The following is a 128,179-nucleotide window of genomic DNA, read 5'->3' as shown; positions in this document are numbered from 1 at the left end:
TGCACCTCTTCCTGCTGCACCTCTTCGTGGGTTTCCACTTCGAACTCCCGAAATCGTCGCCTTCGTCTCCTTCCCCTCTTGGTCGTCCATATGCCCATCTCTATCCTCCGCCGCCGTCCCGAAAATCGGGAGGGATAACTTTAAGTCCTCTAGGACGCTGCACAATTGAATCGGGTTCCGTTGAAGAACCATACCCGTACATAACACACATGTTTGACATTTCTTGATATTCCTCCACACATCGGAGAGGAAGGTCTCTCCGGAAAGCGGACCATCCACTTCCCAAATGTCAACAGCCACGAGCACGAGTCTCCGACCCGGCGCCGAATTCCTCCTGGACTCCAACTTCATCAGCCTCCCCTCCATTTTCACAGTAACGGGCACTATAGAAATCGACTTGACGGCTCGGTGTCGCTCGAGATCCATTTTGAGACTCTGAACCTTGATAATTCGGTATTTCTTCACCCAAAACCGTAAAATATAACAGCGGCTGGCGAAATCCGTGTCATTTACGAGCGAAATTTCCGAATTCATGATAACGCCACGAAATCAGTTCCAACACGATGATTTCGACGGAACGAAGCTGACTTCTCAACGACGAATGCCATGCATGCTTTTCGATTCCCTTTTATAGACCCACCCGAGGCGTCATACGGTCATTGATAAAAAGTAATGTACAAATGCTTTGGTCGCCGATCAGTAGTCTCCAAAATCTCCCGCAAGAACGGAAATTTTCTATTCGAACTGATCCGAACGAATCATTGCCCCTCATCCTTCATCACTCTCACTAATCTTCATTCGCACTCAATCTGGCCGTTCCTAAAACACTTCCCCGCGAGTGAAAACAACGAATCATCGGAGCTTGGCAATCGACGAGTCATGATCATAGATGGTGAGCGACTGTTCTCACTTGAATCGAAATCCCGGAGTCGCAGGAGACCAAATGATCAAGGCAAATGTCTGCACCAGCAGCGCAACGATCCAGCGTTGGGCGCGCCCGAAGGGCGCACCAAACGCTGGTCAATTAATAACACCTAACCGAACTACTCGTCAAGAGTGAATAAATCAAGAGTTTTTGTTTCTACTGTATTCTCATCGCACACTCCAGGCAATGTTGCGGACGCTGAAAAGACTTCCCTCCGCTAACAATCCCTCGGAATGTTTGCGTAAGGGTTCTGCAACGCAGGACGGCGGCGTCACTCCTGTCGAGATTTGACGGGAAGCCAATTGATAACTCACTGGACGTCTGGCTTGACGAAGTCAGAGAGCAGATCATCGCAGACGGCGACGAGAGTACTTTGAAAACGCTGTTACCTTCGAAAGATATTGCCGACGAAATCGGGAATAACCGGCCATCCAGTCAAGGGAGTACCGTGGCTACCGCCGAAGAAGGCGCGTATGCAAGCTCAGACATGGAGCTGGACGATTTCAAGGCGTGTGGAGACGAGAACAAGCAGTCTCCACCTGTGGAGGCTGCAACGTCGGAGGAACTCATAGAGCTTCATAAGAAGGGCTTCAAGATCCTGTCTGAATCACTCTGACTCATCTTGAAAACTCTGCAACCAGCAGCGTCCCGGCCGAGAGACTTTTTACTAGGGCGCGTCATGTCAGGAGCGTCTCGATGACGATTGCTCCGTTAGGAGACTTGCGATCAAAAATTTTCACATGAAAACAATCCAGTCGATGATGAGCTTGATGGGGGTACATAGTGATCAGTGATCAGGCGGAATAGGATTGCTGCTTGCCACACGCCAGTTCTCGGATAGTTCCTCGAGCAGAGAGATGATTCATGAGTTATGAGTTATGACTTAGGTACCTTATCTGTCACTTGTGTTAGCCCAAGCAGAGATCATCAGTAATGTTAGAGTGAGGGCGCGGATAACGCGCGATGGGAGGAAGTAACAAGCAAGGCAATGCACTCAGGCTGTGAGTCATGGGACAATGAATTAATCCAAAGGGAACACGGACTTCTACCTGGACCTAACACTTGGCCTATGAAAATATTCATATATATCTGCTCTCCATTTTTTCTCATTCATTCTTTGGCTTCATACAAAATCATCCCTCATCTTCATCAGCAGTCATCATGAGTCAATTAGTGACTGTCAGGATTCTATGATACGATGTGATGAGACGATGTCTAATGATAATTTGCGTACATTGCAAAGGCCTAATATGGCGCTAAATGGTCTCTAAGGAACGCTAGCTGTGCTATGTCTAGCATGGATCATACGATCATACCATGATGGTTACCCGCTACAATGAAATCCATTCTAGGACTACAGAGTCGCTGTCACAAGGTGGTATGTCTTCCTCCTATTTGAATCCACTGGACTGCGTCTCTTGCCGTGTCTCCGCCGGACGCGCGATTCGCCCGTGCTAAACGGTGTCCCGTATCATGAGCATTAGGCGCGTACACCGGAAAATGACGCGCGGTGCCGCAGAGAAGTTATCTGACGACGGGAAGGGACTGCAATGATGACGATGATCTCTGCTGAGCTCCCAGACGAGATCGGGCAGCCTCTTGCACCAACCGCAAAGACCGACAGGCAGAGTTGCTGAACACGGTGGTGAACTCTCCTCCGAGTGAGGAGCGATGGACGATCATAGAACCTGAAAGGCTCAGGATCCGCCGATATATCATCACGTCAACCTTCACGGGGAGAAAGAGAATTGGGACATTGATGAACTCTTCTCGCCGTCGGCTCTCACGCCACCGAGGGACCATTCCAGATCGGAGTCGGATACTCAACCGGGACTGGATCTGCAATGCCGGAATTTGCCGCGGAACTGAAAATTTGTGCATCCAAATAATATATTGCCGAAGCTTCCGAGAGAATATCAAGATAGGTTCCCTTGATTGGGAGAATAGTTTATTGAAATGAGGCAAGTTATATGGTCAATATTACTCACTCATTATCATATTGGGAATCAAACGAAATATATTACAGACTAGAACTACTGCTCGCGGGGAAGAACCTCAGAGAGAGGAACCGCCGAAATTCTAAGCATACGAGGACTGCTGGCCGGGGCCGTAAGCAGGAGCAGGGCGCGGCTCCGGGCCGTAAGCAGGAGCAGGGCGCGGCTCCGGGCCGTAAGCCGGAACGGGACGCGGGCGCTGGGTCGTAGTTGTTGTTGTGGTCGTCGTCGTGGTGGTCGTTGTGGTGGTAGGCTTCCGTCCATAGGGCTGTTCTTCGATTTCTACTTCGGGGACAGGTTCAACGACGGGCGCAGGGGTCGGTATCTCAGTCTGGATTCTGAGGGTGACTTTATTGGTGGGAATGATCGGGATGCGAGATTCGATGTCGTTGACGAACGCTGCCGCGGGAACTTTCAGCTGTCTCAGGATGGACTTCTTCGGGAAGGCGTTGTAACTCGCAAGACCAGCCTTGGCTCCGCTCACGGCTCCAGATAGGGCGCCCATCGTCATTGCGGTGTATTTCAAGGGCAGATCCATGATGTGACTCGTGGTTTTCCCCGCAGCCTTGAACGCGGACTTAACGAGGTTGTACTTGAACTTGATGGCAGAGATCTTGGCGCTCGCGATGCCGATAGGAGCGATCAACGGCGCTTTGATCAACATCTTCTTGAACTTGAGTCCCAGCACGAGAGGCACTGCAAGGGTGGCCGCCGCAAGCGGTCCCGCGGCGATGGGAATCGCCGGGATCAGACCTGCAACAGTCTTCCCGGCCGAAACTGCGCCACCGACGGCACCCGCGACCGCGGCCGACTGGGCAGAGACGAGGCCGACCCCGCACACAAGGAAGCTCGAAAAGACGAGGAAGAGACGCATCTTCGGAGCTGGGACGGTTCGACGGCTGGTCGAAAATTACTGGAGATGAAGGGCTAATGCAATCGAGCTTCCACACCGAGAACTTCTCTTGAAGCTTAGCTTAGCTCAGACACAAGCGAATGAATTATTGTCCAGCTCTTCCAATCGAGCTTAAATACCGATTGCGATGTGGGAGGATAGCCATAGCGGTGACTAGCTAGTCAGCATACGCTCGCGCTACGTCTCCTACGCGCTCTCGGTTCACGCCCTCCCCTCCCTCTTCTGAAGCTCGGGAGTCTCACGGAGATTCGCTATATTCACGGATGCGCGTCGCTCATCGCGAGCGCTCGGCACACTTCGGACACGAGGAGTGGGTGTTCAGCGGCGCATCGTCTAGAACTCCCGCTCTCCGGAAAGACATCGGCCAGACGGTCCCTGGCGTAAGCCCATCGGAAGACTCGGACCCGGATGATGCTTTTCTATCGCCTGAACCGAGTGAAACGTTTTTCTCGTGCCGACCAGGGTCGGGGTCAGACCAGGAGCATCGAATCTCATGTGTAGACGGCGGAACCTCTCGGGGATGTTTTCGAGCCCGCAGTCACACCGATTTGAGAGCAGGATTCAGGCGGGAGCCGTAACGAAACGCCGGAGAACTCCTCTGGTGAAGCGAGGCATCATTCATTCAGAGCTTCGCGTGAGTCATATGCATATCGGGACGAGGGAATATAGTAATGAAAGCGAGTGTAGTTCGATATCGAGCAAGTCGAACTCAGGCAGTCCTCTTCCGGAAAAAAGTCCATAATCTATTATCCTCGGATCTTGAAAAATTGTCGAAACTTTCAAGTCTTAAGCTTCTCTCTGACCTCAAATGAGCGCTTGTCAACTTCACGGGCCGAAACACTGGAGCAAAGCTCCCGATGGAAATACACTTTGAGCAGAAAGATCGGGTAGCACAGGGCAAGTAGGGAAGTATCACGGACCGCCGCACAGCGGGGCCGAATCGGATTTTAGGTGGACATAAGTGTTCCATGTGATTTTTCAGCTTTCTGAGGTTTTGGGAGTCTGAAGTAGCGAAGGAAGACTGCTGAAAGCATTTCCAACACCACAGGGAGTGGGATGAGCTCACAATATGAGGAAAAAAAATGAAATGATTAATCGGGGACGGAGTTCACTCTTCATTCTACTCGGATTCCTTCAACTCCGTAAAACTCATTCATCGACAGCAGAATAATCGCTCGAGCCAGCGGAAGCTGCCTCAGAGCCCTCTGATACTCTGATTCCTCATCTGTGGGTCTAGCATCGTCGTCTTCAATCGATTCAACATCTTCCGTTAATGAGTGGTAGTCGATTGAGCATCGCACATCTGGATCCGGAGTATTCCCTTTATTCCGTGGGAATCGCTGCTTAGAGACTATAAGAGGATCTGAAGATCTTGGTGGATATGAGCATATGAGTTGGAGAACATTGTTAGCTCTCTGTTCGCTCTCCAGTTACCTCTGGGAGAGAGTCAACGCCGCGCCAAGACGCGACATTGACGTCTCCGAACGGGAAAAAAGGGTCAATCGTCTCCGACGCTGATTCGGATTCGACAAACTACATGAGAATGGTCCCGATCTACGAGATCAGATCCCAACTTTGGACAGACAATATTCGAGAACGACTGGGTTTCGCGGCTCAATTTTTTTTGCGGCGAGTAAAGGTGCGATACTCCTCAGAAAGAAAAAATCAGAGGGGGGACACAGCATTTCTGACATCGAGAATTTAACGAATTTCCGAACTTTTTCGTCTCGGCGAAAAAGTCTTCCCAGCAAGTCCAGAATCGGCTGACTTGACCCGAATCATGTGGGATTGCGAGATCAGGACGGGAACTGAGCGCAGAAAATAATTTTCCCCCAATTCGAGGGCACAAAGTATCTTCATTTCCGAGCATCACCGATTGGGGGTGAAAATTCATGAAAATTGTCGTCGAAAAAAAAATTCAATCCCATCCTCGCAGGTGCCAGGGTGGCTGGGGGATGCGGAAAATGCGGTAATCATGGTTCCCTCGCGACTCCCAGAGTCTTACGAACATTTTCAAACCAATCAACGATCAAAGTCCCGGGATGAATTTCCATGGACTATGGTCCATTGTCCACTTAAGAGTCGATTTGGCCCCACTGTGCGCCGTGTGAGGTTGTCCCCAGTTCATATCGTCAATGCCATCAAACCTGTGTATGTTGTGCCTCGAGCATGAGGCGTTTGCGTTCTATCGGGACGCCAGGGATCTGCGGGTCCTCGAGAGATTGGTGTCGTCCAGCGCTCCGCTTCCAGAATCACGAGTCCTAAGGGCTAACTCAAGAGCGACATTTTGGCTGCCTGCGGAAGGATCATGGCCTATGTACACGCCTCCTTATTTATTATCAACCAAGCCTTATTTCAATCGGAGCTGATACTCGACGAACGACGACCGATTCCCAACTCCGAGAGCGTGATGTTCACTCCCGGCTTGAAGGGAGCATTTACCTGCGAAGTCCATGGAGTTCCAGGAACCTGGCGGGAAGGGGGACGCGAAGTGACGGCTCCCTAGGCCATGAGCTACCGCGAGGATTAGGAAGCGAGCAACAACATCGTCCTCCAAGAAAGGACAACAGCCATGGGATAGAGGAGCGAGAACATCCACATGGATGTATCAACTCCTATCCACCGCATATGATAGGGCTCGTCGCAGCGGGGGGAATAATGAGCGAGGAAGCCAGAAGCTCGAGAGAAACCGTGCGCGGCCCGCTCCGCGTAAATGGGAGTCGCGGTCGGCTCACGTCGGATGGAACGGACCCCGCCGGACCGCGGCACGATAGCAAAGGATATCAATGTCCTTCATCGCAGGACCATAGGGAGGAACCAGCCGGCATCGCTCAGATTTTCAGCACAGATCAACGACATCATCTTTTCCCATCTCTCGTCAAAAGATTGCGTTTCTTCGTGGAATTTTACGTCGCGTTTTTCTGCTACGCACTTCCGTTCAGCTCAACATGCAAAAAATCGCCGCTCAAGTATGCGGGAAGACGCCGGTGCCATACAGTCCGTGCAAGCACAGCACAGGCAACAGAGAGGCACTCGCGCGCGCCCAGGGCCGCTGGCGCTCTCTCGAGTCGCGTAGAGGCTCCATAGAAGCCTTGTTGTCAAAAATATTGCGTTCCTCCATCGCTTGACAGGGAAACCCGAGAAGTCTCAAGAGGGTGTCGGAGCCCCGAGTGATTCAAGCATTTTGGTTGTCTCCGAATTATGGACAGGTAATGCATGACCCGCCTGCGGCAGATGTGATTATGATAAAATACACACTTCTTCTCGGAGCGTAGTCTCGCGATGTTTACATTGCATAATATGTTATTTTTTGAAAACACATACTCTGGGTATAAACTGTGGCTTTCATCCTCTTATTCACAGTGAATGAGCTGACGGAGTTGACTCGTGACGTGCTTATGATGCTCTACCTAATTCTCAGTGAGGAACCATCGAGCTTCTGAAGGAGCTCCGACCCGAGTCCATGTCAGATCGGCTAGTTTCCGCCAACTGTGTCAAGAATGATTAAATAAGCTGATTCCGATCACTTCCGCTGCTCTCCTGTCATTATTGGCATCGAGAGGAGGTTCCGGACGAAGCTTGGCGACCTACTATGTCAACACTCGGAATATCTAGATCGGGCAGAGTTCGTAAAAAGTCGGCGAAAGTCGTCGAAATGGAAAAATTCGATGGAGCAGAGAACCCTCCTTCAGAAAATTTCAACTCCAGCGATAATGAATCTCCCTCACGAATTTCACCGACTTCGACTCCGGTGCCCGTCAAGCGAGTGTCGACTCCAAACCGACGACCTTCGGGCCAAGTTTCAGATTTCAATTGCGGCAGCAGCAACCTCCAAGAGGTACGTCACTAGTTTCCATTCCCGTGCGGTAAATTCCCCCGCGTAGACTTTCTCGGAGGAATCGGTGGATTGCTGATTGTCAAGGGAGGCAGGAGGTTCGAGTGTTCACGTTCTCCTTCGTTCCAGATGTCGGACTGCTCTGTTTCGTCGTCAGAATCTTCGGAGTCCGAAGATTCTTCGGACGAATCGGACTCCGACTCGGATGATCTCCCATTGCAAAAGGTCACCGCCGAGCAGATGGCCCAACTGCAAGCTCTACAGAAGACCCGCCGGCCGAAACCAAGCAACGCTGGCGTCCAACGCAGCCGGCAGTATTCCTCATCGAACGAATACGACCCTCCCTACAACCCGAAAACCGGTGCTGCGAAGCTCTCCACATCGAATCTTGTCAAGCCCGGCGCTCAAACCCGCAAGCCGGTGGCAGGCTCGAATGCCCTCACGCCAACGATAGGTTTCAGTGGCGAAGATTTATCCAGCAGCGAGTTCGAGGATTCCGAAGACGAGTCCGACTCTGGCGACAGTTTGGTGATCGAAGGTGGTGACGGTCTTGCCAAGAAAGCGCCCCTCCAAAAACTGACCCTGCCCGTGGCGACCGCTGCCGCGCTTGCGAACGCGCAGCGTCAAAAGCGGCAACAAGTCGAAGAAGACAACGTTCCCGAAGACAATGACAACGACCAAGATTTCGTGCCGTTCAGCGCGAAGCGACGGAGACTCAGTGCCGGCGCCGTGAGACAGACTCCGAGCGCTCCAGTACAGAAGAAACTTCCTCCCGAGAAGAAAACCTCAACCACCGATGCGACCGTTGCGGAGCCCGTCAAGAAACCCAAAGCGCCCTCTGCTTACGTTCTGTACTGCACCGAGGCGCGGAAAAAACTCCTCGCCGAAAACTCCTCGCTAACATTCTCCGATCTGAGCCGGAAAATGGGTCAGCTATGGAACTCGCTGCCGGAGAAAGAAAAGCAACTATGGAAACGCAAAGCAAAAGCCATCCAGCTGAAAAACGCCTCGGAAGCCAACACCGTCAACATCGGGAAGGCTGCGGCGAGTGACACCGCGTACAAGAGTCCAACGGGATTGAAAACCAACGCAAATGGTAAGTCAGGTGGTCATATCGCGCGAAGCGCAGCGACGCAGTCGCCCGCGCAACCCCAAGCGAGGGTGTCCGTCCCGGACAAAGGAAACGTGCACTCGTTCAAAGTCAATCCACAAGATAAGCTCGCGTTATCGAGAGCTCCGCTAGCGGCGAAATCCATTTCGAAACCCACGCGATCCGTAGCAGTGTCAAAGAAGGACCTGAAGCCCTCCAATAGACTCGTCGACGGTGCCAGTGTGGGAAAAGACGACGTCGGCGCCAAGATCTCCGCGGCTGAGATGAACGAGATGCGATCTCTAGCGTCCGAATTGAGTTCCCCGACGGCTGGGGGCTCGTCGAACCTCTCCAAGTTGATAAGCAACTATCAGGAACTGCTCGACGAGCCGCTAGAAGCTCCTCCGCGACCTTTCGGACACTCCCCTCTCGATGCGGCTGCTCATCTAAAGTTGTTGGGTGACTCGTTGACGACTATTGGAAGCAACCTCATTGGCAGCGACCGGCCTGTTGCGGTCTCTGGCAGCTTGTCCGTGCTACTAGATAGCACCCTCTGCGCTCTCGGACCCCTGATTTGTCTGACCGCTCAATTGGACGAAACGAACGGGAGCGACCCCGAGACGCTGACGCAAATTCTCAACAACATAGCTTATATCATGCCTGGTCTCTAGATTGTGTACTGTAGTAGAAGATTTCCTTGTCGATCAGTCGAGCTCTCTGGCTGGCTCGATTCGAAGATCGATCGATGGATCGATGCATTAATTGCTTGGTTATTGCTCGGTTGGTTAATTGGTAGCTTTCGATTCAATGAGGGTACCATTGACCGCAAGTGTTCAAATGATGTAACAATAATGTAGATATGACGCCCCTATTTATGTAGGTGTTTTCCATCCTGTCATCCGAATGTGTTTCACAATAAATTCACCATCGTACTTTCCGTCGAGTTCTGTCTCAGTCGGTACTCCGCGACGGACACTTACGGGAGTCACATACCGAGAAAAAACTCCACTCATTTTACGTCGACTTCGAGGTATAGAGAACACCCTCGGACCCTCATCGAGAGCGACAAGGCGCAGCTTAACGGGCAAAATGTCGTTAAAAGAGTTTTGTTGGCGAATTCGGAAATTACCGAAATACGATTCTTGCGCACCGTCTGTGGACGGGGTCCTCGTTGGCTCCTGCTGGGAGCTTCTCAAATCTGACACGGAGGTATCGGAGACGGTCGAAGCTTCGATGGAGCCTTCTCGCCTAGACCTCATTTCGAGAAAGTAGCTCGAATCCGAAACTCCGACTATCGACGGGATCTTCCGGAGCTGAGCCTCCGCTCGATTCTTCGCTCTTCTTCTCTCCAGGGTCTCGCAAGAAATGACCGTGATGGAGGGCGACAATCTCGGTCCGTGAACAAACGATGACCCCGAATCCGTGGATTCATCCGGAGGGCTGTGGGACATCCGTGAAGAGACCGTCCGACTTCGATTAGACCATGACGGAGCGGCCGAGCCGAGAATCGAGACTACGTCGCATGCGAGTCCGGCTGCCTCGCTCTCTCCCCCTACTCAACACGAGAGAGAGATTTCCATCGGTCACTACAGGCATAAGAAATCGAGGGCATACATTTTTTAAGGCATTGATTTATTTTCAATGGAATTCAATAAATCATCCTAGAGACTTTAAAAAAATAGCAAGGGAGTCTCCGAACGGTGTTGGTTTATGTGCACTCCTTACGCGAGGGACGTCAGAATTAATTCGGGGAGGGACTCATCGTTCGATCTCACAGTCATGTTCATCGTGACACCTTGCGTCATTGTCGGATCATGAGCCAAACGCGCTCGAACGAGAATTCTTCCACCATTGACGAACGTTCCAGCGAGAATCAATACGTGTGTTTGCTTGCCCTCAGGAACTTGATCGCTACGCTCGCAGGCGTGCATTCCCAGGAAGTCTTGGATCTTCTCGATCGCCTGTTGGAGACTGGAGTACGCACTCAGGACGAAGGTGTCTTCTAGCTCGTTCTCTGGTCCCAATTCCTCCCACGAATTGACGAAGTCGACGTTAGCGACTTTTTGGATAAAATCGGACAGGGAGACCTCGAAAACTTCGAGAACGTATTCATCGGGATATCCGTCGTTGTCGTCTGGTTCCCCTGTCGTCGGATCACAGTCCTTGACGGTGAACTTGAGCGTGTTGGTGAATCCAGAATTGTAGGCGCCGTCCAAGAGGTCGGGTTGTTGGAAGCAGACGAAACAGGAAGCTGTTTCTTGATAGCCAAGCTTCTTGATCGGGATAGTGTGTACCGCCTTCCAGCCGCCATTCATCGCGACGGGTTCAACAGAAACATCTGTTCGAGACAAAAAATCGGTGTTATTTCGAGCCGACTCCGACACCGGGCGGATAGCTCGCACATACCATATTATCCGTTTTTCAATCGAAAATGCGCACGGCCACGGGGTCGCGCAGAAAACTTACTCTCTAATAGCTGATCGTTGACGGTATTCGTACAGTTGAACTGGAGCACAACATGCTCTCCGAAAATGTGCTTAACAACTTTAACCACATACTCGGTCTCTGGCTCGGTGAGCTCGATGGGCGGCATAGTTCGGAAAACGTTGCCCAGCTGAGCAAACTCCGGCACTTCCAGGACCTGGAATCGGGAGGAATTCAATTCACGAGCCATAACTCGAAATCCAGAGCATACATCGATGCCCGTATCGAGTATGCGATACGAGGAGCCTCGTCGCGTCGCCGCGGCAATCAACGTGCTCTCGACAACCTACCTCTTCTTGATAGACATTCTTCCCGGGAGAAATCTTCTTTTCGGGAACAGCCAAAGGCGCGGCCGGCTTCGCCTGTTTGACCGGGGGCTCATAGGTGATCTGGCTCGCGTCGAACGGAACGGACATGTCCGACTTGAGGTATTCGCACAACGCCGATTCCAGCCCATGGATGGACAGTGTGAGCTGCGTAAAGAGGTCTGTGTTTCCTTTTTGGAGGATCTTCAAATAATAGGCGGCGCGGTCGCGGACCTCGTCGTCCTCATCCATGAGACTTCTTTCAAGTAGAACAATCACATTGTTCGTTAGATTCGGACACTCGCTGCCGATCTGCGCCAAGGCACTGACAGACGCCGCGCGGACTTGAGCGTTCTCTAGAATGAGTCGGTTGTAGATGAATCTGACGTATTTCGACGGATTCTTCGTCTTGGGTCCCTTCGTGGCCAGCAGCGAGAGAATTTTCACCGCGAGGCTGGTGTGCTCGCAGTCCTCGATGAACTCGCAGAGATGACCGAGACCGATTTCCATCTTGTCCTCGTTGCTGTGAATTATGTCGATGATGGTATCGACGATGGCCTTCTTGTACTCGAAACCGCCGTCTTCTCGGAGCATCTTAGCCAGGAATCCCATCATCGTACCCTGCTTGTTCGGGAACTTCTCGCACAGCGATTGGATGCTTTCGACGACGACAACTTTGAATTCGTCGCTTATTTCCGTCATGAACGACTCGATTTGCTTCATGAGACGCTCGACCGAACTTTCGTTCGAGGCCGTTTTCAGCAAGGTCGTAATTGCCAGTGTCGCGATGGAGCGATTCGTGCCGGAGATCAACTGTTCCAGATCGATATTGCAGCTCATCACGATTTTCGGATGGTTGCACGCGACTCGGTTCAGGGTTCTGACGGCCGCGAAACGCAACATCGCTTTCGGAGAACTGAGGAACAGCTGCAAAACGGCAACTGCTCTACCGGCCTCTGACGGTCCGGTCGATTTCATGTTCACGATACAGTGCGCCGCTTCGTAGACGACCATCTCGTTTTTGTGTCGCAAACAGCTCTCGACGAAATTAAACATTGGACAATCGGTTCCGTAACCTTCATCTTCGATCATTTTGCACGTGAGCTTGATCAGCAAACAGAGAGCGTACGGGGACTTGACGTTGTACTTCGTGTACTTCGAGATGAGTTTGGAAACCGCAAGTTTGTCGTTCATGCGAATCTGATACAGCAGTCCCAGAGCGTGATATTGCACCTGAGGAGGGGAAGGGCGCCGAAAAATTAGTATGTATCAACGACGATGGTCGTCGAACTCGCCGAGATCGCTCGATGTATCCTGGAAGCGGGAGGCATTCATCCAAAACGCAGGTGGTTCCGACTCGAAGAGACACGCACCATTGCATCATCGGAGTTCAGAGCTTCCTGGACCTCATTGGGCCATCTGCGAACGATATCTGCACAGCCCTGGTTCAGCAAATGGAGACAGGATACCAGAGCACCTGAGGCTACGGATCCATTCTTGTCGACGATTGCCTGCTTCATGTAACGCTCCACTGCTTGGAGAGTTCCGGCGTCAGCAATTTTGCAAAGTGCTCGAATCGCAGGCGCTCTGTACAACTGTTCCTTCCCTGAAAGTTGGAAGATATTGGAGTCGAGCACATACGGGACGAGGGAAGATTTTCCGCAATGATGAGGGATAGGAAGATTCCTTGATTCGATTTCAATCTATCGCATTCTGTTCCAATTAACCTGTCATATCCTTGGTCAGAGACGAGGTTACGATGATGACATCGTTTGCCGTACTCGCAAGCTCCTTGATGCCCAGGTAGACCAACCTCCTGAGCATGACATCGGATGACTGGAAGAGTCTCGTCATGGCGAAGAACGTGTCTGTGGCCTCGGCAGCCGATAGCTTCTCGCCTTGGTTCAACAAGTAGAGAAGTTTGGTCAAGACCTGCAAAACGAAACGAATTCTCAGCTCAGGGTCCGGCATTTATCTCGAAAAATTCCTGAAGGGAGGACAAACTCCGGCAGCATTGGATTTCGTGCGAGAGATCTTGTTCGGATCCCTTCTTCCAGGACAAGAGAGCGGAAGGACAGGTTGTACGTGACGGACATGCTCTTATGAACGCGGACGTTCGGCAGAATTCAGGAATCATCGGGGTAGCTCATCTGGGAGCATGTTCACGGCATTCTACCCAAAACGAGCGCGCAAGTTCCAAAGATCCCGAGCTTCGTTCGCGGGGCAGTGTGCCCATATGTCAAGGGATAGACTTCAAGGAGGGCTCGAAACGTCGGGGAGCTCACGAACTCATTCCCGAAAGGATTCCTCTTCGGACCGATTCCAGAGAGCCGCGGCCACGCACGGAAGCCCCGACCGGCATCGCTCCCCGGCTGAGATATTTCACGAAAGTACGGATTGGTGGTGTTGTGGCCCCCATGCGGAGTCCACACGAAACCGCTCGAGTCATCAAGCTACGTTGGCTTCATTTTGATATTTAATGTGACAGCCTCGATACGGATCGCGCGGTCGACGGTTGTTTACTAACTTGTGAGCATTTCTTCGGGTCGAGAGGACTCTTGTTGAAGACTCGAGCTTCCTGGAGCACAGAACTCCTCTCGCCGGACCACTTATTCCCGCCTTGAGCGGAATCATCGTCATCCTTCCTGTCTTTGCGAGCATACATGATGACGCCTTGCTCGAACTACGCTTTGAGCGAAGGCTGCGGCGTCCGAACACCGTTGACCAGACTCCGAGCGACGGATTTTCGAGATCGGAACTTTTGCCAACAGTAGTGACACGCACACTGGCCAGCTGATGCAGACCGCAGCTCCGGCGCAACGATAGCAGTCCGACGTTCGATTTTGGGATGAACGCTGTCGAAAACTTCGAAATCGCGCATGCAATTGAATTTCTGAGTCTGCAAAGGATGGATTGGGTTTCGCGGTCCCTTCTGCAGTTTGCAGCAGCGAAAAAATGGGTTCTTCCCACGAGTTCGATGGGAGCGCTGGAGCAGCTGACGGGGAGCAGGGCCATGGTGGCTCAATGCGGCAAAACCAGATGACAGGACGGCCGAGAGGGAAGTCATCCCGAATCTCCCAGGAGTCGGCTCCTCGCGGCGATTACATGAGGCAGGAACCGAGATCCGCCGGTTTCCAGACTCGAGCCTTCATTGCAGACCGACCGGTGCGGCTTTTCGAATCGTTGCTCCGACGCAAGAGGATCTAGTTGTGTGATGCGGCTACGTGTCTGGGCTGTTCGAGCTTCGCTGTGCTGCTCACAGTGAGAGTTCTGCGTTGTCACTTCGCTAACATTGCGCTGAACACGATCGGAGAAATGGCCACTTTCGTAAGTTCTTTTCAATTCCCATTGGGTCGTCGGTTCTATCGCCCCAGACCCAGCCGTAGGAAGCTATTGTCGCTCGCTGTGTGATTCGAGAGAAGAGAAGAAAATTCCGAACGCTCCTCTACATACACCCCCCGAGACTCGTCCAGAGTGTCGAGGATAGAGAATCTTCTGAAAGAACAACTCTACAGTAGCAACCGGAGTTCTGAGGCGCACAGATCGGACATTCCTTGCCAGGAGAAGGGCGAGAGTGCGCAGTTTCTGCTCGTGAGATTTTCAGATCCTGATGCGAAAATCTATGCTCAGTATTCCATCCGATTACTTCCAGCAATTGAAAGCGGAAAAATGTCCGGTCGAAAGCTTGTCGATGACGAATTGCGTCATCCTGAACCCGAGGGATTGTCCCGACGAAAAGTGCAGGTGAGTACCTTCAGCTCTAGTATGAGGAACTCGGAAACTCCCTCGGATTCTGCGGCATAGGCTCGTCCTGTGCCCGTGCACCGCAGGGGTACGGATACGTCACTCGTGGCGCGCGGAAGGGCTCACGCATCCCCGTAGGATTCGACCCGATGGACCGGAAGGGTAACCGGGTTTCGGGATTCCGGTCGGAAGCGCTGCTAATCAGCCTCTCTGGCTCCCCTGGATTCGAGTGAACCCCTCGGTCCACGCCATGCGTGGTCTTGAATCTCGCATCTATGCCCATCGCGTGTAGCGTATTCGCGGTGCAGCGAGCAACAGACTCGCCATTGTAAGCTGAACTGACGTCGGCGACGACTCGCAAACTTCTAGGCTCTATCCTGACCCTGAGGTTCACGGATCGAGCGAACGTGACATCTGAGCGTGGGTTGGAATACAGCCGATCCTCCAATCGAGCGACTGCGGCCCTCTCTGTGGAGCTCTGATTGAGCTTCCTCGAAAGGTGTTATTGATTCTATTGCGGGCACCGTGTGATGTGTCCTGTGACCCTCGAAGCATCACCCTGCTTTTATTCAGCTACTCCTCTCACCGGTAAAAAGAAGAACTTCCCCGGGTGCCTATACTTTCGACTCAAAATTCCATCCCAGAGCCGGGGGGCACCGAGTGACTTCGAAGCAGGCTGAAGATTGAATCGAGAAAACTCCAACTGTCGAAGCGCCGCTCACATGAAGTGGTTCCTTTGGAGCCGCATCTCTTTGCCGAAGTCGCGAAAGTATGGGTCGTGGAACGAGCTCGAGCGCTTTCGGCGCCAGACGGATGCAGGTTCACAGCTGTCGGTTATTGCGGTCCTCGGGATTGCGTGTAGACGTTGATGTATCGGACTCGAAGTGTCCCATCCGGACGAACTCCCCGATCTCGCGAGAGAACAGGGGGGGGGGGCGCCCGTAAAGAGAGGACAACTATCGACGGAGTATTTTATCATGTCCTACCTCGGCGGAAACGTGGCGACGCCATTCTACCGGGTTATACGTGGTGGAACCGCGGAAGGGAGATGCGGAAATAATAGTGATAGATGTGACACGCGAGCACCTTCTGAACCGATCACAATTATCATTTCCAGGCATGTGCTGATCAACTCCAGCGGGAGGGGCTATGTCTTCACAATACAGACCTCGGATCAAATGAAACCAGGGTGCATGGGTTTTTCTCTGATAATGCGGAAATGGGCCGAGATGAGCATTGGTCAGATGATAGATGTACGCCCCTACGCATTTGATCCGAACAGCCAGTACATAGCGAAGATTACTGTGGACATCGACTTTTTTGATAAGAAACAGTGAGTACGATTTCGGGAAGATTTCCCATAGACTCTAATCATTACTCTTTGTGTACATAGAAAAGCCACCCCGAAAAAGCCTCGGACAATATTCGAATAGCTCGAATTCTTTCCGAACAGTTTCACCCAGGAACCCTTCGATACGGACAAGATGGCCATTGCCTTCGTCCAGGCCTTCCCCAAACAGGCCTTCACAGTCGGGCAGCTGGTGAGTTCAGTACTGAGACAACAGATTCCGAATCCGAACTCTACGCTCCGGAAGACTCGGGATCGATTCTCTGATTCCCGTTCCTCTCCTCAGATGGTATTCCAGTTCAACAAAACACTCTTCAAACTGTCGATCACGGAGCTCGAAACCGTCAGCCTGGACAGTTTGAAGGACGGCGAGAAGCGGAAACCGGCCAAGAAGACGGAAATCGGACTTCTGCTTCCTGACGCCGCGGTCTGCTTCAACAAAGCAGAGGGGTAAGCCGCCGCTCCAATTTACCTACTTATTTTGCGATTTCCAATCATATTGGATATTTTTTCGACGAATTACCTTCCCTCCCTCTGACAGAGCCAATATCATGCTGACCGGCCAATCGAAAGGCAAGATCGTGCGACAGTCAATCATCAATCCTGACTGGAACTTCAGTCAGATGGGAATCGGTGGTCTGGACAACCAGTTCAACGCCATCTTCAGGCGAGCGTTCGCCTCTCGAGTTTATCCGCCCGAGCTCATTGAGCAACTTGGCATGAAACACGTGCGAGGTATCCTTCTCTACGGACCGCCTGGTACAGGAAAGACTCTGATGGCCCGTCAAATCGGTCAGATGCTGAACGGACGTGAGCCGAAAATCGTCAACGGACCGCAAATTCTCAACAAATATGTCGGCGAGTCCGAGGCGAACGTCAGGAAACTATTTGAGGATGCCGAAGAGGTTCGTGGACGCCCGGTCGAAATCGTCTGATTCATTCCCTCGAGCTAGGAACCGCAGTACCGGCACCGTGCTAAACCCGGCTTTTCCGCTGTATACCGCAACCCATCAAATTACAGGAGCAAAAAAGGCTGGGCCTCAACTCCGGACTCCATATCATAATCTTCGACGAGATCGACGCCATCTGCAAACAGAGAGGAACGATGAGCGGAGCCAGCGGAGTCCACGACACAGTGGTCAATCAGCTGCTGTCGAAAATCGACGGTGTCGACAGTCTCAACAACGTGCTGGTCATTGGAATGACGAACAGGTGAGGTGTTCGAAATATGAGAACCTGGGCTACGATACCTGGCCAAGACTACGGAGTATGGAAGTCTGCTATTGAACACTCATGGAATGCCCTCGAATTCGCAGACGGGACATGATTGACGAAGCTCTGCTGCGTCCCGGTCGACTCGAGGTCCAGATGGAAATCGGCCTTCCCGACGAGTTCGGCAGAGTCCAGATCCTGAACATCCACACCGGGAAGATCAAGAAGTCGGGTAAACTCGACCCAGACGTCAAAATCGAAGAACTGGCAGCCATCACTAAGAACTTCTCGGGCGCCGAGCTCGAAGGTCTCGTTCGCGCAGCCCAATCCCTCGCGATGAATCGACTCATCAAGGCCGGGAGCAAAGTCGTGTTAGATCCTGAAGCCGCCGATAAACTGAAAGTGATGCGCGCAGATTTCCTGTCGGCTCTCGAGAACGACGTCAAACCGGCATTCGGTACCGCTGCCGAGGAAATCGAGTCTCTAGTCGGACCGAAAGTCATCAACTGGAGTCAAACTGTCAAGGTCAGCGCATTTTCGCGGCTAGAGAGTTCGAGATTCGGGCTTCATTGCTCGAGTCCTAGGTTCGCGAATGCCTACGAATATTCCCGCCCTCCGCAGGAGATCATCGACGACGGAGCCCTCTTCATCGAGCAATGCAAATCGAACAAGGGCCGAGGCCTGGTCACCGTGCTCCTGGAAGGGCCTCCCAACGCCGGGAAGACGGCCCTCGCGGCGAAGATCGCCCTCAATTCCGGCTTCCCCTTCGTGAAACTATGCTCAGCCGCTCAGATGATCGGCTATTCGGAATCAGCGAAATGTCAATGCATAAAGAAGATATTCGACGACGCTTACAAATCAACCGAAAGCTGTATCCTCGTCGACAACATCGAACGTTTGCTGGGTAGGTCTCCGATGCTGGATAAATCTTCTTCGATGTGGTGGACATTGAAATCCGCGCACCCGAGTATGACAATGCATCACTTAAATGATCGCTATCAGACGCAAGAACATTCGTACTCCCACAGACTTCGTCGCCGTCGGTCCCCGGTTCTCGAACATGGTCTTGCAAACTCTCCTCATCCTGCTGGGACAAGACCCGCCGAAAAACCGTCATCTCCTCGTGTTATGCACCTCATCGTGCAAAGCATTCCTCAACGAAATCGGAATGCTCACCGTTTTCACAGCAGTGCTGCGCGTGCCTGCAATCAGTCGTCCAGAGCAATTCATGAGCGTTCTGCAACACAGCGAATGCTTCTCCCGAGAAGACCTCCAAAGAATTTCCAAAGGAATCGCCGGAATGCGGATTTACATCGGAATCAAGAAACTCTTGGCGTGCACACATCTTGCCGAGCAAATCGCTCCCGAAGAAAGAGTGAACAAGTTCCTCACTCGTCTCGAAAACGAGGAGTGTATAAGTCACCAGTGAGCCCGTGGAGTCCCTCCCACTTTTTTGTCATTCCAAAAGCAGTAGACAGATTCAGTGAAGATGGAGTGTGTTATTCGTTGACGTTTCCGAATGGTGATCCTCCCAGTACGAGGTTCTTCGGTCCGGATAGGTTTCGATGGTTTTGTTTATATGGATGTTCTGTTGTAAATAGAGCATATGATAGTGATATCTTACGTAGTCCGTGGAGTCTCTAGGCTCTAAATTCTGTTGGTCGTCAGCGTACTTAGCACAACGCCGTTAGAAAAACGGTGCGAGACGAATTCGTCGAAGTTCGTTTTTCTTTCCGTTTACTGTTTTAACATTCTTTAATCGCAAGCAACGAATATGGAGCAGTTCCGACCAACACGGAAGCCTCAAGGCTGTTCAGGATAGGAAGCCAAGGAGCTTGGCGCGATCTGACTTGGATTCGACTTGAGAATCAGTCGGGTATGCGTAGAATCGCGTTCGCCAGTCAGATTTGAGCAACCTCGACATGGAATTCTAAAACACCACGAACTGTTATGGTATTCTTGACCCACCGAAAAGGGAAGCGGCTTAAATAGTCACCAAGTCCGACCGGATCTTGTGAATCACAGTAGTCTCCTTAGTAGTTTGCCGTTCACGACACCACGTAGCGTGCAGTAAGGACTCAAGAGAAGAGCTTGAATAAACCAAGAGAACAATCAGAGATACAAGCGCCGTACTTTCCTCCTACATACTACATACGCAGCTTGCCCAACGCTTCTCGATCCCTCTCGAGGGAAAATATACCTTTCATCTGACCAAAGATGATGAATCGCAGTACCAGATGAATTATTTTTGGGAGGCTACGGACAGCAACTCGATGAAGCGATTCGCCGTCCGAGTCCACCGATATGCATTCGGAATATCTAGGGTTTTGTTGGCGCCCGCGCTCCTCTCTGTGACTACTCCACGAGGTGAGTAGGGTGAACAATGAGAACAGTGAGCGTTTCTCCCTGGGCGCCATTCTTCCAAGAGCTCTGCTCATGAAAGCTTCAACCGGGACTATGTGAGAGGCACCGTCAAATGAGCTTCGCTCAACTTCCGCTCCCCGTCTTGATTGGATAGTTCCGCCCAGGGAAGAAGTCAATCTGCTTCATGATTTCTGCAATCGATTCACTTATAGTTACAGAAATACTGGATTCCCTCACCAGGCCTCCTCTCGGCTTTTTTCAAGCCGGGGCGTGCCCCAGTCCCGTCACAGGATCAGACTGAATAAATCATTAGGGGAAACAAAAGCGCACAAGGGAGATTGCTATGAGCTTTTTTTACAGTTTACAGTAACTTTCATCGGATGCATGACAGCTGATTGTCGAAATGAACAGCAGCTCTCTCATCTCCGAGGCTGCACTCTATGTGATATTTCACCCCGACGTCGAGGCAGAGCTCCTGCTGCCGAAGCTGGAGGCACAAGTGAGGCTGCGATCGCGACACGGCGGTCGACTGTTATTTCGATTCAAAATTCACAATGGGGAAAGTACCGACCGGTCGCGACGGTCTCCGATGGAATGATTACTAGAGTTCCTAAACTTCGGACATTTCATATCCATCCAATCCGCAAGAGCGGAGACCGACGACCACATCGACGAGGGAATCGTCTTTGATGAGTTATCCCTGTCGCCGGACGATGTGGGAAACGCTAGAATAAAAATGCCGCAATCGGATCTATCCTCATTCGAGAGCCGGAAAATGAAAATGTCCGAAATTTAGGAACTCTAATGATTACCTTTGAACTCTTCGTACGTTGTTTTTCTTGTCATGCATTTGACACTGTGCCGATTTTTTTCGTCCCTCGATTTTAGTCAGATTATACGAACATCCGCCGCGTCTTGTGTACGCGCTTGCCATGTGAAAGATCTTTAAATGTTGCTCTCCAGGTGTTGAGGTCGAGAGTCGAGTCAATTCTCCAATTACCAAATCAGTAGGAAATTTTGTGGCTTTTTCTTCTTTTTCTGACGGTGCAGTCTCGTGGTCTTCGGAGTCATGTTGATGGAGTCTAAGCCGAGCCATGGTATCGCCGAGAAACCTCCTTGGCAATCCCGCATCAGTTCAGGAACGTTCACAGCTTCCTGTGGGTTCTGGATGTATGTCACACAGCCCTCAGAAATGACGAAGAGACGCCACTTGGCGAACTCGTCATCGACAATCTTCAATCTCTCCTGAATCCTATCGCGCACCGCCTGGAGATCGAAAGTATGCTGGGCTGGGATTCAGGGGCAACTTGGGACCCTAATATATATTGATCCAAGATAAAGCTCATCAGTCAAAATAGCTAGGTGAGGAGTACCTAGATGAGAGAAGAGGCGGATATCGGTCTCACCTGGAAGGGTTCATCGTTGTAGATCTTGATCAGGAACGGTGTCCCATGCGTGCGGCAGATCTCAGGCTGATAATACGCGCAGGGCAGAAGAGCCGTGCGCTTGTTGTCGACGGCTTCGAGCTGCTCCCTCGGAACTTCTTCGATACGAAGCGTTTTACTAGTGACGTCGAGCTCCCTCAGATTCGTAGTTCCGGGCAGAATCTTAGTGATGAGATGAGCATCGATCTCGAGCAGCCGCAGCTTACCCGATCCATGATGAATGTCCAGGTCTCCGGGATGAAGCGCTCCTTCAGCCTCGTGGAGGAGGTCTGCCACGGTCGCACTTTTCTTCGGGAAGAGCGTGAGTTCGCGATTCTCCGTGAAATCGTAGTTGATCCAAGGCACCGCGAGATAGCGTTGATCTCCTCCGACGCTTCGAACTCGCAAGTGATCGAGTAAGCCCACAACGAGCTTCCTCGCTGAAGTCCTCGCATCGATGTCCATGAATTCTCCTTTACTTTGCTCGAATCGCGTCATGAGCGACTTGGCGTTGACCTCGGCAGACTTGGCTTTGTTATTTCCTCTGAGCTCACGGCTCAGGGTTTTGAGCGAATCGGAGGCATTCTTCGTTGCGGAGAAAGCGAAGTCGAACGTCTGGCTGTAGTTCACCCCGCCGTCGCTCGACACGCTGCTCGTCCATTCATATTGGAATTTACGTTTGATTTCTTCGGGGTCCGCGGGTTCTCCGGGCTCTAGATACTTCAGTACGTGGAGTGCTTCACAAACGGTCTGAAGATTCTTGATTGCCGTGCGACACAACTCTTTAGTTTTCCAGTAGTCTTCTGACACTCTCGTTCCTTGGAGGGAGGGAAAGTCGTTGGACCTCGATTAATTCAAAGAAAGATACGAAAGGGAGCCGTCCTAGCGGAGTGCTTTGGTCTTCCGCCATCACGGCGCTTGTAAAAGCATAGAGAACTCACTCCTTCCATTTGAGCTCTCTCTACTCGAGGATGGATGTTTCATCGACCTGGGGATCGCTGGAAGAGATGAGCACGCATGAGGAGAAAGTTCTATCTGCATGAGACGAGGATGAGATGCAGCAACGGCGACCAACAGCTCGATCCGAAGAAATAGAATCGAGTAGGACAATGAACGCTAGTAAAACTTGACTCGGTGGGCGTTTAAAAGATGCTGAATGGGCAAGACACAACGTATCGGCTCTCCAGATCAAGATCAGAAAACGGGCGACATTGGTGACGGTGGCATTCTCTGCGCTAATTCGAGACTGGCCGTATTTTCATGCAACGGCAAGAAACGGTTCACAGCTCCTGAGGAGTTAGTGGGCGAAGTACGATTCGCCGATGATTCAGTCGTCGAATTCCACTGTCTTCGACGATCGGGACGAGAAGGTGGGGCGACGATGAGGCTCGAAATGAAAATGAGAGAAATGATTTGTAAACTCCTCACGGATAATCGGGACCGAGCTCTGGACTCGTGAAAGGACGTACCATCATGGTTGTCGTTATTCTCCGCGAGCGGTAGTTTCTCCATCCCGTAAGGGTCCTCTCGATCAATGAGCTGTAAGTATTCGGCCACACGGCATCCGCCTGGTATATTCTCCGGGAACTTTGATCACAGTCAACAGATATTATGGAACCACCGACAATCACAGCATCTCTTCTAAGGCTGGACCGTCTGGAAGTCGAACTTCTTCCTTGGAGAAGAGAACACCGGCGATGACTTTGCGGACCTCCTTCTCCGGTGGGCTCTGAGTTTCGTGTCTCTAGAGACCGAATCTTCTCGTCTTCAGTGGATGAGCTTCCTTGGGTTAGGAAGATTTTTCTCACAGAGTTTCTCAAGCGAGCATCGTCAATGGATCTTCGTCCACGATCTCTTTTTCGATTAATCACCCACTCACTCAGCTGATTCCTACTCGACCGCGAATAACATGCATGGGCGACAAAACATAAACAGTGGCCGCGAACGAAGCGCGATGGCTATTCGGGAGCGTAAAAGTTCGACAATGGAGTGAGGTCATGCTGACAATTTTGCTGAACGGAGGGAGCACAGCGTCTTATCCGCCATAGATTATCCGTACCCGTCCGAGATATGGCGATATGGCCATTCCATGATGATCCAAATCAGAATGATGGATTCTAAACCCGGAATGCTACGTCGAAAGAAGAATACCGTAAAATACCCAATGAAAGCCCACTACCTATTAGTAGCCCCTCTCCATTACAAGCCCCACCCGTCCGACGGTTCAAAAATATGGAAGCCCCTTTCCAATACAAGCCCCCCGAAATCGGAGTATGCGGAACGCAGACACGGAGAGCGATTTGCCGATCGCATTTAACGATGAAACCATTACAGTCCGAATGAAGGGGATGCGTTTCGCGCTCATCTCACGAAAGACACCCGATGAGCTAAGAAATCTGCGCGTCGATTCCGTTGTTGTGCTCGGAGGTTGCACCAAATTCGTTCAAGCCCCGGACGTCAATTGGAACAATCCTTTCAAACAGAGAATCGAAGAACAGTACGATGACTGGTTGCTCCATGGAGAAAAATCGTACACTCTCAAAGGTAATATGCGAGCTGCGCCGATGGACGTGTAGCTAAAATGTATCGTCGACTCCTGGTCGCGACTGACTCCAGAGATAATCGCGAAATCCTTCATGGCTTGCGGCTTGCGGGATATCGAGCGCTGTCGACGGTACCGAGGACCACCTCATACACGTATTCAAGCCTGATGCAGCTTGTCCAAAAGGTCTGGCCGAGCTAGTTGAATGCACAAGGAATTTAAAAGTCCGCGACGAGTCCGATTCCAGTCTCGAAAGAGAAGAGGAAGATGAGCCTATTCTCCTCACAGGAGTCTCTGTCTTCCCAGAAACACACGAGAGCGACAGCGATATATCGATTTGTGAGATATGACGTACCTTTGTGGTATTGTAAACACTTAAGAGTTTGTAGACGTAATCTCTAGGATAAAATAGATGTCTTCATACAGGAAAATGCAGTTAAGCAGTGCTCCCACCTTTTGTTTTGATCATCGGCGTTCCTCAGTCCAAAATTAGGGTATTAGAAGCCCCTATCCAATAGAAGCCCCTCTCCAATATAAGCCCTCCCCAAGAGGCTCTCGAAAAGAATAGACGCCCGGGCTTGTATTGGGTATTTTACGGTATATGAGATACATACATATACGAATAAAATCCCCCTAAGCAACCCACAATCGAATGATTCCTTACATCTGAAGTAGCTCAAAAAACCTCACTCAATCGGTCGCGTGTCAATATCGGAATATCGACATGGCCTGCTCGATATCACACGCCCTGCACGTCATGTCCGAAATCTTGCAGAGAATCTCGGCTCAATTCGACCTCATAGCCAAGAGCTTGGGAACCGGGTTTTTTGTTTCCGGAGAGAAACCTACAGCAGGCTCGAGCCCGTGAGGATACGTCACCTAGACGTCGACTTGCCTACTCGTCGGGGGTCAACAACCATTTAGAACCTCGAGGAGAAAAGCTCGAGTGAAGGAGCGGATCCCATATTCCCGACATTGAACGAGATATTTCGACTAGATATGCCGAGAATCTTGAAACACATCCCAATGGATGTCGCCCCTGATTATCATGGATGACACATTGGTTACGGGGCAGAAGTCTCGTGGTTCGTCGTTCGAGTCCCGGACCGTGCACCCTTCGCCCGACACCCGGCCGCTCGATCATCATGCGCGGTCACCCGCGCCGGAGAAACAAGCGAACGGAGAAACGAGGATATCCATGTGACGCCATCGAGCCGTCAATCCAGAGCCGAAATCGTTGAGTCGAATCGCTCCGTTCCCCGAAATGCATTCGAATCCATTCGACGTGATTCGTAGGCGTGGATATGCTCATCCCGGCATACATATCTCTCACCCACAAACTCGACCTACAGTGGTGTTCGAGAATTCGAACGTTTGTCTCTTCCAGCATTTCGGACCACGTGTCAACTTACAACGCCCGAGAGCCTTCATTCTGGACGGGACCGATTGTAACGACTTTAAGGGAAAGTCCTGTTGGAGGGAATGAGCCGAATAATCTGATACGGGATTGCCACGCGACGTAATTCGTCGCCGCGGATAAGCATAAATCGGCATAAATTCTTTTTCATCCCCAGACTTGACCTACGGTGGTGTTCGAGAATTCGAACGTTCATCTCTTTCAGTATGAGAGACCACGTGTGAGAAGACTCGAGAGCCTTTATATGGACGATTTCCAGTAGAAGTTCCGCTGGGTGGCATTCCCGACTGCGCGTCGATGAGCTCGGAACACGTATTCAATACTTCCACCATATAGCAATGAGCCTGTCTTATTGAAGTCCCATTCTGGCGATACGCCCGGAGAGGTAAGGCGACCCGTGGACGACATCGAGGCGATCCTCCGCTTTGTCCGCATCATTTGGAAAGTTCTCGGTCCGGAAAGTTGGTGATTGGCGACTCTCAATATTCAGAGACTTCATCCACGAAAGTTGGGCTCGCAGCGATATCCTCGGAGGTGTGCCCTATATATTTCTGCGGAGAAGGTCGATTCTGCGTGGAGCGAATTTTGCTTCGAGGAGGTTCGAGGGATTGTTACATCGATGAATGTCTAGCTCTATCAGTGCGTCAATATCACTTGCGCGTTGCGCGATGTTTCCTACATTGCGTGTACACCTCATCTGTGAACGAGGACGAGCACCTCCTGAGAGTGAGGGAGAGTGAGAGTGTCTCCGCCATAAAAACCGCCCATCTCATCGTTGACGGCACTTCCTGTTTCAGCTGCCAGCAGCTGACAGCTTCGACTACGATGGAAGCCGTGGGTTTAGACGAACTCGCCCACCGGATCTTGAGCAAAGGTAAGTTCCTGCTTGAAGCGCCTGGACGTTTCGGAAGTTTTCGAGTTGTGCTGGCACGTGGCTCTCGCAGAGCACTTCTTCTCCAAGATGCTGGAATCATTTTTGTCATTTTCAGTCTTCGAAGGCGATTGTGCCTTCTGTGAAAAATGGATACCGGAACACGAATGTTATGAAGTCGTCTACGACATCTTGGGAGCCCCGTTGCGATCGCACTCCGGCTGTGTGGTTAGTCGATTTCGCATCTCTTCCTCCTGATATATCTCCCAGAAGTTGTCGTGAATATTTATCTCTTGTCCGCTTGACGATGGGTCCTAGAACAGAAGTTAAAACATCAATTTGACCGGCAGGTGTACAACGTTGACCTCCGAGGTCGAGAAATCACGAGGGACGTCCTTCGCGACGCTTTACTTCAATGCCAATCCGTGAAGTGCGTTGAGTGCCGGAGGCCGCGCGCAACCGTGAGCTGCCGAGACCATTATGTTCACTTCACCTGCGCCGAGAATGACGGCGTCAAGCCGCCGAGGTGCAGCGCGTGTGCCGGAAACAATATTTCAATGTGAGAGAGGCTCATCTGGTGTCTGCATAACAGTAAAGAATCTCGCCCGTTTGTCTCCGGGAGTCAGAATATCCTACGCAGATCTGTGAATACTTTAATGTATATAGTGGAATAAATGTGTATATATTTTTTTTCTGAAATTTCGGAGTTTTCTTCATCTCCCTCCTTTAGCTGAATCGTTCTCGGGGATGTGACGAATTATTCATTCGTAAGCCCAAAGGGGAGGGGGTGTTTCCGATCTGCGCCGATCGGAAACCTACTGACGCTGGGGAAATTATCGGAATCAGAGGAGAGCCTCTCAAATCGAATGAGCTACATCTCGAGCTATCGCACATTCTCAATCATACTCCTGAAGGACCTGCTCGACCACGGAGTTCGCGGTTCGTGACCGAGAAGCACGATATGAGTTCTGATGCAGTGCCCTCTCCTCCGTGGATGACGACCCGCGAGACGCCAAGCCCACAAAACGAGAAAGACCCGCTCCGAGCTGGAGCTCCCGTCGTTTCCTGATCATCTCATGCAATGAATGACCCTGAGGGGTGGCGCCCTCTATGTCTCACTGGGGAAGCGGGAACCCAACAAACATGGAGCCCTCAGCACACAACCTCGAAGAGGGAAACCTGTAAACCTGACGTCCGAGTCGAGACGTCTTCGATGAAATTGTCACGAATCAAGTCTTTTCACAGAAACAGATAGGCAGCTCGACAATTAGCTGCCGTCAGCTGATCGTCGCTCCAGCATGGTGAGAGACACTGCGGCAGTAGCATTATATTGCAAGGACTTGGCTCCCACGGAATTCGATTCGGAAATCATCCTTGACAAACCTACTGCATTCCTCTAGTACGGGTTCGTGGCTCGAGCTCTGGAGCTTCTCATCGAAAAGGAATACGGGCCCGAGACCTGGGATGAAATCAAGTGAGTGAGCTAGCGTTAAAAATCAACGGTGTCCTTAGTTGAACAGGACGACATTGACCCTGAAATTGCTCCCCGCCAGGAAAGAGTGCAATCTCTCGGAAGAGGAGCTTCTTTCGAGAATCGTTTACGATGACTCGGTTCTCTTCGAGCTCTTCTCGACCACCGCGCGGATAGTAGGTGAGTCGTATCTTTGCTGGGAGCTCTTCGCGCTCCCGTGTGAGAACATCCCTCAGCAAAGCTCACCTTTAGGAGAGAGATCGGATCATCATCCTCATAGATAGGGATATTTTTGCCCACGAGCCTCACATTGCAGGAACGAACGAGACAGTTCTATTGGAGAGATTCGGGGAATACTTTTTTGAATACTGTCAGACTCATGCCGGCTACGGACAAATTTTGCGAGTACTGGGTTCAGATCTCGAGACCTTCCTGCAATCCATCGATTCTCTGCACATCCATCTATTGACCTTCTATCCCGCGATGAAAACCCCGAACTTCACTTGTGAACGAGAAAACGACGGAAGCCTGATACTGCACTATTACTCGTACCGGAGAGGTCTCGAATGGATGGTGGTCGGTGCCATAAGAGTGAGTAGAAGAAGTTTCATAGAGTCTGAGACTTTTCTCAGGAAATATTACGTGAGAATGCAGAAGTGACTAGTCACGAGAAAAATGTACTTCCCGCTCCTGAGGCTTGCATTTAAAATTCGAAGTTTGAATCAAAGCAATGACGGTAATCATCAACGATAAGCAACCATTCCCGGCGAAAGGATCGGGAGAATTTTCGCCCTTGTTTCTATGACTTGCACGGATAGTGCGGATGAGCGACCTCGACTTTCGCGACGTGTCAAACAGTCTTCATTAGTCTTGATTGGAGTGTGGAATCGTGGGGCATATATTCCATATCTCCCATCACGATTCCCACCAGGAGACCTTGAAGGCGAAGAGAATCTCATGCTCGAGCTTTGCCGTCGGTTTGGAACTTTTGCTTAACAAAACGAACATGGGACTCTCTGCTCGGAGGAAAGGGGAGCAAGTGACTCCGGGGTCCGCGATCAACGCAGGCGACGCCAGAACCGAAGAGTCTCCAACGAAGACGATGAATCTCGATGACAGCACATTCATTTCTGCACAGCGTATGTCAAGATCTAAACAGTGGTTCATCCTCCCTCTGTTCAAGGCGGTCGCCCTGCGTCTCTTCTCTGAAGTTGTGGCGATTAAGATACTCTCCTCAGAGGATTACGGTCAAGAAGGACAGCACACACAATTGCGCATAACCAAGAGTGCCGAGACCATAGAGAAGGAGGAAGCGGCCGAAAAGTTCAGATTCCCAGAAGAGAAAAGGATCTCTCCTGCGACCTTCTGCAGAGCATTCCCATTCCATGTGATTTTCGACAAGGAAATGACTGTGATTCAAGCAGGTACGTTTGTCTTCAGTATTGGCTCAAGAACACTCATGACGAACCGGAACGACACGAACCAACGAGAGCTGACAGGAAGTTGTTCCCCACTGCCCTTAGATCGTAAGCCGGATCAATTCTTATTCCAGGGACATCCATAACGCGCATACTGCCGAATATGCTCCAAGATTCGCTGTGTAATTTTATGGAGCTCATCCAGCCTCAGATGGCGTTGACTTTCGAAAACGTCCTTCAGCACACGAACACTGTATTTGTACTCAGGACCAAGGGCCCCGACTCATCTAGATTCGCGACCAGGTGAGATCGGGCTCGCTTTGAGATTAACGATATACGAAAACGATAAACGAAGGCGTGAATCTATCTGGCTCCGAACCTCATCTTACGGATGAATCGCTTCTCTTCTTCCTCAGGATGATCCTCAAAGGGCAAATGTCTCCAAGCGGGGAAGGAGAAACCATTCTATTCCTGTGTTCCCCTTCAGTGTTCAATCTCGATGATCTCAACAGACGAGGTCTCTATATCAGCGATATTCCTGTGCATGATGCCACCAGAGATTTAGTTCTCCTCTCTGAACAGTTCGAAGCCGAGTACAAACTCACCAAAAATCTCGAAGTACTCACCGACAAGCTCCAGCAGACGTACAGCGAGCTCGAAGACGAGAAGAAGAAAACCGATAGGTAATTTACCGGCTTTATGAGTGCCTCGTCTGGATTCAGGCTCCCGATGAAGATCCAGCAAAATTTGTGGACTGGAGAGAAGACACCAAGATACGAATTCAGCTCCTATGTAATTTCAGGTTACTGTACTCTATTCTGCCACCCTCTGTCGCAAACGAACTTCGTCACCACAGACCGGTCCCGGCGAAGAAATACGAGCAGGTTACGATCCTCTTCAGCGGAGTTGTCGGTTTCACGGATTACTGCAAGCGTAATGCTGATTCACAGGGTGCGATGAAGATCGTCAAGCTACTGAACGATATATACACGACGTTTGATGTTCTGACCGACCCGAGAACAAACCCAGATGTGTACAAGGTTAGATCCCACCTGAACCAAGATCCAACGAAATCGTTAGGTCCTTTAACGATAAATATTTATTATGATCCGAGCACTCGTGGACAAAGCCTCTTATCTCCGACTCTAGGTGGAAACCATCGGCGACAAATACATGGCTGTTTCGGGACTCCCTGATCCCTGCGAGTGTCACGCGAAGCGAATCGCTCAGCTGGCTTTGGATCTGCAAGATCTCTCGAAAAAAATAACGATCGATACTGACCATGCAATGGTATGACGTGAAGCCTCGGAACGAAGCGTACTCAACATATTCAGACACTCTGAATAGAATATCTTCACATTCTCCGGAATAGTTATTTATCGAGAGAACTACCCCTCTATCGATAGGAAATAACCATCGGCGTACACTGTGGTGAGGTCGTGGCCGGAGTGATAGGCAAGAAGATGCCTCGCTACTGCTTGTTCGGGAATAGCGTAAACCTTGCCAGTAGGACAGAGACCACCGGCGAGAAGGGGCAAATAAATATATCAGAACAAGTTTACGAGTGAGTAGACGTCGCGCGACCTACGGGAACGAATGTGCTTAGATACCGCTATCTCACCCGACAGGCAGATGATATAGGAACATAACGGAGATTTCCTTTCCAGTCTGCTTCAGAACGGTATCAACTCAGACGAGGATTTCTCATTCCGCTATCGAGGGCCGGTGCCTATGAAAGGCATGAAGGACAGAATGAAAGTTTGGATCCTGTCTCGGAGACCTCGAGGATCTCCCAACTCACTCCAGGTTCCTTGAGGATCATGAACGAGCATACGAGATACGAGGAATCACGCTCGAAGTGAAAATATAATCAATGGAGCGAGCTCGCAATGTATCCATATCACATGCATATCTTCGTTGGGAATTTACAGCGTCAGGATGGCGCGGCATCGCTGTCGGCTTTGGGGTCCGGAGCCTCAAGATCAGCCGGCTCCGGATTTCCGAGCTGAAAGCGGGTGACAATCCACCAAAACCCCGTTCGGGGTAATGTGTTACAGATGTGACTGCATTTGAATACTCTTAGAGGATACATTGAAGGATCGGCTCCGCACGACCTCGCAGATGTTGTCTGTTGCATTTCTGTCGAGAAAGAAGAATAAATATGACGGAGTTAAGCCCAATTCCCTGATGGATTTCCTCATCCGGCTGCAATTACGGATTACCTATACTTCGTTGTTGTTGAGGAGACGCGAATTCGCGTTTCGATGGGGTTCTCCAGGCGGGTTAGTCCCCCGCCCTCGTCCAGTCTCACCGTAGCGACGTCTCAGGAAAAACCGGTCCCCCGGTCGGAGCCCGCGACCTTCCGTCCGATATGGCGGCGATTCCCGAGCTGAGTCTTTTGCCGAGAGTCAATTGCGGGTCTATTCCCTCTCAAAAACATCTGCGCACGAACCCGGGAGGGAGGTTCCGGACTCGCTTAAGATAATATCCAAGCATCGGAGGAAGAGTGGAGTTCTCTTGGCTTTCTTCCCCGCAAAGATGGTTCTGAATCTCTTGATCGATATGGCGACCCATCCTCGGCATCTGGAAGAGAATATCGGGTCTTTCTCCCCGACGCCGAACAAGAAGCATTCAGACGGAGCATCGCTGGATGAAGATCCGTGTCGGCGAACATCCAGATCCATTTGATGGGTGTCCGAGACGATTCTCGATCGATTAGAGAGACCACTCCATCTTCACAGGGGAATTTTCCCGTCGGCATTCCCAGCTTCCGAGGCCGTCGCATCACGCGTCATCCGCGAAGCCACCGTCGTTCCGCGCAATATTGTGCTCAGCACGGCAATGTTTTTCAGCAAGACTGACTCCTGCGTCGTCACGTCTCTTCGTGGACGGAGTATACATGCGGAGTTTCTTATGCTGGTTGCCGTTATTTGCCGAAGTTTGTCTCTGCTCCAGGCAGGACCCAGGGTCAATGAGTTGTCTATACGCGAGATGAGTTTAGAGACCCGCCCATGGGTTCCGCTTTTCTCATTTTAGCTGACTGAGTCGGTACTCGAGTGGTGGATCGAGAAATTATGGTCGGGCAGGTTGAGCGGAAAGCGCAGCACCATCTGTTGTCCAAATCAAGCCTTCCATCTGGGGACGAGTGTCTTCTCCACTTAGGACGCCGCTCGTGCGAGGAAAGATCGAAGTCAAGCCCGAGTGCCGGGAGAATCTTGAGAGAGCGCACGGTACTATACCGATTCGGGGAGTTATTCCTCCTAAGTGCCCTTTCCTATGTTGGTGCCATTCTTGGTTCCAGAGGGTTCAGGAGGGTTCAGGAGGGTTCCGGAGTCCATCGCAGTGAGCAGCGAGCAGTACGAGCCAACAGGCCCCCAGCCTTCAGAACGCTCCACACTTCTTCCGCAAGCTCCATTTTCTATACCCGACCGCCAGAGAGGGATATGCGTTTCTCTTGATCTGATCAAGATCGGAATCCCGCAACGGGAGTCAATGATACGCCAGAAGAGCCATCGGGCTGGGTCAACTTGTCCTCAGCGAGCGGGAGCCCCCATCTCTCCGCCTTACACATGAGCTCCTGCTCGCTGTGCAATTTTGAGAATCAGTTGTATCTGTTACGATTGATTTTGATTTCATTCCAGGGATTTTATCAAAGGACGGGCTAGCGATCTCGAAGATTCGGCCAGGCTGGTCAACTTCACCGCCCGCCGCTGCTCGTTTGCGGTGCAAGGAACTACAGGTATTTCATCGGCTTCTAATTTTAGATTGGCGCCGCTGGTTAAACGTCACGTCATCTTGGGCGAGTGTTTTAGAGAGCTTTAATCATATCCACTTCCCTCGAATAAACCTATCGCTCGTCGGCACCATCACCCTCCACGGCAATGTTGACGTAGCTTGTAGTGTTGCTTGGTTGTCGGCTCTCGCGCGCGCTCTCTATCTCTCCCTCTGTGTCTCTAAATCGTTCTCGGGTGGAAGTGCTCGACTGGTGAGACGCAAGCACGCAACCGCTGAGAGGCCCCGATTCTCGTGTCGCGTCCGGCGTCTCCGTGGCTTGGCACTATTCGTCGAGGACTTCGAGGAAAAAGTCCCATATCGCTGTGTGGAGAGAAAAAAAATATGCAGACATTAGTGGCTCCTTAAATCGAAGCAGACGCGCATGGCTTCATTGGGAGGAGAGAAACTTCGAATCATGTGGTGATTTACTTGGACCATTGTGAGAAACGCATCGTGCTGGATCATGGCGAACCCAAACTCATATTATCCTCGTGTCAATTTCAAGCCAGAACCGAATGTTTTCGAATTCATGCGCAAACGCTGTATCGACTTCTGGAACGAAGTCGCGGTGGTGAGTCCGAGCGTGGGGATCGGTATACTAAGCTGCGGGAGTGAATAATCCCGTGTCGTGAACGAAACGATAGGCCGAGGCTTCATCCGCGCAGCTTCGCTGGGATCGTTAGCCATGTTGGGACTCGTCTCGGAAAAAGTGGTTCTCAAGATCTCCGCCTTCCGGGTTATATCTGCTCTCTCAACAGATTTGCTTGCCCGATCTGAAGCTCAAAATCCCACGAATTCCCCTGCTCATTGATAGATGTCGAATCCTTTCGTGTCTTCCGCATGTACCTAGTAATCTCAGCCTGCCTAGGGGAATATGATTGCATGCTGGCTTCTGTACGGCTTCTGACCGGGGGTGTTTCGGAGTTCGAAGTTGGCCATGAACCCAAAGCCAACCTGATCGTGGCTGCTCTCAATCTCGAGTATGATACGAGCCGGTTCCATTGACAGTCTCTACGGGGCTTCGAGGAGTGGACGGTTCCATTGAGTATGTTTCCATGAGACAAATATCAATTAGAAGATGTGTGATATGCAGATTGTGGAGGACCAAGGAACTCGTCGATTGAAAACACGGACGAAAGGATTTCTGAAGACGATGATGAACGATAAAAATACCTTGCGTCGTGTGTTTCGGGTCTTCTAAAAAGCGGCTGACCTCAGCCGGCATCGCACCATTTTTCTACAACATCAAACTACCAGCCCGCTTTGGTCCTTGCCTTACACATGAGCATCCAGTAATTGTTTGATCGCCTGTGGAATTCAACGGGTCATGGACACTCGGGGGGATTCCGCTGAACTCAGCGTTTGCCCTCCCAGGAACGTTCATCTGCATGAATCCGTTAACCTAGATCGGTTTCCCCACCCACGATTTGGAAAAGACAATCTCACTCGATGCTATAAACTCAGATCGACGCGGAAACCGGAAGAGAGTGGACGTTCGCTTCGGTGCTCTCTCGAGTTTGTCAGCTGCGTGATTTTCTCCGGAGAAATGGAGTTTGCACCGGTGACCGTGTCGCCGTGTACGCTTTCAACAGTTTGGAATCCTACGCCTCAGTGTGGGCATTGGCTTCACTCCCAGCTCAGGTTGTCCTCATTCGACCTATTTTCAAATACCGTGAGTTTACACACTCTCTCCACGAAGTCAGATGAAATGACATATTCGATGTTGCCTCTTGATCGGGAGCAAGCGGAGAATTTGTTTACCTCACGGGCTAGCCCCGATAAGATCCGACGTTCCACAACTTCCAGGAGAAGTGAGCTCCATTCTAGAAATATCCAAATGTCCCGTCGTAATCACCGACAGAGCTCACCTGAACACGGTTTTGGGCATTCAGAGAGCTGTCTCGTCTTTACAAGTGAGTAGTTCCTTCCCATGGATCTCCGGAAGGGATGCAAGACTCATTTATTAGAGAGTGATTTCGCATTTTTTAATATTCACCACATTGATCCAGCTAATCATCCGTAGACCATTCTGCTGACAGACGACTCAGATACTCCGATCCCATCCATCGCGAAGCTATTCATGACCAGCCCAGATGCCTTCTCCTACCCGGATCCCGAGACTCACGATCATTCGGACGACACGGCATTCATGATCCCCACGTCTGGCACTGCGGGGAACTCGAAGCTGGTCGAGCACACACACCGAAGTTTCCTCTCGAGTTTCTACGTAACGGCGTACGAATAGATTCGAAAACTCCGGAATTCCATCCCCTCCACCGATCGTCCTCAAGAAGCGTGACGAGTCCTGGCTCAAAATTTTTATTTTTCCAGACCGCACGTGAGAATGCTCCACAATCATGACGTAGTCCTCATGAGTTCCAGCATTTCTCACGTCACCGGATTATGGGCGCTGGGGGGATGCATGCACCAGGGGATCAAATGCGTGGTTCCTCGACTGGCCTCTCTGCCGACTTTCGAGCTCTTCAGAGATACCTGCGATCGCTTCAAGGTAGCACATGCCTCGATTTCGATTCGGGATCTCTTCGCTCTGTGGCGGGACGACCAAGAAAATACCTAGCGATCAGAGGAACCCAACGGAAGTCGCCCAACTTCTCGTGGTCGACCCTGAATTCTGATCCGGAAATTGTTAGATCCATGACGTTTCTCACGCGCTCACCCTCGATAGGTCTCAACCTTCTTGACGTTCCCAACCGTCTTCAGGAACATTCTATTAACAGCTACTGGGAACCCCGTCGCTTCAGTGACAAACATCATGTGCGGGGGGAGTAGGAGTCCACCGGGCCTTGGCGAACTCCTGCGGCGATGGTTTCCGAATCTCTGTCATGTGCGTCAGCGTGAGTAGTCGACGATCAGCAATCCGTCCGAACAAGCATCCCAATCATCAGTACTGTGAAGGTCGACGGAGCCGATCGGAGAACTCTGATTATCGCGCCTGAATTACAGTCTTAGGGCAGACGGAAGTTATGGTGTACGTGAGCATCACGCCCGAGAACGAGACGGATCTACAGACAATCGGCCATCCGCCTTCGAACTGTGCGATTCGTATCCAAAATATGGATACGGGAGAGGAAAACGGTGCAGGGGAGATCGGCGAAATCGTCGTTCAAAGTCCCTGCTTGATGAAAGGCTATTTCCAGAATCCAGACGAGACAAGAGCTGCCTTCACTGAAGACGGCTGGATGCGAACAGGTAATGATGATCGAGCTGAAGGCCCGAACCACCACGCGCGGGCGTAAACAGCTCAACCTGACATGGAGCAGGAACCAGACGTCCGGCTGGAACTCATGAAGATTTCCGTTTCGGTTCGCAGGTGATCTGGGTTATTTAGATCCGGAGCGGAGACGCTTCTGCTTCGTGAATAGAATCCAGGAAGTGATCACATGTAAAGACAATCGACTCTATCCCGGCGAGCTGGAGCGTGTTTTAGCAGAGCATCCCGCGGTTGCCGATGCTGCGGTGATAGGAATCCCCCACGCCGATTTGGGAGAAGCCCCGGCTGCCCTCATCGAGCTTAGACCGAGCGTTCAAGCCTCAGAAGTTCTGAGGGCAGAATTGGGCAATCTCATCGAGAGTGAGTTGGATTCGGCGGGAAAGCGGGACATATTCATGATGAGAGATTACAGGGAATTCTCATCCTTCCTACTCTCATTTCCAGTTCAGTTCGCTCCCTACAAGAGACTTTCGGGCGGCGTCCATTTCGTCGAGAGCTTACCGAGAACTGATCTCAACAAAGTCGTTCGTCGGAAGTTGAAAGATCTGCTGCCTAATGGGATATTTTGATTCTGGAATCCCAATGAATAAAAATTCTTGAAACACTAGCTCCCCGGAACATTCTTCCTCCCCCCCCTCTACCATCTCTTCGAGTCACGGGACCTTCTTCGTTTGGGCCTCTCAAGTCCTTTACGAAAACCAAATCAGAGACCAAATGGTTCGTCGCACAAAAGAAAGCCCCTTTTTTCTTTGCCTTCGTTTCGGATCTGTCGCGGGAGCCCTCGATCGCTTTCCGGCAGAACACAAAGGAAAACTTCCACACAAGTAATGGTTTTTCGACTAGGACTTCTCTTTAAGGACTCGTCGGGGTTCATGATACCCACTCGGTTTCATCCAATCTTGAAATGGGACGATACTTCGCCACCTCGTGTCCGCTCCCGGATTCAGTCAGGAAAAGTCTCGCTCCACTGAATTCCCGGCTTACCTCGGTAATACATAATTGCTTCCATCCCCGTCATAGACCTGTTCTCGAGAGTGCCGGAATCGCTTGCCTCCCACCTTCCTGGCTCTCTGAAGGCTGGATGCGCCAGAATGAGAGGAACAATGTTCCACGATCAGCCTATTTGTTCTGAAGTCCTTTCCGAACAAAGACGCTTGCTGCCATTGGCAGCTTCCCCCCCCCCTTTTGGGGGGCCGAATGAACCGAGCACCACCGGCGCCGGAATAGCGACTCAAGGAAGAATGTCAAGCCCGAGAGAGGGACCGTGATCCACAGCTCACCAGACAGTGCGAGAACTGTCTATTTGTAAACAGAGTGCGAATGATTATTCTCTAAACAAACCGTGCTCACTCCCACAGATTATGATGATTGCTGAAACCTTGTTCAATATCTGAGCCCCGAACGGAGAGCGATTCAGTAAACAAATAGATCTCAGCTCGCTGCTTTGTGGGGTGAGCGTTCCTCACTCGGAGCGATCAGCCCCAGGCTGGACCCCGGTGCGAATGAGACGGGGTTCGCTCTCCTGAGTCTACATGCATGATACGGGTTCAGCGCAGATCAATCGAGAATTAAATTAAATCATTTTATGGGCAAAGAGTTGACACTTCATTGGATCAAGAAAAGTATTATTAAAATTACGGGATATATATTATCGAATCGAATCGTTGCTAGGGAGAAGGGACATCTCGGAAAGAAATATCCCGAAGCCTAGGCATACGAGGGCTGCTCGGGTTCCGGGGCGTATGCCGGCACAGGACGCGGGCGCTTGGTCGTAGTTGTCGTGGTAGTCGTGGTGGTGGTGGTCGTCGTGGTGGTAGGCTTGCGTCCATAGGGCTGTTCTTCGATTTCTACTTCGGGGACAGGTTCAACGACGGGCGCAGGAGTCGGCACCTCAGTCTGGATTCTGAGGGTGACTTTATTGGTGGGAATGATCGGGATGCGAGATTCGATGTCGTTGACGAACGCCGCCGCGGGAACTTTCAGCTGTCTCAGGATGGACTTCTTCGGGAAGGCGTTGTAACTCGCAAGACCAGCCTTGGCTCCGCTCACAGCTCCAGATAGGGCGCCCATCGTCATTGCGGTGTACTTCAAGGGCAGATCCATGATGTGACTCGTGGTTTTCCCCGGAGCCTTGAACGCGGATTTCACGAGGTTGTACTTGAACTTGGCGGCAGAGATCTTGGCGCTCGCGATGCCGATAGGAGCGATCAACGGCGCTTTGATCAACATCTTCTTGAACTTGAGTCCCAGCACGAGAGGCACTGCAAGGGTGGCCGCCGCCAGCGGTCCCGCGGCGATGGGAATCGCCGGGATAAGTCCTGCAACAGTCTTCCCTGCCGAAACTGCGCCACCGACGGCGCCGGCAACTGCTGCCGACTGGGCAGAGACGTAGCCGAAGCCGAACACAAAGGAACTGAAGAGCACAGGGGAAATACGCATCTTTGCAGGTGGAAGCCCGACAGGTCCGAAGTTTTAGAAGGATGAGGGAGCGACTCGATTCGAGCTGGCAGAAGACGAAGAGAACCGTTGTTGCTTTGATCAACTCAGACTCTAGCAGTTGAATGATTTCCTCGTCGTCTGACCCGAGCTTAAATATCGGTCGGGATGTGGGAAGAGAGCCACAGCATTAGAGCGTGCTCACGCAAACTCGCGTTACGTCTCCAATGCATCCGCAGTTCTCCTCACAACGACTCGCGGTTCGCGCCCCCGGCGATCCGCACTTCCGGTGTACCGCGGTGATTCGCTAAATCAACAAATGCGCGAGGCTCATTCCGAGCGGTCGGCATCTTTCAAAGGCTGCGACTCCGATGTCGCAGCTGTGTGCTCGGCGAATCTCCGTCCTCGAGACTCGCGCCCTCGAAATCGAAGTTGGTGAGACAGTATCGTTCGTGAAGCGGTTGGTCGACTCGAACTCTGAGGATGTATTTTCGATTGCCAAAATCAAACAAACAAAAGTTCTCTTCCGTACCGACGGAAACCGGGGTGAGCGCACAAGCATGATACCTAGCGAACGGACGGCGAATTCCCCCGGAGGTTCATTGTCGGAGCCGCGGACCTTCTGATTCGAAAATAGGTCTCATGCGGCAGTCGTTACGAAATTTCGTAGAACCATCTTCCTTGAGCTTATTGTCACCCCAAGGCTCAGGGAGCGTGACATGCAGGGCTAGAACGAAGCGTATCGAGACCCAGAAGCGTATAGAGATGGAACCCCTCAAGCGGGATGGTGGGAAGCTTCTCATGACCACTTTCGGCGATTTCTGTTGGCAAACCATTTTCTCGCGACTTGGAAGATGAGAATCGAGATTTGTGATTAACAAAGTTAACCCCGTCTGCCATATTCCCCGGGTCAGATTAGCTTTGCATTAGATTTCAGGGGCTTCCGTAGCACAGTAATTAGAGTGAAAATACAAGCGTCTTGCATGTAGGCTAATGGATAATGGCGTCAACCCCCGCCACGATCTAATCTTCGTCGGAGGCGACTCGTATTCGGGAAGCTCCTTCAGGACAATCACGATTGTTCAGCTCATGAAATCCAAAGCGACCGAATGAAGAAGACGGGTTTGTAACGAATTTGAGACGGAGAATTCTTCAAATGAAAATTGACCAGGAAAGCCATGGAAATATAGCGGTTCTTATCAGGAGCTGTTTGGAGCCTGAAATTTCTGCATTCGGAGTCGGCTCCGCTCTCGACTTTTCAACGGCGCCCGATAATAAGCTCGTAGTAGATGAGTAATCTATCTATATCTATCTATATATATAAAGGACGCTTTCGGCGAGCTAGGCATGCTCAGTGGCTGATGATAGACTCTATAGTCATAATACTTAGTACGGCCATCATACGTCTCGATGAATATCCCCCTATAGAATCCCCCTATAGAATAAAGCAGTAATAGAATAATCCCCCTATCCCCCTATCCCCCTATCCCCCTATCCCCCTATAGAATAAAGCAGTAATGTCGGTCCGTCATTGTACCAAATATCGGGGTTATTTGTCTGTCAAAAGACTTCAAGTTACTTTGACTCGATGCCGAATCATTCCCGCTAGCGTGAGAAGTACTTTTCCACTCGATCAATCGCATCGTTCTCGAGTTATTCCGAAAAATTATCAATTCTCCGGTGTTCGCTGGAAACGAAATCCTCTCCACCACTTCTCTCCACATGATGCCACGACCGTTCCGGCAAGGCGCGCGATTCGAGAGACGTCGCCGCAGCCTACTAATTTCAGCATGATCTAATTTGATGATGATAATTTTCCCCCCTATAGAATGAAGCAGTAATTTCGGTCCGTCATTTTACCAAATATTGGGGTTTTCCACTCGATCATCAGAGGAGAATCGAGAGGTAGATATAATTTGATGATGATAATTTTTCACCCTATAGGATAAAGCAGTAATATCGGTCCGGCATTGTACCAAATATCGGGGTTTTCCACTCGATCATCAGAGGAGAATCGAGAGCTACTAGATCGAACGTAATGCTTTCCGTTTCTTCTATAATTCGCGCCCTCCCGGCTCGTCTAGGATAAGATTCATGTCGCGTCCATGGGCTCCGGATCAGCTTGGAGACCTCGGGGCGGGCCCGAAAGGCGTCTTCGCATCCAGCATAGGCCAACCCCATTCCTTAATTAGTCTTCCCCATCCGCGTAGTTTGCTCTTTATTCATGATATAGAGATGAAGAATCGGGCTTCGGGGAACTAGCAATCATATTCTGAGTTTTCGACCTCGTCCGGGTACTCAAGAATGCTCAGGTGGCGGCCCGTGGCGGCGGTGGACAGACTTCAATGAATGTAGAGGATGCGGCCCTTGAGCGAAGTGGCCTGGAAAACTAAGGGAGAATGATCGGAAAACCAACGATGGAGAAATAAACGCAAGAGGTCTCAATATTTTTACGGCGATGTTTTTTGTTGTGGCAAGCCTCTGCTGCCTGAAGCGGGTGGCCGCTTCAATTTACATACGAGTCGGTTGATTCGAGACATCGAATAGGAAATGCCTACGTCTCGATTGCGACAACTTAGGAGGGTCTACCCCATTCGAGCCTATCTTGTGATGCTGTTCACCATGCCTCACATCGGGCGCCCGGTGAGGATTCTTTCCCCAGGAAGCAAGCACGTGACCCACGGCTTTCTGCCAACTGTCGAGTCGAGCCCGCCATAGTTTCCATACAAGCTCCCTAGGCACCTTGTCCTTTGCGCACCGGTAGGGCTGCGATCGGTGATATCTAGGTATCTTGATTCGAACTTGGGTTCTGGCATCGTTTGGGAGCTCGATTCGATTTGGGAGCACCGCGGAGTTCTATTCCCAATCTACTCCCCAGACACCGGAAATGAGCCTAATGTCGGGAGGGTGTACCCCGAATCTCTTTTCGTTTGTCTTCGGTGTTCGAAGTCCGCCCGGTCACGAGAAGAAATTCGCAATTCTTTGCCTGAAGAGTATTTGCGGCGATTTGCCGAACGCATATTCATTGAGTACCAGCAAGGAGTCGCTGCGATTGTCGGGATCGTCGAGTCACTGGGCATCATTTGCTCCTTGGATCTCCGAGATCTCGATGTCCCTCGATGCGACGGCGCGGCGTGGCCCTCTCCCATTGATTCGCGAAGCCCCCGGCCGAGGTTGAGGCACGGTACCGTCTGGATCACACGATCGTCCGGCGACGGTTTCATTCATGGGGGTCAAAGGCTCGCGATGACTCAAGACCTGGCGTTTTGTGCAAGTTGAATTAATCCGTTTTTGCTGAGAGCGGCTCTGCATCCGGACGAACCCTGGCGCCATGTATCCCTTCCGTCTTCCATTTTGCATCGACCGGAGATCTTGGTTCTCGAAAATGAGTACTATCAATTTGTATCAATTTGGCTCGTTTCCCTCGACGCTGCGCCTGTCTCGGGACTCCGCGCATCCTCTCAGGACAGTCCGGAAGCATTGCTGGAAGCAATCTGTCTAGCCCGCGCCAGCGTACCAACAAAATACGGACCGACAATATTAGTAGGAGTAGTAAATTAGTAAGAGTAGGTGAGTATTCGCTCACGTGCACGGTCGAACAGTACGTGCATATCGCACCAACAAAACAGAGGAGACTGCTTCTATCACACATCTCCTTGCGCTCCGAGTTTGGAGCGATCTTCCGGGGATCGAACTCAAGAATGACACTTTCGTTTGTGAGGAAGGCTTGAGCCTTCGAGAACGAGAAGCGAAAGTTCTTGATTCGGTCTGACAAGCAGCCCACCGCTTTCGGTCGAGCACGACACAGTTCAACCCCAAAGGTGTGAGACGAACCAGTAGGACATCGAATTAGTTCATTAGAATGAACTCCTAGCGGATTCGATCACACAGATCTTCAGCTCCTGTTTCGTTCCGAAATTTTAAAGCGTTCTGCTCGACCTCATACATATACGCCATGGCATAAGACTCTATCTCAAGCCAGTGCCAGTGTAAGACGCGGTGGGATCGAGTTATCACGTGATCGGCGTAGTTGCCAGCGTCCGACGTGATGAGCTCAGATGCTCAGAGTTACTGCATCCGAGTACGATGTTCGAAAAGCTCGCTTAGAAGATGTGAGCGAGTAACTCACTCCCTCCCTCCCCCAATGCACGTTTAACGAGACGGGACATTCGGTTTTTAGAAAACCCGAACAATCGCATCGCCGGACCATTGCTTCCGGAGTGAATGTGGACGAGCAATCGACATCCGTCATAAACTCGAGTACAGCACCGAAATTCAGGAGTGCCGCCCAACGTTCTCGGTCGCTGCCGGAAACTCACCGCCTCCGGAGCTCTCCCGTGACTCGTCAGCGAAAGCGCCACTGCTCGGAGCAAGTCAGTCCGAAATCACCTGTGAGCTCACCCTCGATACCTTTCTTCTCCTCTTTGCAACTAAGTGTGGAGAGATTTCTTCGGATCCGAGCTCGAAGGATCCGGGCCGGTTTGCTATCTAAGTTCGCCCAGCAGTTCACCGACGGAGCAGTGCTCTCTGTAAAGCGCATTCAGCTAGAGACTATTGTGGGAAAACAATCTCTACTGTGCTCGTCGGACGTGCCGGAATCGAGCCGAAAATGAGGAGTCGACGCATCGCATCGATCGGATTGGGATTTTTGTTGTTGTGCCTCTTCCTGAAAGATGTCCAGGCGTCCGATTCGACAGAGCCAGGTGCTGAGCAGAAGAGCGATCTCACGCGTGTCTCCAGAATGTTACCCCGTTTAGTAATGAACATACAATCGGTGAGTTACTGTCTAAATTATTGAATTGGAACTTCTGATACGAATACGGTCGTTTCGACTGTGAAAGCGTGGTCCAGCATTCCGAAGTTTCCGGGAATCGATCTCCAAGTCCGACTGTATCTAACATAAGACTGTATCCGAAAGAAGCTACATGGGACGAATTTCCATTCCGCAGGTGATCGACTCACTGACAACAGGGGACACCACAGATAGTGTTTGCAGAACATGTCGGCATGCCGCTGAGGCTTTCCGAGTTGCTCTCCGATGGTTGTCCAAGAGAGAACTAATTCGTTACGGGAGGATCGGCTGTAACCACGTCGCGAATATAATGTCTCGAGAAGTGTGCCGCGGATTGCTCAAAAGCTACATCGACAGCGTGAGTCTCCAACGGAACCTGAACGCTCTGAGGGATCACGCACATACGGACACATCACGAGGCTCGGTCTTGGAATGCTGAATCCCCCAGCCTTTCCTCGTCGTCTTTTAGATTCTAGCTATTTGAATTCTGCTTCCTCATTGGAGCCGGAGCATGAGCTCAATCAAACCGAGATACCGTAACTCGTGTTGCCTTTCAGATTTATGACATTGGCAAGCTTGCGTTCAAAGCCGGCGTATCGGAGCGAGACGCCTGTGCTTTGATTTTCGGTCCGGACTGCGGAAATGTGACGGCAGCCGTGCACATTTGGGAAGTCAAACTGCCGCCTGTCCCGGCACTCCTACCACAAAGCTTGTCGGTGAGCGGACATTTCCAGTCGATTTCCATGATTCCCCTTGAGGTGTCGAGAAAGGAAGGAAAGCCGTCATCATCGGTACCCTTTCCATCGAGGAGAGTTTCCCGGGATTCGGGGCTGATTATGGAGAGCATAATGATCTCTCCGATCTTCCGCTCGATACAGAAACCCGGGATCCTCGGATAAGAATTCCGAAGAGAATAAGAGCTCTCAATCCGATCCTCCGTTTTCAGTCCGCGAACAACTTTGAGATCATCCATTTCTCCGACTTCCATCACGATCCGAGTTATCGACAAGGAGCTCTGGCTCAATGCACTCTGCCCCTTTGCTGCCGTCAGGTGCCTAGCGAGACGAACCAGTCGTCAACAGAGCCGTCGAAACTGGCCGGTCGCTTCGGGGACCTCCGACATTGTGACATGCCTATCGAGACCATCGAAAGCCTTGTGAACGACGCCTTCACCGTCACCCAGAAGGTCAGCAAACCTACTTACCGGGGGTCGAACTTAGATTGAAGGTTTCTCAATCTCTCGACAGCCATCCTCGCAATGGATATAGTGGAGTCCTCGCTCAATGAGTCCGACTGACTGAGCTGAATTTCGTTTTCCAGAGTCTTTCCCACATATACCTGACTGGCGACATTCCCCCTCATGATGTTTGGAAATCAAATCAGGAGGAATACTTCAACATCTCGAAAACAGTATACGATCTTCTGAAGGCCCGCTTCGCCGTGAAGATGTATCCCGTGGTTGGGAATCATGAAGCGGTTCCCCCGAATTTGTTCTCGAGCAAAAACCACAGCTCATTCCCGGAAAAAAGCACACCACAACTCTACGCAAACCTCGCATCGTTCTGGTCGACGTGGCTGGGCGAGGAGCAGCGGAAAACGGTGAGCGCTCCGACGATCATTCTCGCTCTTTAAGGTGTCCGTCGAGCCGACAAGAAAATTTTCTTAGTAAACGACGTTCTGTTCCCGATCAGGTTCTACTCGGAGGTTACTATGCGATATCAGTCTCCCCAGCTCTGAAGGTGATAGCTTTGAACACAAACTTCTGCTACTCGCTCAATTTCTGGCTACTCGTCGATTCGAGAGATCCTGCGGGTCAACTGCAGTGGTTAGTCAAAGAGCTACAGGTCAGCGAGCTTCAGGGTCAGAAGGTCCATATCCTGGGTCACATTTCGCCGGGCAGTTCCGACTGTATCTTCACGTGGAGCACACAGTTCCTGAAAATCGTGCAGAGGTCAGTCAGAGCGTTCGCGGAGGATCGCAACCGGCAGAAGGACATGAGACGATGATAATCACCCTTTTCACCATACGTTTGATCCGATGATCATTATTTGATCTCCCGAATCGCTTATAGGTTCAGCACGACGATTACCGGTCAATTTTACGGACACACGCACTACGATGAATTTCGAGTTTTTTACGCTCCGGATCGCTCCACACCTGTGGGAGCGGCGTTCATCGCCCCGAGTGCGACCTCGTACTCGTCCGTAAGTCCGAGCTAGCTCCGTAGGTCCGAACCTTCCTCCGGACGGAGAAGCTCTCCCGAGTGATCAGTTACCCGTAGCTGGGCTTCTGTCCGAGACGGACCGATCGTCCTCATTATCCATCGTTCTCAGAGTTCTTGTCCGTGACCGCCTGTCTTATCTTCTCCCAGGTCAATCCCGCCTATAAAATATTCACGTACAGCGGAAACGGTGTTCTGCTGGATGCTGTCACTCGAACATTCAATCTTACGAATGCCAATGAAGTTGGACGTATCGATTGGGAAACAGAATACCAGACGAGGTCGGCTTTCAATGTGAAAGATCTCTCTCCTGAAAGCATGGACGTCATCTCGAAGAAGCTCGTCGCAGATCCGGCGACGTTCCAGACTTACTTCAGGTGAGTGGGGCTGACGGATACATGTCGCCGGTGAACTCAGAGTTCAGACCAGTCCTGTCCTCAAATTGAAACCCTCCCCTGCGAAGACATTACCGCGAGACCTCCAATCCTATCCATCCTTCCAGACACTATCACCGATCCAGTCCAAGTGAACGGTGGTCGTCGTACTCAGAGCGGCGCCAAGTGACCATGGCCTGCTCAACGAGGACTGACGTACATCACGACAACTCGGCATGTCTTTCTCGGAAATGACTTCACTGAAGGAACATCATCGCGAGGCTTGCACGTATCAGAGAGAACCTGAGCTGAGGACGCTAAGTTATTGTGACAGAAAAGGTTTATCAGGGCTTCGTCCGTCGCCGGGCGGGGCTTCAACGATCCTAGAGAAGGGTGCATGTTTTATATTTCCGAAAATATCGGGCATGTTATTGAGCCACGAGCTCCTCGTACATATTCCACCATAAATTATTATATCGACACTTGTGAGGTTGTGAGACGATGCCTGCCAGGAAAAGCGGCAGATTTTTGGAGGATCCGAATCTGATAGTTGCGATCGAGACTTATCCTTTAAAAATGATCTCTATGAATAATCGTAACTTCAAGGAATAATAAAAACATCCTCCTATCTCAAATCGTGGAAAAATCACTCCAGAAATGCCTTGTTACAAAGGATTTTATCACTTATCAGCCCTTATTTCTGTGCGGAACTTCTCCATATTTTGGAGTAATCGTCATTTATTTCCTCGATAGTCACCGACAATAGTTGTTGCCTAGCTAAACGATGATTATATCTTGACCGTCGACCCAAGTGTTCGGCATCGACGGCGTTCCCGGGCTGCTTCTCAAGTTACTCATGGAACGCCGAGCGTTTCCAGGAGCTGGGTTGTCCACGCTTTGGGAGCCTGTGCCGCTTCTGCCTCCTTGTTTTCCCGAAACGTGGTCTGTTGCGATGTCCTTTTCCAGAAAATTGCTCGAATTCCCTATCCTGCTCTTGTAGAACACGGTGATTCTGTTCGAATTCTTCTGACTCGGTGGATCATGTCTGAGTTTGACGGTGAACCCGACTGCGCCTGACGACCTTTCCGAGGAAGAGCAGTGATTCGTTACCGGATTTAGTTTGTGTATTGGTCGAAATTCACGGGTCTCGTAGGTCCCTGTATTACGGATGCTATGGAGAGGATGGGAGCGAACGCACCGCGGCTCATGAGCGGGTCACGAGTCAAGTTCAGATTCTATGGAGGAGCGGTACATACCTAGGGTTCTGGACCTCCACATATCTGAATGAAGCTAAGACGAAAAGAAGTACAAGTAATCCCATGTACATCGCGCTCGGAACCACCTTGCATCACTGGACAGAATTCCGAGGATCGAGAATTCAGCGAGGACTATAACCGACACGCAAGCCGTTCTGTGGTGTCACGGAAGACACGATATCGCGAAGGAATTCTTTTAGTTTAATTCCATCCCTCGGGATCGATGAGACCGGTTCAAAGCGAGACGTATTTTCTTGTTCTCGATCGGTACGGAGCTAGCCGGTGTCTCTCACGGGTTCAGAATCGTCCGGCAGATAGATGGGAAGATTTTTCTCCGATTCCGGTCTCTACGTAGCAGCGGGAGTCATCACGGAATGGTCCAGATCGATGATTCTCGGCCGCAAGGCGCGTGGGATAGTTTTGCGTAAATATTAAGTTCATGTCTCCATCTCCTTTCAAGATTCCCTCCTACAAAATTCCCGAAAAATCATCCCACCCAGACGCGGCTTCCGCCTCTCGTGTCTGGTATTTACGATCTCGCGGCCAGTAGTCGTCTTAACAACAATGAGTTCAGCGGAAGCATAATGCTCACGAGAGTTATATTTTTATTTCTCCTTCTCGGACGAGAAAGCATTAGCACTGGGGACGATTATACGTCGACAGAAGACAACATCGTGATTGACGAACCTGACTGTGCTTCGACCTCGGCTGCTCCGGACCCCCAGTGCGCGAACTCTACGGTAGAATCAGAGACGTTGACAGCAGATGATGTGAAGACTACGATCCGTAATGATAGCCGACGGATCTCTTGTGCAGCCCCACTGAACCCCTTCAACGAGGTGGTGATTTTCAATGCGAGTGCAGTAGCTGATATTCTCTCTGCCGCCCGTAATGAGTGCACCTTGCTGATTTTCTACTCTCCTCACTGTATGTTCAGCGTACGTAGCTCCCCGTATCTGAACGGAATCGCCAGATACTACCTGAACCTCTCAGTGGTCGCGATTCAGATCAATGAGTCTTCGACGCTCAGCATGAAGTACGGCATCATCGCAACACCGACGGTCCTTCTTCTGCACAATCACCGAGCGATAGCGAAATTGAATCACACCAATGTTTCGCTCGAAGCACTAGGGAATTTCATCGAGAAGCATACGGGGTTGCCGTTGGTTGAAAACATGACTCTGACCGATCTCGACTACCTGGGTCCACTGCCGACAAAGGTTGTTGAGCGAGCCGACTGGATACTCTTTTCGGCATGGGTTTTCACAATTTGGTCGCTTCTATGGTTCTTGCTGAGATCGTCGTATGCCCTGAGGGCGTACACTTGGTTCGCCACAACCTGGAAGGAAGCTCGAGAAGCTGAACAGGCTGCTAGACCACATCAAGATTAGGTTCACCTCGCAACTACCGCTGTAAATAAATATCCCTCGATGTTTGTTCGAATAAACGCTGAGCGTCATTGTTTTGGAGGTGCACCGTGTCGTTGTTCTCCGTGTTACACCCCAGCTTAGAGCGTGAAGTCGGGACTGTGGCTTATTCGCCGAGGATCTTAGAGCTCTGAGTCGGGTCGGTTCCTCTAGTCTGCATCAAGGTAACGCATTAATGTTGGGAGCGCAGATTCGTTGAAGAAAAAGTATTACACCGGCGAGGTACGAACTCGCCTTCGGGAACTTACGAAATTCCAGATGTTACCGCTAAGGGCCATGAAGTTTCCCAGGCTCCGATGAGTTCTGGTTCTGAGAATCCTCGGGCCATACTGAGCATACGAGCGAGCTCGACGGGGTCGCGGGAACTCTCGAAGCTTTCTCTCTTCACTGAACATAGAGCAGTGTATCCCGTGAGCGGGCAAGTGCCCCACCGGTGGGTCACAGCGATTTTCCTCATAGCGAGCTTTTTTGGCTCAAAGCGAGATGCATCGAGAGCTGAATTTGTACAGGGGGATCATCCTAGCCAATAACTTGCGGATACATTGATGCTTTCAGATCTTTTTCTCGTCAACGTCAGTCCTCTTTCTCTGAGATGCCCGCTCTCTCCAATACTCTGTGAGTGCTGGTGGGCCATGTACAGCCTCCGTACTCCGAATGTGGGCCATCGGGCGAAAACTCTTGGGTAAAACTGACATAGAGGTACATAGGTTCGACGTTGAAGGGAAAAGCTATTCTTCCTTTTGACTCCTGGAGAAATGATTCGTATTGAGCATCAATTCGGCGAGTTTTCGCACGTCAGCAGCTGATTCATAGCAGACGACGCAAGCGCCCTCTCCGCCCGGACTCCTAAGATCAGCTGTTTCTGTACGTGAGCGAGATCGGCTCTGTTTTCCCGGACCCGGCCTGTTCCGAACAGTTTACTGATGTGGCGGACTCCAAGAACGCTTCTTCTAGCAGCAGAGAAGTCCTTCAGGAATCGCAAGTTCTCGGATAGTATAGCCCGTACCCTCATTCGTGCGGATGACTTGAGCAGCAAAATACGAGACGAGCTCGACACTACTTTCGTGCGCATAAGAGATGTCTCGTCCTGCAACTGTGGCCAGAAGTTTGAGGTAAGTTTTCTCATCTTCAGAATGCTCTCTCTGCGATACTCTCAGAGCACGATTGCTCCTGCCACCTGCGTCTTGGAGACTACCGTTCGGTCGTGATATATTCAGGGACGACGTTAGGAACGTGTATCGAATACGGAAATTTGATACCGGGGCGACTCTGAGCTGGACCAAGCGCGTCGGTCACTCAGAGCGCGAGGCGTACGTAAGATTCGTCGGACAGGGAGTCATGAAGTTCTCTTGAACCATCTGACCTAGCTTCCAGCGATTACTCTTTGTTCATAGGATTCTCCACCAATGATACTATCGGACATGCTGGCTCGCCGTCTCCTGATTGGAGGCAGAGAGATAGAATACGCATTCACAGGAAATCTGGAAATCGCAACGCCACCGTTCGGGGGTTGAACCAGTCCGAAAGAAATATTCATTGATCGTTTTGCTTACCTTTCAGGCAATCATAGTGTCGCCGAAATTCGAAGGAAAATCATTGTTGCAGCGACATCGTTTGGTACTCTCTTTACTTTCTGAGGAGATGAAATCAATCCATTCATTTTCTCAGAAAAACTTCACCCCAGATCAGTGGGACTCGCAAGGTATCGAATCATGAAATTCCAGAAAATCCTTGTTCGAAGAATAAATTCCTTGTCCGTCGAGTTCCACGGATTATTCCATCGCATTTCTCTCGGGCGATTTTCGCGAAAGAGATCTACCCGCGAAAGGTCATAAGGACTATCCACCGACTTCGATGTTTGCTCCGGTTTTCGTTCGGTCCACAGAACTCAGGAGGGGATGCTGAACGTCGATGACCATAGTAGAGGAATCTCTGACAATGCCGACCGATTCGATGCCCACCGAGCATCCGCTCTGGTCATATTCTTGACGCGAAACGTATGGTAGCTGGGAGACATCACATCCCCCCGAAAGAGATGTGAGGACTGAAGCCTCGTCTGGGGGACAATCACGCTCATTCGAGTCAGCGACGGAATGCTTCGAGCGTCAGTGGAGGTTCCAGTCTCATGAGACCACGCCGTAGACGCCCTTTTGGAGTTCAGACCTGGATCCGGGATAGCGACCCTGGCGTGCGTACCGTTGTAGCTCCTAGGCGCGACCATCTGTGGGTTATCGTAAACTATGGATATTCCGCAAGCGACGGCATGTCCGTCTTTGTGCTCGGGCCCTCCAAGGGAAGGCCCGGGCAGAATCGCGCGCCAGGCCATTGTCAATGACTTAGTATGATACATGAGAACATCTCTAGAGTTCTAGACTCGGAAACGCTCCGGCGGGGAATATGATTCCCCTTTTGAGATGCCTGGATCCCTCATCTCGATGAGTCCCGTATGGTACAAGGTCCCCGTCTACTGGACCGACTGCCCGTCGACCAGATAATTAGAAGATTTTCGATAAGTAGAATATTCCTATATTTACTATCATTCGGAATCAAGAGCTCGTTGATTCGTGAATGAATAGTTTCGATTCAAATCGATCGTCCAATTATAGATGGAGTTGGAGATACCTATATGATGAAATCTTCGGGGAAAGAATCATAGTCCCGTGAGCGATTCGGGGCATGTCACACATGATGAAGGAGATAACGCAACAGTAAACGGATGGGATCTCCCTCAGCGGAGGATATAAATCAATGATTAAGATTTGATGCCGACTGGTTCCCAAACAATGTGCGCAACAGTCCCCCTCCGATTTATGGAACCGGAACCTCTGATGAACCCGGCCTAACCTCCGGGAACCACGGCTCTCCCTGACTCTCGAGATGAAGCCATGTGCGAGAGACGAAGAGCGATTTGAGGGTTGGATGCCTCGAATAATTTTGCTCATAACAATTTTCCGCGTGTTCCGTACCCTTTCCGTATCCGCCCGGGAATCCGCATCTCCGAGTCTTAAAACATCTCAGCCCATACTCGCTCGACTTGAGATATTATATACTTGCCTTCCCAAGCTCGTCAGTTTCGTGCGTCGATAGGTCGAGGTCGAGCATGCCGCCTCCGAGAATGCGTATCGCGGGAATTATTGGAGGTAATCGAGAGTTAGAACTTAGCAGAGATCCTTTGGGACATCGAGCCCCACCGATGGCCAACTTCACCGAGCTGGCTCAAGCTTGTTCACAGAGTCGTACCGAAAACGCCATCGACTAGCTCCGGGATAGATGGCCGCGAAGGCTGCCCTGAACAATGTGTCTCTAGGATCTTTTTCGTATCTACCCGCTCTGAGGCATTTCGCCCAAGTTTCGCCGATACCTTGTGTAGCATCGCTCCTTCCGGGAATGGCCGAATTCAATGCAGCCCGGGTTCCCTTGTGTCACACCAGGTCGTTGAGAGAGCATGGCCGCGGAACTCTCACGCGATTTGGCGCGATGATTCGACACCCCAAGGAGAGAACGTTTTACGCTTCATGGAATTCATTCGCGGATTCCTCTTCCGATGTCTGAAGAAATATCTGAGCCTTCTCCCTCCGGGAATCGACGAGAGGTCTGTTTGTCAACAATGCACTTATTTATGTCGCGAATTGCAATGCTCCACTTCCCCCGAGGAGGTGCAAGGAATCGATGTGAACTCATAAATACTGTATGAGCTGCGAGGGAACCGAATGTGAGCCACGCAGCGATGGCACCGCTTCCTCTCGCTCACCACCCGCACTGAATCCCTCTCGGTCTTCGGCATTAGAGATTGCGCAGCATTTTCGTCCGAGAAAGAACTTGGGTCCGTGCCTGGAGCCCCAGGAGCGGCCGGCCCTGAATTCGATGTCACAATACCCCGCGAAAACTTCAATTGTGTCTAGCTTAATACGCTCCTCTCATTAGTTACTCACTCATATGGGGCTTGCCACACCCTGGTGAGCTGCTGGTCGTTAGTCTCGAAGCATTTCCTCATTGTGTAATGGATTTATACAGCACCCGGACCATCCCCGACGTCGCATGTTCCGAGCCCCCAGTAGTGCAGGCGTTTCAGCAGCTCCTGCCGGAGAACGCACTCCGGTTCCCAGAGGATTCTCGAGATTGTAGAGGAAGATCTCAGACGACGGGTAATGGTTGAGAATTTCTACGATCATCCTATTCCCTCAAGCACATGAGTCTGATTGCGGTACATGTGAATTGTTGGTGAAGCAAAGGGACTTATAATCATCCCGACATCCTCCGAACTCGTTCCCTCCTCGCCCGACTACTATCTGAGCTGATTCATTCTCCTGAGCTCCGGGAGGGTAAAAGGAGAAATATGTAGAGTGCACGAATTATGGCGTAAGTTTTCGAGCAACTCGGAAGAGCCGTACTCAGTGAGTTCGGTAGATTTTTAACTCGAATCACCGTCCCGAGCTCACGTAAAAATCGTTCGCGCTGACACTAATGGCGTTTCGCCATTCCCGGATCAATTCAATGCGGCGCGCCCGGCTCCACTCCCTCCGGCGAGATCGTCGAGAGCTCTTCGGGACTTCCGGAAGGTGCACGACTCCTCTTTGAACGGCTTTTTCCGATCGGCTGCCACTTCTCATATCTTCAGTCGGGTCCCGCGACAGTTTAATGAAGTCTTCCTAAGACGTCAAATAATAATTCCTCCGAACATGCGTAAGATGGTTTTTCCTAAATAGGTAATCCAATGATTCCGCGCTGTTGATGGATTGCTGCGAGCAAGTCTTCGGGCGGATTATTTATTGAAGCCAATGCTTCGAGCAACCGCGTCTCTCCGGAAATCACTACGACCATGATTTCCAACGCGGATTTGCGGGATGTACTATGAAGACAAACTTACACGCAGCGCCTCGGCAAGAATATTGTGAGTCGAACTATTTTTTGTTCCCGGACGAGTCTCGACAGAAGCAGATGGAAAAACAGGAAAGCAAAAAACCCACGAAGGTTGAATCGTTCCAACACTGAACGAACGATTTTCGGAGGTAGCGACAAAAAAAAGATCTTCGACCACTCGTTCAGCTTTCGCTTTGCTGCGGAATATCCGAATCGGGAGCCGACGACTCGTACCGGATGCTCGTCGGAGCCGGTTCCTCGAAGAGACAACCTGACTCCCAATTACTGCATGTCGTAACCCTTCTCGAAAGGCAGGGACAGTCTCGAAGGAGCGCATGGGAATCGGAACATGCCCGTGAAAATCGGTAGAATCGTATAAAAAGCCTAAAACGTTCCTCGACGACTGTCGGCGTCGAGACGGTTGCTCCACAAACCTTCGCAAACTTTGCTCACAGCACAATATACAGTAGGAAACGCACAAGCTATCGCCTCGGATCTCGTCCCGAGAAGCTCTTGGCACATTTGATGTTTCCGCAGTCCACTTCCACGGAAGAGATTTTTCACAAAGCCACTGCGGCCGCGGTCATTGTGGGTGCATAGCAGAGACCATTCTTTATCTGTGGAATTCTCCATCGCCGCTTCTTCCTCCACGACGACTCGCCGCATGGGGCCCACGCGGGAACTTCCCGCAACCCCTTAGGCCGGGACGGCGGCATCCATTTTTCGTGGAGTCCCGCAAATATCAAGCGGGAAGGCTTCCCATAACTTGGAGCCGAGAGTTTTCATCCGTCTCATGCTTCTCCTCATCGAGTATTTATGTTGAACTAAAGTGTGCCTCTCACCTGCGGGAATGTATCCGCAGAAGTGGAGTAGATGAGTTGGATCTTAGCCTAATGGAAGCCGGCCGCTGCTCCCGCGGACGCCGAGCTCGCCGAGCCCGCCCGTCATCAGTCAACGCTGAGTCGACGAGAGTCCAATTCGGGGAATTCAACAGAAAACGCCGTACAACCTCTGCTCGTTCCGGAGGAAAGCCGTTTCGGAGAAAGGAGGGATCTGCAGAGGCCAGATAAGAGAAATAGACGAGTGAAATCCGGGGCTTTTGAAGAACTCGCTTTCCGTCCGTTTGCTTTTCGACGTAGGCATCGAAGTCGTCTCGACTAGGCATCGCGCGGTTTGTCAACCGCGGTTTTAAAACCGCGGTTAACCGCAATTTTCAGCGGTTTAAAACCGCGAAAAAAACGCTCCTCCCCGCGGTTAACCGCAAAAAAACCGCAATCCGATGGACTACCGGATTTCCGATTAAGTTCCACTATTTCGTGTGTCTGGATGGTGGCAGAGGCCCAATTACCAATTACCTGCGATCAGGCCTCAGCGAGAGTCGAGCTCTGCAAAATCGCTTTTCAATCAGGTCGGCTAGGCCTCAATCGCCTATGATGCCGCCCTCGGCCAGGGAATCGCCTTTCGCATGGAACGTCTTCCGATCATTCTCCGCCCTGCCCCAGATGGAACGCCAAGGAATGCGTCCATTCAAAGCTGCATTGTTATGATGATCTGTTGGTTCTTGAGCCGTTCCAGACGGGAACCCCATGGTTCGGGAAGAAAGCCAGTACTCGTGCCTTTAGTAGATCCGGTACATAATTTAAAACTGTATGGCTGACTTCCGAGTAGTTAAAGGGGCGAAGAGCTGGGTTTGGAGATGGTACAGGAAAGCATCCGACCGTGCTCAGTGCTCTCAGTGCCTGAAGGTTAGTTACCAGATGGAGGAAGAATCTATGTGATCGTCGTAAAACTTACAACCGACGATAATGCCTCCGCTCTATTGGGGTCTCTGTACCTCACAGCAGCCGATTAGATTGTGTTCCCGGCTACTTTCCATGAGTCTTGTCCGTTTGTTTCCCCTATCATGTGCAACCGGGAAAACTGCTCCAGTGTCCTGTTTCGCGAGGACTCGCAAGTGTCTGTGATATCGTGTGGAAAATGATTGAGTGTTTCGGGGTGAATGGGTGAGTGTCTCGTGTGAATTGCGGAAGCTCCATCTGCCTTCAGTCGATCTTAGAATGTTTCCCGAATCGAGGAGAACAATATTATTGCGAGAAACGCTACATTCATTCCTCTGGGAAATTCGGATCGCAGGAGCTGAAAAACGTCAGAAATACAAGCTCGCTCATCGACCACCTCAGCAGGAAACACGAGATTTCTAAGGACAGCCCGGGCTGGAGTTCGTCGGTCTCCGGACAGAATGTGAGCGAGTCGACGCTAGAGATAGCGGAGGAAGAGGCCCCTCCCGAATCCGAACTGGACGCTCACCAGGTCGTCCCGGTGGCCAAGAGAAGGAAGACGCAGCTTCGAATCGATTCGTTCGTCGTCGCAAGGCGGACTATTCGGAGTGAGATCGTTTCGCTGATCTGCGAGTCGAACCTCAGTATGAACCAGGTCATCACTTCTGGTGCGGTGAATAGATCACTCACTCGCGCGTATCCAAATGATCCGCCCCCGCCGAAGTCCCATTCCTCGCTGAGGGTCCTGCTTTCGGAAGAGGCAACTCGAGTCCGGAATGATTTGATGACCACGCTCCAACAGATCCGGGAGAAAGGTACAGGCTCTCCTCTCGAATATTATCAAGGCTGGTGTGTCTGCCGCAATGTTGTCTCATGAAGATATGCTCGAAGTCATCCGCTGTTTTTTGCAGGAATGAAGTTTTCCATGTCCTTCGACGAAGCCACGTTGATAGGAACCGACCGATATCTCACAGTAAACCTCCATCACTCGGATAAAATCTTCGGATGTTCAAATATAGCTCCCCTGGGCCTGATACGAGTAAAGGAGAGGGCTACAGGAGAATATCTGAGAGACGTTATCTGCCACCGGCTAAGCTCATTCAAATTGTCAAGGAACGATATCGTAGCAGCAGTCACCGATGGCGCCTCCAACGTGCTCAAGGCAGTAGACCTTATTGGAGTTCATCGGCAGAAGTGCTTTGCTCATGGATTGGATCTGGTAATACGAAAAGCTGTCTACGGAGCTCAAGCTGCAGCATTCGATGTGGCGATCCTCACGGACGGAGATGACCGAAGTATTTCTCGAGTCGATAGCGGCGACGATTCTCCTGAAGATAGCGACAGGAGCGATGCGGAGGACACGGGAATTCCGGATGACGACGACGAACGTGTACGAGACGTGGAACTCAGTGACGCTCGGTGAAAGCACTCCGCCGTCTTCGCGCTGTCGCGCGCGATTTCCGGAGGAAAACCGCCATGATGGATGAAGTCCGGAAGATCACGGAGAGGGATGAATACAATGGCAGGTCGTTGTGTGTCAAGATAGATTGTAAAACGAGATGGTACTCCACACTGGAAGTGATCGAGCGTGCCTTCGAGATTCTGCCAGCAATCAACAACGTCCTATCCCGCTACGGAACGCCCCTGAGCCCGAGTGAAGCTGTGGCTTTGGAAAGGATCAGGAACATCTTGTCACCATTCAAACGAGCCATTCTAGCCTTGTGCAAAAACGAAGCCACCTTGTTTCACGCGGACAGAGTCTTCTCGCTATTGATGAAGGATCTCGATGAGATGAATGTTGAGCTATCTCGAATCCTCCTTGAGAGTTTGAAAGGGGAGATCAGAAAAAGACGGACAATTCACTCTAGCATTCTGGCTGTATTGGAGAATTACGAATATGACTTCAGCCTCGAACTCGAAGTTGGACAAGAGCGTCTTTCCGACGATGAAATTTTGGACAATCTGGCGGATATTCTCGATGCGCGGGAATTTGTCGAGGATGAGTCATCCTCCCTCGAGATGCTCAGCCAAGCTCCGGTTCGTATGCTTGTTGCGCATCGAAAGAAAGCATTGCGCCATGTCGCTGAGACATTTCCTCATCCAAGCTCATTCTATTGCAGACAGTTAGCTGGGATTCAATATTCAACGAGACATCAGCTTCCTCTGATAGCGCCGGGGCGAGCTCAAGCGGTAGAGCTCCATCTGGTAGAGTTCAGTTGAACCGCGAATTAGTTCTCAAATCCGGAGGTGGTCGCGGACCGCTCTTGAACACTTGCTTGGAGAGCTTAAGAGCCATTCCACCTAAATCGGTGCAAGCAGAGAGGGACTTTAGTACGGTCCGTCATCTGCTGGGCGAGAATCGAGCCAGACTTAAATCAACGACCCTGAACGATATTTTCATAATCCGGAAGGCGCTTCAAAACCAAGTCTTGTGATACTATGACGTTATGTATATACCAACTCGCCGCCGATATACGTGATATCGTGATATGTGAAAATAAACGCCATTCAAATGACGGGATATAAGTGTTCCTAATTTGCGGTTAATAACCGCAAAAGACCGCGGTTGCGGTTTTTTTGCTACTCGGGTCACCGCAACCGCGGTTTTCAGGATTTGCGGTTTTTCGCGAAGCCTAGTCTCGACTCACTGCTGGTCGGTTGGTCGTTCGGCCCCATCGTTGTCGTCGACGTCGTCGTCAACGATAGAGCCGACAGGGAGCCCTCTATTGGAGTTAGCTACAGCACGATGCAACGCATTTGCAGGACAAATGCGAAGCAATAAAGTGACAATGCCTCAGAGGAGGGAGCCCAGATTGCACAATGAAAGAACATGTAAAGAACCGACAGGGGCAATGGGCGGAGATGGGCATCATTTGCCGAGAGCATAATCAAACCGGACGCTTCTGCTGACTGACGATGGGGTCGCTCTTCCTTCTCGCCACGTGTAGGGGCTGGAAGCCGTCGCCGCTGCTTTTACGGGTAATATTAATAAAAATTACTCCTCAATTACTCTCATTCGCCGCATTCGCCTACAGTTTGCTGTTACATTCTACTGGCGACCACTCCGTGTCCGAAGGGTGCATCTCTTTAGCATATATTGCCGAATATCCGCTCGGAGTTCTGAGCAGCCGTCTGAGTTGTAGGGCAAGTTTCCTCCTCCTATTTTTCCTTCTCGGGCTTTGCGCGAACGCTTGGTTAAATTATTGGGATGAGACCGCTGCACACATCCATGTGCATGCTTCGGCTCCCCACCATCCTCACAGTGTGACACAATCGGTAAAATACGAAATCGCGTACGCGATGAGGTGCGTACGCTCGATTGTCCCGCTCCCGCTCTTCACTGATTGGCAAGTAGAAGTGTTGGCCCTCGAGGAACAATAAGCCCCATTGATGCTGATCGCCTCGATGTTCGGCAGCCTTTTTGATGCGGGAGAACGCCAAGGTGATCGATTGTTGCATTGAGGCCGATCAGCTGAATACCGGAGTTGCCGTAGACGTGAGCTTGCTCGTGCGATGCAGCCATCCGTACCGGAATCAGTATCATGATGACCCCGGAGGAAGTCTATTCCCGGGAAGATGGGTCTCCCATCGAAAGCCACGAACCCGAGTTCTGATATGGATTGAAGGCGGAAGTAAGCAAATGCCCCTGCCCGGAATTTCGCTCGACGGGAGTGTATTGACTCCACGTAAATTCTGGGATATCGTACCGCGCGAGGCCTGGAGTAGGTCTCACCCACTAGGAGCATCCTTAGATCTGCGGAAACGGCAATTTTCCCCACCACGCGTTCCCGCTTGGCATCTATTGGCTGGAGGTGCGGCATATTTTACTGTCGCTGATGACAACGCTTTATTGTACCGAGCGTCCTGGCTGTGACAGAGAAAGCCGTCCGGTGATAAAATCTGCAGACAGCATACGTGCACTCGTAGGATTTCTTCGGGAGAATCCGGTGGACTCCAGCCGTTTGGGAGCGATGAGCTCAGAAATGAGTAGAGATGGACTGCTCAGGAGTTTCGGGAAAAGGAAACGGTGACAGAAGATAGGCGCTCGTCCACGAAGAATCTACGCGTAGCGAGGAACTCCCCGGGGTTCACCATCCGACTTACCTCGATTATTCCAGCGCGGGCTTTGAGCATGAAGCTAACCTGCTTGGACATACACACAACCACTGGAGTCGAGGCCTTGAATTCGAGTAGCGTTTTGAGAATGGAGCACGAAAACGCTCCGTCCGATTTCGATCCAGGTGCAGATTGAACAAGCGAATTCCGCCCTCGATATTGGATATACTCCCCAGACTCCTTGAGTGCGTGCGCTGATGCCGAATGTCAAATAAGTCAGGGCACGCTCCGCGAGCGACTGCCTGCGATGAGCAGACTGTATGTCGGCGAATCAAAGTTCCGATTCCCCACGAGCGAAGATCGTCGATGCTCCATCAGCTCCTAATGGGTCGCGTTCCAGTGGGGAGTCGAAGTTCGCCGTCGAAGGATTGTTTGGATGAGAACTCTTCGTGACAGCCGACTTCTGACTTGATATATCGTCTCCGATTCCCAGAATATCAGATGCAATGTACAAGAACAGTGATCGAGAGACGGAACAAAAGCGTTCCTATACGCGTCGCTGGCTTTCGGAAGGCTGCGGCCGTCTTGAGGAGTAATTCCGATCCTACAAGAGGTGGACAAACAGATTTGCGAGCTTTTGTAAATAATACGTCGTCTGAATTTCCCTCCAGGCTTTCGTTTCGTGATGAGGCGCTTCCTCACGATTGCATGACACGCAAACGGGAGTTTAATCAGATTCCGTTCAGTCTGTTGATAAATACCGCAATGGACGGTCGAGCTCGGCATTCGTTTAAGAAACTCGATCAACTGTGATCGTTGAAGAAGCCACAAAATCGATGATGCTCGTGGGAGCTCCTAAGCCCGCCGTCTGGTTTAGCTTGATGGTGTTGCTCGTCTTATTCATGGATTCTGTGCTCTGTGTCGACGTTGTGAAGGAATCTCAAAAACTGCTCGTCAAGGGTTTCGTCAAGGCTTTCAGCAAACCGGATATACCCAAGGATGTCTAGGCTCCCTGGACTCAGGATTTTAGACAATAAAAGGTCCAGATGAGTCCCGTTTTTTTGTGACAATTCAATCAGCGAGTGTGACCAACTAATGCTCGACAGCAGTACCCCATGACGACCAGTCTTTTTCTGTAAATCATCGAAAAGCATTCATCGATTATGGCGAATGCAGATTATGAGCACAGGACGAGCATCGAACATGATCAGGTCTGCTTGCGATTTCCGGGACCTATCTATGGCATTGGGATAGGGATTCGGGTCTCAAACTCGAGCTCTCGGCGGCTCGTCGTGTTTCAGAAGCAAAAGAGGGCTATCATAGATTCGAAGTGTTATATCTCAGAGAGTCCAAACCCGTCGCGCCACCCGGTGCTTGGCCACTTTCAGACGAGCCTCTTCTCGAAACCCTATCCAATCATCGTCCCCTGGATCGAAACGGAAGGTCCTTAAGTGCGAGCCGGGGTCCCAAAGTTGGCAAGCTGAGCCGAGATAGCGCTCTCTGGACGAGGAAGAACCAAAGGCTGACCGACGGGCTAACTCGCGTGCCGAAATAGCTCCTGTGTGCCCGTCGAAAGAGACTGGGGCCTGCAGCACTGAGACCCCCTCGGGTGATCATCAGACGCGCGCAGGACCACGGCGCAGCGAATAAGGCCCAGAAGCTTATGTGTGCCCCTCACGATGGTAGCTGTGTCGGCGGCATCACCACCGGCAGCAGCAGCAGCAATAGTGGTATGCCCCGCTCCCGGAGCTCCATTGCTTCGAGACTGACCGGCCGGCCGATTGCTTTGCTGTTCCCAATTGGAAGTAAATCCACTCGAGGCTATGAATTAATTTGCTGGCTGCTCCGTCGCTTCCGCCAGCTCCGTCGACTTGCCGTAGACCCGGCCAGGATTATGAGCAAATAAGCGACGATAAGGGGTTCTGGGTAATGCCAACAACGGCAAATGACACTGTGTCGATATCGATGCCTCCTCGGAGAGAGCGTCTATTTATCTTTCTTTCCTTCCATCTATCGGAATGTGTTCCACCGCTCTTTTCAATTGTTGTGTTTGCCGGCGTCGTCACACCGAGGCTCATCGAATTTTCGTCGGACACAATCGACTCGAGTTATGTCGCTCCCGAGCCACAGCTCGAAGTTCGAAAAATGAAAAAAAAATCATACTACAACAATTCCAATTGTCCCATCCAGCTCCATATACACCGAAAAGGTCTACGATCGACTGTGTGTGGTTCCGAACGTTCTTTCTCTGCGTCGCCGTCCTCTTCTTTTCTTTTTTTTTTCCCCCTCCGGACGATGCTTCAGATCGCACGGGAAGTGTCAGTCAGTATCTGCTCAGACTGTGTTGTTTGGTTCCCTTCCCTGGGAAGTCCCTTTCCGAAGTGCTGTCGGTCCCTTTCCTTCGCGAGCGCGCGTGAGGTCTTCAAACCGTCAGTTCTGCCGGTGGGTCCGTGGCAGCGTAGTCAGTGATGGCGTCCGCGAGTCGCAGTGGCGTTTCTCGGTGAATTGTTCTTCTTTGTCGCTCGACTAACTCCTCTTCAGTTACGGAATACGTGACGCGCGTGTCGTTCGCTACCTGTTCAAAGAAAGGCTGTCTCCCGCAAAGCGACCCGCGCGCAAGTGACAGCCCGAGGAGCACGTTGGGGTCGATCAGCTACCTACTGAGGTCCAAAGCAGTGGGGTCGTTTTGTGTTTTGTGTGAAGCTCTCATCGTCAACTTCTGACAAAAAGAAGTGATCGCAAATATGAAGTGCTTCGGAGAGAAGGCAAAAACCTTCCACTGCAAGGTGCTTCTTCTCGATGACACCGAACTTATCCAAGAACTCAAGGTAAGTGACTAGTCTTTCCCCCTCCTTAGGTCAGTGGCAGCCGAGTTTACTCATGGTTTATGGTTTCGCCTCCGGTCTCTATTCCGATATGGCAGCGTACGACGGAATTTCCCATCATCGTTCGATGGATGACCGATGACATGACCGAAAGCACAAATACCCAGCAGTCACGATGCGCGCGGTTCCGCCTCGAAACGGAGTCACGTGAATCGGGAGCTCGGAATAATTCGCTGGGTCCTGGAACGATTTCTATCGCGCTGATCCCGCGAATCCACATGGAAACTGAGCATCTGAGAAAAAGTACTCGAACTCCCCCCCGTATCCGATTCGAACTTTCCGAAATCCCCATCGGATCGGAGTGGGGCAAACCCGAATCACTCCGAGCCGAAGCAGAATCGGCTAAATACAGGGACAGGCGAACGGACAGAGCGGCCGTTGTGACCCCTTGCCAAGTTCAGCGCGGGTGCTTCGCGTGTTTTCGGGACAATCAAGCTGACCCATCATGCCTGGCTCGCCGAAGTACTCGCACTGTTTCTCCGTCGCTCGCTTACCTGCTCGTTCAGTCGCTCGGTCGCTTTTCTGTGCGAACTCCTCTGAAGAGCGGCAACGGCTTAAACAGCGGAGAAAAGCGGTCTCATCTCAAGCATCACCATTCTGGTTGTCGTCAGCCGCAGAACTAAAACCCCAGCTTATTGAGAAAATCCTGTCGACTCCGAACGCGGAACGTTAGGCGACGGCAGATGACGGCGCTGCTCGCTTCCTGACCGTGTGTGTGTTTGTTGATCCGGTCGGATACGGTCCGAGCAACCCCACCTGTACGGTGGGGTTCTGACGGGAGTCGTCACCGTTAGGTAGCTCCGCTGTTCCGTCAGACTGCCCTGGAGTCGAGAAGTGAGTGAGCGACCGAGGTAGGCAGACTGACGACAGTGACATTCCCACGCCACGGCCTTGCGTGGCCACCCGTCTGGTGATGTGAAGAACATTTTTTCTCATTTTGATCACCAGCTCAGTTTGGAGTGAGTCGAGGCTCGGCGTGAGTGACATTCGCTCATTGGATTTTTGTTCATTTCGTTAGATCTATGCGTCGGCTTTTTATTTTCTGTCCCCTGCCCTCGTCGCTGTATACGCGGACCACTCACGGAGAGTCCATGTACATTTGCGTTGTCCACGTCAAATCAGTGTGTCATGTCGCACAACGCTCGAGTGGGGGGTCGTCTTCTGTGGCGGTCTCTCTACTAATCCGGGCGGCCCACAAAAAGCCATAACAGAAGAAAAAATCACCGAAGTCCCGAGTGCGCGCTCCCATTCGACGCTATGGGGGCGTCCGCGTCGAGTGCCGGAGGCAGTACCACCGAAATTCGGAGAGTGCAAATCAAAAGACGGCGACGACGAGTACAATGAGATATACGAGTGGCACGAATACGAGAAAATCCGAGAACACATTCAAGGTCCAGCCGCCTCAAGTTCAAACAAATATCGGGTTGTTGAACTAGTGGCTGCTTTCTGTGCGCGGCCGCCACCTCGGGCAGCATTCGCTTCCGACGCGCTGCCGCTCGTTGGCCGTGCCATGTGAAAAGTCAATGCATTCTTTACTCGCTAGTACGACTCGACGCTCGGACAGATGGACGGACACCGACAACAACAACGCCGCCGACGGTACGGACAACGCCGACGTCGACGACGACGGTACGTCAAGTGGGCCCCTCCCGGGATCGATTAGCTCGCTAGCCGCGCGGGCAGGCGGCCAGTCGGCAGCGAGTTGGGCGACTCGACCGTCTGCAGAGCGCTCGAAGATGAAGCCTCCCCAGCCGACTATTACCTCTGTATTTCTCCCTCTCGTCACCTTCATCAATATTATTAACATCATCGAAAGCAGCGTCATCGTCGGATCGATTATTATTACCAGTTTCGCCGAGTTGCTTTTTAATGGAGAATCAAATGAGCACGCTTCTACGTTTATCGGAGGGTGTTACGACCCGGAGAAATTCAATTTCTCACGTTTGAAGACGACTGGACGGCGGAGCGCTTCCCAAGCTGTGACGAGGGAAGATCCTGAACGACGACGCTAGCGTCACAGTCTGTTGATTTTTTGAGTGGTAACTGACAAAATGGGTGTCGATTTGACGCTATTCTGTGCTGTTTGCTAGAGCAGACAAAAACTGGGAACGAGGTTCGGAAATGCGAATCGTGGAATATTTTGCTGAGGCCGCGAGAATGGTGACGATCTCTGGGAACAGGATTTTCGACACCGTCAGTTGCTGGAAACCGCTTAGTGATCTCGTCTCACGTCTCTCCTGAATTGAAGACTCGTGGTCTTCTCCGCATGTTTCCACCGATCGTTAAAACCTCGGTATGCTCGTCGGATCGCTCGCTTCCTCTGTGCGGGCGGGCTTCGGACAAGCGGGATAAGGAGTCATTGTTTCGGCTGATGTGCAGACACGAGCCTCAGAGCCGAAGACAGATTCGGTGAGGTTCGTACGTGAATTTTCTGTGATAGTGTTATTTTTTCAGTCGCGTTTTAGTAGCCCAGAGAGGAACAACAATGCCTTCATAAACGAGGGATTTTCGCCTGCTGGCGTAATCTCTTACGCGTGCTTCCAACTCGGGTTTTCGTCAGTCGTCGTTATTTTATTCGTTATTATACGAAATCCTCGGTCAGACAGTTTTCTGTTCAGATGTACTGAGAGGTAGACCTCTCGTTGGATACCGAGCTGTGCCCCACAGAAGACGTTCGAAAGTTGAAGCCTTGTCAGGCGGAGGTACCGTCATGATTCGTCGACAGAATGGAAGTTGGAAATGAAAAATCAAAATCGTCGAAGATAAGCGGAGACGGGGTCGGCATGCGGACCGCAGTGAGGACTCGGCTGTGGACATGAGACGCGTCGACCAGTTCTCGGTTACTGCCCCCTTGTTGTGGCGTCTTCGTTTGACTGCCGAATCAACGATCGACTAGCGTGCTTGAGCGGAAGAGTGACGGACACTTCTCTTGCTCATGTGAAGTCTATGTGGGACTCGACAACGAGCTATCCGATGGTATTTAGCGCTCTTCGGAAACCAAGACGCACGAATCGATTCTGCTTGAATCGATGGTGATTTATCCGAGTCGGGTGCGCTGGTGTCTCTCCAGGTCGGAGCGAACTTGGAGTCTTCGGTACTCGCGGCGGCCCCGAGAACTACGATTCGACGGGAGCGGCGACGATTCTTCGTGGTCCTGACACAGCTGTACTGTCCGGCGTACACCTATGACTCCACGAATGCCAGCGCCCTTCTCGAGAGGGTTCTGGCCTAGCGATTCCAATGCTCCAGGATTTCCCCGCGGAGTCCCGCGTGATGCTCACCTGCGAATACGATGGCTCTTCGAAAGACTCGAATTCGTGAGGAAAGCCCGACCCTGTCATCGAATGATGCGTGTCGAATTCGCTCGACAGAAATGCGGAAGACTGACTCTGACCTTGCTCGAGGATAGCGCGTGTCGGGACTTCCTCGTGATGCTGAGCGTGCAGCACCGTTACACGATACCAAACTCTGGAAATGAGAAAGGGAAAGATGGGAAGTTCCGAATTTGACGAAAACATCGCCACGCTCTCGACTTCGCGTCGCTGATTCCCCTCTGGGAACGGGTGCCTCGAGCGAATTCTGGAGGCTCGCTAATATCCCTCTTCCCTCCTCGCTCCATGGGAGCTACCGCGTGATCCGGAATCCGAGTATTTGAGAGAAGCCTCACTCGTATCAAGGGTCAAGAGTAGCGATGACCATGCGGAATACCATTATCAGCGACTCGATCTATTTCAGAAGGCTCGAACGAGGATTGCCCGAACGAAAATAAAAGAGCCCGTTGGCGTAAAATGTCAGAGCGTGGCAGCGATCAGGATGCTGAGCCGGTTTTCCGGTGGCGATATTTCTCTCGTTCAATATAGCGTCCGCTTAATCGCTCATGAAATGCATCGACAATGTCACTTTTCTCCTGCTTCTGATCGTCATAAATTATATCGGACTCTCCTTTTTTTCTTCGTTCTCGGTGTCGTCTGGATCCGTGTACATTCGATCGAGCTAAGCACGAACGAACGTCTCTTCATCAGACCACCTCGGAACTCACACTCGATACAGCACAGAAATACTCGATCCACATTTTTCCTGCCAGAACAGTATCGAGACCACAATTGCTGGATTCCGGGCCCTGCACCGTCGGCGATGGTGACACATGACGAAAGCAGCCGCCACATCGTCAGACGTGGTGGCCCGTAATTACATTATTTTTCCATTGCTCCATTCCCAAGCCACAAAGCTCTTAATCCCCTCGTCATATTTCCCTCATGCTCCGCAAGCATATGCAATGAATTTTATAGTGAACTCATTCGTAGCTGACCCCGAGGCGCCATCCTCAGCCGAATCCGAGCAGCCTCCGCTGCTCGAATAGAGGGGGAACCAGAAACCAGCACGCCCCGTCACGCTGGATGCCTTGTACGTATCCGTTCTTCCGTCAGGACCCTGCTCGCGACGTGCAACGAAGTCATCGGACTACGTCAATCGTGGGAAAAGAAGTTGTTGCGGAGTAGATCCGTCAAGCTCGAAGAACGCTATTTGAGCCGGTGTCAAGAGACCCGAAATCTGAATCTGATGATGACGCTGGGGCGCCGCTCATCTTCATAGCGATGGTGTCGATACCACCTTCGCTCGCGGGAGGGGAACGTTGCTTAACCGATGTCCCCGTGGTGAACAATGGGACAGCCACCGTAGGCGAATGAATCCTGCATCGTTTGAAAGCATGGTTCTGGTGCAGAAGCGGACGGGCAAGCAAGCATCCACAGACAGTTGTTGCTTCACGTTTTCCAGCAGCGGTGTCGCTAGTTCACTCATTCAAACACTCACTCAGTCAGTCGGTCACACTTGAACGCACAGAAGACGCCAGAAGCGAATGCTGCTTTGCGTGGGTGACGCCATATCAAAGGTTAACAAGCGTCGATGGAGCGATCCGGTACTCATGAGCTTCAGCTGTTAGATAAAAAAATGAGTATATGCGGATATGGGGACACCGGATCTTACCCGCGTGCTTTGCTGAACGTTTGTCAAACAACGGGTTTCGTTTTTCATGACCCCAGAAAAGTTGGAACCCGAGGCAAATGACAGCAACGAATCTCGAACCGGGTGACGCGTCTTTCGAAACAAAGCGATGGAGCACTTGAGGAGATCGACGCGGCGAGTCCTCCACGGCGTATTCCGTCTGCGGATTTTTCTTCTCTTACATCAGTTTTTCCCACGCTGTGCACAATTCGGAGGCGCTTGATGACGTTAAGGGGTACGAGTCCGTTTTCGGTGACACCGACCAATCCAGCTGTGCCTTTACAGCATTCACCGGAAGACTGAATATACGCTTCCCACAGAGAAGAACACCTGTCACACCTGCGCGTATTACGTAGTTCAGTCTTGCTACGCTACAGTGATCAGTGTACTACGATCCGCGCCGCTGTTTCCTCCGACAGGGGTGCTCGGGGGAACCTCCCTCTCGCTCTCCCTCTCGCGCTCCCTCGACCTCGTCTTCAGCAACGAGGTTTTCACAAAGCTCGCAGCCTTATCGCTCGTCCGAAAGAGATAACGAGTAACAGTGCTCTGAATGGGTGCGTGAGACGTAAAAATACTTCTTTACAATGTGACGTGGAGCTTTCGGAGGCTACCTTGGCCCCTCCGGCTTCTGATACGAATTAATCGAATCAGTGCTCGTTTACCGAATCACGCAGTCGATGTCCTGTGATTCCAGGGCTGGAACCGAATTGAGAATCGACACTGATATCCGGAGTCGGGAGTCCGAGTGAGAATAGAAAGGAAAAAAAATAGAAGTAACGGACTGCATAAAAATAGGATCCAAGAACGAGTCATTTTCTCGCAGAAAAAAAATACGAGGTATTCGGCGTAGCTTTCAACTGAGAGTGGAGGAGCAGAAAGAAACGGTGACGAACACGACGATGCGGAGAGGTTTGTGTTTTTGATGATCCCCAAGTGTCATAGTACGTATGACGCCGACGTGTGGCGTGGGAAAGCGAGTCGACGAAATCATCGTGACCCAATACGGGGCAACAAGGATCCGACGGTGGTAGTTAGATCGAAAGCTACGCGAGAAAGTGTAATTACCACGCGATCATCTTCATGGTACCGGCTTCTGATAAGTCAAAAACAATGCTCTTGGAATCTGCATATTTATAATCCGTGGCAGCGGTACGATGTCGGCTTTCACGCGCGCTGATCGCCAAGGAGCTCAGTCGACTCAGTCAAGACGCCGGCCCAGTCGACGACGACGGAGGGGACGGCAAAAGTCAACCCGCGAGCGGAGCCCTGGAGCACTTTGCCAAGAAGAGCGATCTGCTCGTGTCTCCAGACCGACTGCGTTTGATCAAAATAGAAAAGAGCTACGCATCGTACTTTTCTGCCCGCTGACACATCGGATTCGGAGCTCGACGCTCAGAGTAATCGGATGCGCCTACGCGAGAGCCACGTATATCCCATGAACTAGAAAGGCATGCATCTGCGCTCACGATCACGCGAATCATCACGCGCTGCTAACCGTCGGAGCCACAATTCAGTGAATAAGCGGTTCTCGATTTATGAGGGAGGAAAACAAGGGGACCACGGTGCAGGGCGCAGAACGCAAAACACGCGGCGCCGAGCGCAACTTCCGAAAAAATGCAAGGGGACGGATGCAAAGCGTAGAACCGTTAGCGTGGTCGGTCACAAACGACAGAAATGATGTAGTACTCCTCATGAGCAAACACCGTGGACAAAAACGAACAATCGGCATCGAGTGAATGAAAAGAAGAGAATAACGTGCCGAGAAACGAGTGATGAATGGAGGGAAGCAAGGATGAGTTAATGTTTCCGTCTGACTTAGTGAGAGGATGCGACCGAACCAGTGTCTTTTGTCGCGTTTAATTGCTCAATTAAGTCGAGAATCGCAAGCCCCTCCCGTCGCGGAACTACACCCAGTCCGATAGGGCGACAGTCTCTTCGCGGCTCCCACGTTGCTTGCCCTGCTGCTCGCCCTGTTGCTCGCCGCTAGCTCGAAGCTCGTCGTCGAGGGTACGCCGACTCCGAAAATGCAGAACTACCGAAAGAGGAACGGCTGCGGCTACAGAAGCGACTTCGGTGGCATCAGTGGAAGATGAAGGTATGCCATTTCGAAGAAGTTCCCTTCAACCACTCCCTCAGGAAGTGTTTGGAAAAGCAGCTGATAGCTTTGACGCCGTCGCCGCCGTTTCGCACTGTGAGCTCCCGGTGAACAGAACCATCGGTCGATGACTGACGGACGGAACCTCCCAGACCGTCTTTCTGTCGGTCCGTATGTCTCTTTTTATGTTTTCGTGGATGTCTGGCAAGCCGACTGACCCTTCGTCAGTTGGCTTAGAAAATTATCGCGGGTTCCGCGGGATGAATCTACGGTTTCCGACTTATTCTGACGTGTTCGCAGATGATTCCTCTTTCTCAAGGTGCGACAGATGATCAATTTTTTCTTCCCCGAAAAGCGTCATCTGCCGCTGAGCACGTTTTCGCAGAAGCGGAAAAATTACTACATTCCGAGCTGCTAAGTAGGTATGCGGGATGCTCCGAGCGCCAAAGTGGATCGATCGGCAAGAGCGTTTAACGACTGGAATCAAAACTTTCGGATTAGGCTCTTTCTTCCTCTCTGTCTCAATGGATAATTTCGTCTTTCGTTTCTAAGCCGGCTTGATAAAATTTGATGTGAATCGCTCCGCAATCATCTCCTCTGATTGTTTGAGGAAACTTCGGAGCCACCAACGGGAAACGTTGATTGTTAGCACGACGGAAGCAAGAAAGAATGGCTAGGAATAGCCCACGGCATACAAGCCGAATGTTCGGGTCTAGTACTACCGGCGCCAAAATGACAGCGGCAACCCGTGGTCGGCCTGCTATCGGTCTCTCGACTTCGAACTCAACTCCGAGAGCTCCCGAGCCGCCTCAGCCGCGGAAGCTTCCTCGGAAGAGGCAGGAGTTGTTAATCCGAACGAATTCGGGTCGAATTTTATGTTTATAGTGTCTAGCGCCGGCGTTCGATGCCGTCGGCTTGCTCGAGCAAAAGCCGCAAGTCATATTGATTGCACTCCGACCCACTTGCCGGTGAGTTCGTTGCATGCAGAGCCGAAATTTAAATTCGCCCCCTCTGCCGCCGCAATCGTCTCTCTCCGAGCTAGTTCCCCGATCGCCCCTCGGGATGAGAGTCAAGACGGAGGGGAACTCACGCGAAAGGAGTTTCCGTGGGGACCACAAATTGTTGGAGCTGAATCGGCATTCCTGGTGCGTTCCGAGTCGGCTTTTTCGTTTCTAGTCAACCAGCTGGCCGAGCTCGGGGTCGGCAGAGTTCGTCGATCGACTCCAGATGTCCGAGGGAGTAATTCTTTTGCAGAGGCTTCAAATCTCCGCTGGGATGCCCGCAAGCTCGACCATGTTACCATGATCCCTCGAGCGTCGGCCAGGTTTCCAAATGCTGATGCATTCCGATTGCTTTCTCGAATCGAGACCGTTTTCGAGTTTTTTAGAATCTCGCAGCAGATTCATGAAAGACTTCAGAACTCTTTCGGAGTGTCTCAATGGGGGAGGAATTCCCCCGGGGAATCTGCCCGGAATCAGAGCCTCGGAGCCTTGGCGAACGATGCCTTGTTTTCGGTGAATCAGAAACCCGAGCGGGAGAGCTGTCCGTAATTGGACGGACTGACTCCATTCAACGCCGTGAGTATTGAGAGCCAATACTTTTCGGGGGTTTTATTGGCGGAGCACGCGTATGAATATGTTGAGCCCGGAGCGGTCCGTGAGAGCGTGCCTTTTGCATATTTTCTCCGCCGGAGAGGTGTTTACCTTCCGGCCGAGTCGGCGACCCCACACCGAACCGCCACCGCCAACACGGAGCGAGACCCCAAGACCCTCAAGTTCCTCTCTAGAGCTCTCACATACTTCCACACTGAAGCGAGCTTCGCTGCCGGCTAGCCTGCTGTAATTAGTAGCAACTTATGCACAGCAACTTTATACGACTGACATAAAAAGTTTAGGGCGCAGCTAGCCTCGTTTTCCGCTAATAAGATTGAGAGAAAGGGAGATATGCATACAGCAACAACGATCGACGCCTCGCGAAGCCCCGCCGCCCGTAGCGACGACGGACATACCCAGGTAGGTGAATGAAAGAGCGAGGGAGCAACTTCTTGTTACAAAGCCGGGTACGTCGCGAGCATACATTCGAGCAAAAACGCTGCGACTGATATACCAAGCTTTTCTTCCCGAATGGGGATATGGTGGGGAGACCAAGCGATACCCTACTCCCAGCTTTGGCGCGCGTCGCGACGCTTCGACGAGCCTCAAATCGGCTCGGCAAGTTTTGGGCGAGGACCTGTCGGAGTCGTTGCGCTGTCCGAATGACAATTATCGAACCAGAACCACTGTGGCCGCTGTGGCTTGAGACGAACCGGCGGAGAGCGAGCCCAACATGGAAGACCCTGCCACAAAGCCAGAAGACTCTTCGACCAATTATCGGAGGAACTGAACGGCGAGACAGAGACGAGGACAAAGAGCTCCAGCACGCATTTCAGACTGGAGCTACCGGCGATGGCTGGTCGTTTCGCCAAGAGCGGCAAAACAACGACGCAGCTCGTGGGTAGAAGCTATAGTCCAGAAAATTATTTCCCTTTATGTTCTGAAGCAGGGCTCTCGGCGATCGCTGCGGCTCAGTGGGCTCGAGATGAAGACTGAAGTTTTCTTCTCTGTCTCCCTGAGCCCTTGTGAACTGATGTACACCCTTGCGGTGCCCGCCGGAGCCCAAATGAAATATCTCGATCGGGTCATAATCTGACGCGCCATGTCGCGGTCACCGGCTACGATTTCAAACTATCGGGCCCTATCTCTACTCGCGGCGGTGTCTCGATGTGCGCTCATCTCCTGCTTCTTCGACGGTCATCGAATCCGTCATTCCGTTGTTGGAAGTACAGCACCAGCGTTTTCCTTAGTGCTCTCGGATCGCAGTGCTGGTTCGAGAAACAGATTTCTCCACGAGCGATCCATCCATCCATCCATCGGGCATCGAAGCGTTCCGCGCTCGAAATGTCTGCGAGACATCCGGTATCCGACTTTCGAGAGGAAGGAGCGCAGAATAGAAAGTCGCCGAATAATTATCCCACGTAATTAGTTTGTTCCTTCGTTGCATTTTCGATTATTGGAAACAATAAATTCCTGTTGAAACGACAACGCGATGCTCTGAATACCTCTGTTGACAAGTCAACCAGCTCAGTCAATAAAACGATATTGTCGGATCGGACGAGTCGATTAATGAGAGAACACACATCATCGGCACTTCATTAAAAATCGCACATGAAGGTGCGGTCATTTGACTTGACGGCTCCAATCCAAAGAACAAACAGGCTTCGAAAGCTCGTTCCTTGACGTTTTTTATATGGAGCGAGTAAACAACGTGATGTGGTCCGCGGCCGTGATTCAGAAGCCTCGGTTGAGGTATTAATTCAACAGAGCAATCAATGTTGGCATCGACAACCTTCGGATGTAGCGTGGGAGGAGGTGTGCCGAGCTATTATTCGGTGAAGTTTGCATCCCGGCATGAGCTCGCGTACACTCGTCTGTGCGACTCCCGGTGGATCGAGAGCTCCACACGAGCGATCTCATCGAGCACTGGGACTCGTTGCGCCTTACCTCTTCCTGGCTCCCGTGTTCTTGGAAGGAAGAGAGGGAGGTGAGATACGGCGGATCGGCTTCCGATATTCGACTGCCAGAAGCGAGAGCTCGCAGAAAAATCGTGAAATGAAGAAGGGCGAAGCGAAACGCTTGATCGGAACAACGCAAGGGAAATCAACCATAGAGAAGATTGCCGCTTGAATCTCCGCTGAAGACCTTCCGAAAAAGTCCCCTCCCTCCTCCCTCCCTGCCAGCCGCTCGGTCCGTCGGATGGATGGCTATTACGTGTATCAAGCGAAAATCACGTGCCGGGTCGAACGGAGGTGAATCGCATCGGGAGCACATTTCTCCTTCACTCCGAAGCAGCTGAGAGCTCGTAGTGAGTTCGCTAGAGCGTTGTCTGAAATTCAAATTCTGTGACGCTCCCACTCCAGATAGTATGATACTTCCTCTCTTCGGAACAACAATGCCGCCCACTTCGATTCGCGAGATATATCGTATCTCTGGCGTCATGGGATTCGTTACGCTTTGCGCGCCGATTCCATCAATAAGTCCAGGTCACGCCTTCTATCCGCTGGCAGACACAAAACGTTGCGTTGGTTGAGAATTGGTTAAACTAATCACGTCGCGGTCGTTTAGAACGAGATCTTCGACGCGTTCCCACAATGAAGAACAATAGGCATCATAATACAGCTCCACGAAACCCGAGGCTACGGAACAGCTTCTGGTTTCACGACCCAAACGTCACATTGTTGCATCACAGCGGCTCTCCAAGCAATGAAGTCTCAATATTGGCACTTCCGAAAATTTTCCGATTCGCAACTTTTCTCTCGCATCGGCTGAGCAATCCCGTAGTGGGAGACGAAACATGCCATGTCCTCATAGAAGCTGTCCGGGAGTGAGTTCAAAGAATGAGTGACGGAAAATGCGGAATCTACCAGAGACGTTCTGTAGAGCCGGACTCGGTTTCGTTCGGGCAGTTGAATTTTAATTCCACTGCGTGATAAGTGAGGACAGAGAGGCAGTGGGAACTCAAGACTTATCGCCAAGCCGCCGTCGTTTGAGCTCGAGAATGTCTCAACGTCTACGGGGGTTCGCAGTGAGCTCTCGCAGTGAGGACCGACAGGGGCAGCTCATACAGTGTCGCCAGTTCTCTACGCGGCAGTTGTGTTCGCGAGCGATGAGGAGAACGGAGGAGAAAGTCCGAGTACTGTGAAGTTGAATTGAAAAAAATGTTGACGAAGATGAAGAGAGCCCGCGCTTTCGTTCACTTCACCTTTGAAATTCTGTCGAGCCGAGAGTCGCGCTTTGTGATGCAAACGTTCTTTTGTCAAAACTCACCGGTCGAGCTCTCATACAGCGCGTTTGCATTCTGAAAGAGTGGAAGGTAAATAAGATGAGAGGAACGAGAAGATGGGTGAATAATTTCCGTCTTCGCGACAATCCGGACATGTTCTACCTCACCCGATAGATGCACTCTGCGACGCAAATCGGAGAGTAAGGATAGAGTAAGAACTCGGATCGGGATCGCTACTGAAAAACGAAACCCCTCGCAGAAATCACGGTCTCTGACGAAGATCACTGACATCATCTCGGGGATCCGACGCCTCCAGGGGCTCCCTTCTCTTCCCCCCGGTGAATCTCCGGGATATAGTTTTTTCACGAATCGGGGGACCAGATGTTCCCCATAGAGACCTCACACACCTGTGCCGTTAGCGGTCGATATCGGTGTCTGCCACGTTTCTTAAACGAGTGGGGTCGTTGCAGCTTTCCACGAATGGGCCGCACGTCTTCCGGACGAGGTGCTCGACGTTTCGACCACTGGACCCCTCGTTGAATTTGGAATCTCACCTCGCGAAGGGAGAACAGCCGAGCAGACCACGGAGCTGACCCGCTCATCTTCCTAGGCTTTGAATGAAAACTGATTTAGCGTCAAACGAACGAAAGCACAAATTCACGCCAAATTTTGCCGCGGCTTTTGTCCGGCTATTCCTCAATCCCATCGATCAGTTAGAAATTCCGAAAGCCGAAATCAAAGCTCTGCCTAGGGGAGTCCCACGGCGAGCTCTTCCAGCGCCTACACTACGCGAGCCACTTTGGTCGGCGAAAACGATTTTTTGCATGAATACGTTCCTCGTCGTTGTTTCGCCTCTGATTACCAGATACGCGGACTGCGTTTCGCTGTGGCTCCCGGACAGCGGTTCTTGCACTGCCGTAAGAACAGCTGATGATGATGGTAGCGGTGATAGCGGTGGTGGTAGTGATGATGATGAGGACGACAACGGCGATGCTGGTAGTTGTCGCCGGCTCATGTTTCAGAACACGGACAAGTACTGCGATTTTTCTTAAACAGTGAAGGCAACCCCACCTGGGGGCATTCCCCGACAAGCGCCTGAACATGTGCTCACAGCCGACTTGAGCCAATAGACTTGAAGCTACGTCTTCATCTTCACCTCTTCGTCGTTGACTCTGACGGCGTCGCTTTGTCGCCGAGAACCCAACACTAACCGTCGGCTCACTGCCGTCTGATAATCTTCACGAGAGGTACATCTTTTCCCCGGTACCCTGACGGTGGAACAACTTTCAGCTTCCTGATCCAGTGTCGTCGTTCTGTCGCCACCTAGACGAGCGTTCGCTGAGACTATTTTCTCATTTATCGCGCGCTTCGACCGGAGGGTGTCGACACTCCGTGTCTGCTGGCAAATGTTTTCTCACTCATTTTGGCTTGACGGCGTTCTTCTTTTGGGCCCGTTCCTGCGATTTGGGGATTTGGGTTGAGAAAGCGGAAAAGTTTTTGAACGGAAAAGCATTATTCCCTTTTGACCCCACCTCCGAGTCAAGTGTTACGATACCGGTGTCGAAGTGTTAAGTGTGTGTGTGTTGGTCAAGTTCGGCAGTAATCCATTACGGAGTTCTCGTTTGTGTTTTGGGGAGCTGCACTCCGTAGGAAGACCCAGTCGGTATCCGGCGTCGGTTCTCCGTCAAATTCCGAGTAATCGTGAGATCAAAAAGTCTCGACGCCGCAAGAAGGAAAAAATATAAGCACTGCGAGAACCAGAAGGAACAAATGTGCAGAAACAGAATTTAATCTTCAAATAGCGGGTAGGTACTTCAAAAACAGTCAATTTTCTAATCGGTGATTCTGGCTGCTTTTGTTGGCACTATACCCGAAAACGCTTCCGCACTTAAGCCGTTCATGCGTAAGATTTCTGTGTTTTGTTTTCACTTTATCGAGGGGCTTTGCCTTGCTTTGTGTCTTCGGGGGAATTACTGAAACAAAGATTGAAGAGTCATCACCATCCGGAGCGCACTCATAGAAGGTCCCCGCTGTTGATGGATCGGACCCTCCATTGACTTTAGTTTGGACTTTGGTTCCATTGACAACGAACTTTCTCAGCAGTGAAATTCGCTGGGACCAAATGTATCCCAGCTCCAGGGGCTCTCTTCGCGGAGTCCGTCGCGTTCCCTCGCGGCCGCGGGGTTTGAATTCGCTTAGAATTAGATCGTCTCACCCAACAAATCATAGGCCTCACGACGTTTCTAAATCGAGAACGAGAGGAAAGGAATGGATCCTCCGTGAGGAATCTCAGAGCGGACCCACAGAAAAAGTTTTCTCCGAATTCTGATTGACAGCGGCTGCCCTGACGAGCGGACAATGGACAATTTCGACCGTTTTGCGTCGATGTTGAGGTCGCGTGACAACAACAACACGCTTTAATTTGGGATTTTGTTCAGCGTGCGATTCTGTCGTTTTCGTTGCTCTCACCGTCCGTATATCCCGACGACGACTCGTTGCCGCTTCCGTCCTCGCGGTGGTCGTAAGCGTCATTGGGGTCACTGGAGGAACGATATGCCGTGGAGACGATGCCAAAGATCAAATTTACCGATCGACCGAAGAAAAAAGAACCAGAGCTTTTTTCGAAACCAATCATAATAATCAGTAATTACAACTCGGACATCCGAGCCGAGAATGCTCGGTATACGGCCGGCCCGTGACGAATACTAATAAGGCGTGCCGGAGCAGAACGACTCAAAACAACGTTTCTATTTCCTAGCTTCGCCCTGCCGTTCATCATCCGAGAGGGTCGGCACAATACGAAGGAAAATTAGGAACCGCGACTACGCCTCGTATCAATGAGTGATCGAGCCTCTCGAAAACACGTTTTTCTCGGCGTCAAATCCCAAAACGAATCCTCAGATAATGCTCCCGAGGAGGACTCCTCGAGCAGCAAATTTTGTCGGAAACGATTAGGATTCCAGTGATTTTGACGAACTACCGCAGCTCCGTTCCCTTCGGAAAGAATAACGGATCGCTCGGCGCACGAAAGTTTCGGCAAATCCTACTGATCTAGAAAAGCTGTTTTCATTCGAGCTTTCCGGACTTCTCGTAGAGCTGCTGCATGTGCTTCCAGAGATCCGAGTTTCACGATTGCGCGCGTTTGTCACTGTCCACACCTAGTCCTGATTCCGGTCAGTAGCTCGGGACTGGGGAAAGTCAATCAGATCCACCGTTGGGTAAGCAAGCTTCGTGAATTATTCTGTTCGACTCGGAATCTTCCGAAATCCATCGAGATGAATCTTTAACAGCCTTGTGAATGCTCCCCGATAGACTTCGTACGAGCCGGACGAGATGCATAAAAACAAATTTCTTCGCGATGAGCTAGCGAGCTTCGATGGAGAAGAACTCCTCGATCCATCAGATTCTCCCGCTGGAGGTTTGGTAAATATCTTAGGTTGCCTCCATGAGCTCGTGCATCACTTACCTGCGATCTGCTCAACCGCGTCTCGAAGCAATCGCTGCCATGTCTAGAGAGGCCACCCAATCCCGCGAACCAGCTTCAAAAACGTGATCCATATTCTACCGAATCGAGTTCAATCTGGATTTATTAGTTTCCATCCATTTAACTGGACGTTGAGTTAGGAATCCGCGGAAGCCAGCTATCAATGGTGGAAAAGCGCTGAAGCTGAATGAGAGCTACTCCTTCGTAATTTATTTCAACGAGCGGATCAATTCTGTAGGCAATGAGTTACCTTCGCAAGTGGCATTCCATCACGGGAGATTCGATTGAACGATAAGATTCCGGGCCGTCATCGCGGATCGCACTAAAGGACTCTGTTATCGATACTTGGAGGCGAACGCGCCACAGTGCAGACCCGTGGAGACAAGACACTTCGGCTCGTGGCTTGGTCGCTGGATGACAGACGACTTCTATACGTGCACACAGCTCGGGAGTTCGAGAAGTCTCGTACATAGAGGCAATCGGACGATGTTCATTATCGTCCGCATAAAAATAGGGCCAATGAATGCGAGCTTTGTGTGGAGGCAGTCCTGCGCCGCGCCGGCCGCCGGCGCTCTTACTCAGTGAAGACAACCCGATTGGGCATGCCGCGCGGAGAAATAAAAGGATTCTCACTGGGCTAATTCCTCCGGCGTATCGGTCGTATTCAGTTAGTTGCCAAGTCGACTCTAATAGATTGCAGCTCGACGAGCCAAGTGCAAAGCCTACCGAGTACCGTACCGCCAGCGTCGAAAGACATGTGTAGGAGGGCCGATAATTCTGGTGCAATTCTTCGTTTGATATCACAGCCGATTGTTGCAGCAGTGCTCGGTTCCGGGTGGCAGTATACCGGTATTGCGTTTGTTTTTTGGCTCAGTGAACCAGAAAAACTACGCATCTTAATTTTCCCTGCCAAGCGGATGAAATGTGTATCGCGAGTGAAGTGGCCAAGAGACCGTATCAACGTCCGAACGAATGTTTGAATGATTGACAATGTTCGACCGTCAACAAATCTCTTCGTCATTGTTGAATGGACCAACTCTCTTCTGACAGTTATTTTCCATCTGTCAACGACCAAGGTTGGCTCGGAAGCGATCCCCTGATCAAGAGTTGTATTTTCATAGTTCGCGAGCAATCCTACTCGGATAATGTATTTTAGTTGATCCCTCAAAGCCGCGTGTTTCGATCGCTCCGCAAACAATGTATTTTTGATGGTCCTCCGAAGGCCGAGTGCCATTGGAAAATCGCATTGAGAAACAATCAAAGACCCAGTAGTCTGGCAGGAGAGGACCAAGCCTGCAGCCCGAGTAATTTCATTCTCTCGGAGGATCGAGAGTAGAAAATAATGAGGTCCAACTTAATCGTTGAGGAGTATTCTTTTAGCTTCAGCAATGTTCCCGTGGCTCTGCTCATTCCGCCGTCTGAGGTTTTCCAACCCTTTTGTTCCTCCGAGAGTCTTCCAATTCGAGCAAGAATGGAGAAAATGCGACGACTTCGACGATTATTCCAAATGGAACTCCGTTTTCTTCCCGACGTCTTCAGCATTCAGAGGAAATACTCAATTTCGATTGAGCGCTTGATCGAGGAATCGTCCAATGTTTCCGGAAGCCTTGTAATTGGCATTGAATCTTCTGAGAGGAGAGTTTGCGGCTAGTGCAGAGTACAGAAGTAGAGATCGTCTGTCGTTCTCTCTTTTCTTGGAGACGACGCCGGAGAGTTCGGGAAGCTCTCGGCAAAGCATCTTTCCTCCGAGAGCGTGTTGGGGCTCATTAGGGCCGAAAAACCGAGGGGAAGACACAGGACAGGCCAGCGAAGGGAGCGGTTGTTGCGATTGCTCAGACCGAGTGGAGATTGTGACCCGGTTGAGATTGAGATTTCGGTTGTGGAATACGTCAATAAATTGTGAATTGTCCGAGTATAGAGAGAAACAGTACATTGAAGAGGGAGCTCGCCAGCTCGTGAACGCGGCTCAGACAGAACGCGGTCAACCCCGCTGCTCTCGGCCGATATTTGCGTTCGCGTCCCATTGTTCGCGAGAATCTCCGGGCTGTGCCCCGCTCGACACTCGAGAAGACAAGCAGCTCGCAAAACAGCGAGGGAGCGGGAACCCCGGGTTAATGCGAGTCGGGGGCAGCCATTTGTGAGATGGATCCATTCGGCCACTGTTCTGACGACACCCGAAGCGCTCTAGGAATGGAGTGCTAATTTCGTATGACGGGGGAGTCGAGTCGGGGGCGAAGACGGGCCGGGATAGCATCTGGTGACGATAGCTGCGCGGGAAAAGAGACGGACGACAAGTCGACACTTGTATTCCAGACCATTAAAGGAGAAGATTCCGTCCGCGGCGGAACAGAAAGATTCCAGCAAGAAACTCAGCTGAGGAAGAAATAAGAAAGAGAGGGAAACGACGATTTGCCGTGCCACGCCAAATGGCGATACGTGGGGTTCTCGGAGAGAGAGAGGAAATCGGGGGACCGAAATAAGTCCATGTCGGGTCCCTTCCAGCCCATGTGAGGTGGGTACTCTCCAAGAGAGGGAGAAGATGGGGACGTCCGTGGGAGTCGATTCCCCTGGGATGCGTCCGCAAGGCGGGTTCACGGAGTTCGTTCGGCGAGCTTCGGAGAGCGGAACAGGGGCGGCGGTGGCGGTTTCGAGCGAAGCAAAACGCCTATTACTTGCTAGAAGACTATGCTCGGATCGCGGACCTGATGGCGAGCGGGGCTGCCGGCGCTCCTTCTTCCAGAAACACACATTTCCACACCACCGGCGGTCCGCGGAATGATACGATGGAGACCTCTCATAGGCAATTTTCCGAACCACTGAAGAGGCGGGGCAGAATCTGCGGACGGAAGCCTCGAGAAAAAGCATCGAGGATAGACCGAAATAGAGAATGTTACACTTTCGCCGGAAACCGACCTGGACGCCTGGTGAGAGAGGAATCAGCGACGTGGAATTAGGTGTAGAGCAGCTGTATCGCGGCCTGGTCGTTCCCGCCCACATACTTGGTACAAATTGTCCACTAGGAAGTTTTGCACGGGTCCCGGCGGAAGTATGGCCAACAGCGGAAGATGCCGAGAGATTGCCGCGGATAAATTCGAGACAGAGTCGAAGAGAATCCTGCCAGATAGCTTTTCCTATTTCGAACATTTCTATCAGATTCCTATAGTTTCCAAGTTCTACTCCACGGTTCCCTCGGACAAATTTCGGCGACAGCGATCGCGGAATTTCGAGGACGACGATGGGCTTACTCTGACCGGATTTATCGGAAGAGGAACAAGTGCGTCAGGGGAACAGTCCCTGACATGCTTTGATTTACTCGGCGGGCGACATTGTGATCCTTCGGGAATGGGTCCCCGACGACCAAATCAATCCAGAGATAGATGGTCGGAGGGACCAAATCAAAAATCGAAGGTATCGACTCAGACTTCGATTCATATGTTTCACTGTCGGCGAGCACAATGGCTCGTCGCAGCGAGGATTTCGATAGAGCCGTCCGGCGAGGAGGCTTGATGCGAAAAATAATATTTTCAGGCAGTGATTTCTTCTACAATGGGTCTTGGCTCTTGGTTGACATCTTTGACGCTGAGGAACACTTTCCGATGAAGCGATCCCTATGACTTTCCAGATTCAGCGACCGCGGCAGCGGCACCAGCCGAATCACATGGCTATGATTCGCTTCGATTTTCATTCTTCCCTGTCCCCTTCTCGCTAGTGTACAGGTTCCCAATCGTTACGAAACATTATGTGACGACGCATTCTCCGATCGAGAGGCGAAAGAAAAATCCAGACGATCGCGTCTGCTTTTGAAATATTCCTCCTTTCAAGCCGAGGGCCACTCCTCTTGAGAGTTTGCTTCGGAAGAAGTTTTCAATCCGAAAAATGTCCGGCTTTTCGCGTTTTCGAATATTCCGCTGATGATGAGCATATCTAGAGAAATCGGAGGAGATTGATCGGAATATCTCCTGGGATACCAGGTATTCTTCATCTGGAGCGAGTTCCATTCGGAATCTCGTCGTTCCTCCATGTCCCATCTTCTGTGTATCAGATCATTTTAACGTGATCGATCTTCTGTTCAAATGCAGATTACGCTTACATATCCATTACGTCGTTCTAGCGTCTTATCTCTGGAGTGTCGTCAAATGGAAGCTGGATTATCTAATATCGGTTACACCGTGAGAATTCGGATGGAAATGAATATTTGCTTTCGATGGGAATTTCCGTGCGAAATACCGAATATTGCCGAAGCTTCGACATAGAACCCTATGCGAAGTCGGAGCTCCAGCGAGAGGACCCGAACCCCGGTAGGGACCGAGGAGAGCGCTTGACGCGGGTCTGACTCGTCAGAATAGTAGATTATTATCAAGCATCGTCGATTTCGTATGACGGGTAGATCGAAACTTTGCATGGTCGTTGGTCGTGAATATTCAAACGGCTTCACTCGACTCCTCTGGACTTGAGAAAAAATCTTGTCCCGCTCGTGTCGACGACTGTTAGCCCGAAATTGTCTTTTGTGTTAGATGGCTGAGCCGTGATCCCAACGACTATTCGGTAGTACGTCCTCGTTTCCGATAGTGATCCACCCGTCCTTGAAAAAATCTGCGGTTAAAACTTCTATTGCTCTTTTTCTCCAAGCTTCTGACGATGGAAGCAAGTCGTTTCAAAACCGCTATCTGTGTGGGGTCACGTTGCATCTTTGCTGCTCGCAGGCCAGTTCATTTTCCCCTTCACTCCTTCTCGCTCGATAGTCGTCAAGGAGCAATAGACCTCACGACGATTCGGAGCGACGTTTTCAAGAAACCCAGTAGCGGCAATCCTTGCTTCGAATCCCGAAAGTTCAAACGTTTCCGATGCGTTTCGATTATTATCGGCCATTTGCCGGATTGCGCGAGCTCTTCTTCCACGGTTCCTTCCCCTCTATCGGACTGGCTATCAGCAGACTTCGCCTCCGGTCATTCTCGCTCAGAACATGGATTTCCCATCGGTCATTCCATCGAATCATCTGTCCGTTGGTCGTTGCTCTGTTTTCCATATATCTGTCGATTGTAAAAATACGGTCGTACGAATCGAACCGTTATCGAGGAGTGGCTACCGGCACGGCCACTGAATTTTCACGCGTCGCTCAGTCAACGGACGAGCAATAATGGTGATGATGCGTATAATGAATATCGGGAGCCTGATAGTGATAGAGCACTGTGTGAGCCCTCGTTCTGCCTCGAGACGGCACAGGGCTGTCATCTCGACTCCGAGAAACGTGTTCGGTACTGTTCCGTTGGGCCCTGTATGCTCCGTGAGAGCTCCATGGCAAGGATCGAGCCAGACGACATTGCTGGTATGCACACGCTGATGATGTTCTCGATACGGTCCGAGCGGGAAGCAAAACTCTTGGATTCCCGGGACGAATTCATCTTGGGTTGGCTTTCGGCGACGGTGCGTACCGATTTGGCATCGCTACATCGCTTGATCAGCTGTTCCTGAATCCTGGAAGGATTTTCTCCGATTTTCGCCTCCGGTTTTTGCGTCCTCGTACTTAAACCGAGCCAATAAGCCTCTCCCTGGACCTTTGGTTTATCCAGAAAAGTGATTCCCTCAATGACTTCATACGATATACTCAGCTGCCCTCGCACATAATTTCGCGATGGAACACGGCACCTGACTCTGTTCCGTGTCTAGCAACAGAGAATGAGCGATTCTCCCTGAGAAATCGAGCAGCTAGATGATTCCTCGCGTTCCATGATGCTATGGGGGCACCGATCGGATGTGCCTCGAGCAGAAGAACTCCGTAGGGTGGCGATGCCGGTTCATTTGGTCGAACCAAAAATTTCTGGTATAATACGGGATGCGGACCGCTTCAATACAACCGGAATGCCGGTCAGGAATCGTGGTCTGTGAGTCAAACAATGGCGTCGGAGGCATTCGCTTCGGACGTGGCTGGAGAAAATATAGTATAACGAAAGAAGATCGATTTCATGCAGAATCAGCTAACAGCGATATTCTACGGCGGAACTGTACGCTTCCACGAGCATTGAAGCGATCCGCTAGGATAGATCAACCACAACGAAATTAACTGGAGAAGTCAGAGATCTCCGGCTATAACCCGATAGTGATCTCCCGTGGTTCGGCGTCAAACGGAACGTCGACGCACTGAGCAGACAGGTGGCATCCTGATTTAATATATGCTCCGCATACCCGTTTATCTCATGACCTGGGCGGAATATTTATTTTCCTTTCCAAGTAGTTCACCACGATCTACGGCCTAGTAACCTCCAGTCTGAAAATCGTGGTCTTTGATTGGCAAGCTAACCACAGTTACAAATTTGCGATTCTCTTGCGGGATCTGTCAGAATCACTGAATCTCAGGGACGCGGGCCTCAGCACTTGCTCTTGAAATGATCCGGCATAAGTAGATAGACGACGATTGCGGGAGTATGCGATCTTCCGAGCCTATTAACAGTGCTCTGAGCTGTTAATAGGCTCGGAAGAGTCTGAATCGGGGCAGAGCTGGTCCGATCGGTGACCTATCACTCACTTTGCGAGGAGAGCATCCGGGCTGACAAGCAAGGTGAGACTCGGATTGAGCTGAACCCGACTCGTACCTCTTCGTGCGTCTATTGGAGCGAGTGTGTGTTTATATCGGCCATTTAGGTGGTAATCCCCAACGTCAGGCAGTATGTCTTTCTTAGCTGCGAGGGAGAAGTAAAGACTAAATAAAATAGAGCTCCTCGGAATTCTCAATTCCCGGCTGTCTGCCCGCCTGCTCGCCTTCTCTCCGACCGACTAGTCTGCCCTCCAGGTTCCGCTACCACGACCACCGCCTTGGTTGCGGGGACGGGGGCGGGCGTCAGGACCACGAGAGTTCGGCCGGAGGGGGAGACTTCGGCAACAAAACAAAAACGAACGCCCCTACAACCGTGAGATGTATCTGTTTTGTCGTTTTCAGCCGGGACGGCGGCTAGCCGAGCGAAGGGAGCGACTCCGCCGGGTGCTCTAAAGTCCGTCGATTTGCTCGACTTGCGCCGTCGGCTTCTGTCTCCTATTTCGCGAACACGGCGCCGCGTCGGCGTCTATCCAACAGCGGAGGCGTGGCGTTTTTCGTTTAACGAGAAACGTTTGAACTCGAAATAGGTGTTGGTTCAGCCTTGTCTCCCCAGAACGGAATCATCAAGAAAAAGTTCGCCACAGCCTGGTCTCTATTTAATTTCAATTTTCCCTTTCAGAATGTCTCCCGTGGTCAGGATCTGCTCGACGCGGTCTACAAGCATCTTAACCTCCTGGAAACGGCTTACTTCGGTTTGCGATTCGTCGATTCTTCCGGCCAAACGGTAAGCATGGTCGGAATATCTCGGCCTCAGTTAATTGCATGATCCCGCTGGCTCACTCCCTCGCTCGTTCGATTCAGTTTCCTTTTTCTGTAAAATACACAGAGAAACTGAGCGATAGATCGCAATCCACACGAACGCCCCTACGGTATTCATTAGTTTCGCTCGGTCCTGCTCGCGGAGGCGTCGGCGTCACTCCGGAGGGAACAACAATACGGCACGGAGCAGCTGTATGATTAATGAACAACATACCGAAGGAATATGAGTGTGATAGTTCATCGACTGCTTATGAGCGTGTGCTATGGCCGGATCGGCACCTTCTAGATGCTCCCGAATAAATATCATACGTGCTCACATTCACCGCCTGAGTGGATGGACGGATGTACATATCAGGAGGCTCGATATAAGGGAAAGCTTTTGTGGGAATCTCAGTCAGCTTTTCTACTTGCTAGCTCTGAGTACCGGAGCTCCTCTCCCTCTCCTCCGTACTCTCTCTCTCCCGTGAGGTGTGGTGCCCGAACTGGCGTGAGATCGGGGCACAGACCGCCGAACAGATGGACGGACCTACAGATGGACTGGTGACACTCCAGCGGCCAACCCTCTGGGAAGCATCACCGGTCGCAGGGGGATGTCCACTTTATGATGCTGTAATATACGCCGGGCATTTACCCAACAAACCGTCCGACCGACCGGACGAGCAAGTAAGCAACCACCCTGCCAGTCTGCTTGCCCAGGAGGGTTGGTTGAGTGCATTGCATCTGTGACACTAATTGGGTATCCTCTTCCTCTCACATGCCTCAGTCTCCGTCGGGCTCTAGTCGGCCTCACGCTCACTCGTGTCCCCTGCGTATTCATCCGACGGCAGATTTGTGTGTTTTTCACCCTGAGTCTCTTCGGTACAGCAACTCCAAGGAGGAGCTGTTCGGGGCACGAACGTTCTCCAACTTACCACTGCAATCAATACCTGCGGAGGGAACGACTGTGACAAATTCGCCGATGACGAGCCATGTCCTTGTCCGCTCGGTGATGCTCCCTGACTGCTCGGTCCCGGGCTATTGGTGCACCTACACCCATACTCTGGCTCGACCGTTTTCCCCCTGACTTTGTTCTGGAAGCCACCTGGAAAATAATGGCGGAATTAACGACCCTTATCGTACCGGAGACAAGATTCTTCGGATAGCGAGCCGGACGCGATGAAGAGAAACCGTTGATTAAAAAGCCAAGAATGCGATCGGACGAAAAATTTATTACTTTGCCTCGTAAGTCGCGGCAGCGTACAAATGAATGAGCATAGGAGAGCCGGCAGGAGGACGGAACGACGGCGAACGGCGGCGGCGGCAAAGCGCGGATGCAAAAAGACGGAGCGTAGCAAAACTGGGAGAAAGTAATAGGACGATAGTTGTAATTACTGTGGAAATTGATTCGTTGGTCTCGCATAATATTTGCTTGACCTTCTGCTACGTCGAAAGCGGAAGCTCCTTCGCTCGGACACGGTGGCTGCCCCGCGCGAATCAAGGGTCACCCTATGCGAACAGAAAGCTAGCGGGGGAAATTTCCGTGTGCGAAAACGAATCGAACGGTTCCCTTCCCATCGGGACATCGGACGCGGGAAAATCCCAGTGTTCTCGCGGAAACCGCGGTGCCATTTGGTGTACCGTATAGGGTGAGGAAACGACTGTCCTCCACATCCAGTCTACGAGTTCTCAGCCCGGGGCTCGTTCAATTTATTTATTTTTTAGCCCTGTTGACCTGAATTCTGTGATACGACACATAAGGTGATGCTTTTCTTTACTTCGCGCACACTTCCAGAGTTCGGCGTCTCGGTACGGTGACCGCTCCATGAATTCTGGTGTACGGTTGCCCTTCTCGAAATGGCGCCAGATGATGATTTATCCCCGTGTTCTTGATCTCGACGGAAACGCGTGCGAAGACAAAGAGCACGATGAAGTTGCTCTCACGAGCACAATGGTCGATCCGGTTGGCCATAAACAAATAAAACATCTCGATCAAACAAAACGATACCGAGCTGGAACGACGATGAACAGCTCCTTTACGGTCGAAGCCAACACCGGATAATACAGCACATTTCAGGAACATAATGGCTTTCCCGCGAGAGCCGAATGCAACGCGGTTTTGGCAGCGGGGTGCCAGCCGGGTATTCGTACATTACCTTCCTCAAAGCCTTCGTCTTGCTCGAATGTTGTGCTTATGTGTTCCTCGTGGCAGGCAGTCCTCCGTTAAGTGGTTTTCATTCCTCCATCCGGGCTCTGATGGTGGTGACCACTGTGTCGGGGATTCAAGTTTCCTCGAGACGACTCGGTAAGGGGTCCTGCGAAGAGGTCCGAGAAAATACCTTTGCTGAGTTCAGAGTCCGGAAGAAGCAGCAAAAAATATGTTCCCTGTGCCGCTCTGCGTGTTTTCCTTATGCATCTGTGCCCCATCGGGTGTGTTCCTCACGTTTTCTCAATGGCAAGCTTCAACCGATAAGCCTTTGACCATATAATTGGATTTTCGAGCTGAAACAGACAAGATTCCAAGATCAGACTTTTTCACTCCGAGATGTGTAGGGAGCTGCCTGTTCTGAGATTCCCTGCGTCCGAAGTGATCGTTTGGAGAGTCGGATCTGTCATGATTCGCTCTTTCCTCCTGTGACGAGTTTCCGTAAGTAGATCCTACATCGATTTCATCCCCAAACCCACAAGAGAGAAGAATATCGACAACGAAGAAAACAATCAACAATTACAGCCGAACTCGATGGTTCGCCTGAACGAGCGGAGATTAGGGAGTGGAGAAATGGGGAACATAAACGCCCTCCTCGATTTCCGTAGAGAGCAGCTGGGTTTTGGATCCGACCCAACAACCTTCAGGATCGACACAACGTCAATGTGACAAGCGGATATTTTCGTGATACGAAGAGCGCTGGGTCTAGTCGGCTACCTATCTGTTTCGATTCGCTCGCCTCCGTAAGTTTCGCTCGCGGACGAACAGTGTTCGCTTGCAGACGGAAGACCCTCCAAAAAGTGAACAATCTTCCGTGTCAACCACTCTGCCGTGGAAGCGACTCGTGTCAGAACTCCATTGTTAATGTGGATAATTGTCACGATGTCAGTGATTGTTATGATGATGCCGCTACAAAAACGTTGAAATGTTATGATTGACGACGTGTTTCCGCGGATACCTCTTAACGCTGTCGCTACCCTTGTCGTGGTCGCGGTTGTCGTCGAGGCACTCGTATGAGGAACTCGGCGTTGGAACGCGCGTCAATTATATCGGAGATTAGCCGAATCTTAATTATTGGTAGCAGCGAGCGTCGATCGCTCCGCGACGTTGTCGTCGGAATGAACCCAGCGTTCTCCCGAGCGAACGAGTTGATTGATCGTGAGACGCTGAGAAAATCTATATCACTACGGTGAAGCGCGGCGGTCAAGTCGAAGCCGGCCGCGGTCTTTTTTGGCGTGATTCCTGCTTCAATCAATTTGGAAAATGCGGTGGATCGCCTCTGGGATTCTCCCATCGCGCAATGACTGTGGGCTGGTGGAAACTGTGAGTCGAGGAAGTGGAAACCGCACGCCGAGGAAAGGAAGCAATCGGATGAGCTGGAGGCGAGCTCACAAATACCTTCGTGTTCGGTTTCTGATCTGCGTTGCCGGCAACAAACTTAGCACACCCCGTCAAAGCAACAGGGTGACCACAGGCCATACCAACGCGGTGTCCAACAGGAGCCGCCGTATTTTTTTTCCCGCTCGCCCAACGCAATAAATCTTTCTCATCTGGTGTGTAAGTGTGTGGGTGTGACGTCCCGTCCAATTTGTAGGCTATACGGATCTCATTAACTCTCATCGAAAACGGCTACGCTCATTCTTCCATCGATTCTTTCTTGTTCCGCTCGCGCCCAGCACCGTCGTCATAAAGCAGAATGTACCAACGCCAATGAAACCTCGATACTTTTTCGGGACCTCAAGGTTACTGAAAGTACCTACCCTCGATGATCCCGCTCAGTATCGATCAGATCGGCGGCCGAGTCATCATCCGATGATTTTCTTTGTTCCCGCTCCGGGACCGATCAAAGGTCCCGGATGAAAGTTGATACAGATTTCGGAAATCGAGCGACAAGCAATCACAGGGGATAAAGTTTGAGGCTGATCGGTTAACGTCCCCAATCGCCTCCGACGGCTCACAAGTGGATCAAGAAACTCAGTTGAGTGAGCGTCCCCGCGAGAACCTTGGACCGAAGTCGTTGACGATAGAAATACGTGGTTCGTTGGCGACGAACCTCACTTGGTGGGTGGATCGTTAGGTGTTTTTTTCGTTCGTTTTTCTCCCGTCCATTTTCGGTGTCGTTCCCGCTGGTTAAAAGGAGGCGTGGCTGCTAGCTAGCGTAATATTTGGCTTTGTGGTTTGAGACGAGAGTTTGACGACGATGTGGGAAACGAAAAAAATGACCGAAGCAATCCCCAGTGTCTGTCCAAGTGTGCGAACGTGTTCCTTGAAGCGTGTATCAAAATTTGCTCTCTTTCATTCCAGCATTGGATGGACGCCACCAAAAAAATCTACAAGCAGATGAAAGGTTAGTCTTCCCTCTTCTCCCGGACAGATGGAAATCTCTCAAAGTTTGCATGACATCTCGAGGGGTGATCGCCGGCATGCTGTTCCCGGCAACCGGCAGTTCCTTCTCGAAAAATTCGGAGCCGAATCAACGAAACACCGGTCGATTGTTTGGTCATCGGCGGGACCATCCCGATCAGCGTCAACATCAACGCAGTGATCAACACGACTGTGTGAAAGGATGTATTTTCGACGACAGTGTTTAGCAGCAGCATCAGCAGAGAGTTCCCCTTGTTCCGTGGGAGGTGATCTGACGCCTGAACCGCCGACGGCCGTGATTGCGTCCGATCATGTCTGGGAAAAGTGCTGCTGGTGCACTTGCACAGCCCCCTTGTCAAAGTTCTAGACATGCAGTTGTTTCGTTTAGGCTCGGGGCGTTTCGGAAAGCTACTCAATGCGATGTCTTTCTTCTTCTGCCCCGTCCACGGTGTGATGATCGACCATTAAAATTCGCCGGGATCATTCGTTTCGGCACGTCTGCGATCATGTGCGACTTTGAGACTTTGCACACCTTTGCCCGTGCCTTGGCTCCTCGCCCGTTTTCAGTGCTGGAGGCCTGGCGGACCGCGGCTTGTTCGGCAGCCGGCCCGACGGCTGGCTGGCTGACTGGCGACGACGTACCGCTGGCCGAGCCTAGGTACGTGACGATTTTCCAAATGTCTTCGTTCTCCTCCCGGCCGTCCATTCCGTGAAACCACCACGACTTGCTAAATATCACCACAAGCGACCACATGGGCTTTTCATCGTTTGTGGGTTGTCCCGCCACAGCCACTGACATGAGACGTTGTCGCGACGATCAGGCGAGACAGGTTTATCGGACGTCCGAACAGCAACCTATCCCCGAAAAACCGCTGTGCCCAACTAACGATTGTTATCCGCTCCCGTAAGAGCAGAGAGCGTTCAGTCCCAGATCGGAGCCGCATAGTCCGGACGAGGACTACGAGTCGCGCGACCGTTCGATCTCTTAGAGCCAAGGTACCTTATCTTCGGGCGATGTTGCTCCCTCGTCAGAGATAAGAAACAGCTGATCCTGCGTCCCTCCTTGCTTACGATTGTATGCTCGATTGATCGCAACAAGCGAGTGGGAGAGGATCGAGAGGGGAAATGGGCCCGAGCACGGAACGGTACGGAGAGCTCCGCAGAGCGTGTACAAAAGTCCTCTACTCGTCTAATTCGGAATAAATTACCTTGCAGGAGTTGAAAACTATACGTTCTATTTCGGTGTCAAGTATTACGCTGCGGACCCTTGCAAACTATTGGAAGAAATCACGCGGTGAGTCCTCTCTTTATATTGCGTCGCATAATAAAAAAACGACCCTGCGGACCCTATTCAAATCAGGAAGTTGTAAAAGGAATCTCAGGAGCGGATTACGTCTCGGCCACATGAAGGAAGGCTTCCCCGATTCAATTAGAGTATCTGTTAGTCTTGAGATTTGTGTCCGCGAGAGAAATGCAATGCTCTGCAGTGCCGAGGTGGGAGGGAATTAACGAGCTCCTCCGAGGTGGCGGTGCTGCTCGCAGCGGTCTTAATTCCTCGTCGACCGCCACCTCATTACGAGTCACGGGACTTACCGACTGACCGATGCTCGGCGGGACAAACAGACAGCCCCATAAACCTTTAATGGTGCTGGCGGTGGCGAAGCCCTCCGGGACAATGATGGGGGAAACATGTGTTCCGAGGCAAAACTAATACAGACCGAGAGGATGGGGTCACGTGAACTCGAGCCCGTCCCGTGTTTGCGTAGGAGCGTCGATGCTTGGTTGAGGCTGTGCTGCGTCGTCGTCGAGAACCGCGACATCCGACGCCGAGAGGATTGAGCGGAGAAAATTAAAACTCCAGGCCCCCTCAACTCAAACAAAATGTATCAATGACAATGATTCTGTTTCGATTCGGAGTTTAATGACTCAGAGAGACGATGCGTGGGTTAGAGGGGGCGAACAAACGAGCGGGCGAGGCGAACTTGGACCTGACGACGACGACGCTAATCCACGATGTTGCTCGCTCTATCGTCGCGCAGTAGCGCCGAGATCCCGGAGTCGTCGACTAAGGCACGTCCCTCCATCTCACAGATTGGATCGCCCTTCATAAGAATGAGGGCAGCCCAACTGCAGGCCGAAACAGGGTTGGCCCAGAGCGAGGGCCGAAGGGGTGAGGAGGAGCTGTGGGTTGGGAGTAGACCGAGGAAGAAACGGGGACTGTGCTGCTGGAATGCTGATATAAACCCTCGGTGTAGACAAAGCAAAGAATGTGCAATGAGATTCCAACGTTTCGATCCAATAGCTAGGCGCAAGCTCAGTAGGTGTTGTATGTGCGGGGGAGGTCAACGACGACGGAGTCTACGTCGACAGCGTTCGACGAAATGTCCCGACTCGGACATCGGTGAACCTGGGGGTATGCGGCAGATCGAAAAAATGAATGGGCGAACACCGTTACGTTACGAACGTTGCTCGTTTCTAGGCCCGAAGTTCCAGAGGAAAAATATCGCGGCGCGTCGTACGTGCGGTGCACACCCGAATACGACAGCCGGAGGCAGAGTGAGGCGATTCATCGCCCTCGTCGTGCGATCGTTCCGGTGCACCTAACATCGGACGCGATGGCGTCAATCACTAGGCGAGGAATGAATGTCCAATGTTATTTGAACAGATCCTGACCGCGATAGTCACCCGCAGATTATTTCTGAATCCTGAACGCTTATCCGACATTCTGAGACGCGACATTTGTAGACTCGTGTGTGCTTGACGACTTCTCTCCTCCGGCCGAAAACTTCAGGATTTTCGTTTTACGCGACCTAGTACTGAATACACCGTCACCCTCGGAATAAGGCTTCCGTGGTGGCGGGGGCTCACCTTTTGGGAAGGTTAATGACCGCGAATCTTCGAGGATCCCTCGTTGTAAATCTGCCGATTCGTTGAGGTCGTCAGAACTCCTGGAATTTCCCAGAGATGAAGTGGCCCAATGGCGGGTCTGGGGAGGAAACGGATGGAGGCACGGAAGGGCTCAAGTTGCTTGAAATCCAAAACTGCAGCGCAGCTTGTGCGTCTCCGTGTCCTGCATCAAAGTTCATCGGAAGCGGATACCTGCGGAAACTGCCGACTCGCACGGGAAGGACTTCCTGGTTGCGTACGTTCCGATCATGAACGATCGCAGCGTTTCCGATTAGCGAACAACGGAGGAAGACATCATCAGCCTCCATTATGTCTCGTCAGAAATTCCCTGGATCGGAGAACTCGAAAATAAAATGAGGAGAGCGAAGCTCGAACTAGAGAAACGCGATATGAAAACATACGAACTCTCGAATCTTCTTCCAGGTATCAGTTCTTTCTCCAAGTAAAGCGCGACATACTGCATGGACGACTTCCCCTAAGCTACGACCTGGCTGCTCAGCTTTTCGCTTACGCCGTTCAATGTGAGTATTGGCACGTCACAGAATTCCAAGACAGCGCACTCTAGGTCCCCTCGGAGAAGGGTTCTCCCCCTTCAGACCACATCTAAGCCGAGCAGCCGACAAGAAGCGGAGCTGTTAAATTATTCATCACGCGTGGAGCGACAATTCATCGGATTTCTGCTTAGGAATTCGTCAAACGCGGTGTCACGATTCGAAATTCGAGCTTCCCTCAAAAAACGTTCCTAGGAACGGGCGATCGAGTTTCTTGCTCAGGCACGCGCAGATTGTCGTGATGATGCTCACCTGCTGAACTGCTGCTGTTCCTCCCTCATCATGGGGAGATGGTGGTAGGACAGGCCCCTGTGGCGAATTGCCCCTTCCGATTTTAATTGCCTTCAGTCCTCGAGCCCGTGGTCAATGTCGAACCCGATCCGGGTCGCGGGAACCACGAGTCCGGTGGAGCGGAGAAACGGGTAAACGAATTCGAAGGTCCTGTCTCTTGCGGAAAAAGCTCCAGAGCAATGATCGACCGTTGTTGGTGAAGGCTCGATCCAGGTCCTCCACAGACAAATAATCCCGAGAGAGAGGCATAAATGCTTTTCGTGAAGCGAATCTGAGAATTAGAGCCGATGGACCTTTTTGCGCATCGAGTCTGACGGTTCCTACTTACTCGGCGAAATTTCCGAATTGATTATTTTTCCAGCTGAACTCGGCGACTACGACCCGAGAAGACATCAGCCAGGATACATATCCGAATTTCGATTCATTCCCGACCAAACGGACGCACTCGAAGAGAAGGCGGCTCAGTTGCACAAGACTCTCATGTAAGTTGAACTCCGATTTATTTGACTTCGAACGTGGGTCGCAACATTCTATTCTTTGCATCACTTGCCACCCTCCCGCCTAGCCAACCGAACGAGCAGTCGACCGACAGAACGACCAAGTTGGCGAAACTACCACCTAGCTTGTAGCCACCTACTCGGAGCAGCGCAAAGGCTCGAATGAATTCACGTCTCGTCCCTCCACTCGGTCGCCTCCACTCATCGGTGGGAGTAGTGGGAAAGTCGGCTGTTGGACCTTTGGAGAATCGGCGCTGGATACTTGGGGAATACAGCTCCCTTGACGCCCAACAGGCGTCACGGGAGCGTCTGGGTGCTTGGAGGAGGACGGTGAAACTAGGGTTTGAGAGAAGGCCGAATATGTTCGGGCTTCTCTCCTTGGCGATCCATTGCACTCCTCAGAGCAAGCTGACGCAACAGCTAGTTTTCCGCCCCGCAATAATCCACCATTGATTGGTGAACTTGTCATTCGAGCCGCCCGAAGAAAGGTGACGCGAGTGGACGAGGGCGGGCGAAGAAGGAAAGAAAACTCGGGAGGGACAGGAAAAACGAAAGGGACGTCGCCCCTTTCTCGGGGAACCGGCTGCGTGTGATTTAATAGAAAACTTTCGCTATTTGCAGAAGCCAAGTGCCTGCCCAGGCAGAACTGAATTTCCTCGACCGAGTCAAATGGCTCGATATGTACGGAGTGGATCTGCATCCCGTGCTGGGCGAAGACCACATCGAATACTACATTGGTCTCACCCCGGCGGGAATCATAGTTCTCAAGAATAAAACCAAAGTCGGAAACTATTTTTGGCCCCGGATCGGCAAAGTTTATTACAAAGGATGCTTCTTCATGCTTCAAGTCAAAGATAAAGGCGTAAGTCTCCTAGGTTTCCTCTCTCGCTTTAGGCATGCAGTCACCCGGAGGAGCAATTGCTCCAAACACGAGCCGCAATGAAGCCATGAAACGTAATTCCCACATCGATCCGACGCCGCAACTTATGCAACAAAGCCCTCGCATTCTGAGGGGAAACAATCCCTCCCGGTTTCGCGGCGTAATTTCGTTCCGCCGAGTTCTCCTCGGTATGCCTCTCTCGGAAAATGCATCCGTCGAGAAGGTTTATTTATTCCTTTCTCCCCCGCCCCCGCTACTCTCTCTGTTGAATCCTCTGAAGACCCGCCGACAGAATAGGCGGGAAAAAGTATTGGCAAATACGTGCGTGCATGCGAGGAATTCCGCCTCGGGATCGCATCACGATGCGGGAGACCTTGCCATTCGACGCAATACCTGTCAACTAAAACTCGCGAGGCCCGGAACTTGTTTCTCAGCTACGTGAGTTTCTGACATCCGACCGAGTTCCTCCTAATGACTACGCTGACTGTTTCCAGAGCGAGGACAACACGTACGGATTCGAACTCCCCAACAAAGCTGCTTGCAAGCATTTGTGGAAGTGCTGTGTGGATCATCACTCGTTTTTCAGGTGAGAGGAACAAGTGCTGCTTTTTGGACAACAGCCGAGTCCTTGAACTCTCGAGAACAATGTCTCCTGGGGGCTCCGGTAGACTCTTGGAAATATCTTGTTAGCGGCGCGATCGGATTCACCCCTTGGTTCATTTATTTATTCATTATTTATTGGGTTGCAAGACTGGGAGAGTCCCGGAACCATTGGGTGGAGATCCTCGCCTCGTGATACTCTCCCAGAGGAATCTCTTCACTCTTGTGGGAGCCCATCGGGGAATCTTGAGAACAGCTCGCTGTCCCCCAAAGACCTACCACCTACCTACACCTGGACGCCCCTGATGCATGAACGGTGGGGCGGAGGTGGGGCGAGGAGGCGAGCTGAATCGCTAAGCTTCATCCGACACAAGGAATCACTCTCCGATCTCTTATCTGATCTGGAATTTCTTTCAGACTCGCTCAATCGAACCCCGATGCATCGGCTGCCACCAACAAATTATTCGGGTTAGGGTCGAAGCTGCGGAATTCCTTGCGAGGAAGTTCCCGCAGCGGCAAGGTATCCGCCGGCTCCATTGTCGGACCGCAGTCGAACAAACAGGACCAAGGCAGACCCCAGCCCGCGTTCACTCGGGTGCCCAGCCGTCGCTATCAGCGGCAACGGTTAGACAATCCGGATGGAGTCGACGGTGAGTCTCGATGTTAGATCGATGTAGGGAAAGCCTATTTGAATCCGAAAAGAGATATGAGGTCGTAGCTGACTATTGCGCACGAGCTCACTCCGGATCCGCGTACGTTCGGGGATCTGGATCTCCTCGATTTCGACACGAGACGGGAATCTGGGACTCGTTCACTGTTGAGGAGCCACTATTGACAGAAGGACACGGTGTCTGTTCGAACACGAGCCAGGTTCCATCGTTGCGGCGTAGCGAACTCTTCAAAGGAGTCCAAATTAACGAGGTACCGATTCGCGAACGACAAGGGACCGAGAATACAATCATGACTTGCGGGAATCACTAGACCACCGCGCGGCGCTGACGAGAGCGGCGGCAATGAGAACTCTGTCCAAAAAGAGGTACCTACATTTGGAGCCGGGAACGACATTTGCTCCTTCAAACTTAAGCGAACACCAATTCCACTCAATTTGTGCTGGAGCGCGCGCTCAGCAAGAAGCGTTTTTCTCGGAAATTCCCTCGAGCGGCGGGACACACTTCGGAGTCCGTGCTCGGGGCTGATTCGCGCCATCTGCGGTGTGGCAGCTGTCTCGCTCGACATTTGAGTTGTCGCCTCGTCATCGCAGTGCTCCTCGGTGGCGGCGGTGGTGGTGGACGCCGACGACGTCCATTGTCATTCACCTTTCTTCTCCTTTCCCTTAACGGCATTTCCCTTTTTTTCTCTTCTTCGTCTCGTCCCTCCTCCATCCTTGGAATCGTTTCCCCGAGCGAGCCGTACGCTCTCGTCGAGTTGCTGCGACCGTCCGACACTGCGTCGCCCAGTTGTCCGCTCGTTGGCTTGTCCGTCCGTGCGTCGCGTCGCCGCGTTGTATGCGCATATCTCACGCATAGTTTCCGAGTTGCCATTTCGTAGCAGACACAGACGAGGGGAGGCCGAAAGTCTCGAAGGGGTACATTTCGCCTGGCGTTCGAATAAGACCGTCTGCCATTGCGCGTTTCCGTCCTTACGTCTGATCGTATGGATGCGTGCTCGTACGTATGAATATGAACAGTCCGCATCTGTGCCGCAATTTGCTAAGTGCCTGCGCTGCTGTTCGACCAACTGCTACTTGCGGGGACCAGCCACGCAGAGGACAGAACGAGAAGATATCCGTACTCGGGGACATGGTCCACAAAGTAGAAGGAGGAAGAAGCGCGTTCATTCCCGCGTGGGAGAACCTCCCTTGGAATCCTCGGGCGCAGCGATCCCCCGACGTTTCACTTTGTCGTCGTTGTCACCGCCTCGGAGAAAGTGTCGCGTGCCCATAATCGTTCGCATATCAGCCGCCTTCATCGTGATCGCCTACTTGATGACAACGGTGGTTCATTGTGATTCCGAGTAGATTATGAGCCACGCTCTCTAATCTCTAATTACTTTGCGTGCTACAGCCCCATCGAACTTCGAGTTGGAGTCGAGGCGGAACAGCGTAGTCACAACCACTCAATCCACACCACAGTAAGTACATTCGACCAATTCAACGATCCCAAGTTCCCTCGCATTAATGATTCATGACGACCGATGAAACATTCGTTCTCACGGCGGCCGTTTTTCTGTCCGAGTTGGAGAAATCGATCTCGCTCCGCGCAAGAAAACGTTTTGTCCCGATCCTCGGACTCGATACGCATTTTGCCCCCGGTGAGATACTGATGCAAACTTTCTCGGGAGTTACGCCGAAAATGTATTCGCGATTCACTGATTCGGCTGTCGTCGCAAATTCTCTCGAAAAAGATACAGAGACAGGGCGCAGGTGCATCATGCGACTGTCATGCTGACTTTCCGTACGACGACAAAGAGTCTCCCGCGCATTGTGTTCTCCTAACCAAACGAACGGCAGAGCCAGTCAAACAAGCGTCGCAGAGACAGCGGATTCCGAGAGCCTTGTTCCTGTTTGTTCCGCGTTTCTCATATCTTGCTCCATCTCTTCGTCGATATTTCGCATTAAGGGCCGCTTTCTCTCTCCCGTTTATTTATTTCTCGTCTTGTCGCCGATCTCGCCCCGACCCCACGTCTGTCCGGGTGCCGGCTCCTGCGTTCATTCGTCCGCTTGCTCAATGGCTCATGTCTGGACACAGAATATGAAGCGCGTAAAGATAGCGTTGGAGATAAGCAGGGAGCCACCGACATTGTAATCCTCTATGAAATACCCCCGGTGTAGGATTTCTCCTCTGTCGCGTTCGGTGGAGGCTTTTTTTTGTCTGCTGGGAAGAGGCTTTTCGTGAGTAATAAAAGTTTTAATGTCGCTCGCGTTCTCTCCCTCCCTGCCTCCCTCCCTGAAAAACCCTTGGAAAGCCCAGAGAATGTCTCGACGACGGACCGTCAGCGCGCGGAGTCGATGATGTTCCCGGAGAAACCGCAACTACACTCAACGACTTTGCGACGACGATGCTCATTTGCACAATCGACCCTGTCACAGTTTTTTTCTCTCCGCGTATTTTTGTCGCTCTGGTTACAAGTCGCATTTGCCACAGCTGTTATTCGTTTTGGGTTTGATCACTGCTGCATGCGGCGGCGTATTTTTCCGAGCAAAAATGTCGAGCTGAATTCGAAGAAAAAGGGTTGGGAGCTCCCGTCGAAGGAACACCAAAGAATCTCGAATCGTCGTCGGGCCATCGACGCGACAGCTTCCAAGGGAACTGACCGTCCTGGTGACGCAAATATGCTTTTGGAGAGGAATCCGAACTCAATGTTCCACCATCTCCGATTCACGCCTGGTCGCGTGTTTCGCCGTTGAAAATGTCAACAGCAGAAGTTCCCTCCCTCCAAGAGTCACATCGGACGCTTCCGGAGGAAACTTGGCGAGCCCAGTTGTTGGGCAGATTGTGGGTCTGTTCTAAGTTTTTTCTCTTCTCTTCCCCTTCGTCGAACTTACAGCAGCATGTACAGAAGCGTGTCAGTGCCATCAGTTGGGGGCCGTGCCTGGGATGATCCCCGTCCCCGGGGCTTGTTTTCGTCGTCAACGAATCCGTCACCAAGATCCGTGCGTAGTATGGCGATGTCTGCTCGCAGTTGTCGGGACTCAAGTGTAGATAGGTGAGCGTTTCCATCACTTCGGATTCCCGAGTTCTACCATCGGGACGAGGGACCTATCATTTGCGTCTGAGCCATCATCCCGATAGCGGGTTGATGTACGCGACTCCATCGGGAGGAAGTTCCCGAGGACTGTCCGAGGGAACTTGATCCGTTGCGCATTCGAGCATTTTCGAAACTTTTCAGCGTGGATTGCTCCCGACACCGCAAGAGGCATCGCAGTCGACACGAAAGGGAAATATCCGGACGCTCGGACGCAGAAAGCGAAGTGTCAAGGACTTCAAGAAATAGTCGAGCATCGCGTGTGGGCAGTACCTGCCGACACAGGTGAGTTATTCCTTGTCTTTGATCCCCTCTCAAAACGAAATCCCCTCGGACTTGCGTAGCCTCCGTATCCTTCTCCGACGATACGTCGGCGTCGTCGGCCGTCCCGTTTCCTTCGAGAAAATCCTTGCCTCAAACTCATATGTGCATGGTTTTTCGGCCGTTCCCCGCTGTGGACGTTCATGTACGTATGTAGAGGAAGTTCCAAGAATTCTCGGAAGGGCATCGGGAGTAATCCACACAACTGGTGCTTTCGCGTCCAAAGAGAAGGAGGAAAAAAGAGAATGAGCCCGGGGCAGAAGCAATATTCATACTCGTATCTACAGAACTGCAGTCTCTTAGGACAGGCAAGATGGCGTCCACTTGCTCTCTACGAACGTTTCTCTTTATCGCACGATACGTCGTCGGCGCCGAGAGGAACGAGTCAAGATTGCCTCCTTTCGCGAAACTCACACGATCTGCGGGGAGCCGTGGATGAGGAAAGATCTCGGGGATCTCGCGAAAGACGAATAATAGCCGGACTTCGGAATTTCACGGAGGATATCCCCGGGTTGGTGACTGAATTCTCGAAATTGTCTCGAGGTTTATACTCGGACCGAGTGTCTGGATCCGATTTCATTTGACGGTCGAGGAAATTCCGGCTGCTTCCAGAGGACGAATGAAGAAGCTGCCGACTTTGAGATCCTTCCTCCGCTCGAGACTGCCGCGGCGCGAGAAGTTTCATTCCGCTTGATGCGGGATCATTCGGTTCCATGGGAAGTATTTCCCCGAGGTCTCGTACGTTTTGACGATCATGATGGAGAGAGAAGCCTCTTAAGGGATTTCCTTATTTTCAACTCCTGCCAATTGCAGTATTCTCGAAAACGACGGATCTCGTGATACGTCGGGAGAGTTGCATCGGTCGGACTCGGTATTAGTTGTCAGGGCGGACCCGTCGTGGCTGCCGCCGCCGTCGAAACCGCCGCAGGAAACCAACCGGTCGACCATCTAGGCGGACAACCTTCCGTCCGTCTGACAGGACAGGCATTGAGCTGACCATTAATTTGGCAAACTGAGGAGGGAGATCCCTGCTGACTTTGGAGCCTTCGCTGCCTAATGACGGTTATGATCGCTGAGTGCACATGCTTTCGGGCAGTCGTTCGCTCACAAGCTTGAGCACACGTCTAGCCACGCAGCGCATCCAGCTAACAACCCACCCACCCACCGGCCAGTCACGCCACCCAGTGGCACACACTAACGTAACTGTGACGGCGACATGGGTGCCCCACGTATTCAGCTGATGAACACTTCCGTTATCTCAACTGGCTGTTTGAGTAGATTTGTCAGACTTACGCGAAACCGACCGGCTTGCATCCACAGCTAACCCCGCCGCGGCAGGAAACGTTTGTCCGATAGGAGGATGCCGACCTCCGAAATTCCTAGAATTCGCTGAAAGCTGCATCCCGACGGGGGAATCTCCACATGATCTCCAGTTTCGGCATGAGTTCGGGGGACTCCGGTTCCGAAATTGAGATGATCATCGGAGACGCACCTAGCGCTCCGACAGAGTTCTATCAGTGAACTTGTTCGGACCTCTGCGGGCCACGGCCGCCATCGAGATTCCCGGACGAGCTGCGGAAAGATCCCTGAATTCGATGCGTCAAGGCCGCAAAAGTTTCCGCAGTTGTTCGATGCCCGTGGTCGGTAACAATGGGATCGTCCCACCGCAGCCTGGGTCCCCTTTTCCCCGGAAAGACCGGAGGTAGAATCCAGACTCTAGGCTCGCACTACCACTATCGGAATCGCTTATTAATGAGGAGCGCTTGAATTTCCAGTTACCACTCACGCAGCGAGGTCTCCGGCAGCGAAAGCGAAAGCGCTTGGCGTCACTCGGGACATCGTCAAAACCACCGAAGACACCATCACAGATCGAACGTCGAGCTAATCGACAGTCAACCTCAATGGCTCGAAGTTCAGCAGCAGATGCGACAACAAAACACTTCTCTTATGTGAGTAGACTCCATTTAGCGCAACTCAAGAGGATTTTCGAGAATTTCCGAGCTTAGTGATACCCCCTGGGTGCTCGGGTGGGAGTTCCGTCCGAATCGAGGAGCAGCTAGAAATCGCAGGAGTCTCCTGAGCGGAACGTGATTCCTGCGCCTAACAGCAGAACGAAAGGTTAAGCAAGTCGGCTGTCGGACGGACGAACCGACCGAACTAGAGATAGATCGCGGCAAATCGAAGAGTGGATTGAGTTCGTGGAATTATTCTCGAGGGCACTCGTCGGAGCATCGCATTGATTTCCTCTTAAATCAGTCTAAACGAACGAAGGCCATCGCTCCGGTTCCCCACGGAACTTGTATACAAGTCCTCGTCCGTTTGAAAGCGGACTCGAATGTCCGTGCGTTCGTTCTCTCCCAAGCCACTCGCTCAGGCCCCGTTGTTGTTGTTGGAGATGTTAAACAAAAACTCGTTCCACGATTCCCCGACTGGCAATCACAGGCCATGCAAAGCTCGCTCGAGCGAGCTGGAGGATTGGCTCGCGTTACTCAATGCTTCCCGAGTCGCAACGTCTTGACGTCAAGTTGACGTGGCCTGCGCGAAGACGTGGGCGCTCGTTTGGGGATCGCAGGCAGGCAGGCGGGCATGCTGGCCGGCCAGTGATTCGACGGTGGTGGCCCGGCCGTTCGCAAGACCGGCCGTTTTCTCGCACGCCGGGCGGCAGTCAATCAGTGTAGTCCCGTGAGTCTCGTAAGTCGCTTCATCGAACCGGATGACTGTCTCTGTCCCCGTCCTCTGCTCGTCGACGGACGCACCGACAGCTATGAGGGAAATAAGCTAAAAGATGATGACGTAGCTTTCTCAGAAAGCTTTTGTGTCGATACTGCGTCTCCCTCGGAGACAGCGAACGGCCTACAGAGATGGGGCGGAACCTGTTACATGTAATGATGCAGCCCTTGTGAGCAAGCGAGCGAGCCGACAGGCGAGCGAGTCCGTTCCATAGCGGGGCCCGGGACCCCTCCTCCTTTCCCGTCTCTTCGCTCGTTGCTCTGCTCGTTCATCCGGAGGAGCGAAGACATCATCCGCAGAGTCCACCGACGACTGCGATCTCGTACACGGAGGCACCGCTCTGGAGTCGATTCGAAGAGTTGTGAAAAAAAAACGGCGGCGACAATCGGCCGGGCAAAGCGCTCAATTTGGAGATGGGAAGAAATAAAGTGAAGCCTCTCACTCGCTCGCTCTCCCGGCCGCTCGTCGACAACTTTCATCTTATTCCGTTTTTATTCTCCGCCGTTTCATCGGAGCGTTTTGATTTGCAGATCACCCCAGAGCGCCATCGTTCGCAGCCTGAACAATTCAGCGGCGAGACGACAGAGCGGTTACGTACAATCCGGTGTCGAGACGGAGAGCGAAGCCGTTTTCAGCGCTAACTCTTCCCGGAAACGCCACAGAAAGCACCGATCGAAGAGTCCCGGTCGCCGAGACAATTTGATCCCGCAGGAAGTCCGTAAGCTCATCGAGTACACTCCAATCGAACCCGAATGGCCGTCAGGACAAGATGAGCTACGCGACATCAAATACACGAACGTGGAGACCGATTCTCGCCTCTTCAAGATTAGGTTCGTATTTATCGTTAGAGGAGGGAGAAGTCGGGCTTCCGGGGATCGACGACGCGAATGAGGGGATCGAGCCTCGAAAACGACTGCATGCTAAGGGTCGAGGAAGAAAAAGAAAGCAACTACCCACAACCGTTCAATAAAGTCTGTGTCGATTGATTAATAGCGAACGGCGAATGAATTTATGGCCTATTGGTGTCTTGTGCCGGTGCACTACCCTCCGAAATTTCCTCTCCCCGAGCATATCTCACTGGCCGATAACTCGTCAAACTCTCATATCGATTGCTTCTGGGCCGTCTGACTGAGAGGCAGTCGCTTCGTTACGGTGTCGTCTTTACCCGACTCGAAGCCAAACTTCATTTCATCTTCGAACGGTCGTCTGCGGCACCGCAACATCGGTCGACATTTTTCTTGTCATATCCCGAAGCCGCTACTTAGTTTGAGGAAGCCTGACAAGAGATGGTCAATTGCTCTTCGATAATGAATGCTCTTCTTTCGATCCCGTATTAGATACAACGAGAATTCTCAGCGGCGTGCCAAAGTGGCTGTCGTTAAGAACCAAAACCCAGAAACCGGTTCGACTCACTCGAGACGATCGAACCACTCTCAAAGTAGATTGGCACATTCTACACCTCCTCCCCCTTACCAACTTCAACAACATCATCATCATCATCAGCAGCAACAACATCATAAGCAGCAGCAACAACAGCATCCTCAGCAGCAGCAACAGCAGCAACAACAACAATATCAGCAACAGCCCAACGATATCGGTGGTGAGTAGTCTATCTATTCTGTCCGGAGAACGATTGGAGGGCGTCGATTAGATTGACCTGGTTGCCGTCGGGGGCACGGTGGTACAGAGCTTTTGTCTTCTTGTGATGTCTGATGTCATTCCACAACGGCCGCGGTCCCCGATGGCCCATTATCTTGAGCACCGTTCAGATCGACGTCGTGTCAGGATGAGCCGATCGATGTGTACTTTCGAGCTCCGCTCCAAATGTTACCATCACGACAGTCTGAATATTCATCCGAAATGAGAGTCGAGTAATTAGGCGACTTCGATTCGAGGAAAGGGAAAAATGATGGGGAAATAATTATGCAGCTCCGGCCATTAGTGCTTTTCATCCGTTTAAGCTCTCAGCATCTATCTCTGAATCTACGTTCTTATGCTTTTTCAACATTTCTGATCGCTCACGTGGAGTGCTCTCTCTCCCTAGGATTCTCGGAAACGCCGTCGAAAACGAAAAGCGAAGATAACCTCCGAGAGAGTCGTACGCCAACGGGTTCCGACATGAACGGGTGGAAGCCTTCGAGGCAAGTAGACAACAAGACGACCCCTCCAGGCCCAGCGCTTCCGAAAACTAAAGTGGCGAGAGCACCGACGCACACCTCAACCGCGAAGCCGGTGCCATTGCTACCATCGCCATCCGCGTTACCACAAACGAAGTCTTTGTCCACGATTCTATGATCAGGACACATGTACACAGACACGCACACTGACACAGAATGCTTTCCTTGCTCGCTCTCTCAATAATCATTCCTTTTTGGCCTCGGCTTCCGTGAATGACTTACGGAGAACGCAGACACGCGACGTCATCTTTCCAGGGGAAAGCATACTGGTGTGGAGAATTCGCCTTCCTATCCGAGTTGGGTCGTGGTGATCTTTCGTGGTGTGATAATGGTGTGATCCTGTGGAGTTCGCAACTGACTTCTGAACTAACAATAAGCTTCCTTTTCCCTCGTCATGTCTCACACTAGGCCTCATACGCTGCTGTTTAACCATCAATCGACCGAGAACCATCTGCAATCATATCATCAATACAACCAGAACTTCTCTGGCTTCCCGTCGAATCTCCTCACGGCTTCGAGTTCCTACCACTCGTTCAACTCTCCGAGGTAAGTTCCGTCTACTCCATTCACTTATTGAGGAAGTATTCAAAGCCACTTCTCGAACATCGAAATGAGCCGTTGTTGGTCGTTCCCCGCAACGCCTCGAATTTTTGATTTGATGACGACGGCCACTTGTCAACCGGCTTGTTGCTCTTTCGACCGCCCTGGCTCACCCGAAAGATGTCTCACTAAAAGACTTGGACGTTTCACCAGCCGACATCGCTAACTCAGCTTTTCTGACAGAACCCCGCAGCAGACAGTGATCCACCGAGAAGTTGTGGGGGACCTGATCGGTCCTCCCGTGGGGCCACCCTCGCATCTTTCGTCTCCCCAGATGACCCCGGTGTCGTCAGGCTACCAGTCGGCGACCACCACTTCTCCAGTCGTGCCTGCCAGGATGCCAAAACACAACTCGGGAGGGTGAGTTCAAACAGCAAAACTGAGACCAGCTGTTTTTCGAGGGGAGAAAAAAAATCAACAACAAGAGCCGTGCACGGACACAGGAGCGTCCGGGGGGGGCGCGGGACAGACCCGCTCCTCAGAGGAGGCTTGTGTTCCGGGTTGGCTTCTGACTCGACCCGCAACCGTCTGCAGATCCAGAGCTGACTTGGTAGGGGGGCGATGCCGTCGAACGACGTACACTTTGTTAAGTGACAGTATGAAAGTGATTTATCGTTGCGACGACAACAACGAGAACTGGGTAGATGGCATCCATAACAGCGGAGAGAACGGCTCAGAGATCGTAGTCTTAGCCGAATTTCATTTTTCCTCAACCTTTTACCCTGATGCCTCCCCATCCCGATTTCACTGAGAGCCGTCTCGGCAAGCGGACTTCGCTAGAACAGGAATCGGGGCGCCTGACTCGGGCTTGAGGTGGATTCTCTTGCCGACATGAATATTCCGAAAATCCATTCGCTTTTTCGGGCGATTTTTCGGGAGCTGCCGATTCAGTCAGGCGCGAAGCCTCGATGTCGGATGGGCGTTGCTCGCGGACTTCCCCCTGAATGACTCGGAAAATATCTGGCGGACGAGGGCTTCGCATCCTCAGAGTATGATGGGCATCGAGTTTTCGCTTAACTTGACTCGTCGGAGCCTCTTGCCGTGTCAAGTCCACGTTCTTCGACGGTGGGATGACTCGGAGAGATTGACCCCCGACTCGCCGCCCAAGGCTATAATCTATGGCAGTATCCAAGCTAAGACGAAATTCGATTTCAGCTCGAGCACGTCAGGTTCATCTGGAGGGATGCGAGTGACATTTCAAAATCCCCCCGTGAGCCAGCCGTCACCACTTGCCAAGGTAAACTGGACGAACCAAGTTGGAGGAGTAGTGACCGCGTGACACTTCTCAAAAACGGCGACTTATTGTTGAGTTTTCGTTAGCCAAAGGTTTGCTTTCGTTCGTTTCTTTGGAATAATTTTGCTGGGAGACCTAAAAGCGCAATTAATTTGTCTGCTTTCGTACTCCGATTCGAGTGTTGTTTGTCTCCGATTTCCTGGCTGCACTGGTGCATGAGCCGGACAAGCTCGAGGATTAATTCTGTCATCGTCTCTGCAGTTACCTTCATCGGGCTCCCTGCCCAGGAATCACAGTCCGATACCGGTGGCGCCTCCGAGCTTGCCGTCACCTCAAAGCAATCAGTTGGTACTGAAGACTTTCCAACCTTTGAAGAAATCTACATGCTGAGCGAGCGAGTGTGCGACGAACGAACAAATTCTTATCTCTCCCTGGCTGTGTGTGATGAATAAACGATACCTACTTAAGATGGAATCGAGACGACCACCGAGTGTCGACCACAAATCTTATCAGCTAGTTGAGTATTGACAGAGATGGTTTTCGAAAACATCAACCCCTATGGGGAATACTTGAATGGAATTCCATAGGAATGGATGGAAGTCATATTGAAATTCAGTTTAGCCGTGATCCTCATGACAGCCGATTGATTCGCACTATCCTCGGAGCGGAGCTAGCGCAAACGGAGATATTACCTATTTAACCGATTGAAGGCTCGGGAAGACGTTTCGTTCGATGTCCTCTATGTCCAGGCTCTGATGTAATTTAAGGACCCTGCCTCCCGGCCTTCGAAACTTCCCTCACAAGTGGCTAACAGCTTCAGAGAGAAGCCTCTGGTTCATCGGCCAGCCCCTTGTTCTGTGGAAATCGCATATATGATTTTCTTGTCTCCACCTGAACGATGCCAAATACCGATGCTGAGATCATAATAAATTGTGTCATCGCATAAACTCTCTCTCCATCCGATTGAATGGAAATAGCTTTCTCTCCGATTCACTCGTCGGTAGTGAAGGCTAAGAAGGAATCGGATTGGAGCCAGGATGGCGGATGGCGGCGTTCTCAGCCTGTAAGCAAGTGCACGAGAGTTCATCCCGCGACTTTACGTTTCTCTTGCTGCCGTAGGTCCTCGCCATATGATAAACCTACCTAATAAAATAGCCTGACAACATGAAGTCCTTGTCTTTCACCACCTGTAGTGAGCCGGCCTCTCGAATTCCCGATGGGATATTGAGGCGAAAATTCGACGAGTCAATGGCTTTGATTCTCCTATATCTTCCAGTACGAGGGGACGTATTCCTCGACACAGAAGAGTCTGGTGGGAATGAGCGCGAGGTGCCGGTTTTCAGTTCGCTGTCATTTCATGAAGTCGCCGCTCGCGCAAGAGATGGTGAGGGTGCGATCCCTGCTATCGGCCATTCCTTGCGGGATTTCCATACGGAGTCACCTCACCAAGCTCCAATAGGGCGTCACCTTACGTCGATTTCCATACGTTCGTAGGGAACCCTTACCAAAGATCAGGTACCCGGCCTCGATCCTCCCGGGAACATTTGCTTCCAGGACCGTCCTCGGGAGCAATACCAAGACGGTGACACCCGGAGATGGATGTGCGGTGCAGGAATGAAATAGGAAATATCCTCAACGAATAAGCAGGGTCAAATCTGCAATTCTTTCCCGAGGAGACGTCTTCATTGCTCAACTGCTCGACCATAGCTCTAATGGAAAAGGACGGAGTTGAAGTCTGAGCTGATGTGGAGAGCTCACAAAGCTTGGGGAACGTCTTTCGAGCGTTCGTTAAGCTCCCGAGGCAAGCCCTTCATCCGAGTGACTGTCCGCTCGTTCGTCGGTTGGTCAGCTCCTTCGCCAGTCCGAAGGTTTGTTCGCTGTTTACCCGCTTCGCCCGTCTCCCTGTTCGTTTGCTGATGAGGTCAGGTAGCTCACTACAAATAGAAACGGCCTTTGGGAGCGCTGCCATCTGTTACGGTCGGCCATCAAAGCGAGCGTCGCTTTCTCTGTAGAACTGTTGAATCCGGAGGGAACTTTCGACCGAATGTTCGACGCGGCGGCGAGTCATCGGCGGTGCGAGCGATACATTAGGCGGCTTCATCATTCCATTGATTTCATGCCGCTTGTCATTCTCCGCGCGAGCTTCATCTAAGCCGAATGCTTTCATTAATCCACTCGTTCATTCAGCCACCCCGGCGTCATCCATACGCTCGATGAAGAATCAATCGGGACCCTTTCGGATAGCACTTTTCAATCACCGCCTTGCTGATGAGTTTCGAATTGAGTGCGGCTTTCGTTGAGACCGGGTGCCTCGGTTCGGATGTCGCTCGACCGACCGACTGAACGCGCCGTCACTGACTGCCGGTCGCTCCGACTCTGTCGCAAGCACCGAGGGAGGATCAATATGTCGACTGTATTTTGTGCTGAGGCATACCAAACGTCCCGGGCACACTGTGAAGCCCCATATTCGCTAACCCCGGCCTCGAGCTTATTGGACTGACTCCTTGCAGGGAGATTATTGACAACGGTGCCGCGACACGTTCCCGACCGCGAAGACATGCGCCCGCAAGCCGGCGAACCGTCTCCCCGACATCATTCTCCGCGTGTCGTTCCGCACCGATGCTGAATGTGTGTTTTTGGGGTTTTGAGCGAGAGATATTATCCACACCGTCGTCCGGACTCATTCTGGAACGAAACGACGCTCGAGCCTACACCTCGTCGGTGACGCTCCGCAGAGATGATCAGGGCTAAGGAAGGGATTTGCGTCAGCTTGGCAAACGCCTTCATTCGAGCCAGAAATAATTTCTCCATCGCGGGACCCGAAAGCTCGATCTCTATTCTTAGTTCGATGTCCTCGATCGATCGATTCTACGGCGCAGAGATCTTCGAGGCAGAAGCTTTTCGAGAATTGAGGTCTTAGGTTTATTTCGAGAATCCGCATTAAATATAGAAATCCGCAGAAAATTCCCCATTCACACCATCATAACAAGTAACTACACGCAATCATCATCGGCTCTATGTATTTCAGCACCGTTCTTGTAATTCCGCTTACCTACGAGCATCAGAGAGATAGAAATCGTTCCTCGATGTCCATGACTCGACCGAGCCGACTTCTCGATCAATTCACGGACACTTCTTGTTTTTCTTTGTACAATCCTCTCTAGGCACAGTCCACCTGTCGAACCTTCAACAGATCGAAATTGCCTTTGATGTGGGTGTCAATCACATCTTTCGGGAAGAAAACTCTTGAATTCTCGTTCAGGCTGTAGAATGTCTGCAAGCTTCCTTCTTCGGTACGATGCGGAATACTCTCGTCGCCGAAAACCATGTACGTCAGACCTGTGGCCATCAAGTTCTTGCAGTACTCCTTCTGCGTGAAGGTGACGACAGTGCTCCGCATAGGGAACTTTTCACGCCATGCATGCGTCACGTTCATTTTGAAGAATAGTGTCCGCTGCTCTCGCTTCATATCTATGACCTTGCCTTCGACAACGAAATCGTGCTCGCAGATTATTCGCTTAGCGACGCTGCGTCCATTCCTTGTGGTCGACAGATCCATCCTCGTCCTTGTATCGAACGGAATCAGCGACGGACAGCTGTTCTGGAGGCATTTGCACATCTTATCGCTGTCGCCGTCGCATTCTACGAGAACCCTCCGGATCTGTGAGAGTTCGTAGAAAATTGGACAATTCCCGATTTTGTTATAGTAATCGTAGACGGAAACCGCAGCTGGCTGAGCGTTCACTACCGTGAATTCTTGGACGACTCGGAACGAGAAGCACGTATTTCTGTGCGGCTCGAATTCGCTCACGTACAGAGTGACCCGGTCGGGCACGATATCGAACTTTTCGATTTGTCGCTCTCGGACAAGCTTGACAAGATCCTCTTTTAAAGCTTCGTATCCAGTGATCATGTCCACCTGAACGATACTCATCGCCGTCGCCGTATCCGCGAGCAGATACGCGCAAACGTCCAAGCGGTAAACTAGCTGATCCGCTCTCAGCGAGCGTTTCTGCCGACGATGGCGCTGAAGGAGAACGTCCACCGTCTTTTCGGCTTCACTCTGGTCGTAAGAGTAGATCTCCAAGTCGACAGAGTCCGCGTCGGATTCCTGGCTTGAAATGGTCACGTTGAACGGACACTTGTCCTTAGCAGGAATTATCGTGTTGTATTTGATCAGGACGGATAGCACCCCGCTCCCGTGACCGGTAGCGTGCACTTCGAGCTTATCGGACGATACTTGGGTCGACAACGTCTGCGGGATGGACGCCGATTCTCGCTTGACTCGGAGAATTCTCTCGACGTTCTTGCCATCGCTGAGGTGAAGTGAAAGATCGACGGGCGGCTGAGGGTTTGTCGAGAGATATTCGCTCAGAGCCTGCAGAGCAACCACGGTGTCCTGAGTCGACTGGAAACCACCATTCAGAGTCTGCTGAGAGATGAGCCAGTAGAATATCGGAGCGGCAAGGCTCGTCCGCTTGGCTTTCGTAGCGGCGAGGAGTGCGTAGGCGGTTCCTGGAATGAAGCGATGCATTTGTCGTTTCGCTTGGAAAAATACTCGATCCCAACAAGAGTTGTTCCGGCACGAACCTTCAGCAACCCATGGATGGTAAGCATCCTCTTTCAAACGCAGAGTATTTGTGTCCGCATCGCTTCTCATCAAGTCCGCCATATGGTCCAGAGCCGAGTTTGAGTAGTTCGTATTGCTCAGAGCGTAGGCAACCAAGGCCGCTGGGTAGCCCTCCGTGGTCGTGTCGTAGTTCTTCATGAGGAAATTCTTAGCCGCCGAGACGCTCTTGCGGTATTTCGCGCGAACGTCGCCGGAACTTCTACGGAAGAAGATTATCGAGTCAATGGCGAGAAGCGGAGCCTTGAATCCGTAAGATTCCTGGATTTCCCGCGATTACGAAAAAGCCAAACTATCTAGAAGCCTCACGGAACTCACAGAAGAGGAGCGCACTCATCGAGTGCGGCGGTTACGAAAGAGGTCAGAGCGAGTTTTCCTTTGACACCGCCCAGAAGAGCTTTGTGGAGAATGGGTTTGATCTCTCTGAAACTTCCGTCTGGCTGCTGTTTCGTCGTTAGCCACTCGATAGCTCCCGAAGCAGCCAGTGGGAACGTCTGAGGATCAGCGAAGAACTGAGCAGCCCTACAGTAGACTTTCGCGACGAATGCGGTCAGCCAAATACTGCTGCCTCGATTCCTGAAGGCACAGAAAGATCCATCCCTCTTCTGGAAAGTCATCTGGCGCGAGTAGGCTGCAATCGAACGGTGAGGAATTAATGAAACTCTGTTCGTGGCTCGCCCGCGCAAACCCGACGAATCACGAAACTCACCCAGCATCATGTTTTGTTTGATCTTGCTCTCCTGTTTCGGGTCCAGGGTCCCAATTTTTTTTTATACTCGGCGATGAACACGATAGGTGCGAGTCGCATCATGTTCTGCTCTCCACATCCCTTCGGCAACGAGACCAGAGTTTCGACCTCGTTGATGCCGGCGTGTACGGCAGGGCCCATTTTTTCTCCTATAACGGACAACGTCACCTTCGGAGTGCCGTCGACGACGTCTTTCGGTAATAAGGTGTCAATCGTAATCGTTTGGTTCTTCTTGTCGGGATCGATCTGGGCTAAAAATGCATAGGAAGTCGATGAGAGTCGGTTACTCGGGAGCTCTTCCGAACCGCGGAGAATATTGGAGGAAAAAAGAGGGAGGAACTTCGTATAGGGCCCTCGTCCCGTATAGATGTTCCACAACCTACATATACAGCTCGGACCGCATTCGATGCTCCGGGCTTTCCTTCTCTGGGTGTTTGTCGGATCGATCGAAACCGAATACGACTGTCGAACTTCCCGGCCTTCGGGCTGGAGAAACAATAAATTTTAGGAGCCGAAATCTCGGGCGACTTGGGCAGGTCGGGCTGATGCCGATCCCGAGACTCCTCTGCGGGAATGATCTCCTCGTGACTTGCCGCCACGCGGAAAAAGATTGAAATGCAGGAAGGCTCCGCGTGCGAAACACTACTCACAACGACGTAGAGCTCCTTGACGACCGAATCGCTCCCCTCCGAGCTGATGGCATCAATTTTCAAAGGGAAATAACCTTCTTTGAGCGGGAAGACCGGGATGCCAACTTTGAACGCCGAATTGGCAGCGATGTCGAACCTAATCGAGTCAGATTTCGATCCGGGCCGCGCTTGGGTGCAAACGTCATTCACCCCGTTTATGTAAAGATTTCCTGGAATCCCAAAGTTTCCTCAGCGTCACAATGACTGTCGACGGCTGGCTCCCTTCGGTGGCAGAGTTCAGCCAGGGAAGTCATCCCGTTGAGATAAATCTTGCGGAGCATGAATTTTCGGAATGCCCCCCGCAGGAACTCACCGAAGATATTCTTGTTGTTGTAATTGTACAGAGAAACCTTGATGAGGACGTGCTCGTTCCGCACAACTTTGTACGGGAGATCGACTTGCAGGAAGAAATTTTGTTCTATGGCGACTTGTATCGGGGGCTGTGCACATATACCACCCTGAGGGTTCACCGACACGCTTTGGATCGACCACGTTGTGATGCTGTGCGGAAGTGTGACACTGATGTCTTTGCGGCCGGAATCTGCGAATCATCGATCGACACGTGATTTTTTGAGGACCGAGTATTCTGGATTCCATCTCCCCGAACCCGAATGGTAAGGAAGGGAAGGAAGGATGGATGCAGGAGCGAGTTAACACTGAACGAACCTTCGATCAAGATTTCTTGGAACAGAAATGATTCGCGGAAATCCCGCCTGACCTTAGATTCAGGTATCGATTCTTCGACCTCGTCGGCCTCTCCGAAGCGACCTGCACATGTGGGCTTAGTATATTGCAGATTCGAGGAATAGGGAAAATATTTGGGCTATATGAAGAGTATATCAGCTGAGGTTCACCTCTCGACGAAAGTGTTGAAACCTCGGGGTTCGCCCCAAACTTCTCGAGGACGACATAGCCTACGCTATCCTTGGCGCAGCATTCCAAGAAAGTTTTTTGGCAATGCATCTTCAGGCGATTATCTTTACGGAACTCATGGATCAAAGCTTGGCTTCTCTCTTCGCAGCTCCTTGAAAAGAATGCCGGAGTTTTCGAGTTTTCACGTACCGGTCGGAGGAAATTCACGATACATATGTACTAGCTCGGCAGCTCCGAGAGCCCCATATCTTTTGCGAGACCAACTTGTTTAGGATGTAGTTGGAGAAAGCCAAACGACAGCATTTTTCTCCCAAGGGGTCGTTTTTGAAGCGGTCGACGATGGCATCTCTACGGGTTCGTCTGTGCAGGACTCTCGCGTGGCAGTTCTCGACGTCAGGAACGTCGATTCTGTCGGTGAACACGACGACCCCAGCATGTCCTGCAGAGCTTGCGAGATCTATGCCCCCTCCGTCTTTGCAGCCTCGGTCGGTTGCTTCCAGTTTAGAGAATATCTGGGAAATCGAAACTCCGTTAGTGATCTTGGTGGAGACAGGGTGGGGGTAGGGAAACTCCCAAAATGTGAACCACTCACAGAGTTCCTCGTTAGAATATTATCCTTGCGGATGGCGTATACGGCTTCATCGACAGCCATAATCCCGATCACTGTTCCTCGTTTTGCTCCGCTGACCTCGATGTTTCCGACACCCCCGGGTATCGGATATATTGTCTGTCGGAGCTGTCGGGGCAAATAAATTTCCTTAAGAGATTATTCCCAACCCGTCTCTGGAAACCTCGATGTAAGGGGGATAACTCCCCGCGTGAGCTCCCATGGTAGGTTATTCCCCGCGAGTTCAGCCGCTAGCGGTAGGAAAGCCACGGAATACTTGTTCTCGGGAATATTTGCAATATTGTTGCTAGAGGTCGAGCGAGAGCTGCGTTACCACTCACCTCATAGTCCGCGTGGCGACAGTCTTGCTCGATTGCAATGAAAAAACTGTCGATGAAAACCTCACCGTTGCTCTTCCAAGCGATTGCTACTATCCGTGTTTTCGGTGACATCTCAGGAGTTATGTCGAAAGAGAATCCCTCTTTTGTACTTGTGGACGAGACTCGAATGTTTTTCGCATTCATGATCTTCCCTGGAAAAAAAAACATATCTCAGGATTCAGATCTTCGTGGGTCACGCACAGCATGATCCCCGGCCCTGGAAACTTCCCCGCGTATTTCGATGTCCTCACCTCCGGTGACAGCAGCCACGACGGCCCCGACGAAAACTCCTCTCGGGTGGAAATTCAACTCAGACTTTACTTCATTACCCACTGAAAATCTCTTGGTGACGGGGATTTTCCTCAAGGCGATATATTCCCTCCCTTTGTACGCTTTCAGAGTGGCGGTATGACTGGACGTGAACGGAGGGTTCCCGACTTCTAGGCTCACACGAATCTGGGTGTATTTCGGATTCGTAGGTATGAGGAAGCTCGCAATGCCGTTCTCATCTGTGCGGACCAACTTTTGAGGGAGATTAGTGATTCTCCTCTCGTCATCATCGAGAACTTTGATTTCAACGGCGACATCCGACGCGATTCGGCCGTTCGCATGAGTGACTTGAACCTGGGAAGGGATCGAGAATCGTGTTGAGAGAGCGGTCTAGGGGAGTCCACGGATCATTTTCCAATCTATTAGGCACCTACGGTCGCGAGAGCTGGATATCCCGGTCTGATCTCCTGCTGCATTTGCGCGTGAATCTTGTACAGGTTCCGCTCGAACAAGGCTTTGTCAGTGAAACCGGATTCCTGTTTTGACGTCGACTGCTCGAGAACGACGGCTTCGATGAGTAATCGCCTCTGGTGAACGCTGGGCTGCCAGCTGTCCCCGACCTGATACGGAGTGAGATCCACTTGGAATTCGGCTTCTCCTTCCTCATCCAGTACCGTCCAATTACCCGCGCTCTCTGGAACGAGGAACGGGTAAACCTAAGGGTGGAGCTCAAACAGAAGGGGAGAATTGATCTGTTTTTCACCGCTCCCTAATCACCCTTTGGATCGGATCTTCTAGGATTTGACTCACGGTATTGCTGAGGGTCACCGGCGGCTGTTTTCAAGAACTCCTTGATCATAACTTGACCGCGAACAGGTTTTCCATAAACGTGCGTAGCCTTCACTCTGACGGGAACTGACTTCATGCTCGGAATTAAGGTCTCCGGCATATCGACGTCGACTCTGAAGGTTGGAAGGACGTACTCCTCCATACCGAAAGTGGTTCTTTCGCTTTGTTTGAAGCCATCCCCATAGAGCACTTGGACCAGCCATTCACCGAGCATGGGATCTTCTGGCAATGTATAGTTGAAGCTAAACAAACTTTGGCTTGGCTCGTGGAAGTCCTGCGACATTGCGAGCTGACCGTCGGGATTCTGAAATAATCCAGTTTGAGTTGTCAGATCGCAATTCCCTCCGGGGACTCCATCCCGGCTGTTCGTGGCTATCAGGGGAAGTCGTCGACAGAAACGCCCCGAGAGCAAACGAGTGAAGCTTCTGATGACTTCAGGCAATGAACACCCTTTTTATGAATCACGAGTGACGCAATTTTCGCGACCTGGCGATATTCCGGCTAAATTCTGTCATCGGCTTCACGCACTCACCTTGACTTGCAGCCGATAGGTACGATTAGCCGGCAGAAGGTTTTCGTCGGTTGCCATGAAACGGACGTGAACTGTCGTTTCTTTCGGGTTGTAGAGAGGTTTGTCCGTCTGGAGGAATATGTGTCCGGACTTCTGGCTGACTTTCAGTGTCTTCACTTTTTTCGATCCGTTCAAAGCGGTTTTCAAATCAATGTACGGAGTGAAGTTCTTGTTGATCCGGAACTTCAAAACCGCGATCTGAAGCGAAATCATTTGAAATGTCCTGGACCCCGGTCCAACGACTCTTTTCTCTATCGCTTCTCGTTCTACAGTCTTCTGATCCGGGATACTTGTGTCGAATGAGCAACCGTATTGAAAATTCATCTCGTACCTGTCCGGGTTGGAGATCCACTTTCTTAGCGACATACTGGGCATCAACTCCCAGATTTGGATTATCTTCCAGAGTGACTTCCCCTCGAAGAGCTCGGTTCTGGTCATTGATCAGGAGGATCGTCTCCTCGTTACCGGCAACCAATTGGTTTGGTGATACGACGATGTATGCTCTGCAAAGATTCGTAATAAAAACCAGGTGGAAAAGGGCTCGAGCTGAAGGTCCCGTCTCTGGCGGGGAGGTCCGGATCCCGCGACCAACCGTTTCTAGATGAGTAGAATTGATTGAATTGCCGGTTGGGGACGCCCGGGAACGGATCTTCGAGAAGGCAATGACGAACACTCGTTGATTGGAGTGACTTCGACTCTCGGAAATTCCCCGAGAACCGAGACCGGCATCTAAGCACTCGACAATCACAATGACGCCAGTAAAAGAAATTTTGAAAGGGACCATTGGTTGTCCGTACGAGACAACTACGTTTCCTTGGCCCATGGGAAAGAAACCCGACTACATCCCGTAGATACGAAGCGACCCGGAGCTATTCTTCGAATCATTCAACCTGGCATCCAGCTTTTCGCCGAGTTATCGATAAACAAGAAATCATCATCATCATCATCGAGTATATGATTTGATTCAGTATCCGCGTCTGATAAAACGGACATATACATGGAACCAAGACGAGAGCAATTTTCGTGACTGATGATCACTCGTCAACAAGGTTTCAAGGCTCGCTTAGGAAGTCACCGTCTTCACGCTTTTAGTTCTCGCATCGTAGCCTGATTGTCACTCGCACCCGTGTGGCTGCCGTATGGCAGAAGAGAAATCTAGCGACAAGGAGGACGGAATCAATCACTCCGAAATTTTCGCAAATTGATCGACGAATCTCGGGGTTTTTCCAACAAATACACCAAAGACCACAGGGCTGGGCTCGAGATAGAATGAAGTGACGTCTCAGCTGTTCCTCCAAGATGGATATCCGTGAAAGGTCGAAAATGGCATGCATGATATTTCGCTCCCGTCTCAGATCGGAGTACTCCCCCTGGAAGCTTCCCGCGAATGGCCCGTGAATTGAATCATGTCCACAGAGCACGAGCCGCGGTCTTTCTGGGTCTTCCCCACAGCTCACAGGGTTCACCAACGGAATCTCAGGATCCAACGTCCCAGTCAGAGGAATATCAGTTGAGCAACAATCGATCTCCATCGCGGTACAGCAGACGTTCGGGCATCGATCTTGTGCCAAAATATTCCAGAAGTTATGGCGATTCTTCTGCTGGGAAGGATCCGCAGGGTCTATCGCTGACATTCTTTCTCACAGAGCGTTTTTGTCTGGTTGCGATGCATGACGGTGAGATTCAATACTGGTTTCGTTCGGAAGTTTCTCTTGTCATCGCGCTTGAGAGACTCTCCTCACTCTGAGTAAATGAGAGTTCGTTTCTCCCGAGTTGAGTGAAAGCGCCCGATCATTATTGTAAACATTGTGTGTCTCGCGCGTAGTGCCATCGTAACATTCGAGAACAGATATCGAGCGGATGATTTCAAAAGGATACTCGTCGGAGCTGCACATGTTTATTTATAGTACTTTCCTATCAATCGACGTCATTCTTGACGCTTACCTCGTCAGCGTACACAAGGCACTAAGAATCAAGAGTTTGCAGCAGGTCGACGTCATTTCGAGCTCTTCTGGCGGTAACAACAGTACACTTCACCGTAAGGAGGCACTCAATCTGACGTCATGACACAAGGGTCGCACATTCCGGTTGTTCCTCTTTCAGCTCGGGAACCATGGATCACGGAACCGAATCCGCGCGGCGCTTCAGCTCCGATGCGCTCCGAACATCCGCTGATCTCAACACTCTCACAGGAGCTCAAGATATTCGCTCTTCTTCCGTGGGCTTGGGTGGCTGGTTTCGGTTCGCGGGGAGCTTCTCCCGACGATTATCGTCGTGCCTCCCCCCGGTAATCACAAGCGGGCGAAGAGTTCAAATCCTTTCGTATCGGCTCGCGTGGCCACCGTTCCCGTCTGTGATCGTAACGATCAGTCGATCTGCCGGCCAGGAATCGTAGCCGTGCCAGTACTGACAGATTAACACCAGTCACTGCAGTAGAAAGGATGACTATCAGACGATGAAGCGAACGGATAGGAGGAGCGCACTGGTTGCTCGCTCGCTGTGTGCGATCTGGAGAGGTCGTTGTCAGAGTTGTTCTTTCCCCGTCTTCTCTCTATAACATCTCTTTCGTTTTCTCGTACAGTGCTCTTACGAGCAGACACACGGCGTCGAACACGTCCAAACAACTCGGGAGGTAGATTCGAGGCGAGCTCGAGCAACTCCGGCTTTCTCTGAGTTTCGTCGATCCCATGAGTTCATTCTCAGCTGCCTCGGAATCTGTTCAAACACGTCGCCCGGGATGATCGCGCTGGGATGCCCCTCGCCCGATTGCAAACTCGAATCGACATCTGAGACTTCTCTCGATCTGGGATTGTGGGAAGCCCGATTCCTCGAGCCCCGCTCGGAATATTCTACTTTTGTCCTGAATGACGAATGCCGACCCATCCGGTCAGAACGGGTTGTGTGAAGGGAGGAGCGATGATCTTTTGTCATTTCCAAGCGCGCGATATGACTCGGGCTCCGTGAAGGATAGCCCGGCTGTACAGTCGACATGACTTTTTCTCTGTCGTGAGTTCGAGAAGATTCTTCCCGGGAGACCGCTTACTTTTCGGGAGGACTTCCTGAAAATCAAGAAGATTGCTCAAGTTTCAATGGCGACGGGAGCGTTCTGCAAGGTCAAAACATTTTGCGTGACTTAGTTCCGCTGAGCATGAGACCCTTAACTTGACCTCACACGAACATCCGAGAGCAAGGACTTCTAGCTCTGTATGTTTTGGGTGCACCGACACTCCAGATGAGCCACTTTGTACATTATTCGACTCGAGCAAAGCCTCAGATGATGATTTTCAACCCGCGATATCGTCGAACAATTCGAGCCTCGCTTGCATGCGCTGAATGGGCGCTTTTCCGAAATCACATTCAATTGAGACTTGAGGTTAGAGAAAATAATTGAAGTTGCCTACGCTCCTCGAGCCGCACGCTGCTGTGATTCTTGCTCCGGGTCGGTAGGACTTTGGAATCTGTGGTCTTTCGACTGAAAAGTCATTCTCAACGTCGCCGGTGCCACACGGTCTACGGTGTCTCTCGTGTCAGCCAGCGGATGTTTTGCAACCATTCATCATCATCTAGAGCTCGGTCATGGAGCAGCCATGAGCACCGATATGTAATGAAGAATTCCTTACATCTTGGAAAATCCCAATATCCCACCAAAGTCTACCATACCTGACAACCTGAACGGTCTATGTCTTCCGACAACTAATGGCACGGTGTCGAACGCGAAAACGGCGTCTCTACTTCCGTCCGGTACGCATGGCGTGAAGTCGTGAACTTCCACTCCGCCGAGGGATTCAATCAGCTACGAAACCGAACGAAATATCCATGCACGTTCTAATTTAATTGCAGTACCAAAATATATCATCACGCCCGCGCTCTGGTGTTTCACGGTCGGACAACCATCAAAACCGGGCGATCAAGCAGACGCCTGGAGCTGCCGCCGGGTCTGTCCCGTGTCCCGTAGCATATGTCTCGAGATCAATGATTGGGCAAGCAGAATGCGAGAATGCAACCAGCTAAGATTCTCCCAAGCGTATATCGAATCCATATCCAATAGAAAGTTCTAGAAGCTTTCTCTGGAAAATAGCGTGGACGGGAGAATCCATTTGAGGAAAAAGTTTATGGTACTAATTCTAGGACAGTATCCCATGTTATTCCCTGGACTTTCCGTCAAGGAATGGGGTCCCATGGCAGACCACGCTATTATGCTCGTGGGGTCGGTGATGCAGCGCCGTAGCCGGACGCGTGAACTTTTTGAACTTGGCTTCCTTTAATTTGCAAAGATCGAGCATTGGATCATTACGGATAGAGTATAGATTGCGCTCCATCTCCAGGGTTCTGTTTTCGATAGATGACCCTGCTCTTCCGGCCGTGAGGGTGGGCCGCGATGATGTAGTGCGAAAGACACATGTTTTCGTTGAACTCCATATGGGTACTACCACAGATGCTCGAGGGGCGGTACAAAAGATCTCAACGGCTCCTACGGAAGCCAGGTCATTGTTGTTCAGAATACATATCTCCGACTGCGAGTTCCCTACGACGCTCTCCCCGTTTGGGATCCGCAAGATAAGATCCTCCTCTCGGTCGAAACTCTGAAGGTATGCTCGCCCATATGCATCGGCGGCACAGATGTCCCTGTTTTCGTTTAGACTAGAGACTACGTTGTCGTGTCGTCGGGATTGTTTTATCGCCTGGATAGGAGTAGTTTCGGATTTCAAGTGATGATTTCGTGTCAAGGATGTGAACCCCTACCTCTAGAATGCTACGTACGAGATGAGATTAGGTCGTCGTTCTTCTTTTTGATCCTCGATAACCCGAGGTTTTCCCCAGAAGCTCTCCCGGCTAAATCTAGATGAGACGATTGGTTGCAACCTTCGCATACGGTACGGCGGACCGCAGCTGCTCGAGTCATCTCGACATTCTGTCTTTTCCTCCGATCCGACGTACCAGAATCTTCTTCTTCGAATCCCCTTCCTCAAGGAATCGGTGCGATGTCGCTGTAGCCCCATTCGTTGAGGCGGACGTAAGCAACTCGATCCGTTCACCACGTCGGGAGAATGATATTTCTACAGCGAAGGCCCGCTGTGAACCATGACTCATGGTACATGAGCCTCGAAGCCACCGGCACGATTTGGGGACAGGATTGCTATGCCGCAAGAATTTTTTCTAGCCTCGACGGTAGATTGGAAGAAAATCACATCGATGGATTCGGCTCCGAGCATCGATGCGCATATTGTCCCAAACTCTGCGAAGGAAGGAGAGGATGGTCCTTGCAAAGGCGTGCAATCCCATGGTGCCGCCACGTGGCGGGACGGGGCGGCCTCCAGACGCCGCCCCCTCCGACTTGTACGTACCTGCGCTGTCCAGAGTCTCGGGTTATCATTTCTGCTTTTACAAGTCCCGACAAGAGTCGAAATATGAAGATCCTGTTGTCTCTCCGGAGTTGAAACTCTGACCGTCAGAACACGGAGTCGCACAAGTATATTATTCCCGGGTTTCTTTGATTTCTCCAATGTCGAGAGGAGCTGCGAGTATAGTTTTGCGGAAGAGCCTCAATGACATCTCTGAAAAAGCGGTCTCGATCGAGAGTATGGCGACACTCTTCAGACGCGAGGCTGCCATCGTTGACCGCAAATGAGCTCTTATCAACTTACCAGCCGTCAAGCGCGGCCCGAGGCCGCGATCACCGAGCACGGATAAAGAGAACGATCTCCGCTCTACAGAATCAAATCAGTGCCTTTCGAACCACAATAGAAGGACAGCGTACCTTAGTACCACATAGTACCACATGAGGTTCGTGGTCAAGAAGGAGAGTTTCTTGACAATCACTGGGCGGAGGGGTAGAAGATGATAAAGAGAACATCAGCTTGCACACCTAGGCATGATTCCGCAACTGCCGAAGCACATGTGCGCGGAAATTGGTGTGGAGAAAGAGCCGAAAAGTTGCTCACAGACGGAGCGCTTGCGCCCTATAGAATGAACGCTTTTTATTCTTAGGAGCTCCTCCCACAGCAAGTGACGCGTATCGCTGGGGTCCGGAAGATGCGGAGCTTGACCACTATATATGGCCACGAAGTTCCGAGCGCACACCTGTGAATGAGCAGTAGGAGCTCGAGAGGACCTTTCCTCCACTTATGAGCTTGGTCTTCGTCGTCGGCTGACGCAAGGGGAGTCCGACGCCGTATTCTTCGAAACACGGAGAGTTCCTACACGATGTATTCTGAATGTTCCTGTAGAGTACAAATAGAGTCAGTATTCAGGAGGTTCCGCGGGATCATGAATTTTAATTTCTCGGCGCTCGAAAAGGATCTGAGCAAACGGCGACTTCACTCCTTGGGTTATCCTGCCGATTGAACCATACGCGTCTCGTCGGCGTGATATCTCATGCCCATTGGATATCGGAGCGTCGCTCGCGAGAGCCGGTTTGCTCGAAGGCTTCTCGAGCCCTCCGCGAATTTTTCCCGCAGTTGTCAGAGCTCCGTCGACGAGCTTCCTCAATCGGCGTTCCCATCATATCGTTCCGTGAAAAAAAGCTAGGTTGAAACTGCTCTCTTTCCTCAGGATATTGCCCGTCTTGACTCTCTAGAGACCGAGAATTTTAGTACTCCAGTACTCGTGTCGGTGTGTGGTTGAACCTCGAAATTGCCGCCCTATAGAAAGTGCCGCCCGGGGCGGACCGCTCCCCTGCACGCCACTAGGTCCTCGCACTGGATCGGTTGAGAGAGCTGAATGAACGAATCTCGTACCTGATTCGTTGGTACAACATTCCGTCGAAGTCCGTCACAATAATTCTCTCGGACCTCGGAAGTCCGGCGAACGCTCTTCCGCTCCCGAATTTCAAGTCGTGTCGTGAATTCGGTATGGGTCACTGTAGCAGGAAGACCGGACGGAATGAGGGGGGTATTGCGTTTCAATTTTCGAGTCCCAGTGGAGAGCTGCACGCTGAAGTCATCCGAACGTCCTAAGAAATTCACGACCCTCGGGTCCAGCGCAGTTAGCTGGCTCACTCCGAAGCCGCAGGCCACTCAACCTTCATAGCACTTCGGCACAGCTCCGAGACCTCGGCTCCACGTCCGCGACGCCGTCGTGGTCGGCGCGGAGAATCGCCCTTTCATGAGCAGGAGCTGCCTGTCGGCTCTCTTCCTGGTCGTTCGCACCGGAAGGCGTGGGAATGTCAGCGACAGAATCCCCATTCGGAAAGGAAACAAACCATGAGTCCGAGGTCTGATGAGCGGGCGATAGTCTTCCTGATGCGGAGTAGGCTCGCTATTTTTCGCCGTCGAATGAGCCGTGGAGGACCAGCCTCTCGGGCATAGAAGGCTTCTTAGAGTGGGAAGAGGCCCCGCCCACTTGGATCCCTGTTGAATCAGAACTTTTTTCTATGGCGTCCGAGGATCCGGAGAAGACTCATGACGTCATGACTTGTGACTCCGATCAAGATCAGAGGAAGCATCGAGTGGTCATGTCCAAGTCTCTGCATGAATCAGACATCGACTGTCACGAAGCTTGCCAGTCTTGGTTGAGTTTTCGTTTAGTGAGGAAGTCCTCTCCTCATTCGTTTCCAGGAGAGCAGATGATACGATGGGGTATTTTGCACCGTCCGTTTCACTCTGAGGTTCCAGTCATGCTATCCGAGGATGACCCTTTCCGAAATCCGCGGAAAAATCGTGACAGAATCGGCAGCGGGAAGTTGATCTCGCTACGGACGTGTGATCAATACTTTAGGCATCAGGAATCAAAAAGGGATCCGAGATGAATGGGGAATTCCAGTTGACTCAGTGTCAGGGGACGAGACTTGTGATCATCGGAATCAGTGCCGGGAATCATGTCATCCGGAGAAAAATAGACACGCGAAGGACCTCCCGGATACCTCTTCTCAGGGCAAAGTAGCCGAATCCCTCCAGGTTTAATCAGGATTTTCACCTTAGCTCTCTCTAGGAATCCCTCTGTGCCCACGATGATGCTGATCGCAGTCGCGATGTGCGCTCCGGCTCATTCCACTATAGTTCTCGAGGAGACGCTCCCAGATTGACGGAGAACGAAGTCTTAACACCGCTTGATCTGTCCGTTTATTTGTTTTGATCTGTCTTCAATGCCTGCCACAGAATTCGTCTCCGGTGATCACTGTATCGAAAAGCTCTATCAACCTGAGTTCTTGCAAAGGATCAATCAATCCAATTCGGCTCTCGCAGACTTGTATAAGCCGAGAAGGACAGAGACGACGTCACACTAACAGAAAAGACGCGTTGGCAACGATTAGTTCGTTCTGCTTTTCGATTCTTTCCTAGGATCTTCTTGGGGACACTCTTAATTTCAATTGGTTTGCTTCCTGCCTAGGTGAGATTGTGTATGTTGAAACGGAATTCTTCCGTGCCTTCGGTGCTTGTTCCCGATGAACAAACGCCGATTGCCTCTGGGTGAGTCATTTGTGGCTTGGATTCGCCCATCGAGTCGCGCATCCAAAAAGTCTGCGGCTCCATCAGTGCGACGCCCATCAGGTATATTTTTCCTTGTCTAGAAGGTATCTCGACCGTCGGTATCCAAGGTCGTCGTCAACGACGATGACGGCAACAACGTCTAGAGTCAGGAGATCAGCCAAAGCAAGTGAAAAAGTTCGGCTGCGAATAGCCCTCAACATCACTGAGGTATAAGGACGCCAAATCTAGAATGCGCCAGTCACGTGACCCTCGAAAGGTTCGCAGTGCCGCCCAAGAAAGACGTCAAGTTGGTCGTTACTTAGAAAAAGCGAGATAATCTCTGAGACTTCTGAGCGTGCCTGCAAGCCTTCTTACGTTGGAGAATGCCAGACAGGGGCTGCCATCAAGGGGTTTCGATACATGGGTCACGGTATGCTGACGACCATGAGTCAGAGTGTTCTGGATTCGGACGCTCCGTCATGGCCCACGGTCGAAGCCAAAGTCTTCAACAAGGTGGAACTGGGAAAGGTCCAGCAGAGAATTTCCTTCGACTTCCCCCTCGCAGGATATGCGAGTCTATTTTCAATTTGTTCGGATTTGGCTACTCTGTCGTGCTGGATCGTCCGCTCAGTGTCACCGCTTTTCAATCATAGTATCACCGAGACTTTGGTCTTCCCACGAGGACGATGCGGCCTCGAACTGGTCTATCGAAAAATCTATTTGAAGACAAATATGATGCATGATGAAAGTCGTATCGTAGCGAAGGACATAAATCCCCTCCGTCAGCTCATCTCGTTCGTCTGTCATCGACGTTTACGCTTCGTGTCTTCGAAATCAGGATGCAGTAGCAAAAACGTCCGCCATTAAAGGCGATTCCGTCTTCTGCACCACCGTTCTAGACCTTGGCGCGCAGCAAATAAATATATATAAATTTCTTATATATATATTATGTATATATATATATATTTATATATATTCTGTCTCATCATCAGCGATGTACTGTAACGGTAAACAGAATCATCTCTCTTCCTGTAGTGGTTTGGTTTTTGTCTCGTTTGAATTGTTGCTTCCACTAGACTTGTGAAAAAGTTTACGCAGTAGTACTTGTTGTTGTTTTCATAGAAGTGGTCGTAATTAGTAGTAGTGGTAGTTGTTGATATTTAAGTAGTAGTAGTAGTGGTAATTGTTATCAATAGTATTGTTGAAAATCAACGAAAAGACCGACTCTGATCCGACCCCGGGAGCCGACTCGACAATACAACAACATCTCAAAACATCAGTCCGCTCTGGAGAAACCGCGGAAGGGGGGGGACTCTCCCGCATCATCTCACCTGCATCATCTCTCCAGGTGGAGACTTACGATCTCGTGAGCGGAAACAGGAAATCAGACTCCAACATGATACTCGGAAAATAATAGCCTATCCTCAGACTGCAGATTGCTGACATGGATGATGATTCGCGTATGGATCGAGAATCGTCGAATGAGTCCGATAAAAACGCTGTCTATGAAAAGGAATGAACTGATTCAAATGTTGATGGATTGATCGATCGATCAATCGATCAATGTCGACCAATATCCAAATGGACTTTAAACGACGAAAGGTGATATTTAGCATAATTTCCGAATTTATATAAGGCATGCATCTTGAACATGAAGATCAATCGATCGATCAATCTATCGGGAATAGATCATTAACAAATCGATGTACGAAAGGGAGTGAGTGGCATGGTCTCGCAACATTTGCACCGTCAAATAGTTTGTTTGATCTTGGCTTCGCGTCCAGTGCTCCGCAGATAATCTTTCTCTCATATCTCGTTTGTCCAATCCAACACATTGTACCTAAACTTGGTTCTAAAGTTTGTGACCCTCGTGGTTGTTCTTGTTCACAGGGTTCTTGTTGTTCTAGTTGGTTAAGGACTTGTTGTCACTGTAGGTCTTGCTCCTCGATGTTGGTGGATGCTGTTGCTATGATTATTATGGCTGGTGCGAAGATCTTAATAGCTGAAGAGCGGTTTTCTTGCTGTGAGACATTCGGTTGATAATCCACGACAGAAGAGTCGGAAATTCTGACGAATTGATGATTTTCGCATTCGTCCTTAGCAACACAATCTGCCGGTGTCTCGTAAAAGTCCAAGGTCGCTTGTCATATTTCACTATTGGATGGTCACGAATCCCCTGCGCCGACGCGGACACCCTGCGGCCAACTACGAAAAATGTTTCAACATGGCTTTTGAGAAGTTTGGCGTTTTAGTTTTTTGAGGTGGATCGATGCCCTCTCTCTCCTCAATTCTCGACTCGCATTCTTTCTCTTTCCTGTGACAGACTATGGCCTTCGTTTTGGAATTGTTCTCGGTTTTCGTAAAAACTCCAAATTGAATCGAAGCGTTCTCAAAAATCGCTCCTTCTGCTCTGCGACTCGATCCCGATCCGCATTCGGGACTTCTCGAAGCGAGCAGTCAACTTCCCGCGTCAAGGCTCAGACAATTCCTTTCTCAAACATTGAGGTTCAAAAACTTGATTCGGATCGATAACGTGGAGCGCTCGATTTGCATTACGAAATGTCGAATCGGATTCCTCTCGAGCTCGTCGGGAGAACAGCGAACTGATGCTCGATAACTGATGCTCTTGCCGCAGGGTCCGATTCGGTTGGGGGGACCTGGCTTAGTTAGCGTACTTTGTTTTTTTGTCTTATCAAGAGGCTAGTTCTTCCGGCGCAAATCTTCGAGGTACATCATGGTGGATCCATGCGGCTAGAATCGAATCGGAATAATTTCGTAGAGTCCCAATTGAGACCCGATCGTCTTGTCAGTGCCGATAATGGTTTCTACTACCACAGGTAAGACCAGAAAACTGGTTTAAGGATGCGGAACTCGAAAACTTGCGCGCCAGAACAAACAAGGTCGCTGAGAGTTCCGGAAATGGAGCTGGTGTTGGTTGCATAGCGAAAATTGATCTGAGTATTGTCAACTTGACAATAGAGCAAACGTTCCGACACAAAGTATTCCTCGTGATAGTGTTCGCAGATCTCATGAAATGCGGCGAGTGTTTTAGCGTCTGGGCACCGTGAACGACGTCTCGAGGCTCTTCGCTCATTTTCTTCCAATGAATTCGTCGGTCAGTCCCGAACTTCAAGACTTTGGCGGGGCGCGATCTGTCGGGGGAGAGACCTCGAAATATCGTTGGTTGGCGAGCTCTCTTTTTCGATGACTCTGTTGTCCTCAGTTGAAGCACAGAAGTTAGCCAAATTAGTGAGCGATATCTGTTTAGAAAAATAAACAGCCGGAGGCCACCACACGCGACCACAATATTACAGGAAGATTCCTCGGGTACACAACATCCAGAGTGGCAAAACATTTAAACATTTTGTGGAACTGTTCTTGTGAACATATTACTGTGACACAGTACTGTGCACACATCGATGGTGCGGAAACATCAGAAAACTTCCTTTAAGTGCTCTCGTAGTGAACCTTAACAACTTTTTTTGCCTTCAATAATAATTCGTCTATGCATAATAGGTAAGTATGCAAATATATACAGACGAGAGCAGACTTCATGAGCGTAGAGGTCATTCAGGTAGTACTGAAGCCAAATGCTTTTTTGTTGTTGTGTCGGAAATTCTCGATGAAGGTAATTATTTATCAGGGCTACGATCACGTTATTCTCAAGATTGTAGCGGCCACTCTGGATGGAGCCCTCAGATAGATCATTCAAGATTTTCGCCGGTCACTCTCTCGATCAGGAATGGGACTTCTCGCAGTAGATTGTATCGATAGATGATACAAATGGGTTTGTAAAAATGGAAAGGGCGAAGAGATTGCATTTCAGGTCAGTAGAGTGTTGTTTGTTTGTCCATCAATCGATGGATACATTTTGTTGCC

General features: G+C 51.3%; 13 protein-coding genes across 13 annotated transcripts; 10 read left to right on the top strand and 3 right to left on the bottom strand.

Annotated features, from left to right (window-relative positions):
• Positions 1 to 7,424: 7,424 nt before the first annotated feature.
• LOC108864304 (HMG box-containing protein 4) lies at positions 7,425 to 9,627 on the top strand. The gene is made up of 2 exons (XM_018639662.1): positions 7,425 to 7,670; positions 7,797 to 9,627. Exons 1-2 carry the CDS (start codon positions 7,425 to 7,427, stop codon positions 9,426 to 9,428), a joined length of 1,878 nt encoding a protein of 625 aa, XP_018495178.1. The 3' UTR covers positions 9,429 to 9,627.
• A 748-nt stretch (positions 9,628 to 10,375) lies between these two features.
• Positions 10,376 to 14,333, bottom strand: gammaCOP (coat protein (coatomer) gamma). Its single transcript, XM_003743654.2, has 6 exons — positions 14,074 to 14,333; positions 13,274 to 13,478; positions 12,920 to 13,152; positions 11,532 to 12,779; positions 11,224 to 11,398; positions 10,376 to 11,095 (listed from the first exon to the last, which is right to left on the bottom strand). The coding sequence occupies exons 1-6, from the start codon at positions 14,209 to 14,211 to the stop codon at positions 10,479 to 10,481; spliced, it is 2,616 nt and encodes an 871-aa protein (XP_003743702.1). The 5' UTR covers positions 14,212 to 14,333; the 3' UTR covers positions 10,376 to 10,478.
• A 443-nt stretch (positions 14,334 to 14,776) lies between these two features.
• LOC100899365 (vesicle-fusing ATPase 1) lies at positions 14,777 to 19,974 on the top strand. The gene is made up of 10 exons (XM_018639663.1): positions 14,777 to 14,873; positions 15,199 to 15,290; positions 16,408 to 16,623; positions 16,744 to 16,831; positions 16,925 to 17,088; positions 17,180 to 17,543; positions 17,660 to 17,850; positions 17,955 to 18,375; positions 18,472 to 18,754; positions 18,879 to 19,974. Exons 1-10 carry the CDS (start codon positions 14,862 to 14,864, stop codon positions 19,277 to 19,279), a joined length of 2,232 nt encoding a protein of 743 aa, XP_018495179.1. The 5' UTR covers positions 14,777 to 14,861; the 3' UTR covers positions 19,280 to 19,974.
• Positions 19,975 to 20,558: 584 nt separating this feature from the next.
• LOC100908457 (ubiquitin carboxyl-terminal hydrolase 7) lies at positions 20,559 to 23,150 on the bottom strand. Its single transcript, XM_003743716.2, has 4 exons — positions 23,108 to 23,150; positions 21,621 to 22,456; positions 21,027 to 21,480; positions 20,559 to 20,939 (listed from the first exon to the last, which is right to left on the bottom strand). Exons 1-3 carry the CDS (start codon positions 23,148 to 23,150, stop codon positions 21,211 to 21,213), a joined length of 1,149 nt encoding a protein of 382 aa, XP_003743764.1. The 3' UTR covers positions 20,559 to 20,939; positions 21,027 to 21,210.
• Positions 23,151 to 26,383: 3,233 nt separating this feature from the next.
• Positions 26,384 to 27,161, top strand: LOC100899223 (uncharacterized). The gene is made up of 3 exons (XM_003743651.1): positions 26,384 to 26,471; positions 26,587 to 26,696; positions 26,819 to 27,161. Exons 1-3 carry the CDS (start codon positions 26,423 to 26,425, stop codon positions 27,029 to 27,031), a joined length of 372 nt encoding a protein of 123 aa, XP_003743699.1. The 5' UTR covers positions 26,384 to 26,422; the 3' UTR covers positions 27,032 to 27,161.
• A 605-nt stretch (positions 27,162 to 27,766) lies between these two features.
• Positions 27,767 to 31,478, top strand: Gycbeta100B (guanylate cyclase soluble subunit beta-1-like). The gene is made up of 11 exons (XM_003743715.2): positions 27,767 to 27,787; positions 27,869 to 27,942; positions 28,022 to 28,119; positions 28,256 to 28,530; positions 29,123 to 29,363; positions 29,492 to 29,660; positions 29,774 to 30,040; positions 30,160 to 30,397; positions 30,507 to 30,647; positions 30,764 to 30,921; positions 31,025 to 31,478. Exons 1-11 carry the CDS (start codon positions 27,767 to 27,769, stop codon positions 31,170 to 31,172), a joined length of 1,830 nt encoding a protein of 609 aa, XP_003743763.1. The 3' UTR covers positions 31,173 to 31,478.
• Positions 31,479 to 33,317: 1,839 nt separating this feature from the next.
• LOC100899078 (luciferin 4-monooxygenase) lies at positions 33,318 to 36,968 on the top strand. The gene is made up of 9 exons (XM_003743714.2): positions 33,318 to 33,702; positions 34,596 to 34,803; positions 34,938 to 35,044; positions 35,155 to 35,366; positions 35,463 to 35,640; positions 35,818 to 35,986; positions 36,096 to 36,341; positions 36,463 to 36,723; positions 36,808 to 36,968. Exons 1-9 carry the CDS (start codon positions 33,595 to 33,597, stop codon positions 36,930 to 36,932), a joined length of 1,614 nt encoding a protein of 537 aa, XP_003743762.2. The 5' UTR covers positions 33,318 to 33,594; the 3' UTR covers positions 36,933 to 36,968.
• Positions 36,969 to 43,558: 6,590 nt separating this feature from the next.
• Positions 43,559 to 46,751, top strand: LOC100907890 (sphingomyelin phosphodiesterase). The gene is made up of 9 exons (XM_003743712.2): positions 43,559 to 43,573; positions 43,749 to 43,949; positions 44,149 to 44,307; positions 44,538 to 44,777; positions 44,912 to 45,190; positions 45,283 to 45,542; positions 45,663 to 45,795; positions 45,963 to 46,189; positions 46,315 to 46,751. Exons 1-9 carry the CDS (start codon positions 43,559 to 43,561, stop codon positions 46,439 to 46,441), a joined length of 1,641 nt encoding a protein of 546 aa, XP_003743760.1. The 3' UTR covers positions 46,442 to 46,751.
• A 1,275-nt stretch (positions 46,752 to 48,026) lies between these two features.
• On the top strand, positions 48,027 to 48,833 carry bug (thioredoxin domain-containing protein bug). The gene has a single exon (XM_003743649.3). The coding sequence runs from the start codon at positions 48,027 to 48,029 to the stop codon at positions 48,831 to 48,833; it is 807 nt and encodes a 268-aa protein (XP_003743697.1).
• A 6,433-nt stretch (positions 48,834 to 55,266) lies between these two features.
• LOC100907748 (uncharacterized) lies at positions 55,267 to 56,930 on the top strand. The gene is made up of 3 exons (XM_018639661.1): positions 55,267 to 55,474; positions 55,863 to 56,322; positions 56,419 to 56,930. Exons 1-3 carry the CDS (start codon positions 55,379 to 55,381, stop codon positions 56,928 to 56,930), a joined length of 1,068 nt encoding a protein of 355 aa, XP_018495177.1. The 5' UTR covers positions 55,267 to 55,378.
• Positions 56,931 to 56,936: 6 nt separating this feature from the next.
• Positions 56,937 to 57,942, top strand: LOC100907609 (uncharacterized). The gene is made up of 2 exons (XM_003743710.2): positions 56,937 to 57,544; positions 57,628 to 57,942. Exons 1-2 carry the CDS (start codon positions 56,984 to 56,986, stop codon positions 57,940 to 57,942), a joined length of 876 nt encoding a protein of 291 aa, XP_003743758.2. The 5' UTR covers positions 56,937 to 56,983.
• A 4,365-nt stretch (positions 57,943 to 62,307) lies between these two features.
• Positions 62,308 to 106,668, top strand: LOC108863653 (band 4.1-like protein 4). The gene is given in 20 exon segments (XM_018639670.2): positions 62,308 to 62,391; positions 85,061 to 85,165; positions 89,687 to 89,729; positions 90,962 to 91,040; positions 93,077 to 93,174; positions 93,857 to 93,977; positions 94,614 to 94,854; positions 95,367 to 95,458; positions 95,890 to 96,122; positions 97,536 to 97,602; positions 99,019 to 99,177; positions 99,361 to 99,501; positions 101,298 to 101,486; positions 102,798 to 103,097; positions 103,605 to 103,776; positions 104,236 to 104,408; positions 104,853 to 104,990; positions 105,216 to 105,404; positions 106,200 to 106,281; positions 106,540 to 106,668. Coding segments are annotated over 20 exon segments (2,835 nt in total).
• A 2,516-nt stretch (positions 106,669 to 109,184) lies between these two features.
• On the bottom strand, positions 109,185 to 117,892 carry LOC100907318 (complement C3). The gene is given in 19 exon segments (XM_029111565.1): positions 109,185 to 110,793; positions 110,869 to 111,104; positions 111,224 to 111,536; positions 111,615 to 111,671; positions 111,674 to 111,904; positions 112,037 to 112,139; positions 112,304 to 112,512; positions 112,656 to 112,861; positions 112,984 to 113,165; positions 113,249 to 113,366; positions 113,480 to 113,727; positions 113,808 to 113,951; positions 114,164 to 114,354; positions 114,454 to 114,826; positions 114,907 to 115,166; positions 115,283 to 115,625; positions 115,854 to 116,090; positions 116,224 to 116,395; positions 117,837 to 117,892. Coding segments are annotated over 19 exon segments (5,034 nt in total). The 3' UTR covers positions 109,185 to 109,438.
• Between the last annotated feature and the right edge of the window lie 10,287 nt (positions 117,893 to 128,179).

The sequence above is a fragment of the Galendromus occidentalis genome, unplaced genomic scaffold, assembly GCF_000255335.2.
Source record: "Galendromus occidentalis unplaced genomic scaffold, Mocc_1.1 scf7180000077450, whole genome shotgun sequence".
NCBI classification, from domain to species: domain Eukaryota; kingdom Metazoa; phylum Arthropoda; class Arachnida; order Mesostigmata; family Phytoseiidae; genus Galendromus; species Galendromus occidentalis.
Note: the sequence above shows the minus strand (reverse complement) of the source record. Positions and strands in the feature narration are given on the sequence as shown.

Coding starts and splice junctions, on each gene's coding strand:
- LOC108864304 (XM_018639662.1), top strand. CDS start 7,425: ATGTCAACACTCGGAATATCTAGATCGGGCAGAGTTCGTAAAAAGTCG. Junction 7,671..7,796: donor GCAGCAGCAACCTCCAAGAG/GTACGTCACTAG, acceptor CCTTCGTTCCAG/ATGTCGGACTGCTCTGTTTC.
- gammaCOP (XM_003743654.2), bottom strand. CDS start 14,211: ATGTATGCTCGCAAAGACAGGAAGGATGACGATGATTCCGCTCAAGGC. Junction 13,153..13,273: donor TCTGACCAAGGATATGACAG/GTTAATTGGAAC, acceptor TCCAACTTTCAG/GGAAGGAACAGTTGTACAGA. Junction 11,096..11,223: donor CAACGATCAGCTATTAGAGA/GTAAGTTTTCTG, acceptor TGTCTCGAACAG/ATGTTTCTGTTGAACCCGTC.
- LOC100899365 (XM_018639663.1), top strand. Junction 17,089..17,179: donor TGCTTCAACAAAGCAGAGGG/GTAAGCCGCCGC, acceptor TCCCTCTGACAG/AGCCAATATCATGCTGACCG. Junction 18,755..18,878: donor CAACATCGAACGTTTGCTGG/GTAGGTCTCCGA, acceptor GTACTCCCACAG/ACTTCGTCGCCGTCGGTCCC.
- LOC100908457 (XM_003743716.2), bottom strand. CDS start 23,150: ATGGAGAAACTACCGCTCGCGGAGAATAACGACAACCATGATG. Junction 22,457..23,107: donor GAATAACGACAACCATGATG/GTACGTCCTTTC, acceptor CCTCCCTCCAAG/GAACGAGAGTGTCAGAAGAC. Junction 21,481..21,620: donor ACAACGATGAACCCTTCCAG/GTGAGACCGATA, acceptor TTCGATCTCCAG/GCGGTGCGCGATAGGATTCA.
- LOC100899223 (XM_003743651.1), top strand. CDS start 26,423: ATGGAAGCCGTGGGTTTAGACGAACTCGCCCACCGGATCTTGAGCAAA. Junction 26,472..26,586: donor CCACCGGATCTTGAGCAAAG/GTAAGTTCCTGC, acceptor TGTCATTTTCAG/TCTTCGAAGGCGATTGTGCC. Junction 26,697..26,818: donor GATCGCACTCCGGCTGTGTG/GTTAGTCGATTT, acceptor TTTGACCGGCAG/GTGTACAACGTTGACCTCCG.
- Gycbeta100B (XM_003743715.2), top strand. CDS start 27,767: ATGGTGAGAGACACTGCGGCA. Junction 27,943..28,021: donor GAGACCTGGGATGAAATCAA/GTGAGTGAGCTA, acceptor GCTCCCCGCCAG/GAAAGAGTGCAATCTCTCGG. Junction 30,648..30,763: donor TCGATACTGACCATGCAATG/GTATGACGTGAA, acceptor CTCTATCGATAG/GAAATAACCATCGGCGTACA.
- LOC100899078 (XM_003743714.2), top strand. CDS start 33,595: ATGGCGAACCCAAACTCATATTATCCTCGTGTCAATTTCAAGCCAGAA. Junction 35,987..36,095: donor TCTCTGTCATGTGCGTCAGC/GTGAGTAGTCGA, acceptor CCTGAATTACAG/TCTTAGGGCAGACGGAAGTT. Junction 36,342..36,462: donor AGACGGCTGGATGCGAACAG/GTAATGATGATC, acceptor TTCGGTTCGCAG/GTGATCTGGGTTATTTAGAT.
- LOC100907890 (XM_003743712.2), top strand. Junction 43,950..44,148: donor TCAAAAGCTACATCGACAGC/GTGAGTCTCCAA, acceptor GTTGCCTTTCAG/ATTTATGACATTGGCAAGCT. Junction 45,796..45,962: donor GTGCGACCTCGTACTCGTCC/GTAAGTCCGAGC, acceptor ATCTTCTCCCAG/GTCAATCCCGCCTATAAAAT.
- bug (XM_003743649.3), top strand. CDS start 48,027: ATGCTCACGAGAGTTATATTTTTATTTCTCCTTCTCGGACGAGAAAGC.
- LOC100907748 (XM_018639661.1), top strand. CDS start 55,379: ATGGCTGACTTCCGAGTAGTTAAAGGGGCGAAGAGCTGGGTTTGGAGA. Junction 55,475..55,862: donor AGTGCTCTCAGTGCCTGAAG/GTTAGTTACCAG, acceptor TTCGGATCGCAG/GAGCTGAAAAACGTCAGAAA. Junction 56,323..56,418: donor CCAACAGATCCGGGAGAAAG/GTACAGGCTCTC, acceptor TGTTTTTTGCAG/GAATGAAGTTTTCCATGTCC.
- LOC100907609 (XM_003743710.2), top strand. CDS start 56,984: ATGATGGATGAAGTCCGGAAGATCACGGAGAGGGATGAATACAATGGC. Junction 57,545..57,627: donor AGATGCTCAGCCAAGCTCCG/GTTCGTATGCTT, acceptor ATTCTATTGCAG/ACAGTTAGCTGGGATTCAAT.